The 122462-nt window shown below is 43.3% G+C and overlaps 2 protein-coding genes and 1 long non-coding RNA gene across 3 annotated transcripts; 2 read left to right on the top strand and 1 right to left on the bottom strand.

The window, feature by feature from the left end:
* Window positions 1-9353: 9353 nt before the first annotated feature.
* On the bottom strand, window positions 9354-32462 carry LOC144719710 (calcineurin B homologous protein 1-like). Its single transcript, XM_078595848.1, has 7 exons — window positions 32253-32462; window positions 26619-26691; window positions 15625-15705; window positions 11484-11602; window positions 11221-11282; window positions 10627-10749; window positions 9354-9765 (listed from the first exon to the last, which is right to left on the bottom strand). Exons 1-7 carry the CDS (start codon window positions 32317-32319, stop codon window positions 9712-9714), a joined length of 579 nt encoding a protein of 192 aa, XP_078451974.1. The 5' UTR covers window positions 32320-32462; the 3' UTR covers window positions 9354-9711.
* Window positions 32463-40139: 7677 nt separating this feature from the next.
* LOC144719709 (uncharacterized) lies at window positions 40140-64984 on the top strand. The gene is made up of 3 exons (XR_013585661.1): window positions 40140-40458; window positions 55724-55816; window positions 57489-64984. It is a non-coding gene; the product is annotated as an uncharacterized LOC144719709 (long non-coding RNA).
* A 1750-nt stretch (window positions 64985-66734) lies between these two features.
* On the top strand, window positions 66735-90686 carry LOC144719708 (ras-related protein Rab-1A). The gene is made up of 6 exons (XM_078595846.1): window positions 66735-67093; window positions 67860-67932; window positions 78385-78480; window positions 80077-80172; window positions 80664-80795; window positions 89254-90686. The coding sequence occupies exons 1-6, from the start codon at window positions 67071-67073 to the stop codon at window positions 89449-89451; spliced, it is 618 nt and encodes a 205-aa protein (XP_078451972.1). The 5' UTR covers window positions 66735-67070; the 3' UTR covers window positions 89452-90686.
* The last annotated feature ends 31776 nt before the right edge of the window (window positions 90687-122462 follow it).

Raw genomic sequence — 122462 nt, 5'->3', positions numbered from 1 at the left:
CGATGAGAGGTTTTATTAAGAGAGAATGAAATGTCAATTACCACGTTGTTATTAAAGATTGGGCGATGCACGTGCGACGTAAACCGATCAATGCCCATAATGCTGACAAAAATGTGCTTCGTGTACAAAGTGTCTTTGTGCAGTGCGTTGTCGCCACAGGTAGGCGCACTGCAGTAATGAATCGCATGGGCTGACGGGGACGCATCTTTCAAGGTGTGCGATTGAATGCATAGCGAACGGTGCCGAGGCTGCCGGGATTTGAGAGTTGCTTGCCGTATGGTGACGGAACTCTGAAAGGCCACATTCATCGTCGTACAGAACCGCTCGATTGCAACAAGTTGCCAGGGCCTGCAGCTCCCCCCACCAAACATAATCCATAGGAGAGACTAATAGCTCATAGAGCAGAGCAGATTAGCAGGGAACACGAGAACCTACATGGTTGGTTGATTTTAGGCTAACAATGCTTCGTCTTTGAGTTGTGTTGCAAGAATAAAAATGGTTGTGGAAATAAATGATACAAGCATTTCACGCAAGGCAAGCAAATCGCTAAGGAATGTTGTTTCGTAAAGCGGTGAATAATTAAAGGAATTGGGGGGGGCATACACAAAGATGGATCATTTACACCGGAGATAAAACATTTGCAAATAATGGAGGTTTGTCAGCTTGAATCTTGGCCGGGGCATTGCAGACTTTGCAGTTGTAATGAAGTTGACGATTGGTGGGATTAAAATATATTTTTAACAAAGCTTCTACACCCCAATGCAATTTAGATGTGCATGACTGTGACCACGATGCAAGATACTCGAGTTGACGATGGAGATGGGCTCTCGCATCTTTGCCCCAGGTTTCAGTCAGAAATTAGAGCGTGAAGGCATTTGAGGAAGGAATAGTAGGCCGCTGTCGGTAGCCTAAAAGAGGCCTAGAAATAGGGTTTCGTTCCACCAAGTGGGGCACTACCTACTTTTTTATATTTAACATCAGAAATATATAGAGATTCCTTAGGAAAAAGTTATCCGCACACAACCTTGCAGTTTTTGAGAAAAATGATGCTAAAATTGCCCATTTTGAAAAAAAGGGAAACCATAGGGAATTTTGCACTTTCAAACCTGTTTAGCATATAAACCCAAAAATGCAGAATTACCACTTGAAGTACAAAATAAACCAGTTTGAAATGTGTGATATACCTGAAGATGCTATCTATGCACAGTAAACATGATAAGATTATCAAGAAAACTTCTACTGTAGCATTAACATCCCAATTACTTATCATTATGTTGTTCCAATTCAAAGGTAATATTTGAGGTAAAATCTGAATAACAAATAGAATTAAGCCAAAATATAATATATAAAAAAACCACTTTTCAAAATAACACATTTAATGGTAAATTGTCAATTCGCATACACGAGCAGTAACTGCACTACATGTACATATTCACAGGAATGATTATTGTAAACAAGATTTAATTGTGATTGATTTATATTAAATATATATGTCCTATATTAATTTTATTATCATATACAGATCACTAAATATCAAGATCACTGTCGTCACTATCAGATTCACATGAAACAATATCCTCAGTTAATCTCACATTGTCACAATGAACACATTTACATAGGTGAGTGCAGGCCAGGCCAGCCTTGTGGCATGAGCACCTTCCACCTGGACAAGTACCAGACTTACACCCACAGTGGAGTGACCCCAACATCTGTTGAGGAGCTGGATCTTTAGTCATCCATGATATGATGAGATCACCATCCTTGACAATCCATCCAAAGCCGTCTGGACTGGGAGCATTTATAAAAGGATCCAATGCTCTCCTGTGGATTGCAGCTTGGTAGTTAGCACGCTTGAAGTGCTCTGTAAGTGCATCTTTTGTTGGAGGTAATGCCTGTTCGGAAGAGGCCTGGACACAGAACCTATTGTATCTGGCCAAATTAACATCTGATACCTTTTCTCCATACAGCTCACACACAAAACGTTCTATGGTCACAAATGTGGTGCTGTCCATTTCAAATTGCCTCCCAAGAGCAACAAATGCACTGATGTACTCTGCATTTCCAGACAGTATATTTAGTGGTTTCTCTTTTCCTTTCCCATAAAAGGAACTAGTTGAGTCACAGCCAGTGAATGTGTGTAGTCCTATCAGTGCCTCTGTTAGTGAAGGACCCAAAGCAGAACCAATAGCCTGGAGATCTAACATTCTTTGCCTGTCTTTTGTTCCTGTCAGAAAGTACATCTTTGCTGAGGGAAGCTTAGCCATTATTGAAAGTGAAATGATAGCAACATCAGTGTCAGGACTCTGGATGATTATCTTATTATAAAGTTCACTCCAGGCATGTTTTGCATGAAGTAGGAGCCTCGTGTCAGCTTCTTCATGGTCACAAGTCAAAGATTTTACCTCTTTGACAGACATAATGCCATCTTTAAGAGTGAGTTGATGACATACATTTCTGTGTGCCAGCTGCTTGTAAAGGCACAGTTCTCCATGTCTCAAAGAGAAAGTCTGTCAAGGCTTCTTTATTTTCACCACTGGCTAGAAACTTGGTCCACTGACTTGGAGTCTTCTGCTTGATGCTGTATATTTGCAGTAATTGTTGTCCAGCAACAGCACGTCTTGATCGTTCAGCATTTTTTATGCTCACTGCCGGGTAGCGATCAATGTCAAAATCGACCCTTGGACAACTGAACTTTCTACCCATCTTAATCATAAGTTGAAGAAGATCATCAGCAAGCTCACCGAATGTGTCTGGTATATTCTTGAGACTCCTGATCAATGCCATGCCATCTATCAGTAGGGCACCATTATCACCAAGTCTTGTTCACATGACAGTCCTTGTTCTTTGATTCTAAACAAGCTAGAAGAACAGCCTTATTTGTTTTGGCTAATGAACCATCAGTGCTTGCTAGCGGGGATGAGATATTGCCAAGTGAATGTCAGAATCTCTTTTAAGTTTACAGACCGGGATTGACTTATCACTAACAGTCGTGCAAAGAGTCTCCTGTCATTTTTTAGAATGACTTGATTTCCATCTTTTGTCTTGGATGATTTCTTCATTTGATCCCCAAACGTAGTGAGCTTCAAGGACTTTATTGGAGAGAAGAAGTCTGTTTTTGATGACTGGACTCGATTTTGGATGACATTTTTCAGAGCTGTTTCACCTTTATCACAAGCACTTTGTATGTCATCTCTGACAGTCTTTGTAGCAACAACACCAGAGCTAATACATACAAGATCTTCACGAGGCAGGAAGGAATTGATCAAAGACTCAACCGCTGAAACCAAAGATATAACAGCAGCATTGTCTTTTGCAATTCTTGTTGCATCCAACTCTTTATGACCCCTCTCTTCATGTTGCATTCCAGCCATCATTTCACACTGCCTTGTGATTGCAGAACGTTCAGGATGAGACAGTATCCATCGCTGGACGGCACCTCTGTTCAATGTTATCCCAGTTATGCCGCCTTTGGTCTTTGAATCACGGTTGCAGGTTTGTTCTATTGCTTGGTCACAAGCTAGGGATGAGAACCTGCTAGCATCCTTATGCTGTACTGTCCAGTTTCCTTTTGCAGTAACTTCTTCATAGCAGTGTGGATGAGTCTTTGGAAGATTGATCATCTCGACCCAATATGCTGATAGGTACCTTGCATAATTTTGGTGGTCATATGCAATATACCATGCCAGCACTGTTGCTAAGTGAAGGCTCCAGTCAGTCTCTGGTTGCTCTTATGAAACTCAGTAACAGTTGAACCATTTCAATGTATGAGCTCCAAAGTCCAAAGGTGGGATTAACAGAGTTCATCTCATGTACATATCTATCATAGCAGGACAGCATATCTGATAATATGTCAGACACTGAGTTAGATGAAAATCCTGCCTCAGACTTGTACTCTCGTACTAGATCTTCCATGGCTGATATGTAACAAGTGTGCTGTTGCTCAGGGACTGAAGAAATGACCTCAACCGCAAGATATGCATTGCCTCAAATAGGAGTTTGTGTGCACGAATGCTACGGTTGTAGTGATGTCCACTAATGACTCCATTTATTGAACCAACAGCTACCACATTTAATTCAATCAGCATATCCTGTAGTCCGGCTTCTTTGAAACGTTTGCCTATCACTGCCACAAAGGACATGGCTGTGTGGAACTCACCTAGTCTTGGGATGATACGCTGCATCGAGTTTGATCGCCGCTATCAGATGAAGCTGCGCTGCTTACGTCCTCCATGTTTACATGTGCGTAGTGATATTGGCCCGATTTTGGCTCTGACCTACTTACATTTTCGATGCTGATTGGTTGAAAATCTAGCTCAGTTTTATGTCTCAATACACAGTCAATATAGTGCGCCAATAAATTACACTTTTCTCATTAACTGCAGGATAATGCGTGGAGAACTTTTTGCTTGGATACCTTTAATTAACGTTGAACATATTGAGCAAAAGAAAAAGTAGTGCCCCGTTTGTCGGAACGAAACTGAACGATACAGCTCACGTACAGCGGCCTATAGGTTTCATCCAGGGGTCTAAGGCCATCAATAGATTGATGGCGAACAGGTTTTTATGGAGTACTGTATACGAACCCCTTTAAAATATTAAAGGTTATCAATGCTCAGGCAGGTGGGACCGTGGGAGACAGGAGCATATCATTCTGGACTCCTTCTGGTCTTTAGATACTTCTGCATGCCTGATGTTAGAAACTTTGCAGCAGCATAGGGTTACAAGTGGCTTTAAAGCTCAGAATCTGGCAAGAGTTGCAGATTTAACTAGGCGGAAGAGGTTGCTCCGAATGAGAAATGCGTGACAGTTGGGTGCAGGTTAGAGAGCCATTGAGTGGCACCCAGGGGATGTGACCAGAGACTTAAAAAGTTAAAATGAGGAAGGATTAAGACAATTTAAACAATTGAATGATTATCATGGATCTTACACCATGTGACATCGTCGTATCGCTGGGGCATGAGCAGATCTTGGAGGTCAACCGAAAGCTCCAGCAGAAGCGATGGCAAGGTATAGTGGCATAAGCAGGCACAGCTGTTATTGTACAATCATATGCTGTAAAAATAGAACAAGCTAAAAGCACAGGACAATGAGAAAAAAAGCAATGCCCATCAATTGTCATCGACTCTTTATTAACAATATAAAGATATTTAAGCATTTCACCAGCCCCATTATTGAAGCATAACAATAAACATTTTGAAGGCAAATGCAGAAAGCACCATCATGTGGTGTTCAAAAGTCAGCATTAGCACGTGAAGAGTACCTCATGGACAACTCCACAACGCCCAAAACTACCCTGGACAGACATTACTCAATCTTGTCACTTACATGCAGAAATTAAAGTGAATATTGCAATACGGCACTTCACAGGAAACCAAGACGCCAACAATGTGCTGCAGTTTAAAGAGGCAGGCAACAACTGTGTTACTGATGCATAACTTGAGTCAACACAACCATCATTTGTGGCACAGAGACGTTGCAATGTACAACGAAGGAACCTGTCACGCTACAGCCAGCATAGTCTGCCACTTGTGCTCAGTTGACAGCCAGGCCGGGCACGAGAGATTACGTTTTGGGCTCATGTCCAATGTGAAGGCATGCAAGGAGAGGCGGCAATCAACTAAATAAAACATCCCTGGCCTTTGTCCACCACTGGATATATGCTTACCCAAGCCGTTTCTGTCACTGGTGGTGTGTGACCATACGTGATGCTGATCGGTGTGGATTGAAGGCGAGGCCCGCGAGGCCCGAAGACTGGTTTGCCAAACTACTGCGCACCGCTTATTTGTGACAGATGTCTGCCGCCACAAAGCACGAGTCTCCGAGGGAATCTCTCCGGGTCGAATACAGAATCCCATTGAAATGGTTCTGGTTCCATTTAAGCACAAATTGACATTTCAAGAGCAAATTCTGTCAATAATATTGTCGTGAGTGCCAAACAGGACAAAAATATGCCATTGTAACATGTATCAATTGACAATAGTCGGTTCAATATAATAAGTCTGTTCTCCTAGAACGCGGTAGCTGCGTTCCTGAAAAAACACGTTTTTGAAAAATCGCGTTCTAATAAGAGTAAAGCAGTCTGCGACAGCATGCGAGATGCGTATGGAGGCCTAACAAAGACTGAGGCACGTGGGTAGCATCTTGAAGCATTCAGTCTCTTGCAATGCTACGCCGTGGTAGCTGTACAACCACTTATTCCTTCCTACCTTGCGTAACAGTTCTGTTCACCCAAAATCGCGTTATATCCAATTCGCAACCGCGTTATAAAAGTGTTCCCTCGTACATTCAACTCGTTATATCCAATTCGCGTTGTGAAAAACACGGCGTTATACGTAACAGACTGTACATTACATGATCATAAAAAACCCGATACCCAATTTAGAATTCTATTTTTGTTCATTAATAATTGGCTGGGTGGTGCCGTGGTTAGTGTTTGACTTGACTAGAAGCTGAGATCAGAACCATGCGATTGTGCCTGGTCCCCACCATAGTAATGAGACATTTCCATAACTGGCTTAGGGCCACCAATGGAGGCGCCCCAATGCGATTGCTCAAATAAGCAGGGAAGATTTGACTTGAGTTTATAACTTTGCATTGACATGTAATACAACACAATCACTGGTGTAGCAATAATATTTTTGCAAAACAATGCTTCCTTGAATCAGCAAGCCAAGCTAATGGCTTCAAATAGTGATTAGCAAGTGTCCAAGAGAAGAAATCAGCCTAAGACATGGTGACAACATTTATAAAGGGGGGCAAACTAAATATTGTTTGCATTTCACACATTTTTTAATGTGCTTATTGTAGATTGATATGCATTGTTAAAGGCTATACAGGTTATAAAATTCGTAGGCATAAAGTCAATCTGGATTACAGCTTTGTGTATTTAGTCTGTCAGTGCACCCAACTATTCATCTAATAAACGCTCAAACTATTGCATATACCAAACATGTGCTGGAAATATGTTACCACCATTTGAACGCATATACATACTTGAACTTCTTTTGAACCGTACATAGCCAACCGTGCTATACGGAGGAAGGACAACAAATACATGCAGTATTACACGTGTCCTTCGAAGAGTGCTATGCTAAGGTATTTAAAGTACCATATGGTTTATTTAATATATGGTTCTACTTATGACCAAAACATCGGTTATTGCTATGCAGTACTTTGAGTGAAGGCAGTGTTAATGATGACAGTGGTCAAGGGTTTTCAGTCCATTGTACAATATACATCACTGCCCATGTAGCCAATGCAGTTTTGTTTGATATTTTGCAGGTGCAATGCACAATCCATGTATGCCAATCTGCGGCATTTGTACCCATTACAGAATGGTCAAGCGCACCAAATGGTAACGCTATTATGTACTTAGCAAAATCTAATTTCCACTTAAAACCATGGTTACTATATACATAATTGCCAATCGAGTGGTGAAGTGTTCATCCAACACTTTTCTTAATCCGATTCTGCATAAACGTTTTAAATTGCACTTTTGAACCAAGTGAAATTACGTGTGCATGTTTGTGAATATATACTTCACCACGATGGTCAGCGCACGTTGAAGAGTGGTGACAAGATTGAAAGTAACTCCCCCCAATTTACACCTCGCTCCTTTTACGGAGTTTTACAAATACGTCATCACTTTACGAATACCACTACCCGATTTGTCACCTCAACCCACACTTGCATCGCCAACAACATCGTCCGTCCTTTTTCGCATATCTACCGCCTCTTGGCATTCACCTCCACCACCTACCCTGTAAATAGCTTTAACGTCGTTTCGATATTTGTGGTTGCACATTTCAGGAAAGCATCCCAGATGTAAACCAGGGTATCACTATAGTGTACAGTATTCCCTCACTCTGTATGTCTGTTGTCTCTCTCTACTCATGTGTCTGTCTATGTGTCTCCATGTCTGTGTTTTGTCTCTCGCTCAAATTTAGCAATCTTTGGAGGAACGTAATCAACCAGGTAAGGTACTGACTGTTGTGTTCGCCGATTCTCTGTGTTGTATTGCATTATATTTCTAAGTTCACTAGGTTTGTTTTCTACCTGATGACGATTGCTTGTGTTGCAATATAAAAGTCGTATTCTATTATTTAATAAAATTTCTTTCTACATGACTTCACCAAAAGAATCAGAGTAATTCCCTCATTATTCACAAACTTGCTGTTCACCATTTGTTCTCTGTGAATCACATCTGGAAGTGTACACCGTTGCATCGAGCAAGAAAGTGATGAGATGAGAGGTTTTCGTTGGCCAATATCATTGTCCACGAAATTTTCTATTCACAAGCATCTCCGGTACATATCCATCGTGAATAACGAGGGAACGCTGTAATCTACAGCGGACTTTACTGGACGGTCCTCTACCGTCCACCAACCAGCCCCACAGGTGGCCTACAACCTCAACCCACTTCCTGTTATTTATAAGTCGCCCATCCAAGGGTAAACAGAGCTGAATGCTGCTTAAGTGACGAAATCTGATGAGAGTGGGTGCATTCTCCATTATTTGGTCATTGGCCTAGTACACCCTTTTACAGCTTCGTCATTGGGGATGAGTTGCCTGCAAACACAAGGGTGATAGACAGTTCCTGGAGAAAACACCACAGGGGTTAAACAACAAAGAAAGTAGGCAATTGTCACACCTTTGCGAGTGTTTCACCAAGCAAAATCGCTTTGCGGACTTCAGTTGCCATTGTGCTCTTGCTTACCCCTCAATGTTGCGTGTGTTTAGGGTACCAAGTGTTTGTTTACAACTAGGTACACCCCCCTCCCATCTGTAATGAGACAATTTGTAGATTTAGCAAACTTGATGCTGCAAAGAGTGCATAGACTTAGTGTGCATACATAATTATAAATGATTAATCATGCCAGTGTACAATCAGTAGTAACATATTAGTTACGCTTCTAAAATAAGATTTAAGATAAAATAACTTAATCCTCAACATCCCTGAACGCCATATAAAATAAAATAAAAACTTGATTAAGACACTAATATATGAGTGCTATGGCATTAAAGGCAATCATAATCCAACAGTGTTTTTTTGGAACAGCACAAAAAAGAAGTATAAACCACATTTCCACAGCCAGTCCGTAGCCATGCTCACAGACTACAGAGCCTCAGTCCCTCCACTCCCCCCCTCCCACCACACCCCAGTGACCTATCCGCTCGACTCCACGAATGCAGAGGGACCCTGCGAGTGTGCATCTTTAGCTGGGCAGGCATTTAGCAATGTAGGGGAGTTTGCTGGCCATTACATAGGGTGGCAAAAAAAACGTACAGTATTTTTTATTTAGAAACGGGTAAATTACAATAGCCTTGGATAAGTGACCATATACTTTCATGTATTTTTCGACCAAAACAGCTTAATTTGATTGAGACTAGTGAAACAATAAAATGTTGGTTTATATAGCGTCCAGATGCAACCGCAACTCAGGTCACATGATCACCTAGGGAGGCATGGAGGGACTGATGGAATTCACCTGGGTCCTGCTCAGCCAGATTCCAGCACGAAACAAGCTTGCCATGGAAGTGAGGCAAACACACCTTACAAACAATTTACAGCAGATTGTCCTTACAAAAAGATGCGTGCCAGAGAACAATTAAATTTGCAAATAGATTGAGCCAGGGATAAGATGAAAAATCGCACACTTCCAACGCAGCATAACTTGGAAGTGCAGTTACATCCACCCCAATTCTCCAGTGTCAATGAAGGAAGCGAATACTCATCTTCTGTTCCACATCCACTTTCTCGAGGACCTGCAAATAAGTAAATCACAGCACAAACATTTTTCAGTCAATCCACCAAGCGATCTATTTCTTTCAACATCGTCCATTTTCCCTCTCGACACGTATGGCATGAATATAAAAGTTGCATAGGCAATTAACAGAATTAAAATTTGTTTAGACTGGAGCCAATATATCCTGCTGTGGTGCAACACTATGGTGTAATGAACAGCTGCCACAGGGCTGGATGAACGCTGTTACCACACCATTATGCAAGGGAGAAAAACGAAAAACTTAACTATTTATTTTATTTTACTAGACAAGGGCCACCGAGCTTTGTAGCTCTTTTTCAGAATAAACCTGGCCACATGATAGCCAAATGAAGTGTCACATCATGTGGAAATTTATAGCAGCCAAAGACTCTAAACGTATGTTTCTAAATGTGGAGGGGGGAAATCGGAAGACCCGGAGAAAAATCCACATGACCACAGGGAACACATGCAAACTTCAAATATACAGCTGGTGTCAAGGGTCGGGATCGAACCCACAAAAAACCCATGTTCAACTCCAGGGAGAGAGGTTTGAGAATTTCCAGGTATTAAGCATAATAGAACATGAAAGTAAGTGTCTGTGTCGTGCAAGACATGTCAATATTATAATTGTCATACAGATACCATTGTCCCATACTGACAGACACATGGTCACTTGCAGGTCACTGCTGTGTAAACCTTGCACCTTACAGGGCCTCCAGGCTAGGCCACAGCATAACATTGGAATGGTTGACTTGATACAAGTCCATTTGAACCGAGTAGAAATTAGTGTCCCATACATCCTCACCAGCGATTTCATGGAAACTGTACATGACCACACTACTCTGATCACCTCCAGCCTCACCTTTTCGAACTCGGTGAAGGAAATGGCATTGTCACCATCCTGATCTGCCTCTTGAATGGTCCTGTCAGCAATGCTGCCCAGCTGTTCATCAGAGATGTTCACCCCAACCATCATTCGCAGCACCTAGACACATTCAAACGCACGTCTGTGTTGGTTTCTGTGTATACACACACACTTTCCATTCTGCACACGTCACATCAATTCATGCATGCGGTTTTGCACATTTACAAGAGCATGTGTATCGTTTACCGTGCTCTTATCAACAAGCTTTAATGACATTTAATACTCAAATGGCTTTTTCAGATAATTTCTAATGTTATTATATTGCTAAAAAAATATATAAGAGTATGTTTGAGCGTGGCCCTTTCTACATGTACATGTAGACATGTACGACCCTACTTTCGCCCAATATAAAGGAGTAACAGCAAAAAGTATTCTGCAGTGTATTGTAGAACAAGCTGCAATGCATTATGGTTTATCCTTATGACGTCTCTTTAAAAAAGGTACACATTGTATACTGTGCCGAGAAAGGAAAAGGTTGAGAAGAATTACAACGCAAAACACATTTGGAACAATGCTCAATGCATCCCTTACATGGAGCAGCTCCTGGCGGGATATCTTATCATCATTGTCCAGGTCATAGAGTTTAAAAGCAACTGTTGAGACAGACACAAATACGGTTAACACCCACCAGACAAATCAATTATTAAAGCTGACAAAAATATGCATAAAGAAACTTATTTGGCATTTTGAAAACGTTGAGTGTTCACAAGTAATAAAATCTGAAAATCCATATGTTTGGCGACAGAGTATACGGTTGTATCGAGGGAGGGCAGGGCAAGAGATTTAGGACTCACATTTCAGCTTATTGGAGCGGCTGTTGAGTGCTTCGTTTGCCTCGACATTCTTTTGTCCATCCATGGGACGGAAGTGTGCCAGCGTGGCCATGAACCTCCTGAAATTTACCTGGTCCTCCCTTAAAACATAAGTAGTGACGAGGTTATGGACATAAAGTCAGTTTTAATTGCTATAATTATTATTGCAAAACAGACAGACAACGGGATGTAGACCGTTTTAAAGCTGCATACCCCGTCACCCTCAAACAATTGGCATAATGGTAAAAGGATTGGTAATAAGAGGCAGAAAAGCATGCATTTTTTTATTTTGTAGGTCTATTTTAAAATGTAGTAAGAATCTATACCAATTTGCAAGTCATCTTCCTTCCATCATTAGGAAGCCACCGATTGAAAATTAATTTCTTTAGAACTGCTTTTTGTTTCGTTTGTGGTCCTTCCTATATACCTCCGTTTAGCGAGGTTGGCTATGTACAGTGCGAAACAAGTTCAACATACATAACATTTTCAATGGTCAAGCCAAAGTTGAATGGTATTGAGAAGCAGCAGGACAAAGGTGTGGAGTGAGAAAAACTTTGCAGGGAGATAAAGAATCCAAGGAAGTGTGAGCAAGCCTGAAAAAAAATTAGAGATGGAGAAACAGATGGCAGGAAACATGTGCCCTTTACAGTGTTTAATGGTTTTTTGGCTACAATGTAAAATGTCCTCCCCTGAAGACCGTTAGATCAAGGTTCGCTGTACAAAACAAAGGTAAATTTTTTTTACATGGGAAACTCGAGATTGAAAATAATGAAGACATATAACATGTCCAGAAACGAGCAACTTATCGAGAAAACTACAAATTCAAGGAACACTACGCAAAGACTGGTAACAATTACCCAATCCAGGATCACTGAAAAATAAAGCATCCTACATTCCTGGATACATTAGGATTGGCTCATGAAACGTAATAATTCCATTCCAGTTGGAGGTGTTATTTTTTCAGAATTCACATCGCAAAACTAACCTTTGGAATGTTACCAGTGTATCTTGTTGCCTCAAAGACCGTAAGACAGACTGGTATGCAGTCACTGGCGGAGCCAGTAGGGGGGTGGGGTGGCATGTGCCCCCCCCCCCCCCCCCAATGATCTGATCGAAATCCCTAATTTCGATGGGATCATTGGGGTTTATTAGTAATTAATCGGCATTTCGCGACCCCCACTGCCACTGTGTAGCATATTTATTATGTGCTAGGGACTCTATGAGATGATAGGACAATAGTCCGAGTCCATAATTGGCAATAAGTAACGGCAAAGCAGTTTTAAGTGACTCACAGAATTGTGCGCAGTTGCGGAAACAGTACACGACTTCCCTGAAGGCATTCACCTTCAGCGAGCGTGATGCCGATCACACAACATGGTTCGAATTTGACCCTCGATCGATGGCTGCGCCATCGCCACACACGCGTCGAATAAAAAGCAAGGGACAAGGCCTTACTTAACAACTCCTCTATCATTTTTCATTGCTGGAAGGGTTGCCCCCCCCCCCTAACCTGAAAATCCTGGCTCCGCCATTGTGCATAGCCATAAATACAATTCAAGTTTGAGCACCAGAGCTGATAGGTCAATCACAACGTTTTCAATGAAGCACATTTTCCAGATCCTAAGATGTGTAATGACCAATATTTTCAAGAGGAAATTCCATGAGGATTTGTGAACTGAATGAACACAGTTTTGGAAAGACTACATTTGACCATTGATTATAATTATCCGGCACCTCGCGATTATACGGCGGCCTTGGGCCGGTCCGGCCAAACCGGCAAAACTGCTCCAAATGCTGAACCAGTCCAGTGCTCGGCACCATGTGCGCAACAAATAAAAAGTAGCTCTGATCGATTTCAGTGTCAAATATTACACAGAGTACATTATACACTACATACAACTTAAACAATGAAAATACTGCACGAATATACATTTTTCACGACAAATAACTCCACTAATAAAGACGTAAAACTCATATACGTTCAAATTATAGTGTGTACAATTCGAATGTACAGGAGTTCATTGTGATAAACTAAGATTCATATTTTCTGTACGTAATGCCATGATTCATTTGTGGCCTTGGAACATTTATGATAAAATAAAAATGTTGAAACCTCTTTATCTTGATTTTGACATGTCACATTACACAGCCATGCCGATCGGTAATATTAGTGGGACAGCCCAAAATAGTGAAACAGATGCTTCTGATAAATTACCGTGCAAACCACAACAGCTGCTATCCGACACTTAATTAGCTTTTGTAGTCTCATGACTACGGATGGGCCTTACGCATGTATTTTTTGTGCTCATGGTTTGACATAAGCATTCGTTTCGAGAATAAAGAGGTGCTATGATATTGGAGTGCCTCGTGGCTGTGCTGCCCCCTTATGAGCTCCTGCGTAATAGCATTAACCACCCAGTGGAGACGATGCTTTTGTTTCAGCAGCCATACGCATACCAAGGTAAAGAGGACACCCACATCACACTGGCCGTGCCAATGATCACCCACAAGCGTGAAACTGGTACACCGCTGTATTTTTCATGGCTTCTGCCTATTTAAGGTCACAATAAAAGCAATTAAACATAAATTGATTAGTAAAGTTGCCTGGTTACATACACAAATCGCTTTGGAATCCATCAATAAGGTTGCAATTATGCCTTAAGCACATGATGCAAATTCTACATACATCCTTGACCTATATATTCAGTTTTGCATGATTGCGCAATTTGTAAATGTACATGCTGGAAATAATTCAAAATGGGGAGGCGGGTGGGAGCTTCCAAAGAGTATTGTCTATATTCAATCTACTGTGGTCTGTGACTCAATTAGCCTATACCGCCATGCAGATGTGGGTTACTCAATCTTAAATGAGAGCAGCAAACGGGTAAAACCACTGTTACCACTCGCTCACGAGTATATCGACAATAAAAATACCACGGTCCCCTCCATTTGGGCCTCATGGAGAGTGCTGATCTCAGATCCACAAAGACTAGTAGGCATAAAAGGGTGCCTATATAGGCACGTTTCCCCAGTGCAGTATTTATATCTCATCAGGTGGTAATTTTAGACTGAGTCAACAAAGGAGAGGTAAAATAGGTAAATGTTTCCACAGATGTTATGGAGCAGGAATGCAACAGAACCTAGGGTTGTGCTATTATAAAATGTGAACATTGTTGAATAAACAGGTCAAGAGGTCACCGACAATACCGCCAAAGCCAACACCTCGTGATCGCTCCTTTCCTTTTGCAGAAGCAAAAAGCCATGGAAAATGTGATAAGCATCAACTATTATACTTTCTAGCCAAAGCAGTGTTGGTATTTAATGCGACTTTATAGTTGTGTGACACCGTTATGGTGGTAAACGAATATTCCTTGACGTGACTCTTCGGTAGAGTGAGCGACTCATAGACCTCAAAAGTTGTCTGAACTTTGAGTTTCAATCAACATTTTGTTTTCAGTTTACTCCGTTACACGAAGCTCTTATGTGCTTAGCGTTATGGCTTACTTTTGCAACTAGCACTCAAGGGTGGGGTGGGGGGGGGAGTGGGTATTGTTCATATTTTGAATTATTGACTGTACATCAGCATGCGGTATAACAAAAAAATCTAATATTTAGCGATCATTATTTAGTTTTCCACGATTCGCAACCCTGGTCATAAAATCCTGCAAGGTGAGCACCAAAATCAGTTCTCGTGACGTCGAAGCAGTCAGAAGACGAACGTCAGTTCAAATGATTATTTTATAACTGTTTATGAGATTCGGTGTGGTATGCTGCACCAGTGTACCGCCATTGTATATTTGAACGTTTCCAATTGAAATCTTTTAAATTATTGTCAGGCCTAAAAACTATAGGAATCTGATAAAAGCATGTCTTGTTTTATAGCATTTATAATTGTTCCTTAGGCAAAAGCAACAATAGTTTAACTGTATTAGAAATCAATAAAGGAATTAATATATATTCCTTCCTGGTTATGTACAAATTAGATATTTTATGTTGTGTATAATACGACTCTCGATCAAGGTTGTAAAATAAAAAAATATTTCCCCAACATGAAGTGACAAGATTTACGAAAAAACTTTTGGATGGCATACTTCAAATCCAGTCACATGTTGTACATACGTACCCGCATATAAAGAAGGCATTGACGATCCTGTCACCAAGAGGGTTTATGGCTAGCTCTGGAATCCGCAAAAAGTCTTCTCGGCTGCACAAACATAAAAAAAACACACGCACGCACAATTTCAAACCAATGGCACAGAGGTACAAAATACAACCTTCACTCAACAAAGCTACTACCTGCCTTAGCAAGTGTAGTGTTGCGGTTGTCTGCAAATACCGATAATTTCTATCTGAAATTACCTTGTAACCTTAAAAAAGAGCAAATCGGCAAAGCAGCTTTTTTACACAACATTGAGACTCTTATATGCAACTAGCGGGAAGTACCTGGCGTTGCCCGGGCGAAAAAGACAGACACACACATCGACTTACACGCACACATACACATGGACTCTCACACACACCGACTGACACTCACACACGCAGCCACACACACATGGACTGACACGCACACGGACTTACGCACACACACACACACATGTACGTATACACACACAACTGCCATTTGCCACTAAGTGGTGTTGACGTCACCACGACGCTTGAGCCAGGCTATGTGCACCTTGAGGCCACGAAGTGTGGAACGCTCTCTGGCAGGAGGTCACGGGGCAGACCCAGGTGCCACGGGTCGACTGACTGAGAGGACTGGCTGATGCACCACCTGTGCCCCCTACTGTGCCAACTTGCTGTGCTTAGCCACCCGGCGCTCCGCTCGTTGTTGCGAGCGTCGCTCCTCCGCCCTCTGTTGTTGTTGGAGGGCGACTGCCTCCAACTGCCCAGTAGCGTCCTTCACGAGCCTCCTCCACAGAGGCCGATCTTGACACCGCTGGTACCAGTCATCGGCAAGTCCACTCAACTCCACATCCTCCTGTACCACATCACTCCATCTCTTGTCTCGCCCGTGCCGCGCTCGTTTAGCCCCCTCGATCCGGCCGAACAAAAGCTGTTTGGGCATGCGGTGGCTGGACATGCGGGCTACATGGCCCAGCCAACGCAGCCTTGCCTGCCGTAGGAGCTCACCGATGAGACTTTGTCCAGATATTTCAAGGATTTGTGAGCTCCTCACACAATCCAGTCTGGTTAAACCGAGGATGGATGGTAGGCAGGCCAGCCTAAATGTTTCTATCCAGCGAAGATGTTCCATTAGGGGGGTCCACATTTCACAAGCATAGAGAAGGGAGGGAATGACCGTGGCCAAGAAGACCTGGAGCTTCGCGTGGAACAAGAGACCAGGTAAGCTTCCACACAGCGTTACGCAACCGCGCTCCACTGATTTGGAGCGAGACCTCTGCTGTTAAACCGGAGCCGGTCATGAGCACACTGCTCAGGTATGCAAAACTCTCCACTCTTTCCACAACTGGCCTATCACCAATTGTGAGTTGTGGGGGTGGATTGTCCGATGGCACAACATACCCAGGCAGGTGCTTGGTATTGGTGGGGCTGATGGTAAGGCCCCACCTCTTAGTGGCAAGCTCCAGGTTCAACAGCAGCACCTCAAACTCCTCCTCTCAGTGAGCAGCAATCAGCAGATCATCGGCATACATAACATGGTTGAGCAATAGGGAGCCATCCCTTGACCGCACCCGGGCATCGATCAGCCTCCCATTGGATCTGTACCAGATGGAAAATCCTCCGGTACAGCCATTGAAGGCCTCACGAACTACGTGGTCAAAATATATGTTAAATTATGTGGGAGGCAGAGGACATCCCTGTCACACCCCAAGGTGTGCAGGGAATGGCTCCGACTCCCGGCCACGTAGTTTTACCCGGGGCCGCTCACCATGATGAAAGTCGATAATGATCGTGAGCAAAGGGTCAGGGACTCCGAAAGCACGAATAACAACCCAGACCCCAGGCCTACTGATGGTATCATAGGCCTTGACCAGGTCAATAAAGCACACACAGACCTACACACATGCAAAGAAATGGACTTACACCGACTGACATGGAGCCACACATACACAGCGACTAACACACACATCGCTGCAGACATGCACATCGACCCACACGTGCACATGGACTTAGATACACGCATTATTATTGTGAAAATAAGTAACTTAATTTTAAAATATTAGTTGTCTATACACGCACACCACATACACACATTGCCTAACACACACATACACATCGACGGTATGCACTGCTATTACTACAGCAGTTTATACCGACTGTGGTGGTACCTGGAATCACTACAGCAGGGCATACCGACTGTTGTGGTACCTGCTATCACATAGCAGTATATAATCAACTGTAGCACAAACCACGAACCTGACAGTGGCGTGGTAAGGCCTAGTCCCATGCAGAGCCCCCGGTCTTGCCTAGATTGCCCAGCCGGTAGGCTGGGGGCTGGGCCACTACCCCCCCACCATCCCCCTGGCCGCGCTACAATAGTATCCAAGCGCTATACAAATAACACTTAATAGCAGTAACTGCACGCATTGGGGTGGGGGGGGATAAGAGGATATCACACTGAAGAATTTGCCTCAGCGTTGTGTGTATTTGTATAGCATTTTTAAGGCGAAAGTAAATTTCCCCCTCACCCACACCGAACGCATGTGACTTGGCATGGTCCGTCCCACCCACCGAAAGTGCGCGAGTTGGTATGGCCGTAATAAATGATTAAAGAAAAATATCTAATTTTACCAATTTAAAGGTGATTTGGAGCTTTCGTGACTGCAGGAATTGCTCTTTGGTTCTTTCGGTAAAGTCACGTAGAAAGTTAATTACATTAAATAATTTGCATACGACGTTTCGATTGCAACACAAGCAATCATCATCAGGTACAAAAATGAAAGAGAAAACAAACCTAGTGAACTTAGAAATATAATGCAATACAACAGATAGTTGGCTAACACAACAGTCAACACCCTACCTGATTGATTACGTTCTTCCAAAGATTGCTAAATTTGAGAGACAAAACACAGACACGGAGACACATAGACAGACACATAAGCAGAGAGAGAGAGATAACACAAAAACACACAGAGAGACACATACATAAGCACACAGAGAAACAACACCTCTGTGTCAAGGCCTTAAATAGAGAGGGGGGGGTAGAGAAATTAGCATGTCAATTAGAGATTTGTAGCTTTCGTGACTGCAGGAAATACAACACGAGGACAGAGAAAACACACTTAATCAAAACAAACTTAGCAAAGTTTGTAAATGTAATGCAATGAAACACAGAGTCGGTCAACACAATTAACGCATAGCCTGGTTGATTACGTGCTTCCAAAGATTGCTAAATTAGAAGTTAAGTGTAAAATTTTGAGAGAGAGACAAGACACAGACAAGCAGAGAGAGACAGAGAGAGAAACAAACTGCAGAAACTACTAGAGCAGTCCATGTATAGGAGGGAACTTAATGGGTAGAGCAGGTTGGCAGCAAATGGGTCACTTGGGCCTGTTGTTGTGCAGTTCCTTTGGTGACGTAGATGCGTTGACCATTTTGGAGGTGAATTGCCAAATTGACTACTGTGGGGGAACGGTCATGGATGGGGAAGCCAGGAATTCAGCAAATTGCCTCATTGTTGCTGATGTATGTTTCTTGGAAAAAAAGTTTGAGCTCATGCACACTTTGCCCCTCTGTTTTGTAAGGCAAAGACAGCCATGTCAGAACCTTTGTTGATGTATTAGCAAACATATTTGATGGCTTTTTTTAGAATAGCAGATTCACATTAAAGTGGGTCTGTAAGATATTGCACAGAAGAGGGCAGTAGGGAACGATCCACCAGTTGTGAACCTTTATTAGCGAGTTAGTGGCAGGTCTGAGCGTTGTTTGAATTCCACCATGCCCAGTATTTCTGTGACGATATAGAGGATAGCCATAATGGGCCGACTGAGTGTCTTTCAAGTAGTTCCATGGATACCTCTAGGTATACACCTGTGGTCTTGCATACATGGAACATTTGGATAGAACTGGCCACATGGGCCATGGACCATTTGGTTGCAGACCACATAGAAGAAGGGCAGGGTCTTGATGGGGGTGAGGCAGCTCAGCGCTGATAAATGCGTCAATGTGACTTGCATGAATTGTTTCCCTCATCCATAGCGAAATGTGAGCATGAGGAAGACAACGTTTTTGCCACCCAATGGTGTGCGAGTTACTGCTCGTCTATGCAAAGATGCCACCTTCATCGGTCGTAATAAGCATAAGGTCATAAACTTTGAGTTTTAAGACCCTCGCTAAGATATCATGTCTGTCTGGTGGCTTTTGGTTTGGATAAAGGTAAACCTGGATCTCCTTTCATTTGGGATTGCAAGTGAAGGTGATGAAGAGATGGGGCGTGGAATATTGGCTGATGCATACTATGGCATCCCGAGTCTTCTCATGCCTGTATCTTCGTGGAGCTGTGAAGGATAAATGCAAAATAACTAATCAGCTCACATTGTGACCGTTTGCATCTCCTTCGGCATTGATGGCATCCCAGAGATGAGCATATTGCTCACATGCAGGCAGTTTTGATTAAGTTGAATGTTGGCATAATCATTGATAACATGCTGGTGAAAGAGGTTGGCGCCCCATAATGTGGTTTCCTCCTCTGTCCATGATCACGAAGGAATAGAAGTTTTTTTTATAGGAGACAGTTTTGTGAGGATGTCTTTGTCCTGCAGCTTTGTAATTGGAGGAATCTTGACGTGGTACCCATCTTAGCCTTGCGACAGGAAAATGTGTTATTGTCGGGCATCGTATGCTCTGTTAGTGCCAGGAAATCGTGCGATGGTGTTTTCTTGGTATGGAAGAACAATGTCTCTCTCACAATATTCCACACCCACCGTAAGAAAGCAAGGTCAAGAACATTTGGGGCATTGAACCTCCCTGCATGCGCCCCGCTTTGGTGGAAAGTAAAGGTGCGGTACGACAAAATTTAAATGGGTGATGATTTCCACGAATGTAACAAAACGATAGACGAAATGCAATGGGCTGTAGCTAAGAAAGTCCAACGTATTTAACAGTATAACATATGAATCGGCATCACAGCATTATAGCGTGACGTGAGCAATCGAAACAATAGAAATGCATTGAAGAAATAAGCTGAAATAATTGTACATTAAAGAGCAGCAGAAAGCACAGGTAAGTTGAGAATCACGCTACAGTCTAGATTATAGACTGCCAGTACGCCGACTCAATGACATAAGCATTGCTACAGTCGACATAAAAAGCTGCCAATATGGTCAGCAGCTGAAAAAGCAGGATACAGTTGACATGAAAGGCTGGCAGTACACTGAGTGAGGTAAAGAAGCAGGCAACAGATTATAGACTGGCATACACTCATAATGGCCAAAAGCAAAATTAGCAGTGAAGATAGTGCCAGTGCACTGACGTTAATTAATCAGCAGGCAGCTGGCCACAGCACAGACTGGCAGTACACTGCAGTGTTATAAAAACACACCTAAAAAAGAGAATATTTAGCAACCGTAATAATGAAATTAGTTTTCTGCACACAAACATAATTATTGTAATATTTGCCAACGCATTTGTTTTATAATAGTAAACAATGAACCTTAGTTCTTAGCGAAAGATTCGATAAAATTGTACTTGACATTGCCGTGGTGAGGCCTAGTCCCGTGCAGAGCCCATGGCCTCGCCTCGATTGCCCAGCCAGAGAAGGTGACACATTGCTAGGCTGGGCCGCTCTCCCCACCCACGCTGCAATAATGCTATGTAAGCGCTATAATATGAATATCTACGGACTTTATATCAGTAACTGCACGCATTGGGGTGGGGGGGGAGAAGAGGACATAAGACTGTAAAGAATGAACCTCAGCGTTGTGTGTATATTTTTGAAGCATTGTTAACGTGAATGATTTTTTTTTAGCGATCGTGTGTGCGTTGCTAGGGACAACTCCTGTCAGTGTTTCACGCATGCGTAATTGCGTGCTTTGTCACGTGCCGGGTGCCAAAACTATAGAAATAAATAAAGGTAAATCACATTTTATTGCTATTTTAACAAATTTCAAGGCAATGGAAGGGAAAAGGGAATAGTGCTTACCCACCACGGTGCTTGCGGCGTGGTAGCTGGCAATTTTTTTTTACGTAAACCCCACCGTTTGAGAGCCAAATCCCTCGCAAGCGCGCGTGTGCAGACAGATGTACAGACAGAAAATAACTTTTATAGGTTAGATTACCATTATACACGGTTCGGTGAATCTATGAATTGTGCCATTATCTATGAATCAGCACTTCCGTTGACTACATAAAGGTAAGTACGCAAATGGTGTTGGACTACAAACAATTGGGGCAAGCTTCACATTGCTCATCTATAAATCACAGTGGTGCTGAGAAAAGAGATTAAAATGGTCGTAAAAATCTACAATTCTGCATCTTGCGAGGAAGAGAAATGCTACTTATGGTCCCAGGACAAGATGCAGCCCGAGTGGAAAGCTCTACCTTGTCTGCAGTGCTGTGGACATTACAGTACTGGTCATTGAAATTGGGCGCCGAACAAAATAGAACAGTTTTTTTTTCCCTCTTATATTTTAAATCATACATTCACTTCTGGGAAACACAAAAATTAGTTGATCGGTGGGCAGCATAAATAGTTAAAGTTGTAGACTCATTAATGCAAATACAAGCACAGGGAAAGACGACAACATGATATATTATCAGTCTTGTGAGCAATCATAACCAACCAATACATTTTTTGGTATATTTGTGTGCTCTTTAGGTCACACGGTGATGCCATTAAAAAAAATAAACTTTACATATGGAAAAAGGATTTTCTTGGTCGGAATGGAAAACATCCTTCAATAATTTGACAGAAGCATGATTTTCAAAAAGCATGAACTTATGGTCGACTTTCCACAGTTCACGCTTATATTTTACAGAAAACAAGAGTCAATATGAACACAACCGGTTATCCGCTATATTGCACAGAATGTCGTTAGTTAATTTTACGCGGACACATGTAAACATTACAGTTGAGTTTCAGATTTTAGGGTGCGAATGCCACACACTTTCTTAGAAAAAAACCCCACTCGGTTATAAATAGGTGGCATTTCACTATGCAAGTCAATTACAAACCAGGAAAGCCTTGGTCTATATTCTTTGGTTCTTTCGGTAAAGTCACGTAGATAGAAAAACATAAAAATAAAGTGAATAAAAATACCACGACGTTTCAATCGCAACACAAGCGGTCATCATCAGGAAAAGGGGTTAGCCTCTAAAGGCACACTGTTAATAAAGGTTTGTAGATGGGTGTAGCCCAAGTGTATCAGCAGCACCAGCAATGACAATGCAGCAGCAATGCCAATGCAGCAGCAATCTATAACCGAGTATTTTACACAAGGAAGGACATCTAACTGCGGGATTAAAATACATTTCCCACCTCTACTCCAAGAAGCTCATAATCAGCGTGCATTCACACCGAGTAATTAAATAATCACTTAACCAAACTGCAATAACCATAAATAGCGAGGTAACGTGTGCATAATGACATCTAACCCACACGCTCACATGTGCCATGTCATTGCAACAGATTTCTGGTATCCGTATAAAAATACCAGATAAATATAGAAACCTGTGCCTGCCAAATATACAGAGGATTTGTATTGCTGTACATTGTCAATATAGCGTGGTATGACAGACAAGGCTTAGCTGCAACAGCTGTGGTACATAAAGACTACAGTGGGGTGTATACCTACTCCCACATTATGCAACTGGATGCATACAATCGCTTGCATAGATGAAGCCTAATCTGTCCACACCTTCGACTTATACATTCTCTTTTTTCCAAGTACTGTATATTATGTTCATGAAACAAAACAAAGCATGAGTTATGCAATACACTCGTGGCCTTCCTGCCCACAACCACAAACTCTGAATCTCATTGGCCCAAGAAGAGGGCGTCGATTTTACATCCCAAATTCTGTGCCAGTTGAATACTAATTTGCACCACATGAAAGTTATACTGCAGGTCATCATTTTTAGGTGTGAAAGTTTAAAACAAATCAAGTTGATGTTACTTGTGGGTTCTCGTGTCGTAAGGGAGTGTCAGAAAGGCACTAAAAGAGAAATACGAGACAATTTGGATTTATATTTTATCTAAATGCACCTACGCCTGAAGACACTTTCAATAATAAATGCGCCTATTTTATTGAAATAATGAGACCGTGCTAGATAGAGGGGAAAAAATGGTCGTTTGAGCCTGGACATGAACAGAGGTAGGAAATCCACAGCACAGACGACTGGCATAAGCGAGTTCCAGGTTGTAAGGGACACACAGGTAAGTGAGCGACCTCCCATGCAGCAAATGTTGATTGTGGGCATCAATACAAAACCTTGGTTGCTGAAGCAGTGTGTGTGGAGGGGAGCACAGAGGATGAGATACGAGAGGCAGGAGTAATTCCAAGCAGCATACTGAAGACTGCGAGTGAAAATCTTGAAACAGATCCAGAGGGATGATGGGTCAAGTCAACCCCCTAACCAGGATTAATTCCCAACCCGACAACTGCTACGAGTCACTCACCGGAGCCTCATTGAGGAATATTTGTTATACTCAATTATGCCTCTAATGTTCAGTGTGTAATGTTCTGTAGCCCCAAGGCTACAGGGTGCAGCACAGGCCAGAAGGGCAACATCTATTATTCCCTGGCTTCACCAACTCGCACTGACCAGCGTGAAGTTTGGTCGAATAACCCCATGACTCGCACGGCCATGAGGCTCTAGCAGTGGATTGTCAAATAGGGCTGTAACAATGTACCAGTGTTTACGAGGGATACTATATAACAAAAAAATGCTATAATTTATCATTTACTGTAGTATTTTAGTGTGTTTATTGTTTGTTATGGCAACTTGTCAATAACAGATATTAACAATGTTAGTAAAACGAGTGGAAAAAACACATTGTACCCTAAATGTTTGTTGGCAAATGGTAAAGAACAGATCCTATTCACTTGATCCGGAACCTCTCAAGGTCATAACCGTCTATAATTACAACTCAACGCATACCATTTTTTTCCAAATGCGACATCACCATGCAATTGTGCACACAACGACCAGAGAAAAGGCATTTTATATTCAAAGTGACTTTTTAAACGAACATAATCATTAAAGAATGGCATTACCAGTAAACCTTTTACTACCATCAAAAAAGCATTTGCAGTCATAAAACAACACTTATTGTACGAGACTACACAGACTTCAAATGGTAAGCTACAGTTTCACCAAATGTCCCTGGCTAACCATTGACTTCATTTACAAAAATGTAGTAAATTAGTAGCTCTCGAGAAGTCTACATTATCCAGCAAATCCTACAGGAACCTTGTTACACATGAGTTCCACCTCATTACAATCAAATAATCCAACATCCCAAGTTCAGACTGGATGTGTGCATTGCCACTCCTGTTTGAATCTCTGGTGGAAGCTAGCTAAGAATTCACACCATGAGCAAGCAGATCCACAGTCACCGCATTTACCCAACATCATTGCAAAATGTTTCAATCGTCCTATATTTTGATTTTCAGACTCTACATTTTTGCAGATTCTCATTTTTCACTCTCCATTTTTATTGACTTCCATTTTAATTGCAACGCATTTGCGATGAAGGAAAAATATAAAATGGCATTTAAACCGTGCTTTGTAATAACCAAATTAGTTTTCATCACTTCCTTTCAAGGCAACATTGTAAGCCATATTGTACTGGCGCAACAGTCCTGTGTTTTGCAATGGTGCTAAAGCCCACAGTTTTGAACAAGGAACTTCAACTACACCTTGTTATTTAACCATCATTAACTGCAAAAATAAAATTCACCAACTTCGCTGTTAACACTGCCTTACAATAGAATATATCACATTAATACATTAAGAAGTTACCCTTCTAAAGTGGGAATTGGTGCAAGGAGAATGACCAGTTGGAGATTTCACAGAAACGTGTTGTGATGTCACTGGGTCAGCACAGCACCAAGGTGCAGTGTCACCCAATACAGCCTAAGATGACCCACAATTACATTAAACTTTGGATAAAATAAATATTTTTAAAAAGCATTACTGCCCAATAACCATCCACTTGGACATCACCCAGTTTCCTACACAGGAAAGGTGCTTCCTCCTGGGGGTTGGACACTCGTTCACAGATGGTAGAGACAGCGGGGGGGGGGGGGGGGAGTGTAGAGCACGCAGAGTAGCAAAATGTAAGGGATGAGACCAATGTATTATGTTGGGGATGCAACTCTCCTTGTGCTCAGCAATGTTGAGGCCTGAGCAACGCCATGCCCCGGTCGTGGGCACAAAGTTGTGCCAACCCACCAGAGAAGGTCGAGCTTGCTTAGCCAAGGTTGTCGGTAAGGTTTGTGGAAACGACCCCAGAAAGTTGATGTCACAGTCAGAAGGAAAGCTACAGACCATGGCATCGAGAACTTCGCTCAGCTAAAATAGCCGCTATAAGCAGCTACAGTTGTGAATTAATAAATCACGACCTCGCCTGGATTCCTCGTTACTTGGTCATGTTTGGGAAAGATGTGGGAAGGTGGAGAGTGAGCGGTTGGTGGGATGAAATGGGATCAAATGAGGGTCTGAGAAAACAGGATCTCAATGCCTAAAGTCGGTATGGAACCAATGATTAACATTGGATTATTGTGGCTCAGGACACTTGCATCAATACATTCCTCTTAGAAATCGATTATTTACAACTTGTGAAAATTAAGCAAATTACATGGCTCATCTCTATGCTAATAGAACAAAACAAAACTAGACAGTGCAAGATAAACAAAAATATATAAAAAAAAATAACACGAAATAATGTCAATGTACTTCAACAACAAATGGGGGGCAGGGTGAATCATTACATCTCACAAGGGGACCTGGGGGTGATGCTGTTACACTTGGGCCATTCCACAGCTGTTCCTGGAATGGCAGAATCCAATTTCGATGGTTATGGAATCAGGAGGCATTAATAAAAACGAGAAAAACCAGTTTTGTAGGAACAGCTGGCTCATTAGGGTCACACATCAGAGCCGCTAACCTGAGTAGAGGCACGCCGAGTAGTTGGGGGGGGGGGGGTCTCACCTGAGGGTACCATTCTCCCCCTTGTCCAGGCTGGTGAAGCGGCTGTAGAGGCGTGTTATTTGGCTCGTCGTAACTGCACAAACGGATGGAAATACGCACAATTAAATGGACCTCACCAAATTATTATTTGTAGGTAATATTTGCCCGTATAAACCACTTTTAGATCCCACACACAGATCCATTAGTCTCTTATTGTGTACATTTGTTATTCGTGAATAGCATTGGGAACAGAATAACAAACAAACAGGAAATGTAGAGGACAACCAACCCCACATGAGCAATGACTACATACATGCAATCAGATTCTGGAAAAGACTAATAACCATCAAAAACCATTACATCTTTGAAGACTATAAAGGAGGCATCTGATTTGGTGGACATTGATGCAGAAATCCGAGCACTCAAAAACCAAGGCTTGCATTAATAACATTTATAAATAAGAAATCCAAATTTAAAAATATGCACAGCTACACTGACATTGCCAAAAGTACCAAATTCATATCAAGAGTGGTCAGAAAAAGTGACATTATTTTGTCAAGTGATTTCAAGTGGCATGAGAATATGTTTAACAGAAACTGGATTCAAGAACCAAAAGGCATAAATACTGTGCTGTAAAATCTGGGAGAAATATTAACAATCCCAGGTTTGCTAATGAGTCAATATCATATCGGATGGCAAAGAACTGTAGGAAATGGAGGACACCTTAGGGAAGGCTGCAAAGTGGGATTGAGGATAAAAAGTAGAAAAAAGAAGACATTTCTAAGTTAACTTGGTAACTTAAAACAGCTCTAAGAAGGCATAACTACAAAGCACACGGTATGTAACTCAGAACACTTATTGAAGGTGGACCGAAATAAAATTATTAAATGGAGGCAGATGACGTCAGGTCAGGCCTCCCAGCATTGAACCACTTCTTGGACCACATCAATTCCAGACACCCATCCATCAGATTCACCATGGAAGTGGAGAAAGATGGCAAACTACCATTCTTGGATATTCTGTTTGAGAGGAGACCTGACGGATCCTTGGGACATTCTGTCTACAGGAAAGCCACCCACACAGATTCCTACTTGAAACCTGATTCCCACCACCGCCCATCTCAAAAGAATTCTCTCATCAAAACGCTATACCACAGAGCTCATGGCATTTCTGACCAACACCACCTGGCCAGTGAATTAAGACATGTACATCGGGCCCTCGGGATGAACGGATACTCAAGCTGTTTCTCCCACCATACAGAAACAGCCACTTGAAACTCCGATCAAAACTATCACGTTGCCATACATAGCAGGCGTGACCAAAAAGATCTCCAAAATTCTAAACAAACACAAGATCCAAGTCCAATTCAGTACAGTACATAAAATCCGTGATCTAATTCCATCTGTGAAGGATGTCATCCCTGACTTGCAATAACCTGGAGTCTATAAACTGAGTTGCAGCTGTGGTGATTGTTACATTGGGGAAACGAAACGTCATGTCTCTGATCGTGTCCGTGAGCACAAGTCAGATTAGAAACACGGCAAAATTGAGTCTTCCGCCGTTGCTGATCATTGCTACAACACGGTGGGCTCTCATGATATTGTTTTTTCCGAGACCAAGGTGCTCTGCAAACCCTCTGGCTACCATCAAAGGTTCGTACACGAAGCCATTAAGATATACAAACACAGACATAATTTCAACCGTGATGATGGGTACAAACTTAGTAATCATTGGAAAGATGTTATTAACCATGCAAAAAAGATTTAACTACACATTTTTGGACCATCTTATCTGACAGGCACTATTTTACTTTACCGAGTGTTAACATCCCCAGCGTTTAACAGTACTCTCCTTTTTCGTATTTGATTGTCAGCCAACACTGGTAAAAGCAACATGGGCATTTTCGTTCTCTTCTATCATGTGCACCAACAGGTGCTTGTGCACAAACAGGTCCACGTACACCTCGTGTTCTCTTTTTAATCATGTGAAAGATGTTATTAACCATGCAAAAAAGATTTAACTACACATTTTTGGACCATCTTATCTGACAGGCACTATTTTACTTTACCGAGTGTTAACATCCCCAGCGTTTAACAGTACTCTCCTTTTTCGTATTTGATTGTCAGCCAACACTGGTAAAAACAACATGGGCATTTTCGTTCTCTTCCATCATGTGCACCAACAGGTGCTTGTGCACAAACATGTCCACGTACACCCCGTGCTCTCTTTTAGCCCTGCCCCCCCTCCCAATACGTTCCATTCATTGGCTACCACATTCTGATAAGCTCCCCCCCTCTCCTCCCCCTTATCTTGTATTTAAGAACTTGCATCTTGGAATCCCTGCCTCACTTGATACAGCAAATCTGGCTGTGACGGTCCCACCTGATGACAAAGACTTGTGTTGCCTCCGAAACGTCGTGATTTTTATTATTATTTTTTTATTAACTTGGATTGTGTACAATGCAACATTATTTTTGCATAATCAAATCATGGCCAAATCTTTCCTGTTCAAAGATTAGCATGATCCATAACCTTCCCGTGACTTTGAAAGTGCTTATACTATCCACCAGCTATAGCACAACATGTGCACAGCCGTCACGTTAAAGCAGTTGGCGTGACCAAACACCATCAGGCAGGATTGTGCAAACGTTGATTGTTACGTTATGTTGAAATGGCGACACTACTTTTTAAAGAAGACACTTTGAATCGCTTTCATTGGAGTATTTTTTTGTTGTTTACACCTTTAACACTTCGGGATGTAAAAGTGGTTTATCGGCAAGTCTGTTAGCATTCATATAAATGTAAAAAAAGTGGTAATAAATGTACCCGAGTTTTCTCCTGGAGACGACTAACATGCAGTGGCAAGTATTATCAAAATAGGTCCTTAACTCTTCTTTGACAAACTCACAATTACAAAAATAATGAAGTATAAACAAACCCCATGGCCGACAAGGGATGCGAAGGCCTTCATCCAGCAGTCATTTGAAAAAGGGTAATTAAATTTGTTTTATTGATCCGTGAAAATGTTAATTTCGAAAGGGTGCAAGTTGACCAAGCAGCTTTCAGTAGAATAATTGGGTTTGTCGTTTGTGAACCCCCATCTGTGGACATTTCAGTGTTTTCCCTCGTATGCCTGGGATACCACATATGCCACTTCCATTTAAGCAGTGATGATTGACAAAAGCCTGTGAATATTCGTTAATTTCTCCTCCCCCCCCCCCATGCAAAAATTTTCCTTTAAAAAAGTTGTCAAAATATTTAAATGCAGGACCTCTAAAAAGCCTTGAGACTTGGGAAGACTTTCTTGAATACCATTCTTTCTGGTAATGCTTATTGCACCCCTTTAATAAAATGAAACATGTTATGCACCCAACCTCATCCAACCCCCTTTCTACACAGCCAGGTCATGGGAAAGAGTAAGTTTTATCGGATGTAAGCTTCCAAGCAAATGGTTTAGTGGTTTCATACGTTTTTGTGAAAACATTTAAGTGGCCATGAATGAACAGACGTAAAACGTCACATTAGTGGCCTAATGGCTCCCTTAAAAAGGTTAATCATTGCTGGAATTTATCTGCAAGGCTCAAGCATTTCTACCTTAAATAATTATTATTGGGTGCCACCAGACGTTAACCCAGATACTGAATATCTACCACTAGAATTTAAAGCCGTTAGTCCGTCCATTTCTTAATTAAGGTCTTCCCCCACATCATTCGAAAGGTTGTTTTTACCATACTTGGCGACGCTGGTCAGGGACAGATTTAACGAGGCCAATCCACACAAACACAAAACGGCATACTGCTGCACAAACTAAATTTTACAGTGTTTTATTCCGATGCAACTTGCTCTGCCATAAACATACCATCATAGTATGAAATTAAACATACCTGATGGACGTTGATTAGCATTCATTTGAAACCACAAAATGCATGATGGAAACCACTCCGTGTGGCCCACTAGATGCCATCACAAAGTTGTTGAGTTTAATGAAATCACAATTCAACATTGTGAATCTTTTCAGTTTTCACTCTCATTGAACACCATATCGACATTACATATGGAAAATATATGTTGTACAGTATTCGTACACTCAAAACTCATCTTTGGGAAGAGGTTAGCTCCACAAGACATCCTATACAGTCCATTAAATGGAAATGGAATGCAGTACAGTACTGTATTATACACTTCTGTTCATTTACTCAAAGCAATCACATTATTAGGATTACAGTATATTATCTGTATGCTATTACTTGTGTCTCAACTGTAATATTATATTACATTTAATTAAATCAATGTACCCATGATACAAATTAAATGTGCAAACTAATTCAATATTCACAAAAGACAAATGCTGTATTTATGACCCAAACATTGTTTTAAAGTACGGTAACTCTATCATAATACTGTATGTGACTTTACAACCTAAAGATGAACCTAAGGATCATTAACTAACGGCACGGAAACAAATGAAGTTGACAAGTCAGCCAAGCACCAAAATGAATTATCTAGCCTTATATACTTTACAGGATAAAAACATATTACAAGCATAGATTAACAAACCTAAGAATGGAAATTCTATGGTGTATATTTGTAGCACAGATATTTAATGGTGTTTGATGGGCAGACTGGAGCGCCATTTAACAGCGGTACATGATGGGGTTTTAAGGGTGGTTAAAAAATCTGCCAAAGGGCCTCTTTCTGGCGAGAAGTTGCAGAAAGCACTCCGACCTATTGAAAAAAATCCTGCAGCCTATTTAGACACTTCGGTGTACATGTTAAACATGATTTAAAAAAAAAACTCTCACTTTATAGCACAGATTTAACACTGAGCTTTTGACAAGTGTTATATTGGTACATTTCTCAGATAAGACTCGCCTTGTTCATATCATCCGCGATGGTAATAGGCGCAATTAACCGGACAAATGTGTTAAAGCCCCCTGTGGACTCTGCTCTTCGGCCCTAGATAAACCCAGTAACCCAAGGCACAACAGCCCACCCCTCTACTCAACACCAGAGAGGGCTGGCACCATCATGGGCCGTGCCACATCAACCTTGCTTACCCACAGAGTCCTTCCCATGCCATGGATCCTGCCCTCTACACCGCAACAACCACAGCCCAGCCCACCCTCCAACCTTGACTGGGCCACAACCACCACAACTATCAGCGTCATCTACACCATCCCCCGTGTAGCCTTCACAGACTTCTTGGGGCAAGTGCTGTTAGCGAGCACCTATGAAGGCAACAGCACGCCCGACCGTACCCGCATTAAACTTCCTCGTGGCGATGTTTACACACCACACGAGCTAATTATTTGGAGGCGTTGCGGTTCGCACGCCGCGCTACGAACCTAGCGACCAGAGTTCGATTCCGAATTGTAAAGGTTGCGAATGTAAATCACGAATGTTGTGGGCTCAAGTCTCCAACACACAACCGGTTTAGTTGAAGTGTCGGGCTATGGCGGGGAATCGAACTCGGGTCGCCGCGTTGTCGGCGCGCGAACCGCCGGCACCAACACCACAAACATCTTCACCATCAACAACATCTACCACCAACAACAACAACCACCCACCACTACAACCAAGCCCCCCCACACGCTAGAACGGCACCACCACCAAACGCAGGGGCCCTGTCGCGGCGACCCCCGAAGGGACACTCACATCCGGTCTCCCGCTTGATCTCCTCGATCTCTTCGTCCTGCAGCAGTGACGACGCCTTCGATCCCATCGCGGCGCGCGGACGGCTGAACGAGAGGTCGGCGAGGAGACAGCCGGGAGGTGATGGGAGCGGTGGAAGTGCGCGGGTAGCAGCCGGACCGCTCTCTCCTTACGTGTTTCTCTCGCGTCTCTCGCCGCCCTCTGCCGCGGCAAGTTCCGCGCGGGGCAGTTAAATAGAGCGGCGTGCGGGCCGCAACGCGCATGCGCGGGAACTGCACCCCGTGACGTCTTCACCCCTCCCCCTCGCCCCGCGTGGTGACGTCACAGCGCCTACCGCGTGTTTCGCGTTGCAATCGCCGTCGGAACGTCGAATGTCGTTGTGGGTTAACTCTGCGACACGCAGCCGGTTCGTGTTGAGCTAGTAACTAATTGGCACGTTTTGTTTACGTGACAAACCTTACTAATTGGCTGTGTCAGGTGGTGGCGGGTTTAACGATCTCACAACTATAATTTTATAATGGGCATATTTAACTTGAAAACGGTCATTCATGATGTCACGAGAGTTCAGTACAGTATCATCAGAATCTTTATTTAGAATGGAGGTATCCGATTATCTATTATCTTTTTCACAGATGTCCAGTACGGACAGGTCAGCAAGTTACAACAGCAAGCAAACAACGATAAGAATGCAAAAATAACAACAAAAACAGTCCCACCAAGATAACAGCACACAAAACTCTCAATATGGCACGTTAACACTTAACTATCGATACTACATGGGTAAGGTTTCAAGTTACAAATCACATTTGCAAATCTGATTGCTATATCCAGCACTAATGTTCTGCTTCAGGATATAATTTGAAACATTAAAGACTTTCTCACCTATTCAAAATATAGTTATAGGTAAAGTATATTTAAGCGGCAATTTGATTGGACGCCTTAGGTTTCTTGGGTTTGCAAATTGGGGATAATGAGCTTATCTGTAATAAGCATCACAGTATTCAAAAAGTGGTAGAATTTTCACACAAAAAACCTGTATTATAGATGATAGCTTTAATGATAGCTTTAACAATTCGTAGCCATAATATAATGGGAATATAATCTTTGTTTCTGTTTAAAACCCCTATTTTTTCTTTGAGATATGATCAATATTGGAATGTAAGTTTTGAATCAATCAGTAAACCCAAGTATTACATTTTTTTTCTCATATCCGTAATAGGTGAAGGGAATTAAAATAGATTTTTGTAACAAAAAACAGCATATTTTTTGTGCATTTAGGAGAAATTTTAGTGATTACAATTTATATTTAAGTCGAAATCATGTTGGAGATTCTGTTCGACTTCGTTTGGAGATATACCCAATACTAGTGTAGTGTCGTGTGTCTCTTCTTCGTTCTCTTGCTCGAGGCTTGTGTGTGCATGCGAGTGGCGTGCATCGCACACACACTCAGTCAGAGACGAGGTGGTCGCAGGAGGCACCGTCCTCCCCTTGTATTGCTGTTGAGTTCACGCCACCACTCGGGCCCCCTCTCTCTCACGACCACGCTGCCGCACGACCCGTCCCAGACACGACCCTGTCCGCGTTGCAACGACAGCGTCGACCGGGACAGCCAACTACTGTTCGGCCGCGCAATTATCGGGTGAAGGCGGCAGCGACGAAGGCGGCGACGACGACAGCGCTCTCCGCTGCTTATATTCCCCTCAGCGCGGCTTGGCTCCGCCATAGCCACGCCTCCTTTCTCGAATCCACCAGAGGGTTCCAGGGGCTTCCCCACAAGGTCGTAGTTCCTCTGCCCTGCCGGCACACCCGCGTATATGCTCAACGGCGTGTGCGCTAAGTGCCCACCTGCATTTGCAGCTGCTGTACAACAGTCAGCGCTATTTCACTACACTAGTATAACAGTGCAATTCGCAAAACTATTTAATTCTGAGCGATTTTAATCGAGTTCAAGATTGTACAAATATAAGGACAGAATTTGACCCAGCACGGAACCTTCTAGAACATCCTGTTATTTTAATATGAACGACGTTATTTACCTTTTCAGAACGGTCTGAAAGGTAACTCAAAAAACATTTTATTGTACTGGCTGAAATTTTTATTTGTCAAAATCTTGCGAGTAGAATATCATGGTCAACAGTGTCAAAAGCTTTTGACAAGTCAAGGAATAGTGCACAGCAGCAGTGACCTTTATTCAGGTTACTGAAGAGAATATTTAATATTCCATTATTGCTAGGGTAGTACAGTAATCCTCTCGAAAAGCAGAATATTTACTGTGCAGGAGATTGTGACTTTTTAGTTAGCAGTTTATTTGTGATTTAAGTATTTTTGAATATTTTAGTAATTGTTGAAAGAATAGAGATTGATATATAATTATTAGGGTCTTCTTTGGAGATATTTTTTTAATAAATTGTAAGAATAATAGCACTCCAGTGGAAATACACATTTGGTAAGTGAGAGATTGAAGATGTGTGTGAGGGGTTTAATATATTAGATCTGCCACAGTCACAAGTGCGAATGCAGGCAACTCATGTTCTCCCGTGGATGACGGTCGTAAATGACATGAGCTATTACCGTACATACAGTTTCACTAACCAGAGGCGTAGCTAGGATATTTTGCGCCCGGGGACGAACTATAAAATTGGCGCCCCCCGCCCCCCCCCCCCCCGTTTAATCACATTTTCCTATTACATCGAATAAGGAATAACAATTTAAATTTTAATGGAACATTGTATTTAAAGAAGCAGATTTATAGAAATTATATTACATGGCTCACTCATCCACTGTCATAGACTGGTTGACATAGTCTACAAAATATTAATTTTTCTTGATTTCACTGTCGCAAACTGGTCAATCACGTAATCAAAATCTGTTTTTTTCCAATGTTTCTCTTTCAACGCTAAGAAGAGCAAGATCGCTGAGACGATCTTGTCCCATTAAAGCATGCAAATACGACAAAATAAGTTTCAATTTGCTGAACGACCGCTCACAGCTTGCAATTGAAACTGCTATTGTTAATAAAATTTGCAGTGAAATTCGAAAATTAGGAAATGTCGTCTCCATAATACACAATAAAACCAAGAAGATCCAAGGGAGTTTCTTGTTGAACTAAATTCCGGTTACTGAGCAGCATTTTGCAATCTCCAATTTCTGTGAAAAGTTCGTGGCCATTTATGTCGGTGTCATAGAAATTTCCAAAATCTGTGCAATTTCGACGAATTGCATCGACATCTGTGTCGGATAGAAGAGTTTTGACGTCCAGTAGAAATCCAAATTTTGTGTTCAGGTCTTTTAGTCGTAAAAACCGTGTTGACATCTCCTGTTGAAGTCGATCAAATTCGCTCTTCATAACGCGCACAATTTCTTATTCTGCTGAAAGTCCTGCATCTCTTGCCAGTTCTCATGGAATCTTCCGACGTCGCCTAATTCTTCTGTCCACATCGATCCCCCAGGCTGTGCATCTTGTTTTGGCGTTTTCTACAGCAACTTGGCTCAAATCATCACGAAGCTTGACAAATTCATGCTCCAAAGATTCAAGATCAGTTGCTGCTTCCTTGAAATTCATAGTAGGATCCTGTAAGCGCTTTTGAACACGATAAATTTTTCCAAGAATGACATTCCAAAAATGTAATAAAACTATGAAGTTAAAATTTAATACGCATGCCTGTAACTGTTCTGCATCACTTCTGGTTTCAGGCGTCATAGTTACGTCCTCCGATAATTTGTCTAGCAGCCCTACTAGTTCATCCAGTCCTTCATAGATAGCTTTAACAGCTTCTGATCGTGCACTCCAGCGTGTTTCAGACTCCCGATTTACTGTGATGGGCACAGCTTTTTTAACTCTTCCAAACGAATTGTTGAACGAGAGAAAAACAAATATATACTTTCAACTGTTGCTGCATCTTTTGCATGTATCTCGATATAACCTAATAAGTATAACCCGTAAAAACAAAGTTTTTCACTATAAATCCTTTATATGCGTGGCAGCGAACTTAATATAAAGGATTAAAAAATATATTCGCCTGTGGAGGACGCGGGGATCGATCCCGCGACCTTTGGCATGGGAAGCGAGGGCGCTACCAACTGCACTACTCCGCCACGGCCTGTGGAGGGGTTACGCTCTGGGCTCTTATACTGTGACGTTCAGCCAAAGCCAGGAATGAGTTCTATTTGAATATATGTAAAATATTTTTTTTTTGCCTAAAAAGTGTAAAATTTTGGGAATTTTTTTTCACGAACATTAATTGTCTAGGACAACGAGAATGTCAGCTCGATTGGATCACGGGAAGTGGGTTAAAAAACGACCGAAAGATTTGCACGGTCGTAAGCAAGCAAGCAAGCACGCAAGCAAGCAAGCACGCAAGCAAGCGAACTTAATATAAAGAATTTAAAAATGATTTTGATAGTTACTTTTTTAGTTTGAAAATCCACATCCACAAATCTTATGACCTGAGAAAGCTGTTCCCGATGTCCTAGATCAGGAGTTGAGTCAAGCAAGATACCGTAGTACTTGTTTTTCCTGAGATCACTCAACAATTGGTTCTTTACAGTCGACGCAAGTATGTGGATAAATTCATTCTGGATTTCCGGTGACAAATAAGAAACTGATCCCGGATTTTCTCCTGCGTGCTGTACGTGTTTTGCTAACAATGGGTCATACTGACCAACGAGTTTGATCAGCGCGAGAAAGTTTCCAACATTTTTATCCTCATCCGCATTCAAATTTTCCTCATGGCCACGTAGTGCCAAATTTTGTGAAACCAGAAACTTAATACAGGTGAGTATTCTTTGAAATATATCTCGCCAACGTTGTTTTTTCCAAATGAATCTGAGCTTGAACCACTGCGTCAATTCCAGTACCATCAATTATCTTTCGTTCGGCTTTCTTCCATGTAGTAAAAGCTGTGCGGTGGCCAGGATTGTTTTCATGAGAATTTAGTTTTTCTGACTTTCTCCACTTGTTGAAACCGTTTGTTAACTCAAACGAAGCTCATGAGTTTGAACTCGATTATGTATATAATAGACAACAGAAACAATAAGCAGCTTTATTGATTGGTGAATATAATAGCCACAAACGATTCACTTCCTCTCCATTCGCTAGTCGGCGTCTATACCATGCTGATGTAATTGAACGTTCCCTGGATACTGATGATAGATTGTCTCTGTGCTGAAAAGGCAAGGATCCGAGAGTAATCATTTCATTGCGAAGAGGCTGTGATATTTTCGATAGCTTTGTCGTTTTATCAAATTCTAAGTAGCCAACATCGTGAAACCTTAGTACAGCAGGAACAGCATCATAATGAGTATTTTCAGCTTCTCTATCAGAAGATTCTTCTATCTCATCTTCCCCGTTACTGTCAACAAGTTCATCATCATGTCGTAGTTTCCGCCACCAAAAAACACATGCCACTAAGGCTGAAAGACTGCACCTGTTTGTTGTTTTGGACGTTCTTCCATGTAAGTTCTTAATAGGACGCGTACCAAAATGTAATTACATGACATGTAGACTGTGTGTGTGGCGGGATATATACCTTTTAGGATGAGGTGTAGATTTGTGCAGCAGTTTCAGGCTGCCGCGCCCGCCGCAATAAATTATAATGTAACGTTGTAAGCCTCATTTTGGCGCCCCTTTACCTTGGCGCCCGGGGACATATGTACCCCCCTGCCCCCCCCTAGCTACGCCTCTGTCACTAACATATGGTTGGTGTGTGAAGAGGAAGGAGTGATGTGAATAGTGGTGTATTTGTATAAATTGTACTTTGATGTGTTTTGTCAGATACGTCCTGCTGATCCAAAATGAGAATTAAATCCATTGACAATGTCTTGTTTTGTGAAGTTCTTTGTCATTCAGTCAGTTTTCTTTGGGAGAACATTTTTTCCTTTGTTTGCAAGTGAATTGAATGCTTGCCAGAAGTCTTGTTTTTTGTGAATTTATATAGTTTTATGGTAGTGTGAAAATGTAGCGTTTCTTATTAGGCTAGTAAACCTATTTCTCAGTGTTCTATGGATAATCCCATTGGAAAGGTTGTTTTGTGTGTTTGCGTTATTCCAAGTTATTTCTTTAGTTTTCATTAATTCAGAGATGTTTGGATCAAACCATGATGAACAATCAACATTTGTCATCGCGATATTGACAATCCCGGTATATATAAAAAAACATACAGTACAGAATTAAAGCGAAAGCTGGATTCTGTTGAACTGCTGATTAGAAGATTGACGTCACCGCCAGAGTACAGGGACGCGTTCACGAAACGCGTGAGTCACAAAGGTGAGGCGTATGCATCACGTCACTCTGCGCCGTCCGGTGCAGCCACCGTGAACCAGGCGAGATAACCGAGAGCTTGGGAGTCTCCTTTGTAAATGTGACCTGGGTGACCAAAATTACATAAGCAATACGTACAATAATGCGACATATAAATGAGAGCAAAAACAACCAAATGTAAATTAGAGCATTCACAAATTTAGACTTCTGTCCAGAAATCACTTTGTGTATTGCTACTCAATTGTGTGAATATGCAACAACACAAATCACTGCTTGGAGATACACCCTAGTCTGACACGCTTTACGGATTTCAGGAATGAGAAAACACGATCCTATTAATCGTTATAATGGATATGACCACATACCATCATCAACACCACTAGAACCATTACCACCATCGAAACCATCATTACCATCTTCATTGCTAAATTACAGTCACCGTCACCACCAACAACACCATAACCATCACTACAGCACAGCCCTCTGCTGGGCACACACAGAATTTAACTTCTTGTTGAGGCTCAATGCTCTGTAATGTTGACAATGCGTGTGATGAAAGGTGGAGCTGGGTGTTCAGGCTGCTCAAGATATCCGTCTAAGGTGGACTTGGAACATCAGCTTCATCTCATTTGGGTTCAGAGGTCACGGAAGGATTCAGTCTGCATTTAGTCAACTTTGTAGCTGTCTGGTGGAACACCTGGTCATCTCACTTGGCTCGCAACCCATTGTTATTTCCCCTTTAAATCCTGGCATGTGTAAAGTCTAAAAGGCAAGTACAGGAGTGGTAGTGAAGTGATATAGTGCAGTAGTGTAGTGGCCAGGGGCGAGCATGAAGTATGGAATTGGGTTGTGTGGGACCACGACTTCAAAATCAAGGGGTCACCAGTCAGGGAAAAGGGTCATGGCAGGAGTGGTGGGAGAGTGATTGTCTGCGTACGCGTCGCTGTGACTAGCTATGCATATCATTGTATCTTGCTCATCTTAAGTTTGTCTCTGTATCACCGTGTGTGTCTCGGTGTCTCGACTTGTCTCTTTCTGTATCGCAGTCTGTACGTGTCTTTACGCATCTGTGTGGATCTCACCGACGCTGCTTCAGTATCTCGTTATATCCTGGCGTCTGTGTGTGTCAATGTCTCTCGACTCTTGTCTCGTCATGCTGTGTTGCTCTCTATGTGTTACGATTTTCTGTCTCAGTGCGGGTTTCTCTGTCTTTGTGTTTCCCTTCCGCGCCTGTCTCTCTCTCTAGCCGTGCCACCAAGGCTAAGGCGCATTCCTGTTGCAGACTCCGCAGTGCCGATGAGTCCCAACGAGTCAGAAACCGGCCCACGGTTGTCCCATCACCGCGTCGCTGCCGCCAATTGATCACATTGGCGACGCCCGCGACGAACGCCCCCGGAGCGAGCTCCGCCTGGGCCGCGTCCCAGACAGCCCAACGTGGAGCTGCTGCTGCCGAGGCCGCTCTCCGAACGCGGCAGAGACCGCGTCAAACTTCCTCAGTGCTCGGAAAAACTCGCACGCGATCCCCCCCCGCCCGCAGTGTCGCGGCTGCAGCAAGAGAGAGAGGGGGGGGGGTCGTTCCGCCGGGGCGCTGTGAATCGTCGCGGTCCCTAACTCCCCTCTCCTCCCGCTGCCATCGCGCCCTGCTGCAGTCGCGGCCCCAGGAGGTGCCAGCGCGGCCGAGCGCCGCCTCGCAGCTCCCGCCTCGCAGCCCCGGGGGGGGGGGGGGGGTCCCTCCTCCAAGCCCCCGGGGGGGCTCCCTCCATCCTGTGGGGGGGCTCCCCCCTCCAGCCTCTGGGGGGCTCCCCCCTCCAGCCTCTGGGCTCCCGGGGAACAACCGGGCAGCCCCCCCCCCAGGCCTCGGGGCTCACAGGGTCCCAACGACGGGGTCCCCGGCTGCATCTCCGACGGCGCTCCGTGGTGTATCCCCGCTGTGGTGGAGGCCGAGCGATGGTAGGAGGGTGGCGTGTGGGTTGAGATGTCTCGTGATGGGGTTGTGATGTCTGGTGATGGGGTTGTGATGTCTTGTGATGGGGTTGAGATGTCTCGTGATGGGGTTGTGATGGGGTTGTGATGTCTGGTGATGGGGTTGTGATGTTGCGTGATGGGGTTGTGATGTTTTGTGATGTGGTTGTGATGTCTGGTGATGGGGTTGTGATGTCTTGTGATGGGGTTGTGATGTCTTGTGATGGGGTTGAGATGTCTGGTGATGGGGTTGAGATGTCTGGTGATGGGGTTGTGATGTCTTGTGATGGGGTTGTGATGTCTTGTGATGGGGTTGTGATGTCTTGTGATGGGGTTGAGATGTCGCGTGATGGGGTTGTGATGTCGGGTCTGCGGCGTGAGATGTGGGGGTGCGATTATGATGGTGCGGTGTGCGATGTACTAAGTGATGGGTTTTGAGACGTGGTGTGTGACTTCGTGTGCTGTGCGTGATTAGAGAATCTGTATTGCTTGGGCTGTAATGTTGTGATGTGTAGTGGTTTAAGGCTTCGCGTGTGATGTGAGGTAATTGCATAGCCGAGTTTTCAAGTCCATACGGCGTACAGCCGTTTCAATAAGGGCAATAAAAATGGTCTTTGTGTTTCTACCCTTGTGATGAGACTTTGTAGAATTAATGTTGAGATTTACAAGGGCACGGGTTGACCAATAAGGTCTGAATTTGGTCTGTTATAAAGTAGGCACTGATAAGGGGTTGTTGGCAGGAATGTGATTGTACATGATGTGGTGTTGATTGGAAGCATTGGTGTGTGGCAAGACGGCGTCACGTGTGATGTGGTATGCGGTGTGTGATGCAAATAATTAGAATCTAAATGTTAATACATTTATCATTTCATTAACAACCCTCCCCTCGTCAACCACAAGATATATGTAACCGAGATAATTTATTGAGAAGGTACTTTGTGGAGATTAAAACGGAAACGGCAATATTAAAAGTGGTTGCGTATGTTGGAATTCAAGTTTAGAGTTCGTCATGGTGCCAGGCTCGTTAAATTACTGCGCAATAGACCGAATGGAGAATTAATCTTAACGCTGTAAAATTCACATACATTTTAACACTGTATATGATCGTTCATGACCAGCAAGCCGACCTATTAATGTTATTATTTTATTCTGAAGCTGATGGAATCGCACAGTCCTGGCTGTACATTGTGATGCAGACAGCAAGCGTCTACCTTGTGTCTGCTAACCCCGTGTAGTAGAGTCCTGCCCGCATCATTCACAAAGCGCCTGCTTTGTCGACATGCGTCTGCACAAAATGAGCCACTATAGAGACCAGTTGGCCACATTCCTTTCACTACAGTATTATTAGAATTGTTGATGGGTTTCTTTAGTTGGGAATTTTGATTCTTCGCCAACTTACAGTGAACGTAGGTAGTTCTATGCTTGACTTAATTTGACTTAAGCAGCATGTGGCCACCCATATAGCCTTCGTGTTCTTTACAAAAAAAACACTACTTATTTACGCAGTTGCGTTTTAGCACAGTGAGCACACTACATGGTTGCATATAAGCTTAATACATACATTTACCCTTTTTAACTTTTATATGGAGATTTTTTCTTGAAGAGTTGTCTTTGGTCTCCTCCCCCAGCATCATTTAATTAAATAACGACTAAATTAAGAAACCTCACAGAGCAGTGCATCCCGTAAATAAGATAATGCCCGTGGAAGAGATTTTTAACAGTTATGCAAGGAGGTCGTCGGTTCAATCGCCGACCCTGCGAGATGTTAACTGCCTCGCCCGGTATACAACAATTTGTGGGTTCAGTCCCCGACTCTGTGAGATGTTAAGTACCTTTCTTGGTATGGAGGAGGTCGTGGGTTCGATCGCCGACCCTGCGAAATGTTGTAATGACAAATTAAGTCGTTTTTTTTTAGTACAGACCTCAACTCACTCAACTGGAGTATTGAGGTTTAATCATGAGCTGCTGCATGGTTTCGAACCTAGGACCTTAACCGTATCAGTTCAACGTTCTATTCTCAGAGCCACTCGGTTACCTCTTTAATATGGTCAATTTGAAAGAGCCATGAACATATTTAAGTGTGCGTTATTTTGCCATGAATACAAATTGCTGTGGTTCACCTTTAATGTGCACTCCTTAGTTTGTTGATAAACATGTATACAGTAAATACGTACTTTTAGAAGATATAGCTAGTAAAAAATAAATGCACGGATGTGTGGTATTATTTGTCTTGTAGTTGAAAACAATGTCTCGTTCAAAGGTTGCCTAATTTAATAAAACAATTCCAGAGGCTGAGATAAGTGTTCTTGTACTTACGTTTTCATTTGGAAAAAAGGCCATTTTATTTTATTTCCTTACACCAACAATGAAGCTGGATCACTCCTGGAACAGTGGCATCAACATTTATAGTCAGTATTTTTTTCCCCCCACATAGTATACTGTATAGTCAATGCAAAAGTCCACCATATGCAATGTTTTCCTCTGATCAATTCATGGCCCATCAACAAATATAATATTCAAATGTTATCAAGGACACTTATATTGATTGTTACACTATACTTCAGTACAGGTGGTCAGAAGTCTATTTTTACTGTGGAGGCATAACCAATTAAGTCACAATGCAAAACATATTAAAGGAACAATATCTACGTACACAATTTCATTGCATATTTTGAGAAGGTGAGGTAAGATTGATAGATGTCTCTTTTCTAAGAGATGTATAACACTACCTGGACATGTTTGTCCTTTTGTGCTACAAACACACCAAATCCTGTTACTTCCATCAGTTTTGGTGGATTAAGAATGTTTAACATTGCCCAAACAATACTGCATATTGTGTTCATTGCAATTAATACAAGACAGAAACCCAGCCAATCAATACTTGCTATGGGTTGGCAGCATTGAAGGCAAATTCAATACTGTAACTCAGACCATTAGATCCCTACCTCATCCTTTCCCACGACCAACCTTCACAAGTGTGTCATCTTCTTCATTCAATTGTACAAGAGGAAATATGCAGCTTCTTAGCTAAAGTGAAGAACAATGCTTACACGTGTGACCATTTACAATTCAGTGGCAAACAGCTGAGCCTAATTAAATTGTGCTGGAATGGCCGCACTAGTTTGTCATGCTTTGGCAAATCGCATGAAACTGTGCGAACAATGCAGTTGGCAAGCATTTCGACGGAGAAAACAACCCGAAGAGCCATGGTTTATGCTGAAATACCATTTGATAATTACAAGTGAAGTGCCATATTATGCATTTGACATAAACAATACCTCAGTTGTAAAATACAGTTGCATACTTGTCAAACGTATGGATTAACTGGAAAGCTTGCGAGATGGAATCCGTTATACGTACTGCATATACATTTTCAAAGCTAATCATAGCACATTGTAAAATGTTTTTTTTTATTCGTGTTGCATTTTCGTGCCACATCTCTTTCCCTCTCAATATATCTCCGAGTCATGTCTGTTTCTTTTACTCCGGGTCATGTCTGTTTCTTTTACTCCAACCATCTCCCTACTTTAATTCCATACATCCCACCAGCAGTGACCTGACACTCACTAGAGAGGCAGAAAACGTATGGTCGGTAGAATGGAAAAATTCTACATGCTGTTATTGCGTCTTTATGAGACCTAAAATGTATATGATAAATACGGGGAAATGCAAAAAATGCAGAGTAACATGAGTTTCATTGTATTATCTTAATTCAGGCACCTCCATGACCTACACTTGGCTGAATAATGCAAAAATAAATCCCACCTGAAAGCAGTGAAAAATGGAATTGGTCAAACGATGGCCTTTATTCCTTTCAGGACCTTCACACCCTCTACTACTTCACCGAGCCCATGACATTCATAAACCATATCATAATATTAATGTAGACTGGAGGAATCCGATGAACTATGAAGCTCTTTTTAACAGATGTCCATTAAGTTTCACATATACAGCGATACCTTGACTTTCGTCGCTTCGCTCTTTTGGCCGTTTTCAATTATAACCCCATTTCAAATTTCGTCCACGTGTTTTCCTCTTTCGTCCGATTTCATCCCAAACCTTCCATGACGTCCGCGTCACGCACCATCTTTTTCGTTCATCAGTCTTTGAATAGAAGTCGTTCAGTGAGCATCTCTTATATTTGTGTTTATTCATGTATTATTAATACTGTACTTATTTCTGTGATTATATTGTACACAATAGTTATTTTGTGATAACAGTATAATACTACAGTGTTTATAGTTATTAAATCCTTTATATTAAGTTCGCTTGCTTGCTTGCGTGCTTGCTTGCATGCTTGCGTGCTTGCTTGCTTGCTTACGACCGTGCAAATCTTTCGGTCGTTTTTTAACTCACTTCCCGTGATCCAATCGAGCTGACATTTTCCACACAGACTTGTTGTGCGAGACAATTAATGTTCGTGAAAAAAAATTCCCAAAATTTAACACTTTTTAGGCAAAAAAAATTTTATTTTACATATATTCAAATATAACTCATTCATGGCTTTGGCTGAACGTCACAGTGTAAGAGCCCAGAGCGTAACCCCTCCACAGGCCGTGGCGGAGTAGCGCAGTTGGTAGCGCCCTCGCTTCCCATGCCAAAGGTCGCGGGATCGATCCCCGCGTCCTCCACAGGCGAATATATTTTTAAATCCTTTATATTAAGTTCGCTGCCACGCATATAAAGGATTTATAGTGAAAAACTTTGTTTTTACGGGTTATACTTATTTTCGTGATTATAAAACACGTGTACAGTATTCATACTGTGATTATTTGTGTGATTACTGTAAAATACTTTTTTTTGTGCTTTCATATATTCATAATGGGTCCTAAGTGTGGTGATAATAAAGCTCAAAGAACCCATAAGGTTCTCAATTTGCAAGAAAAGCTTGACATAATCAAATTTAATGAGCAAGACGTCCCATGCTGATGTAAGTCGCAAGCTAGGCGTACCTCGCACAACAGTACAATTCTTATGTTTATTTTTCTTTTTTTTCTGTTTATTTATGTTTCGCACACATGTGTTATATAGTTACTGTAGTTGCATGTGCGTTTCTATATTTACTGTAGTTATTTGCATGTGTTTTTCGCCGGCCAAATTAAATTTGCAAGCTAAATAACGGCGCTGCTTTTACATTCGTCCATTTTTGACATTCGTCCATGCTCTGGTCTCTAACCAGACAGAAGTGCAAGGTGTTCCTGTATCCCGTAGGACATCTGTCCAGTAGGAAATCTGTGAAACAACACACAATTCTTCCACCTAAATGTACCCTCGCACATTAGAGAAACATGCCTTCTGGACATATCTGTCTTATCAAATTGTATTCCCACATTCATAATTTTTATAATGGCTGCTCCATCTCACTCAAACGAGAAACGTGCCTTTTTTGGCATCTCGCCACAGTCAAATCTCACTAGTTTCCTACGTATACTACTTTACACTTATGTGTGTAACTAAGCTTATGACACTTCACAATTGAAAATAACATAAACACCCATCTCTTGAACTGATAAATAATATTTTCTCAAAATAGAACAGCCACCTATCATATCATGCTATTCCTCGTTTCAGCACAACACCATCCATTCAACCTACATGACTCGGGCAATGAGCTCACACGCATGCCTCTTATCACCACATAGGGCATCTTTCATCCCACGCAACACTCATCAGCCACCCCGTACAATTCCACACTTCGCCATCGCAGAGCCACCTCCCCTCTATCCTCTCCAACCTTGCGCAAGTAGACACACCTGTAGACACAACTGAACATTCGCAACGTCACGAACCCCACCCTCTTACACAAAACAGTCTCGTGTTGAAATATACTTTATTCTTTGATTGTCCTTACCTTTATTTAAAGTTATTTTTAAAGTGTTAAACACAGAACATTAGGTGAAAGACAGCTGTTCTATAATGTTCAGTTCCAATAAACAGTTTTAAAAGATGAGTTGTGCAAATCCTGATGTTTTATTTCACTTCAATCTCTTGTTTCAGGCCGATTAGCACCTTTGTGTAAAGTGACTTTACCACAACGATAGAATAGAGCAAAAAATAGCTCAACTAGATTGTCAAAAAAACTAGTTCAGTCAAGGGGACGTGACTCAGTCGTCAAACAGCACAGACATATATCTGAATGCTGAGACCCCTGCTGTAACGGCTATTGTTAATCTGGAGGTTTAACGCCCAAATGCAGCAACAAGGATTGTATATGCAGTAATGCAGGACTTGCCACGTGTTCTCCGGTTCGGCCTCATAGGAGAAACGTGATGGTGAGATACTGTATATTTACTTCCAATGTGCTTATACAGTAATACCAAAATTCGCTATAATAAAACTAATAACATGAATAAACATTTTAAGATTGCCTTTAAACGACCCAAATATAATTTATTTCGAGTATTATCAGTTTAGTTGAAACTACAGTAATTTAGCTAGTTTACAGTGGTTTTCATTTCAAGATAATACTCTCTAGAACAATGTGACTTCATTCATCAGACCTTGGTCAATCCACTGTTCAATGAAGTGCTGCCCATGCTATGTTGGTTATCGGCTTCCCCCCCCCATACTTCACCATGCTGGTCAGTGTGGGCTGATAAAGGTGAAGTCGAGGACGATAGTAGACCATCGCTAGGAATCAAATTCGGTTTCCTGTGTTCAAAGTACAATGGTCTCACAAATGTGCCACTGCTCAACCTGTACTTCATTGTGTAATAAAATTAACTATTCTGTGTACCTAATGAACCACCCCTACTGGACATTTGTGAGAAAGAGCTTCCTCCAGTCTAAATAAATATTCTGATTCTGAAGTGTATGAATCTCAGTAAAACTTGCACAGTAAGGAACATCCCAGGTAAAGCTCTGAAATAATGCAACGTGTTTGCATTTGTTTCTGCCATGTGTATTTAATGAATACATGTGAAGTATTGCAAATGACGGCAGGAAACTCCTTTGACGGGAACACACTTCTTTTATTAAATCTTGACTTGAACGATACAACGCGTGGCCTCTCTTCTTCACAGTACGGTCACCATACAACGATACAACTCGTGACCTGTTCTCTCCGCTCCACACTTCTCTCGACTCCCGTAGATTCTGTGCTGCTGGCTCTCTGTGCCTCGTGTAGACTCCGCGCCTCGGCTACACTCTTCTCTCGTCTCGTGTAGACTCTGCGCCTCTGCTACACTCTTTACTCGTCTCGTGTAGACCTTACGCCTCCGCTACACTCTTCACTCGTCTCGTGTAGACCTTACGCCTCCGCTACACTCTTCACTCGTCTCGTGTAGACTTTACACATCTGGCTACACACTCTTCAGTACCCGTCTCGTGTAGACCTTACAACTCCGGCTACACACTCTTCAGTACCTATCTCGTGTAGACCTTATACTCTCTGTGGCTACACCGTATGCATTACTCGGCTCGTGTAGACCTTACACTCTCTCTGGCTACACCGTATGCATTACTCGGCTCGTGTAGACCTTACACTCTCTCTGGCTACACCCTGTACATTACTCGGCTCGTGTAGACCTTTCTCTCTCTCTGGCTACACCTTGTACATTACTCTCCATTACTCTACATTACTCTCCATTACTCTCCTCTCCGGGCTCTATCTCTGCACCTTCGTCTTCATTCCTAGATGGTTCCACTTCCTCCCTCTACTCCTCTGTGCATCACCTTATATACCCCTTCCTCCCGGGAGACGGAGCGGATGCGGACCTCAACGTCGGCACCGCTCCTCAGTTACCCAATCACCATGCGCTATCTCTACGATCCGTTTCCGCCCAGCGCGTGTTTCCACTCCTCGACCAATCACACCGCGCTGCCACCCGATCACTCCCTCTCAGCGCGTCACCGGCACACAGCCAATCAGCAGCACTACCCCCACCCGCGCTGACGCCTGCTCCTCCCCGTCAGCGCGCGTCACCACACACACACCCGTACAAACGCGCTGGCACACGACGTATACCCCCAGCGCGTATCACCACTACATCACCCCCTCCCACATAGCTCGCAGCCGGCCCGGCTGCTAACAACAACCAACCGCAACGATAAGACGACAACCCAAACCAAAAAAACCCCGTAACCCCCCAGTGTGCCCCGTAACATAACAAGAACAACAACAACAACGACAAGAACTATGTACAAATTGACAACGAACACAAGAAAAGTCAACAACAACACAAAACACGCGAATTCCAGAAAACGAACGCGCCCAGCGTCCCTGCGACTACACGCAGTGACGAGGCGCTCCAACTGCCCCGACTCCTCACGAGGCGGGTCACGCAAAGTAGCGCGACCTGGCGCGAGTCCGTCTGGCTGGTCCGTCGTATGGGGCGGGACACTGACGACCGTCCGGCGGTTCCGGCAGCTCCAGACGGCGCGGAACGGGCCTGAAAGGGCCGGCCCCGCCGCGGAGATCCGGCCGCCGGTGGTCGGCAGCTGTCAGTTCCGAGACACCGGGGATTGTAGAGATGACTTGGGCTCTCGGTCGTCGTCCAGCCGAGCCCCCATGGCGCGCTGACGCGGAGCGCGGCACCCGGACGCCACGTGGCCCCGGAGGCCGCAGTTATAGCACGTGACGAGGGTCGGAGTAGATCTCGGTTGCTCCGACTTTCGGCCCGATCGCAGAGGCGACCGAGCCCCCGGCCTCCAGTCCCCTGGTCGTCCCGCGGCGAACGCCTCCTCTCGTGGGCTGACGACTTGGGGTTCGGTGACCACCGAACCCGGAGCTGCGACGACGGCAGCGTTGCAAACAACTCCTTGTTTCCGTTGTAGGGCCTCGTGCGCTTGAATACTCGTGGCGACTCTCAAAGAAGATGTATCAATCTCGTCAGCTGTGTTGATAGGGACCCCCAGGTCCTGCGCCAACTTAAGCAGCTGCTCCAAAACCATCGCGTCTTGGCCCTCCTCGTCCATCCGAGGGAACGCAGCATCGGCAAGAGCCAGCAACGCCGTGCGATAGGCCAGCGCGGTCTCCGTGTCCGCTTTCCGTCTTGCGTAGAAATGATGGCGGCACGCCGAGGGAGGTCCGTAGACCCTGGCCAACAGACCCAGCGCATCCTTCAGCGTGGAGCGGTCCGACTTCCGTGCGGACCTGAAGGCCGCGAGCGCGTCGTCGTCCAGCATGGCAGGCAACGCCCGCAGCGCCGTAGCATCGGACCACGCGGACATCTCTTGATGCGCCAAAAACCTTCGCTGAAATTGGCCCCAGTCTCCGCCTTCCGCCTTGAAGGCTGACAACGTGGGCAGACGCTGCTGAAAAATGAAGTCATCCACCTCGTGGTTCCTCTCCGTCGGTGTGTAAGATGGCGGCTTCAGCGGCAGACGTAAAATGGCGGACCCCATCACGCGCCGATGACGTCGATGCGCGCGCTTGGGACCCCACCACCACGTGGCGCTCGCCGTTCCCGCCAAAAGTAGGCCCAGGCGCAATGGCGGGAATCCCCCATTCGTTTTGGCGGGAATCTGCGGGGCGACCTTGTAAAATGTCCCCCACTTTCCCCGCTCCTCCCGACGAGCTGATCTCCGCCAAGATGGACGCGGCGGCGAGCAGCAGCTCCGCCAGTCGGGAGTGCGCCTCACGAAGCACGGCCTCGGTCCCCGGTCGCTCGCCCGGCGCCGTCGACGGATCCTGTAGCGTGGGCAAGTCGTCCTCCTCACCCCCCGCCACCCGCGGCCCCGAGTCGTCCAGGTTTTCCTCGCGGTCAATCCCGTGGGTCCTACGGGTCTTCCTTGTCTCCATACTTGGAAGCCCGTTTCACTTCTGACACCAGATGAAGTATTGGAAATGACGGCAGGAAACTCCTTTGACGGGAACACACTTCTTTTATTAAATCTTGACTTGAACGATACAACGCGTGGCCTCTCTTCTTCACAGTACGGTCACCATACAACGATACAACTCGTGACCTCTTCTCTCCGCTCCACACTTCTCTCGACTCCCGTAGATTCTGTGCTGCTGGCTCTCTGTGCCTCGTGTAGACTCCGCGCCTCGGCTACACTCTTCTCTCGTCTCGTGTAGACTCTGCGCCTCTGCTACACTCTTTACTCGTCTCGTGTAGACCTTACGCCTCCGCTACACTCTTCACTCGTCTCGTGTAGACCTTACGCCTCCGCTACACTCTTCACTCGTCTCGTGTAGACTTTACACATCTGGCTACACACTCTTCAGTACCCGTCTCGTGTAGACCTTACAACTCCGGCTACACACTCTTCAGTACCTATCTCGTGTAGACCTTATACTCTCTCTGGCTACACCGTATGCATTACTCGGCTCGTGTAGACCTTACACTCTCTCTGGCTACACCGTATGCATTACTCGGCTCGTGTAGACCTTACACTCTCTCTGGCTACACCCTGTACATTACTCGGCTCGTGTAGACCTTTCTCTCTCTCTGGCTACACCTTGTACATTACTCTCCATTACTCTACATTACTCTCCATTACTCTCCTCTCCGGGCTCTATCTCTGCACCTTCGTCTTCATTCCTAGATGGTTCCACTTCCTCCCTCTACTCCTCTGTGCATCACCTTATATACCCCTTCCTCCCGGGAGACGGAGCGGATGCGGACCTCAACGTCGGCACCGCTCCTCAGTTACCCAATCACCATGCGCTATCTCTACGATCCGTTTCCGCCCAGCGCGTGTTTCCACTCCTCGACCAATCACACCGCGCTACCACCCGATCACTCCCTCTCAGCGCGTCACCGGCACACAGCCAATCAGCAGCACTACCCCCACCCGCGCTGACGCCTGCTCCTCCCCGTCAGCGCGTATCACCACTACACATGTTGAAAAAAGCTTGCAATTGCAAGCTGGTGTATTTCATATATTTTGCAGATGTCTGCAACCTTGTGACAGGCAGGTATGTCCTACATTTTTCATTGATATATCCATAAACAAAAACAATCCACTCCAAAAATGGGGAATCTGAATCTTGTCCACAATATCGCAGCGAAGATTAACTTGTACCCTTTTGATGATGTAACCTACAAATCTTTAAGGTCCATAAATAGGATACATTTTGGATAGCCTAGCCTTCATAAATAATAGATTGCACTGGTGCGATGTGGTTGCGGATGACAGGCTTTCTACAGAGTAGAGATATATGCATTAGATTAATTATGCAGTGACATCTCTCTTGTTCGTGGTGAAGTGGGGGAGACAGCTTGTGAATAAGCAACATTGTAGAAAAAGATAGTTTCTCAATTTTGTTATCCACAAAAAAACTATGTACATGTGACCTATTTTATACAATGATGCCAAAAGTATTAGTTTATTCTACAACTCCTCTCATCTATAAAAACAGAAATCCCCAAATTGCAGGAAGATCTTCCTTCCAGGATGAAAACTCTGCTTGTCCACAATTTAGATTATCTCCTGTGATGTCCCCTTTAATCCCAGACAGGGTGTCCACATTCCACATACTTATCCAGTATTATGTATGCTATATTTGTTGATGGCCATGAATTGATAAGAGGAAGACATTCTTTATTGAAAATGGTGGACATCTGCATTGACTATGCATTGTAACACTTTTTTGTCACATGCATAATATGGTACTTCACTCGTAATTATCAAAGTTATATTTTAGTATAAACCATGGCTCTTGGTGTTGCTTCCTCCGTCGATATGCTTGCCAACTGCATTGTTCGCACAATTTCATGAAATTTGCCAAAGCATGACAAACTAATGTGGCCAATCCAGCACAATTTAATTTGGCTCAGCTGCTTCCCACTAAATTGCCAATGGTCACACGTTTGAGCATGGTTCTTCACTTTAGCCAGCAAGCCCCATATTGCCTCTTGTACAGTTAAATTGAGAAGATGTTACACTTGGGATGAGGTAGGGATCTTCTGGTCTGAGTTACAGTATTGAATTTCCCTTCCATGCTGCCAACCCATAACAAGTATTGGTTTACTTGGCTGGGTTTCTATCTTGTATTTATTGTAATGAACACAATATTCAATATTGTTTTTGGGCAATAATAAACATTCTTAATCCACCAAAATTGACAGAAGTAAATAACAGGATATTGATGTGTTAGTAGCACAAAAGGACAAACATGTCCAGGTAGTCTACATCTCTTATAAAAGAGACATCTCTCAATCTTCCCTCACCTCAAAAGATGAAATGAATTAGTATACGTAGATATTGTTCCTTTGATATGTTTTGCATTGTGACTTAATTGGTTATGCCTCCACAATAAAAACAGACTTATGACAATCTGTACTGGTGAATTGCAGTGTAACAATATAAGTGTCCTTTATAACATTTGCATGTTATATTTGTTCTTGACCATGAATTGATCAGAGGGTGACATTGTATATGGACCTCTGCATTGACTATACAGTATACTATGGTGGATACAAATAATACTGAATGTAAACATTGATGCCACTTTACCAGGAGTGATACAGTTTAATTGTTGGTTTAAGTAAATAAAACAAGATGGCCTTTTTTCCAAATGAAAATGTAAGTACAAGAACACTTATCTCAGCCTCTCAAATTTGTTCGTTCCTCAATCCGCTTGTAGTAGGGCAGTCCATTCCTCCCTTTCTCTGGCGACAGACTCTAGCTCTTCCTGGGGAATTCCCAAGCGTTCCCAGGCCAGCCGAGCGACATAGTCCCATCATCGTGTCCTGGGCCGGCCCCGAGGTCTTCGCCCAGTCTGACGTGCCCGGGAGAGTTCCAGGAGGAGTCTATCAGAGAGTATTCTTATAAGGTGCCAGAACCACCTCAACTGGCTCCTCTCGATCCGGACGAGCAACGGCTCGACTCTGAGGCTCTCCCAGATTACCGAGCTCCTCACCCAATCACGGAGAGTGAGCCTGGAAACCCTGCGGAAAAACCTCATTTCGGCCCCTTATACCCATGATCTCATCCTTTTGGTCATTACCCAAACCTCATGACCATAGGTGAGGGTGGGAATGTAGATCGACCTGTAAACCGATAACTTTGCTCGAGAATTCAGCTACCACTTCACTACCACGGAACAGTACAGTGCCCGCATAAGCACAGACAATAGTTAGAGTTTTCTTTTCTGAGACCTGAAGTCTCATTGAGGCGACCCTCTCATCCACTGGGACAAACTCCAACTGAACAGCACCCAGCCAGTGGCTTGTGAGTATCCCCACACCTGCCCGGGACCTCTCACCAGGGGTTACTCTGGAAAAGGAGACCACCCTCGATCGAGAAGTTTGGTTCCAGTGCCAGTGCTGTGTGTGGAGGTGAGACTGACTGACTATATCTAGTCGGTACCTTTCCACCTCCTCCACTAGCTTTGGCTCCTTCCCCCCCAGTGACGTGACATTCCCGCCCCTCACCCTTCGTCTTGTGGATTGTAGGCTCCCAGGACGGTGCCACGTAGCCATTTCAGGCTGGGCCCAACCGGGCTACGTGGGTCACCCAGCCACTAGGCGCTTGCCGGAGAACACCACCCCCAGGCTTGGCTTCAGGGGTGTGTCCCGGTATCTCTTGTCAAGGCAAGGTTCTCTGATTTTTGTATTGTTTAACCATTCATGACGGGCTTTTTTTCAGACCGTTATTTGTCTGGAACCTCCCCTCCAGACCTGTTCATCAAGGGAGACCCTACCAGGAGTACAAAACTCCAGGCGAGATAGCTCTGAGGATCATTGAAACACAAACCCCACCACGATCAGGTTATGATCCTTCGGTGGGGGCCTCTCGAATTGTTTTGTTTAATTAGGCAACGTTTGTATTAGACATTGTGCTTCCAACTCTCAGAAAAATAATTCCACACATCAGTGCATTTTTTTAAACTAGCTAATCTATATATCTAAAAGTAATAAATTATGTGTGGGATTTTGGCGGGGTTTGTGTGGTCGCGCGGTTGGCTCTCCAACGGTGGGGTTTACGTGAAAATAAAATAGCCAGGTACCACGCCGTAGTCCCCGTGGTGAGCAAGCGCTATTCCTTTTTCACATCCGTCAACTTTAAATTCGTTTAATTAGCGATTTAGTGTGATTTCTGTGCGCTTCCCATTTATTTATTTATTTATGACGCGTGCACGACCATACCAACTCACGCGCCTTTAGTGGGGGGGACAGCCCATGCCAAGTCGCACGCCTTCGGTGGGAGTGAGGGGGGCATTTTCTTTCACGTAAAAAATGCTATAAAATACACTAAACGCTCAGGTTAATTATTCACTGTGTGATGTCCCCTCCACCCCGATGCGTGCAGTTTATTACTACTATACAGTAACTAGATGCTACCACTATAGGCTGTAGATATTACTGCAGAGCGGCCGGGGAGATCGTGGCTGGGGGGGGGGGCGTCAGGGGTAGCAGCCCAACCCCAGCCTGCCAAGGTGCCACCTCGGCCGGCTGGACAATCTAGGCGAGACCGGAGGCTCTGTACGGGACTAGGCCTCACCACGCCACTTTGTCAGGCGAGTACTTTGTGCTATAGAGTCGATAAATACTGCTATAGAGTCAGCATGTACTACTGTAGTGATAGCAGGTACCACCACAGTCGGTATGCACTGCTGTAATCATAGGTACCACCACAGTCAGTATTCACTGCTGTAATCATAGCAGGTATCACCGCATGGGACTAGGCCTCACCATGCCACTCTTTTAGGTGAGTACTTTGTGCTATAGAGTCAGCATGTACTACTGTAGTGATAGCAGGTACCACCACAGTCGGTATGCACTGCTGTAATCATAGCAGGCACCACAAGTCGGTATGCACTGCTGTAATTATAGCAGGTACCACCACAGTATGCACTGCTGTAATCATAGCAGGTACCACCACAGTATGCACTGCTGTAATCATAGCAGGTACCACCACAGTCAGTACACACTGCTGTTAGATTTTTAAGAGTAGTTTTGAATTATTTTTAAGACCCAGGCAACGCCGGATACTTCCTGCTAGTGTCTTATAAAAGTACTTATGCTTGTATGTTCTTAGATTTGATTTTACTGAATACATGTAACTATGCATTGGCCTCAATGCACACTTACGATATAAAAAAACACATTCCGAGAGAACGTCGGTTGCGAATGTGGAGCGATGAAATCAGCTCGTGTCCAGGCGCTCGGTGGGTTATTGCATTGCAGGAACGTGAGAGACGGCAACGGTTTGGGGAGGCCTTGATCCTTGAACCAGCAGTGGTCATCCAACAGGATTGATCATGGCTGACGATGATGATGATGATATGTGCGTGAAGATGTAAAGTGTGGTAAAAGGCAGTAAGGTAACGAACAATGTCTTGAATCTCTTGTGAATGCAGGAAGGGTATGGCTGGGGGTTGGAGGCTCCTTCCCTTCTCAACTCCACCCTGACTTCATGTGTCCTCAACGAGCATCGTGGTGGGGCATGCTAGGTAACAAAACAACTACACATGTTGCTCGGTATCTCCACATAAATACAAATGGTATTTCAGTCTGTAAGCCGAATAGCCTTTCAAGCTTAATGGTACCTAGCAGCATTTGTGTTCAAGCACACAAACTCTGCACTAGTTTTACCCTTCCAGGGCTCATCAACAGCAGGCGTGAAAAACTAAAATTTTCCTGATTTCCCAGATGTTATTGCCCTTTCTCTACACCATAGGCCATCACTGAAAAAATGAAACCACGTTGATTTAGAATTAAGATTCTGCTGGTGGTGTGCAGAGTTTTAAACTCCTTGCTCCTGTAAATGGTGATTCTGTACTTTAAGTAGATTTGAGCAGCTAAAATAAGATGATCTACGTAAGAAACCAGATGCACAGTCTGCGGGTTCTGCTTCAAGAGGGCTTCTTCCATAGCATTTTGTAAAACCTAGTCTTGTAAAAAACACAAACCAAACCCTCGGAAAATCAAATAGCAGTTATTTTGTGATTAAATAAACTGGTTCTGTGTCCTGAGTTGTAACACGAATTTTCTGCTCCATTAAAAGGGTATTGGCTGAAAACATGACTTTCAGGCACACCACCATATCACCCTACAGTGAGTGAAATAATTGGTTTATGACTGCCTTAAGTGTATTATACCATGAGCAACATTTGGATTGGGGGATGTCCAAGTGGACATCATGACTCTCTTGACTCGTATACATATTAACGGTACTACTGCACCCTACAAATACATAGTAAGTTCCACAGTCTTACCACTTAATGCTCGGCCAGACTGGACTGCATAAACATACATTCGGCAGCACACTTTTTCCTGCAGCTTGCAGCTGGAATTTGAGCGGTGAAATGGCAGTTTTTATTTACCAACAGCAAATGTCATTGGCCACATTACCATCAATCAATATAGTTATTTGCAATATGCTAAAATCGTATTTACATTATTTTGGATGGCCTTTACATGATGTTAGGAGTTTGGATACAATTTGTATGAAATATCTTTCCAGTCTTCCTCAATGACCCATTCATATTGTGCTTCTACCTATCTACTGTACAAAGGGACAATGACCTCTATCATATGGATATTGGTCTTGTTTAAACAAAAAAAAGTATTTTTTTTACATTGGTGAACATGGCATGTATGTACCCAAATGCCAGTGAATTGCTCTGTCTGAGTAAGACATTTGACTAAATGCATCTTTAGCAGGACAATTAAAACTAGTACTTGCATCTTCCTTTGGTCCAAATTTCTGATGTATCGGTCAAAATAAAAGTTCAGTTTCATAAACAAATTTGCATTTAAATGGATATTGGTTCATTTAAATCATTTTCACAACCCTACTGCATATGATGTAATTTGCAAGTGATTCCTGTTCTCTTGGGTAAGGCTGGTATATAGGTTATTTGTCTTTGTCATTGTTCAACATTATTAATTTTGTTCGCATATTTTAAAGTGTCGAACTTATGAAAAAATATATACAGAACACCACAAAGAGTTAATTTTAAACATATTTACAGCATGCTCTACTTACCTAATTTATTTTCAGTAATTATTTCAGCATGAGTACACATGAAAATTGTGTGTAAATGTGAAAAAACAGGTTTGGTTTATTTTCCAAGTTACTCTACTCTTGTATTTGCCGGTTCTGGTCTAATGTCTTTACAGAGATGCTGCATCCAACAAGCTAAACATCACATGAAACACCTGCTCCAGTCCTGAAGACCCGAACAACTTAAGCAGTTCATCTGGAGGCATGTGGAGTGCTGTGTGAACAATTCCCTGTAAATGCCCCCAACAATCAAGTATTGGATTGGCTGCAGTATCCCTGCTGTGTTTTGTTCAAATGTATAGTTAAACACCAATGATGGCTACATGTTAGATTGGCATTTGGATTTGTGTTTTGCATTTTCAATGTTTACTTGTTCAATTTGAATTATTAAGTGAAGCAGTACCCAATTTAAGTCCAGTCCATGTGCTCAGATTTATGAATTCGAAGAAAACCTATAGCTCTTCCATTACGAAATACAATGAAAAATTAATTTAAGTGATTTCAAACATAAAACAAGATAGTGCTCTTCAGTTGGTAAAATAAACTACACATTTGATCTTGACTTAAAGCTTTCATGACTGCAGGAATTCATATTCTTTGGGTATTTTGGTAAAGTCGCGTAGATGACGAACGCTTGTGTTGCGATCGAAACGTCGTACTTTTTTGATGTTTTTTGTTATTTTATTTGAACCTATCTACGTGACTTTACCGAAAGACCCAAAGAATATACACATTTGATATTAATAGCAAGTGATACTCATTGTGTTTAACAGTACTCATTCTAAATCTAGACAGATTTAGGTGGCCAATAGCAAAATTAATCTCTCAATGATGCAACATAGGAATTGGAGTTAGCAATGTGTCCTTGACATTGAATACTTTAATGCATTGACTGAGATGTATGCTTTTATCAATAGTTTAAATGTCCCAATTGTGCCACTTTAAAATGTAGCAGCACCGACTCTGCTCTCCCTTGTAGGCAGTCTAGTGTTGTAAATGGGGTTGCTATGATGCTTGTGGTCAACTCTTTTATAGATTTTCTGCCATGCTCCTCTGCCAAGAGGGCCAAGTTGTCACATCACCTTTCAACATCTCTCGGTTTGTGTTCATGGAGCCATTGCCAACGCATCCCATATATTTAAGATTGTTATAGGAATGTATCAATGCAGCAATTAATGTACATTGATGAATTCCACAAAACATGTAAGCGAGCATGTTAGGTGTAAACATTTTTTTGCCCAAGTGTCAACTTTCCACTTCACTTTTATAACATTTTGTCATTTAAAAATTAGGTCTGCCTTTTACTGTACTGTCTTGGGATGGTTCCTCCACGTTCTAATCAATCATCATGATTTCATCTGGTTCCTGGAAAATTGAGGCCATCACCTTACCAGAAAAAGTTCGCACTCTAAATCCACGTGATGGTAGTGATCCACGGTGCACAAATGAGGGATTCTTGGTTTTTCTATCGTCACAAAAACTAATGACATTTTCTAGATTGTGTTGGTATTGGGTCAGCAGCACCTGCTTGTGTCTGACTCGATCACATGGAGTTGATGGGAAGCATTATAGATCGTGCAAGGTCAAAAGTCTCAGAAATCAAACTTATAATTTTTCGAAGTTGGAAAATGCCCAGACTACTCCTCAGCTTCACAAGACTCTTCTATGATTACATTCTGCCAACTAATTTACCATTAATATGATTGGGCATATCCTATTAATGCATTTCCATGTCATTAGATATTGCAGGGATAATGCCTTTTGAAGATCGTTTATGACTGCACCGTTTAAAATGTAGCCATTTTTGTTAAAACAAAGTGATTTCACTTATCTTTGTTTTAAATAACTAGCAATCCACACGTCCTTTGGATCTGCCCACAGGTCCTTTGGATGTGTCCGTCTCTCCAAGCCAGCCAGTAAAACGTTTTATCTTATATAGAGTCTTGCCTCTCTCCACATTTCTCTTGCCTTCTGTACTTTATTCCCCAATTTATCCAGATGTTTCACATTGTCTCTGCTTCTGTCTGCATCTGTATTCCTGTTTCCGCACTTCCATATCTTCTATATTCCTCTCCTCCCTCCACTGTATCTCACCCACTTCCCTCCTCCCTGTCTCCCTGTTCTCTATCACCCTTTTTCTCTGTATTCCCACCTTTCCCTTTCCTGTCTCAATCTTTCTTGCCTCTCCCTAATCCCCCCACTGCTTGTCGCTTTCTCTCGCTCTTTCTGTTTTGCTCTTTCTGTTTTGCTCTCTTCCCTTTACATACCATGGCCATTCACTCTCCCGCCCCTCTCCTCTCTATTCCTCTCCATCTCTTCCTCTCTGCTATATCTCCCTCGGCTCCCTCCTCGATCGCTTTTGTGTGGGATACATGGCTGGGGTGCGTGACGTCACCACGCACGAACCCGGCTCAACGCTGTGGTAATGCGGATGTCATCACACAGATTTGCGTTGTGACGTCACTCCTGCAGATGTGTACGCCAGGGAATACGAATTCACACAGGGAGCATGCCATAATATTTCATTTTTAATATAGTGTGAGTACGATTGGGAATATCTAAATTGGAGATTTAAAACTTAAGTGTGACCTCACTATGCAGGGAATTCTGGAATTATGAAAATGGTGTTGGAGAAAGCTTCTAATGTGCCCCCTTTGCAGGAGTGGAAATATTTATATGATAGTTCACCACACAACGAACATACTTAACTTGTTGCTATTATTAAATTGTTTTCAAGGGAGAGGACACACAGCTTGCCTACCAGGCAGGTCTGCTTAACTGTTTAATTATAAAACTAAAACATGGCACTTATAACGATATTTAGTAACTAACATGTTATTTTGGAAATCACCAACTTGACTGAAACGTACGTGTGGGTTATGTACACCTTTCAATGTGGGCCATAAATAGCTGTAGAACTATTGATGTTCTTAATTTGGTAAAATCATCTCCATGGTTTTAATGAGAATTAACTGAGCAAGAGACTAGGAAAATTGTCAGTCATTACATAAATGCAACCTAGTTCAGCTTCGAGATCAAAGTTTGTATATCTGTTGATATATAAGCACAAAATCACCTTACTGGGAGCTGAAATTTGGTTTTTAGACCGCTGATATCTGAGGTTACCAAAGTAGTATCTGCAAGAAGTTATTGGAATGAGTCGTTCTTTGCCTCGTGAATTGACTGAGAGAAAATGTATGTTGGTGGTGATATATTAATCATAACTTAAATTTGGGTACTGGAAATTCGTTCTTCCAATCCTAATTGCCAAAGTCTCAAGATAGTGCCCAAATATTAATCGGTGTTGTGCTAAATGCTGCACATTGAACGCAATGAACACATGTGTAACCAAGGTTTATTTCCATGTTTCAAATGCCACCTAAAGAACAATGCGATTTCACTGTTACCAAAGCAGGACAATTGATTCTGCAAGTTAAGGTAATGTACACCCATACATGAATCAGCATTAGATATCTGCCCATTGTTAATTATTACCCTAAATCAAGGTACCGTATATTGAAAATAATCCAGCTTATCAATACGTACAGAAAGAACAAAGGTTTACTAATGCCATGGATAATTCCCAAAACGGGTAATAGGAATACAGTAAAAAGTTATTACAGTAATGTTGAGCAGACATTTTCTAGGGTACTTAGTTAAACATTTTACCTCCAAAGCAATGATGTAAAGGTATGCTGTGTTCTGCTGTATTATGCATGGATTTACAATTCTGATGGAAGTTTATACCAGGCAGCCTTCTGCAGCTGTCTACAATTTGTCTTTATTGTTTATAGAATTAGAAAATTTACCAATGCAGAAAACTACTCTTGGCAGCTATCAAAGTGGCAATGCTGCAGATTTATTTTCAGTACAATGAAATATGCAGACAATTTCACTGGGGTTTGCTTACAGTATTGCATGCAACGTAATACACAATTGTATTATACACTGCATAGCGTGTTCACAAAAGGACTTGCTCCTGACACTTGTGGGGGTTTACCATTGAGTACTGTTTTACATTTTCATGAGTTGCTCTGGCAGCAGTGAAACCTTCTTATAGCGATGTTCAATTAAAATCACATTTCACATTTTATTTTGGGCGTTAATGGATGACGTCAGTGTAAACGTTCCATAATCTTAACACGTGCATCAAGACCCAGTATGTTTTTTTGTCATTTTCAATTTCCTACACTGATTTAAGTTTTCATATTATTTTGTATTATATGATATGGCTGTCACAATCGATTTTTTTTTCTGGATAAATAAGAGTATTTGTCCATTCCATGTATTTACCCATACTGGTTAATGGACAGTGATTCATTGTCCGATGTAATAGTGCAGTGGCTGAGTAAAATTCACTCTAAATGTCATATCAACCATGATGACAGGTCGACTACCTAACCTGAATAATTTGATAGATTTGACGCAGAGCTCAAGTGATATGGGTACACGGTTGACACCCGGCTTGAATTGTCGGGGGAAGGGTTTGACATCTGGCAACACTGACAGGGTGACATTAAAGACTGGGCTCGATGTGCGGTCGTATGACGGGTTCAGAACCCGGCCAGGGTGCAGGTTTGACTTGTTACTTAACGAGCGATAGGATAAAGGGGGTCAAGACCACGGCTACTCGTCATGCATAATGTAAAATAACAGCAAAGTGTAATAAAAACGACACTGTGATTATGGAGAATGTCAGTCTACATCAGTTTACAAAGTAACTAATGAATGCGTCAACGATTATTTTTTGTCACGTAATAAACAAAATCGCCAGTGACAGCCCACTTATTAATAGATTTTAAGCATTTAAATATTAATTAAGCAGAACGCTAAATGGTTTTTTTTTATGTTCTGGTGACGTTATAAAAATGTTTCACTGTGTATATGGCATTTAGTAACTAGCAGTGTAATCAAAGCAGTTGTAGTGCTAACTCACAGTAGCTCTTGTAGTAAGTAAACTTTCATTTAGCCGCTGTTTACGTGAGGCTAGAGGGATGGTGCAATAGCCGTTATCGGCGTCTGAACTTGCAGAGTTCAAAAACAAACAACAAAATCACCAACGTCTTCCATTGTAATGAATTTTGTTGAGCAAGATGAAGAAAACATTATGTACTGCATGTTATACCTTTAACCTTATAGGGAAACATTTTTGGCTAAGGCCGCATAGTAAATAGGTAGTGTGCTGCCGTAGCCAGTATGTACATACATCGTTACTAATAATAAGGCACCACTGTGCCAGTACGCCTATGGAATATGCTATGCATGCATTATTAAATCTGCACATAATTCGTAATCGCATATATTGGAACTTGAGACATAATCGAGTAACCTTGTATCCTGTAGTGTGAACACAATGGGTTTCTGCATGCTGCTGTGTTGTTTTACAATTTTATGCATGCATAAAACCAGTAATAATGATAGGCTTGCAGGATTGTGTGGGTGTGGAGGCTGCTGTGGGGGAAGGTACTGTTATGGCTATTTCACTCCTGGATCTCATGTTTTGCATATGGGCATGCTTGACTTACCTTATATCCATGCATCTTAAGAGCCAATGCAAACTGATTCTGTGAAAAGCTTGTCACACTCTGCAGCATAAGCAAGAATGCTCGTCTTATGTACAACTGAGCTACTTCACAAGAAACATTTGCCAAATTTGTCTACACCATTAATTTATGTGCGGCTTGAACAACCGTTTTAAGGTTTCACCGCAAACGTCCAATCAATTGGAAGGAGCCACGCATAAAATATGACAGCAATTAAATACCAGCGTGTGTTGCAGTAAAGTATTTTATCTTTACAAAATTTCCTGTTCTTCAAGAGCCAAATCGTCAACTGTTTTGCAATGCACATAATTTCAGATGAATGAAAAGGTGGCAACAATGTAATTTTAAAGGTCAGTGGGTAGCACTGAAGCATGCCATTATAAAACAGCATTGAAAATAAGTACATTCTACAACGTCAGTCAAAACATTTTAAGCTTACCTTTAAAAGTTATTCCATTCGCTATGGGTTTCTTAGTTGCGTTTTATTAAAATGTTAACATAAAATGTGCTTAAAATGTTGTTCTACATAGTGGGGCAACTGCGATAGTTCATCCTTTGTCCACTTTTGAGCTTTCCTCTGAAAATGTGGAGTTACCCCCATGCCTTGCGGGTAGAGTAATAACCATGAGTGCTATTCCTGTCCTGTTAAGTGTCCTGCGCAAAGGATGCGGCAGCCACCCGGCCATCTCCCCCTTATTGAAATAGAACAATATATGCAAGCATTAAGTATTAGCAATAACACGTCAATGACTAAAAGCAATATGTTTTCTTAGATGTGTCCAGTGCTTATACAACGAAGTGTATATGTGGTTTTCATTCTGGCGGTAGATAGAACCATGATTTTAACTTGCTGTGTTTGTGGTGCCTAGGGCTGGAAAAGTAATGGCCTGCGACCTGCTTTCCCGACCACTCGCTTGGCATGCATTGCCACTGAGCAAGTTGTATGGTACCATACATGATGCCAGCTTACAGTGAACCAGTCGGCAACCAATGTTTTAAGCTTCATTTCGGAGACATTAAAGTTCCCGGCAGCATTTTATTTGGACAAAGGTCCTATTTTAACGGTCATGTTATGCTGTTACAAATTTTCTTCAACAGTAAAATTACACACTCGATAAGAATGTGATATGAAGTCGAGTGTTGACTGCTTCATTATTGTTAAGTAATTATAAATAACTATGCAAAATAAACATTGTGTTAACATCACTAATAGGTTGTTGTAATTTGACTAGTTTGGGAACCTGTCAGGTTGCAGGGTTCCAGGCTACCGAAACACATGAAGGAGACAGTTCTCCTATAACGTGGTAGTAGTTGCGTTCCTAAAGAACACCGCGTTATGGAAAACCGCGTTATAATAAATAACAGCGTCAAGCACAGTCCGCGATGCGTATGCCGAAGAAAGACGGAGGCGCGTGGGTCACATCTCGAAGCATCTCGAAGCATCCAGAAGCATCCAGCAGCATCCCGTCTCGTGTGCGATGCTACGACCGCTTATTCCGACTCTGCGGGGCGTCAGTTCCGTTCACTCGATCGCGTTATGTCCAATTAGCATTCGCGTTATAAAAAAAAAAGTGTCCTCGTATATTCATTGTTGCGTTGTAACCAATTCGCGTTATGAAAACAACACGCGTCATAGGAGAACACCGTATTCATGAGGATGAGGTATCATTGTGTGTTGCCTTTTCTGCCCTCTCGGTACACAAACTAATGTTTGGGCATGTAGACGTGTTGCTTTGCCCAACAATTACTCGCTGATGCATATATTTACGTAATTGCTGAAGGGAAGGAAATGTATTTGAATTTCAGCAGCAGGTTTATGGTTTTAAAACTGATTCATTTTGGTGCTGCATGATGGATTGTATATTTATCGTATGATTTGCTTTTATACTAATCAGCTAATATACTATTACATATAGACAAAATGTAGGCATCAACAAACATACAAGACATTTGCATGGACTGTGCTCTGGAACGTTGAGTCGGACGGTGGTTGATTGAAATATAAGGATGGACCTTGTTAAGGGTTGTAAGTGCTTGAACAAAAAAAAGCAATAAAAGTGATGCATAGAGCTACGTGTTGTCCTCAGTTTTTTTCAAATGTATTCTGCACAACATTGTTTTCATGGACCCTAAACTTTTATATCATGATTGAACAGAATGGTGACAATTTTACAATGTGAAAAACATCCTGGACGGCTGGATTAGCAATGCACGGTATACTGGGGGTGAAATCTCACAATACAATGCAGGATCGTACTATTGAGAGAATCTATACACGTGGCATGGACACTGGGCCAGACATGCAATGTCTAATGAGCTCAAATGTTGGAGATATGGTAAATTAATGGGATCTTCACTGCTATGTTTTTAATTTACATAACCCTCATCCCATAATACTGACACGGTGACGTTGAATGGTGTCGTGATTGATGAGTTACTGTGGGAGCGGTCAACGCGCAGCGTTACGAACCTGGCGACCCGAGTTCGATTACCACGAGGGAGACAAAGGCGGCCGAGCGTGGTGCTGGCCTTTATAGGTGCTCGCTAACAGCACTTGCTCCTACACTCTATAAGGCTACACGGGGGAATGTGGTATCTTGTGTGGTCAAGTGATTATTGTCACGTCACCCAACCAGTAAGACAGCCTGCCTTCTAGTGTAATGTCTCTATATTTCTACTAATAAAGGACATTCCATTATTGTCCAGTACTGTACTGATACTGGATTATTTTACTTTTGGAGACCGTCAAGTAATGCAAGCAGTACGCATTTACGTGATAATTAAAGCTCTCATAAATCAAGACCTTGATAAAAAAAAAAGATTATATAGGAATCATCCATATACAACGCGATTACACGAATAAACTCACAAAATACAAATCAGAAGCGGCGTCATGTAAGGAGAAATTATTTCTTCAAATGAAATTCACAACAACGAAAGCCATTTGAAAATGGTTACGGTGACATGAAGCAGTGGAAACCAACCAGACGCCTCCCGAGCCGTGCCGGGCTGATACGGCGCCGACATGGCTCGGTTGTGCAATGGAAAAGAGGTATGATTAGACTGGCCTGCCAAGTGGCTTTTGATTCGAAGAGCTGGATATGCAGAATTATTTAGTTTTTTTTCTACAAATTAAATCGGATGAGAGTCTGTGCAATGATTGGTGCCCGGGCTGAGAACTCACGACCCTTGAGAGCCTAAGTTCAATCGGTGTGGCTCTCTCGCCACTCGGCCACCTTTTAAAATACGCCATGTCAATAACAGTGACTCGAATCTTTCCGGAGTAATCATAGAGGAAACTGGCAATTGTAACATGCACCTATCTACGTGACTTTACCGAAAGACCAAAAGAATATGCTCCACCGCTTTGCAAAATGTATAAAACGCGTACAGTCGGTTCGTATCTAGCAAGCACGCCCCTACGAGAGGCCACGCCCACGCAGCCGAGACCACGCCCACGCACCCGGGCCACGCCCATTTGAGACCACGCCCACGCACCAGAGGCCACGCCCACGCGCCCGGGCCACGTTCACCTGGCCGTGGCCACGCCCATTGCCACTCGTCCAACGCTCGCGGCGACGCCCACACACGACACCTCGTCCGTGGCCAGCCACCGACGTCTCCACGTCACAGAACCCAGGCTCCACTTCCGCGCCCCTGCTGCCTCGCGTCACGTGATCCGCGCACCCCCACCACCCCCCCACCGCGGCCCCGCCCCGCACGCCGCAGTCATGTGATGCCACGTCTCCCGATGACGTCGGCGCGGGCGATCCCATTTAATTTGCCACAGCGCATAGGCGCCGCGGCGGGCCGGAACGCGTCGCGATTGGTCGGTGGGGGGTCGCACGCGCCGCCGGCGAGCCGACGCCCGATTGGCGGGCCGCTCGGGCGCGAGCCAATGGGAGGCCGCGCCGCGCGTCCGGGGCGCGCGTGCGCACTGGGGAATGTAAAGGCGCTGCCGGAGCGGAAGGCTCGGCCATTTCCTGCCCTGCCCGGCGCCATCTTGTGTGGAGCCAGCGACGTGCGGAGGCGCAGAGACAGCGAGAGAGCCGCGTCCTCGTCGTCTCTACTGGCACCCCACAGGCTCCTCATTCCCGCAGCGCGCTCCGTCACGCCGCGCAACGACACTCTGCTGCACAGTCTTTTCTCCCAGCGATGTCAACCATGAACCCCGAATAGTAAGCGGCGGCGACGACGGCGGCGACGCGAGTCCGGAGTCTGGTCGGCTGAGGGTGGTGGGGGGGTGACCGGGTCGTCGTGGGCGATGCTTGACCCGGGGCCCGGAGCGTGAGAGGCAGACGAGACGCGGGCGGGCGGACGGAGAGAAACGGGAGAGATAAGAGGGGAAAGCCCGTGGTTGGGGAGTGTCGGGGCCCGGGCGGGGCCTGCTGCCGGGTGCTGCGCTCGTAGCCGGCGGGGTGACGCGGCCGCCTTTGTTTTCACTGGCAGCGAGGCGAGGCCGCTTCGCTCGGCTGTTGTCGAAGCGGTGAAAGTGTTGCCGAATGGGGACGCGCAGTCGCGTTTCCCCGAGACCAACATGACATTCGAGCTGACATGGTCCAACCTCGACTTGCTCGCTGCCCTTGTGTGCCGGGCCCGATGGGCGTCAGCGCTGTCGGGCCCAGGGCGTCCTCTTTAAAGGGTTTTGCGTTAGAGAGGTAATTTTCTTGGCGGAGCTGTGGGGGTCGCCGCAGCATCGGTGTCACCTGCCGTGTGGCCGTTCTTCCTCGCCCAGTAAACAGATCGCGTTACACTCGGTTCACCTGACGGCGACCGACGGTGTGTGGGTGACGGGGCATGTTTTACCGGCGAGTTGGCGTGGCCGCGCCGCGAGGCGGTACATCTCCTCCGTGGGGTTTCTTGTCTCCAAATACCTGTCCACACGTCGCGGGTATAATGAGTGAGTGCCCTCGTGTTTAACCACTGAACGCGCTCTCTCGGCAGTGACTACCTGTTCAAACTCCTCCTCATCGGCGACTCCGGCGTTGGCAAGTCGTGTCTGCTCCTGCGGTTCGCGGTGAGGCCCCCCTCGTCCCGTGCCGCTGGCGCTCCCTCTCCTCGTTATATCGGCCCAATTAAGACAAGGGAACGCATTCTACCCCCCCCCAATCCCACAGGGGCACGTTTTTATGGGTGCTGACCTACAACTGTTATCGTTTCAATGAAAGCTTGCGCCACCTGCCAATGCGTTTAAGACGCACACGTCACCAACTTCTCAGAGCTCGCGTAATGTGAACGCGCTATACAGTACTTGTTTTACGAGATTATATATATTTTTTGTTAAATCAAGTTTGTAATGTTTTTCAACGTGGCTTACCGTTCCGCTTCATATAATCCTTAACCAAATGTTGGTCACCATATACATTTTATTGATCTCGTTCGAAATTTCACCATTAATACCGGTGTAAATAGGATATTAAAGGAGTGCGTACAGGTTACTAATGCCAAAAATAACCTCTGCATCGATGGCAGTCTAAGTACTTGTGTATAGTGGAGTTTATGCTCTTGGTTTTGTTAGCTTTCAATATGCAGATGTATGTATTTCTAAGGGGCATCGGTGTTGCGCTGTGTTACTGTGAAGTGAAACGTTTATTAACCTCTTAAGCTAGGACACTCGTGTACATCTTGCGCTGGTGGCTGCTTAGGTGAGGAATGTTTAGTAAGTCATGCAGTGTGCCAGTCAGCTGACGAGAGGAAGTGACAACGAGTGGTCAACATCCACAGCAGAACAGTATTCACTTTGCCTATCCGTGTAGTGTCTTTAGAGGCAAGCCAAGTTATATAATATTCAAAACCATTAGACTTTATAGACAAACCATTGCTATAAATAATGTGTTTTCAAGATAGTACATGTGTTTCTTTGAATCCTACCGTTTGAGTTAAGCACCGGATCTCATGTGGCACGGCAAACCACTGTCCTTCAAGCATACAACACTTGTAGTGGCAACATAACCTCATGTTTTGTGTTGGGTATACTTCCGTATAAGTCTTGTGGCCTTCAAAATGTGTTAACCAAACGATTGTCAAGTATTTTATGAACCGTCATACATCCGTGGAGTCATATGTTTGGGTTATGGTGTATTGCTTTGCAGAGTGACATTTTGGAAACTCATGAGATGTGGGTGTCATGCTAATTTGAATGTAATTATTCTACCATTAGTAAAGTCGAATGTGTATAGTACAAACATTTGTCTTTCAGGAGAGTAGATTTCCACATTTATTACCTCAGAAATCCAGATAAGGATGCTTGAAGGTAGAAAGTGCAGTGATTTTTGAAATTGTTCCTTTCGCAACCTATTTAAAAAACCAGTTGGTCAAGTTTCTTACGTAATGTTCCACATTTCTTTAGCATAACCATTTCCTGACCCCTTTATGTTGAATCTGGTTGGTGGTGGTGAATCCAAAAAGATGCACGTTTACAATTTAAGGCATTGCAGTCCGTAAACATTTCAATGCCATCTTGCTTTAAAATCCAAATATGGTTTTATATGCACATGGCATTATTTTGATACATAACATTTGCAAGAAAAAAATGTGAGTTATACAGTGGTGGCTATTATAATTTGTACTTTGTTAAAATGTTCTCGTAGATACTTCATCAGGAAATGGTAGTTCAAGATGGATTGCTGTTTTTGTGCTGTAGTTAAGATAAGAGTAGCATATACGAAATAATTATTTGGGCCACAACATCAATGCTGCAGAAGATGCCAGCGTATTTGTGCCTGATTTATAGCAGGGCACGCACTGCAGAAATTAACAGGCAACTGCATGTTTTACCACGATGTTTTGGGAACTAGAGCTCTTGTAGGTGCGTTAACCTCCAGGCCCATTCATCAAATGTAATGTTACGTAATTTACCATACGTTTACATATCCAGATAAATAGCTCTGAACAATAACTTTATAAGAGAATGTTCGCGTTGATGAAATCACATGTACCTGACTACTCATCAGGTTGCTTCGTAACCCCTTGTCACAGTGCAAATCCCTATATTTTTTATTACTTACACAGGAAGGCAGGCGTGTGTGCATATTGTCCACGGAACTAGTCACCCAAGTCTATATTTCATGAGTGATAGTCTAATTGTGCTCTTTGGTTACTTAGCATGAATTGCCAAGTAATTGTACAATACTCCTCTCCCCGTTAGCTGATATAATGTTTAATCTACCCATGTCTGTGGAGAAGTTTGAAGGAGTTTGGGCTTGGGCACAATAGATTTGTATTTAGCTTTTTTTACCCAGGAAAGACTCACTGAGCCTCGTGACCCTGTTTCCGGAGGGTCTTGAAAATGTGATGATTGCGTCGTGCAGTCTTTCTATTTAAATTAATTTCCGGGTAATTTTTTTTATATTTTCTCATTTGGGCAATGACTCCGGTACACAATGGCTGCTCATGCGATTGGTGTCACAGGAGCCGAAACATCCATTTTGAAGCATATTGCGGTTCTCTACTTTATCCGCTGGGTTTGAACTGTAAACCTAGGCCCTGTGAAGGCCCAAACTAACTTGTATACCCCCCCCCCAGTCCAGTTGTAAATGAATGCAGACATCTCTAGAAGGAATACATTAATATTTATATTAAGTATTATATAAAAAGAGAATCTGTATCGTTTTGTGGAGGATCATTATTTGCAAGTAAAATATCTGTATGGCCAGAGTGAAGACATTGTTCGGGAAAGCCTAAATGTTAAACTGAAGACAAGTGGACAGTCTCGTGTGATTGTCGTCCCTTGGGCTGTTGTCTGCTTTCTGTAGGTAGTTCTAAATTAAATATGAGTTGAAATTGGGAATGTATGTTGAGGTTAATTGAGATATAATTAGAGAACCTCAAACTCATAACAATTTTAGTTTTTTTTGGTGGTGTAAGCGTTTATTGTAGCGTTCAAGGTGTTTTGAATTGGGCAACACAATTGCAATTGTAGCATATTGGAAGAAATTAATCTGAATCATTCCTTATGTGTCCTTTGAACGTCTTGCATTGAAGCCACATTAAAATGATCGCCAGGAGTTTAAAATCTGCTGTATCGCTTCTTTAGAATGCCTTGGTTATTGATGACAAATTTAAATTATTTAAAGGGTACCTTAATGTGTCACAGCTTTGGTTATTGATAAACATTAATAATTTTCGTACCAAGTGCTTTAGCCACAGACTTGGTCTAAATGTAAGCATCATAACTGATTCAGACTGCCTGTCAATAACTTGGGACTCTCGAGTGTTCACTTGAAAATGAATGTGACACGTATGCCACGCATTCTATTGTACACATGTTCTCTTACACTTGTCTGTCTGGTTTTCTGATTCATTGGTATATCAGTTTTTTTTATTTAGAAAAGACTGCCTAAGTGGTAATTTGCAAGGCACTTTCTGTAGGACAAGGACATGTAATAATGTCGACCTGTCAGTACAGTTCATGAAACCTCACTCAAGCCTCCCTGTTTTTGCTGTTTATAGGGTCGTGCCCCTCTATTCAAGGTGATAGAGTGATACAAGCATGGGTGTGCAGGACCTTGTCATTAATCCAATCATTATAAATAAGGTTGTTATGTCGGGGTTTGAGTCCCCACAAGATATACATGCATTCTGGCACTACGGGAGATTACATCACAGGAAGTGATTGTGCTTTGCTTCCACTGACATAATTCGTCACTCAAAATGTTATCAATGTTTTTACTTGGTTGAATAAAGTGTGTGGCTGAAACAATGCAAATTTAACTTATTGGTCGTTACAATGCACAACTACGTTCAAAAGGAATTGTCACCAAATGGGAAAATGTGTAGATAATGCACAATTTTAAATAACATGCCAGGAAACCATTGGAATCTTACCTTGTTGCATTTGGAATGATGTTATGAATGTTTGCATGGGTAATTGGTTGCTGTGCACAAGTATGTTCTGTCAACTTGTGTAGGAATTTTGAGATGTATTTTCCATCTCGATAGCATGTGTTGCTCGGAGATTACTCGACAGCATTTTCAGTGACATTTTCTATTTTGTGTAGAGGGACATCCTTTTTGTCAATACACTGCTGTGAGGGTTATTTGACCATACTTCACCAAGCTGGTCATTGCAGGTTGGTGAAGATGAGTAGCATAGATGTTAGTGTTCTGACAAAGCCAAATGTCATTCTGCAAGGCCTGTTTTTAACCACGATGCACGCTCATCCAAGCAGTATTCATGTTTAACCCTGCATAGCTTACCAAGATCACGGAATATTATGGGTGATTTTGTCTTATTACAAGGCGAAAAACATGAATACTGTATTAGTAAAACACAGTATGTATTGGGGATTTTGTAAACATACATAGTTGTACATAAAAACAAGCTTGCTATAGCAGGCCATCTTGAAATGTTTTGCCCACATAAATGAGCTCATTTTGACTTTACAAGTCGGGACTGCATTGTCATTTTGTGGCATCTCCCACACCTTCCGATTAGCACGGTTGGCTCGTGCAGTGCTAAATAAGTTCTGCATATATACATCAGACTTGCATGCCACTCCTTAGGCATAATCTTCAGAGTGCCTGTCAATAGTAATGACTGCAATCAATGTGCATTATTCCACTCTCAGCCAACCACCACCCTCATTTCTCTACCGCCTCTATATACACGGTAATCAATATGCACTGTGCTTCATGTATACAACATACGGTACAATAAATACATACTCGTATAAAATTACAAACGTGAACATTTACTTACATATGCATACGTGACACGTGTACATAAATCCTAAGAGATGTAATGGCGGATCGATTCCTACATGTGCAAGCATTGATGCGTTTCGATTGATTTATGTTGAATCTTGCCGCCAGTAATGAATTCTCCATTTAAAATAATCGATTCTCGACTTGAATTCCACTATTCTTCGAAACGTGGTGGTGGGGGAGATGAATAGTTACACATCTAATGCATATACTAGCGCACACATGCACATCTACAATACAGTACATAAACACAAACATTCATAAATATACATAAACACATGCGTTAACTTTCATATTAGCGTATATACTATACACGATGGTGGTGTGGCAACGACCCCACGCAATGGCCACCTGTCCTTTTCAGTTCTGATGTTTACACATCGTATATAGGCTCTAATTTCTTCAACGAATTCCCAATCCCTTTCGTGCCCTTTCTGGAATATGGAGCATACGTCCCACTAGCAGCTGAAGCCAGATCTCGCATTTGACCGTATTCAAAGTTTTGCATTTTAACCTTAATGACCTGTTTGTGAGAGTGGGCCGATACCTTTTGTCAGTGGGAGGAGCCCTCTCACCGGAGCCCCACAGGTGATCTGGTACAGTCCATATCCACGAATCGGCTGCGCTGGAACGGTCCTCCGTCCTCATTCTTTTGGGATGATGTTGCTCTCGGTTTCACCCGGCTCGCTTCTGCAGTGGAGAAGACGTACGTCTGGAGATTGTTGTAGGCGTGACTTTTTTCCATGCAATTCACTTTTCACAAATGCATTTCACCATATTCACCATTTACAAGATTGTTTTGTTTTTGTAATTTTTATTGCAACAGTATCAACGCAATTGTGATTATTCTTTTAAATGTATCAAAATTAAGTTCTATTAGTTTTGCTGTCATGCATAGCATGTTCGTGGAGTTGACCTATATACATTTTATTCGATAGCTAATAGAGCTACAATTCAATACTTCTCTCCACTGTGGTGTAGCCTATGAGTCCCGGTTAACGTGAGGTAAATGTATGGCATGGGCTCCCTTCTCTTTATCCCTAGGGCTCTCAAGCTGGGGGATTTTGATGTTTAAGCATGTCTCCGGTTGTGCATCACTTTTCATGGTCTAAGCACTTTTCTTGTGGTTAATTATTTCCCTGCCATTTCTCATGTCATGGCCCAAACAGGCCACTCCCCTATGAAACCGACCATTCGAGAATTACAAGGTCCCTTTGAGGAAAGGCATGGCCACACCTTTTTTCTATCTCCATATTGGGCATGATTTGGCTGACTGCTGCAACTATATTGCTGCCCTATATTTAAGAGAATGAAGAGTCTCAAGGGCTGTAAGGCTAGCGTGCTGGTGCAGGCTGAAGCGCCCATCCACAGTGATTGGTGGTGCGTGCCAGCTGACCCTAATTTCTGACGTTGGAGCTCCTGAGGCTCACTGATAATTACTTACTCTTACCCATATGTATTGACCTGCTGACTAAAAATACTGACCTGGATAACCAGTTAACACCCTCAGGATCCTCAAATAAGATGTGGTCTGTATACTTATTAGACTCAATGATGTAGGCCACAGTTCAAGTCGGCATGTATTCGAAGGCTCATTAGGCCTCTGCCCTAATGCCCCAAATTGGGGAAAGGGGGATACATTTCAGGCTGAAGGCGGTTATAGAAAAAAATGCAGGTGGAGTCGTAACGCTTCCCCCTCAACCCATCGCACTACCATCCACTGTCAGAATGTAAGCCATGTAAATTGTGATCACCCAGTACGTCATAATATTAATAATTGACATGTAAAAGGCGAATTTTTTCCATAGATTTCAATACACCGTGTGCGTGTATGTATGTATGTATGGTGAACTTCCTTCGCACCATACGTAGCAAACCATGCAAATAGGTGTGGATAGCAGGACGTAAACAGAACCAGGGTAAATGGCCTGAACTAATAAGTGAAAGCCAATTTAAAAGGTGAGTTTTCAAGAAGGACATGAATAACTCGACTGACTCCGTTTGTATTATTACCAAAGGTACAGTGTTCCGTGGTCTGTGAGCTCCACTGGCAAAAGCCCAATCAGCTCAGGAACAGAGCCTTGATGTCGAGGTACTGAGAAGGTGATCCGAATATCTCAGGAGCATATTTTGAATATAAACATTGTGGAGCTAATTCATTCAGAGCCTTGTAGGTCAGCAGCAGTATATTATAATTTACTACTACAAGAGAATGTGTGCTCGTGAAACGGTGTATTCGTAAGCACTCTAGCAGTTGCATTCTGAACGAGGTGGAGTCGAACCCAGGACCTCACTCGGAATCCCGAACAGTAATGCGTTGTAGTAATCAAGTTGGGCGAACACAAGCATGAACCAATCTCTCAAAGTAATGAGGTGTCAGGAATCGATGCAGCCAGGCAATATTTCTAAGGTGAAAGATTGGAGTTCTAACCACCCTGGATATGTGCCTAAAAGGACAAGGACTGGTCAATTTTAGCGTAGTTATTTATTGAAAGACTAACTATACAATGTTTTTTTTTATCTGGTGCATCAGCAACAGCAGACTAACATTCGTCATGTTTAGTTTTAATGTGGTAATGTTTGAAAAGATGCAGTCCGTGTTTTAGACGTTTTGGACTGGAAACGTGGTGTTTCTCCGATCAAAGTCCATTCCACACTGCGAGCAGCATTCAGGCAGAGGTTGCCAAGGTGTGTACCCCACATGGCGCTTTTGGCTGATCCACGTATACGGTAGTGTGGTACTGCATGACACTGGCTTGTGCCACCCCCAAACTACCCTCTCTCTGTTGATCTGTTACACCTTTTTTTTTCATTTTATTGTTTAGCCAGGACTGCTTATCGGCTGACGTCTATTCTTGTAAACTATAGTGTTTGTCCACTTACTCATCTTAGTGATGTCACGTCTTTCATTAAGCCTTCCACCAAAATAGCTTATGAGCTGAAGCATGAGGGAAAATCAAAACATTTCCCCCGCACCACAGGGTAATGGTCCTGTGCTAGCAAAGTTGGCAAAGATGTTTATTCCTTGTCTGTGTAGTTTCCAACCAGCGTCATAAACATTACCCAGCGGTATGTGAGTTTCCTGCCACCAAGTAATGTGTTTTTTGCCTCTGAAACCAGGATTTCAATGAAGTAATCACTTCTTCATCACTTCCAAAACTATTTCATGGGAAGGGGACTTCAATATTTTGCATCATAGCAAGTGGATTGGTGGTGCAGCATGTGTTGCACCAATTCACACCCATGAATTAGCTTACAAGTGTGTACACCTTACATTTCTATATGTTTAGGTAACCTTTAGACGTAGTTCATATGCTCGTCCGGATTAATAAGATTGTCGCACAAAGCATTCGTTGATGGTCCTGTGTAAGTTCACTGGATTACATACATTGCAGCATGTTACTTATTTTCTTGTATACCAATTGACAAATTACATTTTCATAACGGACATATGAAAGTGTACATAACTGTATAATAAGGCTTCATAGGTTTCGGAGGAAACAAGGTTCAGTTAAATGCTTTAGGCACGCAGATATTTACTTAAAACAATATATTCTTAGGGTTTCATGGAAACTCCCAGTATTTAAAGCTTAACTTGGAAACATGTACATCATTAGACCTCCTTTGCCAGTACCAAAATATAATAGGGGTTTTCCCCTTTTTTCTGGCAACAAAACTGAAACCTTTTTCCAAGGAATCATGTGTGCATTAACCACAATACTTGTGGTCAAAATGCAAACAAAAAACACTGATAATATATGCATTGTCCTTGAAACTGATTGGTCTACACCAGAGACGGCTTTCTTTTGAAAACATGTGTTTTGTAGTATTCAGTGGAAGCTCTGAAGATGGAATGACCAATACTTATGCTGCTTTATAATACTGTATATAGTTAAGTGGAGATTTCCAAAATTCAGCCAAATTAAGGTAGTTTTCCAAAAACTCTCAAAGTAGTGAGAGCAATGATTGGTGTGCAGGTTTGCCATATTTTGACTTGCATGGGAAGGAACGCTTTAGTAGCAATGCATGGTTTAGATGTGTTTTTGTAGCGTAAGTAAAGTAAAAATTCCCTCTTTAGTTAGTGATTAGAATTTGTTTCACTATCATGAATCACTGATGCAAAACATGAATGCTTTTGATATCTTTCATTTGGAATGTATTTTCATTGTAGGTTAAGGTTTTAGTATTCATTGAGGTCCAGACATGTAAATCTATTATATAAAAGGGAAATTTGTGAATGTGTCTGTTCGAAATGTTTAGCATACTTCTCAACATGCAACAAATTTGAAATTTGGCATGTGGGTAGCTTCCAGACTGTACACAATGCAAAAAGTATAAAAAATAGACTTTTGTATTTTGGCGGGGGCGCAATAATGGAAATCGATTGCACAGCAAGTGAGCGGTGACATCACATCTGTGATGGACTAAACTATTTCCGTGCGAAGATCGGGTACACCTGCTAGTAAGCAATACATTATCATGCTCACATTACGTGTATAATTATGTATGCAAGATTGTTGGGTTTTTTACCCTTGTGTTGTATCTCATTTCTTTGTGTAGACCCTGCCGCCACTACATGTGCTACATTGACTACAATGTCAATACATTATTCTGAAATCATATTTCTACTCCGAATCACGACGATACATCTCATCGTGAGGGAGTCAAATTGCTACATTACTCCGTTAATCCCTTATTTGGCCTGCACAAATGACAGTTCGAATACAAAAGAAAGTTATCTCGAACATAACTAGTTGTAACATAAACAGCATTCTTGACAAATGGTAGACAAACAATCAAGTCAAACCACTGTACAATTTGATAATTCTAAGTACTATAGTTGTAGCAATGACGCATGCTGCCCAAACATGGTTAGCTGTGCTTAAAACTAATTCGATGAGGGCACAGGCCTACACTCCTTTGGCAGAATTTTAATTCCCAACAACACGATGTGAAGACACATTGGTCTTATTGAGTCCACACCCAAGTGATCCATCTGTCAAATATATTGTTTTTGAAGACATAATCTTGTTCATTAGTACATTGTTATCACAGGTAGAGGGAGTTATTCTAAATTTGTTTTTTTAATGAGGGTGTTGTAAAAAGTAAAGCGTTTTTTCCCAATTTAAATTTCTTCGTCAATTGGCTATGTACCTGGTATCACGTGATCAAAGATGGCAGGACCTTTGCACATTTCAATAGCAGCAAGCTGTTATTTATTGTCCTCTTGAGGATGTAAGGGTGAGAGAAATCTATTGAAGAATGATGCTTCAATATGATTGCAACACTGAATCATGGTTGTGTTAACGATGTATGCAAGGCTCTTTGGACCTCCCTGAAGGAAACTATGTGGAATGTGGTTCGACAGTATTGCCGGCATGACTTGGGGACCAACCATAACAGTTGTGTGATGCTCTGGGAAGGAAGCTGGAGGGCTGCTGGAACAAGTACATTTTGGGAGAGGATTACTCCATGGATACATTTTCTGGCGTATTCAGTAACACATGTTCTTTGGAAATAACTATTGTCTCTTATTAAAACACCCTCGTATGCATTTAGTTAACGCATGAGTCAAACATTCATTAATTTGGTGAAATCTTGCCACAGAGCCAATCTCTACAACCTTTGCTTTTTCTATTGCCTCAGTAAGTGCTGTGGTTGATTTCATAATTTTACAGCCTTTCTCCAGGCCTCAACTCCCAGGTATAATGTACATACACCGAGTGACTCGGAAGTGCTCCCTGACCACTGTTTTCCCCCACAGGATGACACCTACACAGAAAGTTACATCAGCACAATCGGTGTGGACTTCAAGATCAGAACAATAGAGCTGGATGGAAAGACCATAAAGCTCCAGATAGTGAGTATTACTGTCTCCCCATGTATGCAATGCTCTTTTTGTCATCCATTGTTCTCGCATGTCATCAAGCGGCTGTCATGGTTATACAGTGGGTTCTGCGACAACGTGTGTTTTCATAACGCCAATTGGATACAACGCGCTGAATGTATTGGGGAACACGTTTTTTTAATACGGATGAGAATTGGACAACGTGATTGAGTGAATAGAACTGCGTCGCGCGAGTAGGAATAAGCGGTTGTGCGACTGCCTCTGTCGCATCACACAAGGCGGAATTACTACTAGATGCTACCCATGCACCTCAGTCTTTGTTCAGCCTGCATACGCATCTCACATTATCGCGGACTGTGCTTTAGCCTACTCGTCTCAAGCAGCCATCTTATCTTGTGGTAAGTGTTAAAAACAATGAGTTTATTTACATTTCATAAATATTCTTTACGGTTATACATTTTTTATTTTAAAAGATTGTATTATTAAAATCTAAATCTTGACTTAAAGCTTTCGTGACTGCAGGAATACATTATATGAGTATTTTGGTAAAGCCACGTAGATAGAAAAATTATAAAAATATCACGACGTTTCGATCGCAACACAAGCAATCGTCTCTCACCTGAAGACAATCGTCCATCACCTGAAGACGATTGCTTGTTGCGATCGAAACATCGTGATATTTTTTATCTACGTTGCTTCACCAAAAAGACCCATAGAATATTAAAATCTGTTAAGCGAGTCACTTAACACCCTTCATCGTTTTCTCTCTTCATCCTCCACGGCTACGTTTTCTATTGCTTAGCGACTAACACTAACATGCATTTTTCACTCATTTTAACGTTTTGTTTGATCCATAAATTATGTTATCAAACTTAAACATGGTCATTATAAAAGAACACTTAAAATCAACAATAGGACAAATTATAATGAAAAATGTCAGTCATGTTGGGGTTTATGAAACCGAGCCCTTAACATCTTAATTCCCATTGACTCAACGGTTATTTTCACTTGATTTTTCCATAACGCGTGTTCTTCAGGAACAACTACCACCTTATAGGAGAACTGACTTTACAGTTTATATTGAGAAAAATTGTCCTCATTTTAAGTAGTGCTATCAGGATTATTTATAACTACACATGAATACATATAATGTAAAAAGTACATCATGTTCCATCTCAAAGGATTTTCCAGGTCAAATATTTCAATTAACTTAGTGCTCTGAAATACTTCATAATAAAGATTTTTTGGTTAGATCGCGTAAATATAAACATGTCGTTATTTTAACTCTTTCCCAAAAAATATTTATTATGGATAATATTGGTTGCGAAAGCCTACAAGTTTAACATTTTTCTTTATTTGCAAAGTTTCCTTGGGTACATTTTAAGCTTGGTAGCAGTATATAATGGATGAATGCACTTAATGTCAGGCTCCAATTACCTATCCACTTCATAACAGATATCATAAGCTGCAGTTTTGCTTTTGGAATCGAACCATCCAAATGACTTTGTGACAATAGTCTATCCAGCTCCCATATGTTTGTTAAATTGATATTACAACGTGCTAAACATCACCCGGTAGTGCCTTGACAAGTTGTGTATATGTGTGCAGTGGGACACGGCAGGACAAGAACGTTTCCGCACGATCACCTCCAGCTATTATCGGGGCGCCCACGGCATCATTGTGGTGTACGACGTCACGGATCAGGTACACATGTAACCACGTTCGATTTTCAAATGTAATTGCATCTCTCATTCTGTGCACTGTGAATGCCTTTAACCCCAGAACTCTGGTGCCGTCTGTTCACTTTCATACCCTACTCTAACCTTGTTCTGATTAGCCATGACATTGTTTGCATTGCACTGCATGGCTAACAGCAGTGGCAAGTGATATCTGAACCAGTGCTCTTCCACCTGCCTTCAAGCTGCACTGACCAGTATGGTGAAGTATGTTCAAATAACCCCTACAGCAAACATGTTGTGAGGATGGCTTCATCCACTAGTGGATTGATGTAAGAGCTGTACTTTATACTATTTTAGACCTTGATTACCATGTAGTTTTGTATTTTAGTTAGCAATCAATATATAGTATAATACAGTTCCTGATGTCTATGCTGTTTGGGTTCTGTAGTGCATAATTTACCGATACAAATGCAACGCAATGTTTTACTGACAGTTGCATTCCGTTGCTTGGTGTAGGAGTCCTTCAACAATGTGAAGCAGTGGCTGCAGGAGATTGATCGCTACGCCAGCGAGAACGTCAACAAGTTGCTTGTTGGCAACAAATGCGACCTCACCACCAAGAAAGTGGTGGACTATACGACTGCCAAGGTGTGGTAATGCTTTGTTTCTCACAGCCCCTCATCTTCACTCTTCCAATTTCACCAGTTATTGAGATATATATAATCAGTTTTCCATTGTTTGGTTTTCACCCGGTCACGTACAAACTATTAGCAGTAGACTCATAGCCGAATCCTTAAAGTGTTCTATATGTTGTTAGCACGATAGAAGTTGGTGTAGAACATCACAGCATCCACCGCAGTTTAAATTAAAGAGTACATTTTGCGATATAAGACGCAAATAAATACTAAAACCGAGTTTTATAATGCCTATATTCCAAGGCACATTGATCAATGGAAAGATTTTCAGCTATAAATAACCTCAAATGTGTTCTAATAGAACCCATATAGAAAAAAATGTATGTTAATGTTATTAAGATGTTCACTTCACTTTTAAAATAGTGTGAACAGAATTTGCGTGCCTTTTGACACATTTTAGCCATGGTTCCGCAGCCGATGCCCCTTGGCCCAGTGTGCTACCATTATATGGCTCAACCTTTGTAACAAATGTTTGCCACCAATGACTACATCTGTACTGAGGTTGCATCTTATCAGCCTGTTTAACACTAACTGCAATAGGTCTCTTTAACTGAAAATAAGCATTACAATTGTGGTTCCAGGACATTTAAATGTTGTGCTCCTTTAAAATAGTGGCCGGTTGGCCAAAGTTGTTGCAGTCTTTGGTGACTTTTATATAAAACACCAGGGAAACTTTTGGGCTGGTCCTGCAATAGATTGTGTATATTAAGTCACCAGAACACGTCCCATTTTTATTTTGGTCAGTTGGTTTTGTGGATCTCTGCCCATTCCATAATTCTTAGCAATTTTTTTCTGGAATGTTGTGGTATGTAGCTTTACTCTTTGGTTCTTTTGGTCAAGTCACGTAGGTAGAAAAATTTAATAAAGAAATATCACGACTTTTCGATAGCAACACAAGCGGTCCTCACGCGGAAAAAAATAATCCAGCAGTGGAACTGCTGAACCAGTGAGAGAGAGCTGTTACAACAAGAGATATATGTGGCAAAGGGCAAGCAGGCGGGGTCTGAGCTGGAAAGGAATTCCATCCCCGGATGCAAGCACGTCAGTTGTGTAAATGGGGAAGATTAGGGAGAGATTAGCATGAAATTAGCTTCACTGCATAAGAGTATCGTCCCCGCATATGCGCACAACAGCAGTGTTAATGGGAGATTAGCACTGTTGATGGGAGAGAATAGGCAGAAAGATTAGGTGGATTAACAAGTTCAGTTCAGTTTCATTTATTAGGTATAACCCTGTCAGCCATGCAGCTCTCGACATGGGTGCAACCGCAACAAAACAAAAACATGAACAAGAAACATCTTAAAGTGACTACACGCAACAGAAAAATCCTGGAAAAAACGGCAACCTCTTCCATAAAAAACACCGTATTTCAATACTGTGTGCAAAAATCTGAGTGGGATGCAAGTCAAACAATAACCATGAGACAATGTAGATTACAGTTATCAGGCTAAATCTGTACTACAACAAAACGTTTTCAAAATCACCAAAATAAAGCTATAAAAACAATGTAACAGTGATCGTAGGAACTGTGATCCTAATTTAACAAACGATATACATAACGTGTACGACCAAGTTAGTGTCGTCTATGTGTAACACAAGCTGCGGTGCTGCCAATTGTGCTGTGAGAGGCAAGCGCGTCCATGCAAGAGAACCACCGCAACGGTGGTCGCGCCAGTGAGACGCACAGCCAGAACCATCGATACATCGAGGCTAAGGGAGCTGAGGTGGCATGTTAGTGAGACACCCTAGCCCGTTAATGCAGAGGCACCTAACAGGGCAATGCAATTCAGAGAGTCGGAGATAAAAGCCAAACGGCAGGGAAGAATGGAAGCACCACAGCAAGTTAGAACTTTGCTTGGTTAATAACATCCTTCCAATGATTGCTCCGCTTATACCCACTGTCTCGGTTGAAATTGTCCGTTTATATATCTGGATGGCTTCATGGACAAATCTTTGATGGTAGCCCGAAGGTTTGCAGAGTACCTTGGTCTTGGAAAAAACAATATCGTGCGAGCCCACTGCGTTATAATAATGATCAGCCACGCCAGAGGTATTGGTTCTGCCGTGTTTCAAATCTGCCTTGTGTTCGCGAACACGGTCCCGAGACATGTCGTTTTGTTTCCCCAATGTAACTGCTGTATGTAGCTTTGCATCGGCGAATAAGGAAACAATTTAAACTTTGACTATGAGTAACATTAAATATACTATGTGAATAGACATGTGCCTTAGCCCTCTTTGAGAGCTTGCCTATACCTGGGTCACCTTTACATGTAGATGCATAAAAAAAGTGTTCGTGTTCTACATAGCAATCTTTGAGGAACTACTGACAAGCTAGAAGGCAGCCAGGTGGTGAGCCAGCAAAAGCAAATTGCCCAGGCTCTGCAGTCCTCTGTATATTAGGATGTTTTCAGCTTATTAGTTAACTTGTTCATAAAACCTGATATGATTTTTAACTCTTGACTTAAAGCTTTCGTGACTGCAGGAATTCGTATTCTTTGGGTCTTTCGATAAAGTCACGTCGATAGGTTCAAAGAAAATAACAAAAAACTAAGACGTTTCGATCGCAACACAAGCGTTCGTCATCAGGAAGAAAAAGAGGGGGATAGCTGCTAAAACAGTCTGCTTCAGCAGTTTTCCCCCTCTTTTTTCTTCCTGATGACGAACGCTTGTGTTGTGATCGAAACGTCGTAGTGTTGTGATCGAAATGTCATAGTTTTGTTATTTTTTGTTATTTTCTTTGAACCTATCTACGTGACTTTACCGAAAGACCCAAATAATGATTTTTAACACTTTGTATCAAAGATCACACTTCCAAAATGTGTGTGTGTATATATATATACTCCAAAATGTGTAGAAAATTATTATTTTGGAGGAGTTGGAGACGATTTGATTCTCTTTGTTATATTTAAAGACGTACCCATCGGAAACCGCTCAATATAAAGATTTATTTTTTTATTAGAAAGAACAAAAATGTATCCACTTAATACTCTAAGGGGAAGCTCCTATATTTTACCCGTTTTCTAATTCTTCAGATTTGAACATCATAAAATGCATTTTTTTTTTGTTCAAACCGCTTGAAACCTTAATATCTGAAAAATAATAAAAGATACAACAGTGGTTCTCATTTTAATTTTATTTTATGTTTAACACTCTATGAAACGAAAATAACGCAATGTTATATTTTGAACGGTTTCTGAATGACATGCAAAAACATGTTTATGGGCACTTAAAATTGAGATTTGGGGCCCATAAACAAAGTGCCCCGTCCTTTGCCATGTGATGTGATGACATTTAGTTTGAAGATAAAGCAAATTCTTTCTAGGTTTCCCAACGATATGTGTTCAAAATAGCTGTCTTCCTATCTCCAAAAGTTAACAAGCCCCCCCAGGCATTTGTGAGGAATTAAACAATTCTTGTAACTCAACAGGTTTAATGCAGTCATCAACCATTGAAATCTTAAGGTGAAATCTACTGTCATGAATTGGTGTATGATAAAAAGTGGCCTTTCTCTGTTAATTATCCTCGGTATTCTGGTATCTGTTTCATTGGTTTAAACCTTCATGAAAATGTTTCTTACATCGTGAACTATTACTATCTTCTGTAGGTTTGTGCATAGCCAATATAACTAGCTTTACTGACTGAAAGCAATACTGTATAAGCCTTCTTTCAAACTAGGGCCGGAGAATTCTGTAATTTATAGCACACTAAACTGGGTCTAAGAGTCTGTTTTTACAACAAAATACAAACTTTGTGCCACTAAAATGAAACTCGTAAGTTAATTTATCCAGGATAAAAATCCTCGATCCCTTATCTTAATTGAACTTTCAAATCACAAGAGGTATGAAAGGTTATGTTCAGCAGGCCAGCTTGGGAGAGCAGGTTTGGCTTGCCATGCATAGCTCCAGGCCTTTAAGAGCACATTCCTTGCATTTTTTCTTCTTTGGCTGTAAAGAAACTGCCAATAAGACTGTTTCCAAGAGTGCCCCTAAAAACTACTTTGAATTGAAAAGATGGTGAGTGTCACTCCTGTCAACTGGGCCCTGTCAGTGTTACCTCTTTAGTTAATAATTTACTGTGATCCTGCTCGGCAAATATTTCAAAATATTAAAAAAATAAGCATGAGTGATTACAAAACAAAAACAACAAACATTGAACTACAGGGATTTAACTGGAAATGAGGAAAGTTCCAAATTTTCACTTTCAATTTGAGTATTGCAATATGAAACCCACACATTTTCCCAATACAGTGAAACCCCTTTTTATATGCAGCAGCTGTTGGTATGTTCCACATCTTGAATGCGGCTCTATGCCCAGCATATCAGAAGTCTCCAACATTAAAATCTATCGCTTATGTGGGGGAGGGGGCAACACGACTCGCAATTCACGTGACTTTCCGCACTGGAAACCCGTTGATTATTGCAAAGCTTAACCACTAAACTATCTCTTACACACCCTGAATGAATGGAACAAGTGCAACAAACCACTATTTACAAACAATGTCCTTATTTAAGTGGGCAAATAGGGAGTGTGGAACATGCCAATGGCTGCCTGGGAAACCAAGCTTCAGGTAAATGCAGACTTAGTTTATCCTCTTCTATTATACACGTGCCAAGTGTTTCTGCTTACCTGCGGATAAACATGCGTGTGTAGTAGTATCCACAAATAACACCCCCACGTCCTATATCGGTGCAAATAAGTTAGAATGTCTGAATTCCAAAATGGTGGATTTTTGTAATCCTTGTTTTAACATGTACAAAACCCCCCACAAATGAACGTGCACACATTTAAACAACCATACGTTATTTCATTTCAAAAGTACGCACACACAAAACATATATTTCACAAGTGGTGTTGGTAATACAAATGTCTGTTAAGAGGCATGAAGCTAACGTGCTGTGTATGCCAAGATCCAAAGTCGGCCATATGCTGACTGTCAGGACAGGTACTTTTACCCAGCACCTTCTCTGTCTAACGTTATGCACGGGGGGGGGGGTGTCCAGCACCTAGCTCATTGACTTTGTCTGCCCTGTTATGTTTGCAGTGCACCAAACACAAACACCTAAAATAATATTCACAAAGACATGTACCCACACACATGCCCATGTGCAGAACCACACGTGAAGCGAATGCACACGTACGAACATTCGCGTTGTAGAGGGTGGGGTCGCCACTCCTTTGTGGTTTCTTGATGGCCTCTCCCTTTTCCTCCCACTATCCGTACTGCTCCACAACCCCCCCTCCACCTCTTTGCCCTCTTCATCCTTTCTGTGTTGCACAATGTGGAATCGATTGATCAATCTTTAGATTTATCAGTCTGTACTTGTTCTTTCAAATGGATATGAATTAAGTGGCAACTCTAAATCGATGTCCAAGCTGTGCATCCAGCTGCTGGCATCAGAGGACTAAGAACGTTTGCAGTGCACACGAGTTCACAATGTGTTCCACTTTGTTGTGGTATGCTGCAGCCACATTTGGGTGGTTCTTTTATTTGCTTGCGAAAAGGTGATTGCACCTGCAGTGGCCAGTTTGAATGCTATTTAGAGCATCTTTGTTAATGTACGTCCTCTGCCCACCCTGTCTGCTGTAACTCCCCACATCACGTTGTACAAAACACTGACCACCTTCCCACCTCCATCTTCCTCCAGGAATCTGTTGTCCCCCATCTTGTGATACAATCAAATTGTATTAACTTAAACATTTTCCTCTTTTTTGGCAAGTAGTCTGCTTTGGTTGGAAAGCGTGAAGTGGATTTATTTTCTAATTGTGGCAGCATTGAGTGAAGCTTACATGAGCACTTTAACTGGAAACACCTCATCCTAATGGGCGAGTGGTTGGCTGCATAAACGCATTAAGGGAAACTTATCTTGGTTGGTCATAGAGCGGTACAAGTTAGGGTAAGAATAACGCTCAAGTTCTTTATTGCAACAGGCCACAGATTTTCATAAATTGCTTACCCCGAGGCAGTGTGTTTTACTTTGCTTGAGCCAAATTTGCTGTGCGCACACCTGTTCTGTTGCGCAACATCAAGAGAAGTAAAGTTATTGGACTGCTACTTGCTGCCGTTGTATTGATATGTTTGTGCTTCGTCTTGTGCATTTATTTTGAATCAATTCTGAATTGTTGATTGGGAAGCACTCATCTCCATTTGTGATCTTGAGCCAGTGTTTGAAATTAAATGTTTGTGGCATGGACCAGTCCACCAACTACCACTTTTTGACTTTTCCACAAAGTGGTACCTTTAAAAAAATAAATCCTGGAGGGAATTATGAGCTTGATTTAACCTTGTTTAACTAGGTAAAATAGATATGCTCTGCCATTATAGTACTAGCCGAGTGAAAGTACAGATATTTATTTAATAATTTGCGCACTGTGTCTGTGCCAGCCATTGCAGACAGAATCTCAGAACAAGGTGCGAGATAACCCATTGACACCTTGGTTTCTTTCAAGAATGGTGCGGCTAGGAAAACGGTGTGGTTGATAACCACATGAATGTCAAAATGCCATACATACCTCACCGTTAAAAGAGGGTAGAAAGCAATGATCACATTGATAATTGGTTCTTTACCCTTCTATCTGGCAACAAAACTGACACCTTTTTACAAGGAGTCATGTTTGCATAGACCGCAATACCTGCAGTCATAATACAAACAAAAGAACATAACTCTGATACACATTATTTAAAGTCATTGTTTAATGGATTAGTCTAGTTCATCATAGAGTAAAACAATTGAGGGAATTCAAGATGTCCTCCATTGGTCCACCTTCAAGCAGTGTTGTGAATTAATGAGCATTCTTCAAAGCCAGTATTAGCATTTGTCACAGGAGTTTTATCGCACATCTTGAATTACAAGGGTTTATGTCCAGTCAAGAATGTTATAAGGTCCAGTAGGTGGCAACACCGATATAAAAAATCTTGATGTTTTCTCTGTGACTTATGTAAGCTCTTTATTAATTAATTTTTTGCTCATTATCTAATTAGCATGTACATGTGCAAATAAAGGGTTTTACTGGTAGGAACGAAGTGGACCAGCCTACAACAGATTATATCGTCCGTCCGTCCGTGTAGCAACATCGCTCCCTACTGCAAACACTTGGCATGACCCTACAAAAACCTTTAGACTCAGTGACGCTTTCCTGGCTAAACAAGTGTAACATTCCCTTATAATTCCCTGAGATAGCTTTTAATTAAAACTTTTAAATTAAAATTTAACTCACAGCGCCCTAAAGCCTACAGCTAGGCCTAAAGCCTCGACCTACGCCTCAAACTCTCCCTTCGTATCGTACCCCCGCGTGTGTGCAAGGGAGTTAATGTTTAACAATGTTACATTCCCTGATGCTTTTAAATAGAAACATTTAAATTTAAAGCTTTTACATAAATAATAAAAACATTTAAATTTAAAATTAACTCACGGCGGCCTAAAGCCTACAGCTAGGCCTAAAGCCTAGAACTAGGCCTCAAACTCTCCCTTCGTATCGTACCCCCGCGTGTGTGAAAGGGAGTTAATGTTTAACAATGTTACATTCCCTGATGTTTTTAAATAGAAACATTTACATTTAAACCTTTTACATAAGTAATTAAAACATTTAAATAAAAAAAATTACTCAGCGGCCTAACGCCTACAGTTAGGCTTAAAGCCTAGAACTAGGCCTCACACTCTCCCTTCATATCATCCGATTCGGTGTAGCAACATCGCCCCCTACTGCAAACACTTGGCAGGACCCTGCAAAAACCTTTAGACTCAGTGGGACTTTCCTGGCTAAACAAGTGTAATAATAAATTATGTTTATATTCTTTGGTTATTCGTTCCTACCAGCCCACCCCGCAGGGTCCTGTTAAATGTGTACACAGTTGCTTAAAAAATACTTGGCTGGCATTATCAGTTAAATGTGAAAATGGTACTGTGCTGTATTTTTATGATCAAGTCATTGATCTGTCAACTGTGGACACTTATTAATTGAAACTGGGACATTTAGAATGTCTCAGTCTGTCCCCAAAATGTTTCTGCTCACTTTTACTTGAAAATATGTTCTCCAAAGTACAGGGTGTACCCATGCATTGCATATATTGGTGTCTTTTAAAATTTCCGAGGAGAATTATTTTATTTGGTGGTGTCTACATGTGTTTCAAGTTGTTTCCTGAAGTCTTTCAGTGTTTGTGTTCAGTTGCTACAGGTTTAAGTGTTCGTTAATTAAATGTTTATACGTCCACTTCCCCATTTTATATTGAGTAAACATTTACTTGTAGCTCAACTTCATGAGGGCTTGTGATTTCCTACTTGCCAACACGAGCATGCGTGTGGCAGTAGAAGCTGGCGAGGGTGGGTGCAGCGTGTTTATAACCGTCTTTGCGTGGAGTATTTTGTGTAACTTGTTGCTGTTGTGCGTGCCTCCTTCCCCGCCGGTGGCTGCAGGAGTTTGCGGATTCACTGGAGATTCCTTTCCTGGAGACGAGTGCCAAGAATGCCACCAACGTGGAGCAGGCGTTCATGACCATGGCAGCAGAGATCAAGAAGCGCATGGGGCCCGGGGCCACACAGGCCGGCGCTGGAAAGTCCAACGTCAAAATCGAGAGCACTCCCGTCAAGACAGGAGGTGGGGGCTGCTGCTAGAGGTGGTGTGAGACTCCCCCCCTCAAACCCCTCCTTCTCTCTCCACTCCCGGCCCTGACCCAACAAGATGACCACATGGCCCGGCACGTGCCTCCCCATGGAGAGTGGCAAGTGGTGGACGGGCTCTTGGGGAGGGCGTTGGACGGGTCGCTCCGCGGACACTCACGTCTCCACCTCGTCCCGGATGGTTTGTAGTGTCGATTATGGCTTGATTTGGATTAACTTCATTTTCTGGCTTTCTCTTCTCTTAAAAGTCAGCTTTTATGAGGTTGCACTTGCTCTCTGTCCTCCCACCCGAGCCTCTAAACTGCGATCGTGGCCACACACTAGTTTCAAATCGGCTGCCCTTTGGTGCCAGATGTTACTGTCATGCAGATTTGTCTCCTCGCACTGCCTGAAAATGAAGTTAACCTGAAGGCTGTTGATTGAATTTTTTTGTCTTGTGTATTTAATGAATAAATTAGACCAAAACATGTTAGATCTGGTTGTGATTTTTCAGTACGGTCGCTGATTTTATTCAAGGTAACAATGTCCCTAGGAATGTTTTGCTTTGCGGGAAAGAATAAAAAAGTTAATAAATCTAAAGGCTCTAATTTGTTAGCGGTTCTAAACCAGTAATTGAATACTAGTGTATTGTACACAATGTATTCTGTATTTGATTAGTTTAGAGCGCTGTAAAGGACATTTCCCCTTGTATAACATAGATTACCCCCAGAAGAAGTTAAACCATGGCTTGTCTGCTGTTGGAGACACTCACCTGTCTTGTCTGTAACCCTGCTGGCTTGCCTCGTTTTGTCTGGGCTCGCCAATGACTGGAAGTGGTGTTTTCGTTTGTTTATCAAGTGTAAATAAAACTGCCTGCTGCGGCCAAGCCACGCTTATGAGTGCCCCCACAACGCAGTGTGCCCCCTCCTCCCCAACCTTCCCGAGCCCAAACACGTGTCTCATGGGAGAATCGAGTCTACACCGCTGCAGTCACACATCTAGACAGGCTACGCAACCCAACTGCTGTGCAGCTGTTTGGAGGTGGTGGGTGGTGGTGGTGGTGATTAACTGGGAATGAACGTGTGTGACGGACAAACTATGCCAGCCGTGCACCCATTCTCACTGCACCATTCTGGCCTTTAAATGCATATTGCGCAAGGTTTCATGCTGTTGTTGCTCTTTCTCGCTCATTCTTGTGCAAATCATTTCAGAAACAAATAAAGTGTATACTGTTCAGTTGCTCCTGTTAACTTTGCTCTGTGTGTGTTGCTGATTTGTACACAGTGGCGGTGTGGGAGTATTGCATTCCTGGTTTTAAAATGTTTTGAAATTTAGATATGCAGTGCTAACTGTGGATGTTATCAGTACGAGGCCCAAATTAATACTTGGTCAAATTTGTTCTGGTTGGAGTGGAGTAAATGGCTGGTTGGTTGCTTCTTCGGGTCAACTTTGGGCTTTCGGTTCTCCCCCATTGCAGACAACTCATTGTCTGCACACTGAGCAATGTCAATTTCCTATTTCTCCCAAGCTCCTTTTATGACCTGTCGGTTTTTAATTAAAGATGTTAATGTGTTGGGAAACACGACTGCGATGGAGGCCTGGTTTTTATGTTGGCTATGAGGGTTTGATTGCATTGCCTTGGATGAAACAGTCGTCGGTGTTGTGCCTTTTTTTTAGATTAAATTTTGCGCTCATGTTGTATGGAGAATCCGTGTGTGTCGAGGCTCTGCTTGAAATGCAGCGGGCGTAGTAGACGCGGGGCACGCGGCTGATGCCGCATTGTGGGCGCGGCATCGGACCTCCCCTCTCTCCCCACTCTTCCCCACTCTCCCATCGTGAGGGATCGCAGCAAATGTTTACACAGGCGAGCAGCAGAAGCAATATAAAACCTGCCACTGCTGCAGGGAGTTCACTGTAACTGATGACATGCATACTTAATCCTTTTTAGCTCATCAAGCAGACAACTCCTGGGGGAAGGAAGCAATTATAAGACGTCCGTAAAAATGTGTACTATCTGGTGGAAGAGTTATGCATGCAGTTTTTTGCTTGGCTGTTATGCTGGTTACAGTAGCCCTTTATACTGTTGCAGGGACGACGTTGTTTACTCTTTATATAGAATATTGGTTTAAACTTCCTGTCATGCATTTTTGTGAATAGATGTTAACGTCTTAAGTGATTGCTTTGTTTATTTTCAGTTATGGGCCATCAGTACTGGCTACCCACCCAAATCAGTTTTGAGTCTTGTTTGAACTACCGCTATTATATGATTCAACAGTACACATTCTAGTATATATTTATCAGTGCATCATGTAACCAAGACCCTAGTCCATATATACACTCCTTGGCAAAACTTAAAACCACTATAGAAGGTTGTATGTTTACATGCCACTGGTTAATAGACAATAAAGCATAATAATACAAGTTGGCCTTGATTAATGTTTCAATTGTGTTTATGGTAATATAAATCATCACGTGCCCTAATACCATGACCAACATACACACCTTTGGTAAAAAAAATTCAATAAGTTAACGGTTATTCATTTGAAACATGTAAATGCATGTAACCAAAACATTGAAGACGAACATAATTGTCGAAGAGATGTGGGTTCTAATGTAAGTTTGAATTTCCAAAACAAGGTGATAAGGCACACTTCCTAATTGGTGGTGACATTTGGCGGTGTTTTGGAACCACTCGCACAGTTTGCCTCGAGGCAATTGTCCAATTGCGCGGGGTGAGCTGCAATACTTAAAATCTGAATTTAGTCGATACAAGGTATGAATTAGTGCCATGTGTTCTTTGGATTGGTGGTCGCCACAATATGCAGCCATCGCGTACAAGCTGTGATTGCCTTGTGCAATAATGCTGAATATCAGTTTGTGGCAGCAGTGGGGGGAGGGGGGGTGCGCTGGAAAGAAACACCGCTGTCATGCAAGTGATGCAACTGTTATTGAGACACATTGGCAATGGCCTCCACATTCAAGTGGTCTCATTGCACGGGCTGGTGAGAGACTTCATCTGCTTCCCCATTACCTGTTGGCCGGTGTGGCGTTGAGGGAACTTTCACATCGGCAACATTTGCACCGTGGCCCTTAATGGTGTTTTCTCTCGCATCACCATGTTATTCATTCACTCCACCTCTGCTCTTCTGCTCCCCAATCACGATCACGGCCCATCGAAGCACTCTTCTGATAATTACTCCCCCCCCCCCCCCCGTTCACCCTTTCGTTCACTATTTGCTCATTCCACATTTACTCACCAGGCCATTCGTCCACGATCACCAGCTTGTCCTCGGGCCAACCGTTCTTCTCGACACATTTACTTCACCTTGCCACCCATTTCGTCACGTTCACGTTGGTAAGCATCCACTGTACCCTCATCTACATTTAGTTTCGGTCTGAACCCCCATTCAGGATTACATTTACAATCAACTTGTGGAGCTTAAGGGAACACGTGTCTGGCGAGAAAGGACCCCCCCCCCACCCCGCTTTGAACGATGAACCGTGAACTTTGGCAAAAACGACTCCCAACTGAGAAGTTGAGGCTGTTATTGGAATCCATGGCGCACTTTCCCTTCTCGGTCAAATAGATTCGCGACATGCATGCTGGTTTGGCCTCTACTGCAGCATGCCGCTCCGCTCCCTTCTTGATCTGTCTTTTACCATTGTATTATTTCGTTGCGGTAATGTGAACCTCAACTCGTGCTGTTAAGTATAAAGCGATTGCGTTACTCAAACTTCGATGGAGTATGCTGGGTGGTGCAGATTGCATGGCAGTGAAATCGTACACTAATGTCGAAGGTATTCACTTTTCTGGGTGGTTATTTTTGTTTGTATATGGGTCTTGAATTCTGGCACGTATTTAAACCGGAGAGCATATGTGACACAATACAGTACTGGTACAGACTGGTATGTGAATGCATCAACACATTTACCATACAGGAAAAACACTGCACATCCATAATACACAATTACTACGGTAAAGTTTTATTATCGAATGCTACCACAAGTGTGCTGATTGGTAGTCAAATGTTTAAGAAATAAAACTTCACAGTACTGTAGCGCAGTCATGGATGACCTTTTTTCATTTTAAACTCTGCACATGTACAATTGTGTATAGAACTGGGAGTGCAGTCTACAGGAGTCCACTCGTTTATACCCAATGTTTCCGCGATGAGGCCCGAGTATGTGTCGATGGTTTCAAGATGCCAACTGCGTTCTCATGATGTTGCGTGGGGCTGACATGCAGTTGCCATGTACACCGATCGCACATGCAGAGGCGCTGTTCGCTCGTCACGACGACTCGTGACAAACCCAGTGGGATTCGGGAGCCGTGGCAGATCAGACGGATGATCGTGTGTAAGGAGGCGCGAGTGTTTTTTTACCTACGCTGTTGGCTAACACTGTACCCATAAAACCTTAGGACTTAGGACGTCTGGGTTTCATGTTGAGATAATTCATAGCACAATTCGTTATACAAATCTATAGTGTCACGTGTTTAAGAGGAATGTCTTTGAAAATGCACAATCACACGGGATAGTATTGCACACGCAAGCGTCGGTGATGTACCCTGCCGGCACACCGCGTGCCACAACTGCGGCACACCACGCATGTGTGGGGGCAGGCAATTTGACTTGCAGACAATTATCATCTGCGTTAGACACACCAATGGCTATACTGTACTGTAATCACGCTCATGTACTACACACCGAGATCACTTAATAATCCAGGATGGATCAGCTGCATTTTCACTTTTCACATATATGGAGAACAGTTTATAATTCACATTTTCCAAAACTATGTAGCTTATCGCGTCGGCTTTCGCGACCAATATTCATAAAGGTTTTTGGGTTAGATCGCGTAAGTATAAATGTCGTAATCCTCCACTACCCGACAGGCAATTAGTAAGGGATTTATCACGTAATTAAAACGCCAATTATTAATTCAGCCTACCGGTGTGTTGGAGAGTAAATCCACAACATTTACAATTTGAGTAGCACGACGTTTCGCTAGTAATTCCATCCAGCATCATCGGGCGATTTGCCAGAATCAATTTGCCAGATGGATGTAATTAACAGCGAAACGTCGTGCTATTCAAATTGTAAATGTTGTGGATTTACTCTAACACATCGGTGGGCTGAAATAACTAATTGGCGCTTTGTTTAAGTGACAAATCCCTGACTAATTGACTGTCGGGTGGTGGAGGGTTACGACACATACGCGATCTAACCAAAAACCTTTGTTATGAATGTATGTAGCGTTACAATGTAAATACATGATGCGTTTGAAAAATGTCGGGATTCATGTCCGTATAGTAATCGGCAGTTTAATTTGTTATGCGAAAACAAAGATGCAGGTTGCGATACCTTTATTTGGGCGTCTGTGCGATCGCGTTTGGAACCACGGTATCGCCGCAGCGTCCTCGTTACCACTGTTCTCAACTTAGCGCAAATTTGCCACCCTGCAGATTGTGCGTTGAGATTGTCGCTCATGGGATCTCTGGCTGGTTAGCTTTAATTATCAAGTTGCATTGTCACATCTCTCCCCCATGTCCGCACAGGCCATCGCGTTTCCCAGGACTGGTGTGCGTCTTGGGTAACGGTGCGTCTGTATTTGTTGTTAAAAATGCAGTGAGGTGGGTTGACACAATGACTGGTGTTTGTACATGTCGTGATATGATCGACCGTCGTGAATTCACGTGCCGTGGCAACCCACGTGGTGTGCAGAGCCGTTTCCGGTACTCGACGCATTTCATAAAGCACTTAAGCTGCATACTTTGTTGCACGTTCCATGATTATTAATCGGGAATGTGTTGCCTACGTTGTACCTCTAGAACCACTGCAGCAGTTGAACAGACCGTGCGCTTGTGGCTCCACCATTTATGTCCCTAGAACAGGGGTCCTCAAACTTTTTAAACAGGGGGCCAGTTCACTGTCCCTCAGACCGTTGGAGGGCCGGACTATAGTTAAAAAAAACTATGAACAAATTCCTATGCACACTGCATATATCTTATTTTGAAGTGAAGAAACAAAACGGGAACAAATACAATATTTAAAATGAAAAACAAGTAAAGTTAAATCAACAAACTTGCCAGTATTTCAATGGGAACTATGGGCCTGCTTTTGGCTAATGAGATGGTCAATGTCCGTTTCCATATTTGTCACTGCTAGTCGTAACAAGTGATGCAAGTGTGCATCCGTTAGTCTAGATCTGGTTGGAAATTTCAAATGTTTCATTCTGGAAAAAGTCTGTTCACAGACATAAGTGCTGCCAAAAATGGTTGCTATTTTGAGTGCATGGTTCCTGAGATGAGGATATGTCTCAGAGGGGAGAGATGCATAGAAATTATGAAGGCTGCTTGACTTGAATTCGTCTTTCAGATAGTCACAATTCTGCAGTTCAGCCAGTTCCATTTGGTAAATTGTATCCACATTTTCAATGTCAATAGAAAATGGGTTACGGAAAAGCTGTATGTCCTGTTCATGGAGATGAAGCTCTTTAAATCTAAATTGGAATTCCTTTTGCAATTTTTCCAGTGAATCCACACATGTTTTGTTTGGGAATGCAACCAATGGTTTTTCTGCTAACAGATTTTGAGTTGTGGGGAGATGGCAGAAGTTTTCCTCCTTCACTTGTTTGATAAGGAGGCCTAATTTTACTTCAAATGCTTTGACATGTGATTGCATATCACAGATGAGCTTCCCCTTTCCTTGAAGTTGCACATTGAAACTGTTGAGTAGCTCTGTTACATCTGTCAGAAAGGCAAGGTGCCATTTCCATTCTGCATCATTGAGCTCTGGTACTTCTTTGTTTTTTGAAAGCAGAAAAGCTGTAATCTGTGGAAGTAAGTCATAGAAACGTTTCAAAACTCTCCCTCGACTCAGCCAACGGACTTCTGTGTGGTACAGAACATATTCATAGTCAACATTTAGCTCAGACAGAAATTCCTGAAATTGTCTGGTTTAGTGCATGAGCTCTAATGAAGTTAACACAAGATACCACAATTTTCATAACAGAGTCCCACTTCAGTGATTTACTACACAGCGCTTGTTGGTGGATGAGGCAGTGTATGGCTATTGGATGAGAATGGTTATGTTTGTCCATCTCTAGGTTAATGCAAGCAATTACTCCTTTCTTAGACCCCACCATGCTAGGAGCACCATCAGTTGTCACACTGGCTAGTTTAGCCCAGTTCAGCTCCAAACCATTCCCAGTTTGGCAAACCTTTTCATAGATATCCTCTCCTGTAGTTGTTCCTTTGATGCTTTGCAATGCAGCAAGCTCTTCTGTGACTTCGAAATAGTCATTCGTCCCACGAATAAAAATTAGAAGTTGTGCAGAATCACGAACATCATTGCTTTCGTCGAGTGCCAAGGAAAAATAGGAAAGTTTTTTTATGGAGTTTTGCAAATACTGATGCAAATTGTCTCCCATTTCTTCAATCCTCCGTGTAATTGTAGGTCCTGAAAGACTCACTGTACTAAATAAATCGGCCTTCTCTGGACACATCTCTTTGGCAACAGAAAGAAGGCATTCTTTAACAAATTCTCCCTCCACGAATGGTCTGTCAGTGCACGCTATTAGCTTGGCAACTTGAAAACTTGCTCGCAGTGATGAAATATTTAGCTGCTTCTGCTTCACAAAAGTATTTTGCTGAGTTGTTAATGTATTTTTCAGTTTTAATATTTTATCTTTTCTCACTTCTCCGACCAAACAATCATATTTATCTTTATGTTGAGTTTCATAGTGTCGACGTAAATTGTATTCTTTGAACACAGACACTATATTCTGGCATATCAGACACACAGCTCTTTCCTTGTACTGCATGAAAAAGTAATTATAAGTCCACTGTTCTTTGAATATCCTACACTCCGAGTCAATTTTTCTCTTTCTTGACATCATTGTTTCCTAGGGAGTCAAAATTGCTATTAGTAAAATACCAATATATATACAACGCTACAAAAACAATATACCAGCAATAACTTTGCCCACACAGAGACATACAGACTGCACTGCCCATCAATGAAGTCTGATTGGGGGAACTCCGCTTTTACCCCAGGCTCACACTGGTGCGGGTGCCATTAAAAAGTTAATTACACCTGCAGTTTTGTTCGCATATCGCCGTGCGATCTGCGAACTCGCAATCGGCGGCGGCCGCCCCCTCTTCCACCAATGACCGTCCTTCTCATGTAGAAAAAAAGTAACAGGCAGCGGCGGCAAAAACACCCGGCGGGCCGGATAAATGTCCTCGGCGGGCCGCTGGTGGCCCGCGGGCCGTAGTTTGAGGACCCCTGCACTAGAACATTGCTGTGCCAACCCGTGTAGCCTCACTCACCACATGCTTTGATGCTTTCTCCCAGTTACAAAATAGTGGAACCTAACTATGGCCACGCATAGCCCTTGGGTGCTACGTGCTGGGTCAGTGTAGACTGGGAGTGGGACAGGGTAAGCCACCATGCCCTGAAGTAGATCCAGCAGAGATATTTGTAGTTTTCGTTGAGTGCCAGCGTCCGGTCACTGAATGGACATCATTAGACTTGTCACGATTTCCTCCCCTCCCCCCACAACCCTTTGCAACTTGATGTATGGTCAAGGTTCGGAGTCGTGATTTGACTCGGGGTGGCTTTATTTTTTTACGTTGTGCATTTAGAAGCTCTGATGATTGTAGGGTTTCTGAGCCATTTGCTATTTTGGAAATGATCAATTCCTGCATGCATCAGTTGGTGTGATCGTAGTATAATGAGCTTGAAAGTATTGTCATTGATTAATCAATATACATCATCACCTACTTGGTGCTCTTGTGTGCTACCAAGGAATCATTTTTCTAATATAATCATAATGCAACGCTAATTTTGGTATTAACACTTAATTTGTTTGAAATTTTAAAATAACATGGTTTTTATGAAGACACGTGGCATTCAGCATAATTAAACAATTCATGTACACTGAATTGTCTAAATAAGTTTCCGACGTGGGAATAAATTATCCATCTAGAGATGAGTGCTGGGTTTAATGTTTGTTCATTAGAAAAGTAGAGAGTGTAGTAGGATTAGTCAGTGAAACATGGATGATGTTGAAGGATGAGATGAAAGAGTAAATGCGTTTTGGGATGTGGCATGACAGAAGCATGGAATGAGTCAGATGAAGAACGAAGATGTGCCGAGAGAGAATGGCCACAAGCAATATTTACTGAGAAGTCTGACGAGAAGGAAGGTGGCATATGCTGGACATATCCTAAGTGGCTCACAGCTGGAGATGTGACGAGGATGATTGTGAAGGGAAGTGAGGAAGGGAGCGGTGCAGTTGGAACAGTGAGAGTTTGACGAGACTGCATGAGAGACGAAAGATTGAGAACGATGGAAAGCATCTGTCATGGACATCGACCCCCAGATGTGAGGTTGACAATAGAGAAAAATATGAAACGCAGAATATTCAGATGGGGTTGTGCAGAAATGCAACAAGGGTGGTTTGAGTCACGTATTTATGAAATAATCATGAAACATTTAACAAACCACCTCAGTGTTACTGACGTTTTCATTGTACAGTTTTCAGTTTCATTTCAGTTTCATTTATTAGGTATAACCCTGTGAGCCATGCGGCTCTTGACTCGGGTGCAACTGCAACAAAACAAAAACATGAACAAGAAACATCTTGAAGTGACTACACGCAACAGAAAAATCCAGGAAAACACAGCAAAAGTCTTCCAGAAAAAAACACCATATTTCAACGCTGTGTGCAAAAATCCGAGTGGGATGCAAGTCAAACAATAACAACCATAAGACAATTTAGATTAAAGTTATCAGGCTAACTGTGCTACAACAAAAACAAACATGGCTAAACCAAAACATTTCCAAATCACCAAAATAAAGCGATATAGGAACTGTGATTGAAATTTAACAATAAACGATATACATAACATGTACGACCAAGCTTCGCAGCCATAGCTGGCTGCATGAGTCACTCCATAACAGGAGTATCAGCAGTATCAAAACATTTCAATGCACCCTTAAAGACCAGCACACTATAATCAAAACTCAAGATCATACTTTGCAGCGGTCATCCGGAACGATACATTTGATTTCAGGCCATTCTGAATAGCAGTGGCAGCTAGGGGTGTACAACTCCTCTAGAGCAGTTTTGAGTGAAGATCTCATAGGTAGTGATCCAAGTTGCAGTTTATTGGCGATAGCATTCCAGACCCTGGGGGCATCAATAGAAAAGGCCCTTCCTCCAGTATCTGTACGGCAATAAGGAATGTGAAGCTGGTAAATGAGCGAAGACCTTAGGTCACATTTGTTCTTCGAAACAGTGAGGAGATCCAGCAGGTAGTCTGCTGATTTTTTGTAAGTACATCATGGATAAATAAAATCTGATGCACAAGCCGTCGATCATTGAGAGATGTTAAGTTTGACCCAATGTAGATGCCACAGTAATCAAGTAGAGGTAGTATGGTAGCTTTTATCAATTCCAAGCGGAACATAGGGGGAAAGCAGTGCTTGTGTCGATACAGAAAAACAATTTTTTATTTTATTTTTACCAATATAATCAATTTGATCTTAAAAATTCAGTTTTGAATCAAAGATGACCCCAATATATTTATAGATCTTGACTTGCTCTATTTGATCATTATTTAAGGAATGTAATTGGGGAAAAATAACTTTCTGCTTTAGTCCTGGTGAAAAGCATAGCACCTTGGTTTTGGAGGTATTCAGGACTAGTTTAAGAGCAACTAGCTGATGTTAATTTTGTAGCTTTCGTGACTGCAGGAATTATTCTTAGGTTCTTTCGGTAAAGTCACGTATAAAGATAAAATAATAAATTAAATAATAGCATACTACGTCGTTTCGATTGCAACACAAGCAATCATCATCAGGTATAAAAGAAATAGCAACAAAAATCTAACCAGAAAACTATAGACAGACATATAAGCAGACAGACATCATAAAGATACACAGAGAGAACACGTATCGGCACAAAGAGAGAGGTCGTCTCTGTGACGGGGCCTTAAATTCTAACTTAGCAATCTTTGAAATACGTAATCAACCGGGCTTTGTGTTAATTGTGTGTTGACCGACTCTCTGTGTTGCATTACATTACATTTCGATATTTTACTAGGTTATTTAATTTTAGTGTGTCTTTCTCCTAATTTTCAAGCTTGCGTACCGTACCACGTCGTTGTCCACTCATTGACATGCTAATTTTTTCTCTGCTCCCTCCCTCTCTCCGCCCCCGCCCCCTCTCTATATTTAAGGCCCCGTCACAGAGACGACCTCTCTCTTTGTGCCGATACTTGTTTTCTCTCTGTGTATCTTTATGATGTCTGTCTGCTTATATGTCTGTCTATAGTTTTCTGGTTAGATTTTTGTTGCTATTTCTTTTATACCTGATGATGATTGCTTGTGTTGCAATCAAAACGTCGTAGTATGCTATTATTTAATTTATTATTTTATCTTTATACGTGACTTTACCGAAAGAACCAAAGAATAGCTGATGTTGTAGTTTGTTGAAATCACCCTGGAGCTTAGCAATCACGTCATCCGGAGAGCGGCCAGCAGTAATCAGTATCGTGTCATCTGCAAAAAGATTTACCCTGGAATGATCCAGGTCAGTGCCCAAATAATTGACATAAAGAGAGAACAAGAGGGGTCTGAGGATGGAACCCTGTGGAAGACCTTTTGTTATCTACAACCATCTATGAATACAGTTTGGGTGCCAGAAGAGACGTAATTTTTTCACCATTATACTGCGTGTTTGGAGAAACAGAGGCAACTTAGTTTACTAAGCAGGGTGTTGTGGTCGACTTTAGCAAATGCTTTCGACAAGTCAAGCAAAAGACTGGCTCAGTACTGCAATTATCAAGGCTACTGTAAATGTGATTTAGAGAGTCTAGTGCAGCAGATGTGCTTTTTCTTTTTTCAGAACCCAGATTTGTTTCAATGTAATAGATTGTTGTCGGACAGGAAACTGCTAATTTGGTAGTTCAATAATTTTTCAAAATTTTTCATCAACGGGGACAAAATTAAGATAGGTGGGTAGTTATTTAGATCATCTTTGTGAAGTGGGCGAACATAGGAATGTTTCCATTCTGGAGGTACTGATGCTTTTTTGATGGACAGGTTGAAAATATGGGCTATAGCTTTGTATATTAGCTGACTAACCGTTAGCAGAGCAACGACGGGAATACTATCCGCTCCGGTAGAGGAGGACCCTTTGAGGTAGGACAGTTGTTTCAGAACATTACTTTCGTGGATAGGCTGGAAACTAAATTCGTTTAATGTTTGGACAGGGGTGTAGGAAATTGTATGAGCAGGGGTGACTCCCAATACATTATCAAAAGGTTACCAGCTTCATAAAAATGAAGGTTAAAATTGTCGACTATTTTTTGGGGCTCTGAAAAGTAGTCCCCATTTCGGTTAAGCGCAACGGGCAGATTATCTGTGTTAGATGCCTTTTCGATACATTTGATTGTTTTCCAGAAGATCCTGGCATTGCCATTTGATTCCAGGAAAGTGGAGGAAAAGTAAGCATTTTTTGCATGTCGTATTTTTTTGACGCATCTAGTCCTTAAAATCCTGTATTCTAGCCAGTCATTGACCAAATTACTTTTCTGAGCACATGCCCAAGCCTTGTCCCTAGTTTTCATGAGCTTAGTAATCAAAGGATCAAACCATTGTCGGCAGTTGCCTTTAAATTTAAATCTAACCAACGGAGCATGTTTGTTAAGAATTTGGAGAAACGTGTACCTGAAGGTCTCCCCCCAAGTCATAGTCAGGTTGGGGATATCACAGACCTTGTCAATATCCGAGTGAAGCACATCATTAGTAAATGCCTGTATGCTGAAGTGTCTCATTGAGTGCTTATCAACCAATTTAGGGGGGCTTTGGGTCTGGCTCATGATCTCACCCCAAATATGAAGGAGTGATCACTAAGGTTATTACCCAGAACACCTGTAAGTGTGAAATTGTGAGGGGCATTAGTCAATAGGACGTCAAGCAGAGATGGCTGTCCCGGATTTTTTTAGGTTGGGTCTTGTGGGGACATTTATTAATTGGCCATGGTGTAGAAGTGTTTAGCCAATTCCAATTCAGATCACCCACTAAAACTATTTCAGCTTTAGGGAGGCCCCCAAGAAGCTTTCTCAGTGCAGACGCAGCTTCAACATCCTTACTAGCAGCACACTACCAATATCTGTTGATTATTTGGGAGAGTTATACTGAGAGCAACATTTTTTTTAACAAGTAGTGATATGGTGAACATGCAATAGTACTACGAACATAGATGGCAATTCCACCTCCTTTAGACCCTCGGTCAAGCCGAAACAGGTTATAGTTGTCAATCGTAATCTGCAAGTCATTTACGGCAGGATTGAGAAATGTTAATGTCAGGCAAAACGTGTTCGGGTCCAGATGTGCCACTTCTAGTTTTAGTTGAATTAATTTAATCACAAGTCCTCTGATGTTGACACGTAGAACACCAACATCTTTTCTGCCAGAAACATCTACAGAATTATATGACTTCTTTAAATTTGGGCCAGGATGAAGCTCAATACCTCCCAGAAATAATAAAAGTAGAATTAATAGTTGGCACAGGTATTTTCTGTGAAAGGATTAAGAGCGGCGAACCTTGGATGAATAGCAGCAGCTCGCAGATGGCGATTTTAATAGCAGAATGAAGTTTGGAAGGAGTGCTGGTGAAGTAATGGGACAGAGATAGGGTTTTAAAGGATACAATGATGGAGTGTAGAAGTGTCTATAAGCTGTTTCATTAGCAGGTGTAGTAGCAAATAGAGCAACAAGTATGGACGAGAAATAACGAGGTTTGCCAGTGGTAGAGTTGAGTGTGGCACTCGATATGGCCGGGAGGGACAGCAGTAGGATACACAGCAGGAGAACTGCCATCTTTAAAATATCAAAGGTACACACCGTTTAACACACAAGCGAAATAAATACTTGTAGGCCGAGCGCGAGAAACGTCTTGCCGCACTCATCACACATGCACGGCTTCTCGCCCGTTTGCTTAAGTTTTTGGAGATGAGGACCACCCTCAATGTGTCATCGGAACAAGAGGAGATCACTATTGATCCATAGCATTGGAGGTGAAGCGGAAGAGGGTGGCGCGCTCATTGACGGCCTTTAGCTTCTCGCTGCACTCGGGCGGCAGCTTAAGGGTTTCCAGGTCGTTGAGCGAGCGCTGGAGGGCGGCTCCGTGCTTGCCGATCAGGTCGTGGGATGTGCTCATATCCTCGAGCTTGGAGGACAGCGAGCGGAGCGTGGTCTGCAGTTCCGTCTTATCGGCCTGTGCACCTGATTTCTCATCGTCCGAGTTATATGCTTGCAGCACGTTTGTAGAGCCAGCCCTCCTTCACCACTGTCACCTCCGTCACAGTGCTTTAATAAAACAAGCCAGGAACACTGATATGTATTTAGGCATTTCTAAACTACTTTGCAGTTTGCCTCAAAACTTTTTATGATACAACTGGCAAGGATTTGTGTCACATTGGTCATATTTTTCCGGTTAGATTAGTTTTTTTCGCATAGGGAGATAACTACCATATGCATTAATAACGTATGCATGATATGATACTGCTAAAGACTTCGGGAACCCACTTGCTTTATTATCCCTTTGCTTCTGGCCACCTCGCACATCAACAGGTTTGGGTACATCTTCTTGGTTCTTTCGGTAAAGTCACGTAAAAGGGAAGTAATAAAATAAAATAATAAAACATAATAAAATAATTCTCACGACGTTTCGGCCACAACGCAAGCAGCCGTCCTCAGGTGAAGAATGAAACACCACCAAGCTTGGAGCGTATATTTAAGCTGGGTTGGAGGGGGGGAGGTGGTAAGAAGAGCGCCTTGACAAAATAATTTCCATATCAAGAGGAATTTAGCATATGGAAAATGCGTAGGAGGTGGGCGGGGGGGTTTCAAATTAATATTTTGCATTATGCAGGATTAGCAGCATCAAAGGGAGGGGGAAGGGGGGTAGCATTAACAAAGGAAAGGAATGTTAACAGTATGTAGCTGCAGTTACTAAACAACGACGTAAAAAACGAAAGTATAAACTACATAAACAACTCAAGTATAAACTACATAGCATCATCAGTATACTTACTATACTCTACAATAAGCTGAGTTACTAACAGTAAGTAATACATTACAATTCTACGTCGTAAAAATTATATATTATGCTTCCATCTAAACTTTATTCTCTTACATCACACGAGTCTACACCGTACTATATACTGCCATAGACAAACCCAACATTAAATTATATACTGTATTGCTATAAACCATATTACATTTTAATATAACACTATGTATTATTATACCCACCCTAATGTGTATCACACTGCTATATGTTTACTATACAATTACGATACTATATATTACTTTGTACATTGTATTAAGCATATAAATGTTATACTATTTGTTATTATACACTGTACCATTGACCGTCGTGTCAATGGGTGAGTCATGGGGGGAAACTTTCAGCAGAGCAAAGAATCCATTCCCTGCGGAGAATACAATGCCAGTGAGTGGAACGCGGTCTGAAAGTCACCGTAAACGTGAACACAATCAGTTAAGATCCGAAATGGTTTATTACGTCCTTCCAATGATTGCTAAGCCAGAATCCATCTTCTCGGTTGAAATTGTATCTGTGTTTGTATCGGTGGATCGCCTCATGAACGAATCTCTCATGATAGCCAGATGGCTTGCAGAGAACCTCTGTCTTGGAGAAGTCAATGTCATGTGAGCCCACTGAGTTGTAACAGTGATCTGCCACGGCTGAGGTGTTTGTCCTACCGTGTTTCACATTTATATGCTTAATACAATGTACAAAGTAATATATAGTATCGTAATTGTATAGTAAACATATAGCAGTGTGATACACATTAGGGTGGGTAGAATAATACATAGTGTCATATTAAAATGTATAAGGTGGTTTGTAGCAATACAGTATATAATTTAATGTTGGGTTTGTCTATGGCAGTATATAGTACGGTGTAGACTCGTGTGATGTAAGAGAATAAAGTTTAGATGGAAGCATATTATATAATTTTACGACGTAGAATTGTAATGTATTACTTACTGTTAGTAACTCAGCTTATTGTAGAGTATAGTAAGTATACTGATGATGCTATGTAGTTTATACTTGAGTTGTTTATGTAGTTTATACTTTCGTTTTTTACGTCGTTGTTTAGTAACTGCAGCTACATACTATTAACATTCCTTTCCTTTGTTAATGCTACCCCCCTTCCCCCTCCCTTTGATGCTGCTAATCCTGCATAATGCACGGGCATAATATTAATTTGAAACCCCCCCCGCCCACCTCCTACGCATTTTCCATATGCTAAATTTCTCTTGATATGGAAATTATTTTGTCAAGGCGCTCTTCTTCCCACCTCCCCCCCTCCAACCCAGCTTAAATATACGCTCCAAGCTTGGTGGTGTTTCATTCTTCACCTGAGGGCGGCTGCTTGCGTTGTGGCCGAAACGTCGTGAAAATTATTTTATTATGTTTTATTTTTATTATTATATTACTTCCCTTCTACGTGACTTTACCGAAAGAGCCAAGAAGATGAATCCCTGCAGTCACGAAAGCTTTAAATCGAGGTTTGGGTACCCCCGTACACAATGGAAGATATCTGGCTTTCTGGAGGACGTTCTAGGACTGTAGTTTGTGAAGGTGAAACAGTCATTCCTCTTTGCAGACCATTCGCTCTACGTTGTGACAGTCTTGTGTGTTCTAGCCATGGGCCGAGTGAGAGTAAATCACAGGAACGCGAGCACTTCACCTTGTGGAGGGCATCTTACTAAGAAGACATCTGCCGACTCGCAGTCGTCCACCAGGGACTGGAAGAAGCATTTCGGCTATGCGTTGTGTTTTTGTTCGAGCTAGAGCGTACGTTGTTTGGCACAACGAAGCTCCCGACACGTGGAGCGAAACGTCGGACATCGTGCCGAACAAGACGCGACGAACACTATGGAGCACAAACGCGAAAACATTACGCATAAACATTCCAGTGGCTTTGCGTCTTACATGTGTAATACCGTTGAGGACTCTTGGACACCCGGGGTTGAGGCACACGTATTTATTCCGCAACAGTTGTCACAACCGCGGACATACAATACTGGAGGGGGTATCGGCCCCCTCACCCGGCTAGCTGGGAATACACTGCTAGCTATCTCTGACCTACCTCCTAGTCCTCCACTAACGGGCTAGGGGAGGCTGTCTGGCCCGACACTGGTAAGTCGGGCTACGGTACCCGGAGTCCCAGAGCACTAGCTCTGGTTCTCGGGACCACGCCGCTGGCTCGGTCCTGTGCGGCCCTGACAAGGGCGGCGTCCCAGGGGAGTCCAGGGCTCTAGCTAGACGATCTTCGGTCTTCACTGGTTTAGCTTTAACATTCTGCCCCGAGCCCTCTGACACATCCCCCTTTATACTCAACCCCCGCTGAGGGGTGGGGCCCCGGGCTGCCTGGTGCGGACGTCGTTGAGAGCACCCCCCCCCCGTGCACTCACGTAGCCCCGCCCACTGTGTTTGTTTCCCATAAGCTGCCATGCATAACGGCTCTCTCTCTAACACCCCTACACATGCAAAGCCATATTCCGTTTGCTATACCGCCATATACCTCGTGTGTACATATTGCACCAATGCTGTAATACATTGTACATATTTACACGTGTATACAACTCACGCAATGCCATTACTGTCAAAACATGCTCGTGTAATTGTGTATGTGAACGTGTACAGTAATGTATTGTCGTGAAAGACAATAGTTCCACAAGCTGTAGAACTACATGAAACTGATATTTGTATCGGCCAAAATATTAACTGCAGTGTGCTAGTGTTGTGTAAAATAATGGATAATACTTAAAAGCAAATACAAAAAATCCTCGGTAATGACCGCACACAGAAACGATAAAATCAAGTGGCCCGGATGGAGACTGCAGCTGGGTCGGTAATAACATCATGACTCGTATTCCAAGCCGCTGTGGCCAATATGACAAAACAAGGCTACATGTCGCACACGTGATATGCTGCGATTTTGCAAAAGTTTTTTTTTTACATTAAAGCATTGACAGCAGCACCTCTGATACAGCAAAACCAAGCCAAGATGTACATCAGGGCTCGGTTTCCGTGGCCTGTATCGCAACCAAAGCATTAAAATGTATAAAAAACAGTCGAGGACAAAACATGAACCTTATAAAGATTTGACGCCAAAATATTGTCCGGTAAAACCTGCCACACAGCCCCTTGTTGTCAATCCACTGCTGGATGAGGGCCTCCCCACGCCGTGTTGATCAGTGGGGGCTATTTGAACCAATGGTGCACCACCCAGTTCATCCATGGATTGTGTTGCACCGCATTCTAATGACACCGTGTAGCCCCGCAGTCACCTTTAACCTGTCGGGCATGGTGGTGGTCAACCCATTCAAGCGTTGTCTGACGGCCTGGACAAACGAGACGGACAAAGCAAACGAGACGATACAAAATGGAACGAACGATATGAGACCGAACCAATCAATACCAGCGAGAGGGGCAGTGCAGCACGGCATTGTACAAGTGAGTCGTAGCTCACAACTGAGACGGACACGAGAGTACTAACGAGACGCAATACAAATGCGAGAGAGAAGACGAACGATGCGAGCCACGCAGTTCCACAAAATGAAAATACATTGAGAAGAGGCCACGCGTAGAGACGGACGGTGCCGCATGATGCGCCTGTTGTGAGACTGACGGCGCTAAACGAGACGCCAAAGCAACAAAGAGAACACTCGATCCTTGACATCAAATCGCGACCCAGTAATTCATCGGGTTGTATCTACGGATGGATGTTGAACTTATTTCGTACCGTACGCAGCCAACCGCGCTAATCGTAGGTGCTTTGGGAGGGTTGTGGCGGTATCGGCTGGCAATCGCATGCCCCACGTGTTATATTCACATTCTTGAAAGGTGAACCTGACCACACAATACATGCCTTTTACTTTGGCGAGTGAATCAATTGCGCAAATATGCCGGCAAGTGCCCTGCAGGTGTCTGTCGGTATTTGGACTCGCGATGCCACCGAGCAGTCAGCCTTAGTCGTACAGACAATGGGGAAAATCAACAAATGTATTTCAATGTAGCACTTGATTTATATTATCTTAACAAAATGAAGTGTTTGGTGGTGGTTGTTGTTGTTAAACACCTGCTCAGCAATGGTTATATATATTCCCCCTGGGCACACGTGGTGGGGGTGACGTGGAATGCAGGGCCGTGCAATTACGTCAGATAAACAAAAGCGCGCTTCAAATAACAACGTAAACACGTTTTAAATTGAGCGCAGATCAGTGGCCAAGAATGTGAACGCGTATTACAATAACGTCAGGTCACTGCAAGCTTTTACGAAGTATACAAAACTACGCCGCTGGGATGATAATCCTCGCCAAATAGGGCGTATTAAAATCCCAGCGATGCTGATCATGGGTCACTGCTTCAGTTAACAAATCTTGTAAAAAAAGAAAATTAACACAAAATCTTTAATTCAGAGCTGCTAAGTTTAGGAATGTTTCTGTTCAGATGTAATTATGATGGTGGTGGTGAAAATGCTACAGCAACAAAAGTTGTGTTGGGCATATATACACCCTACGCACGGGACAGAAAATGTCACGTAAACCCATTGAAGGGTGACGACGATAAATGGCTAATTTGTATTGCAATCATCTTAATTGGCACAAGCAGGTGCTTGCTGACTCCCCACATTAATTACGCTTCAGGTTATTATTAATGTGCCGAAATGCTTCTACCAGAATGTCAATGGCCACAGTTGGATCTGATAGCTCTCTGGCGTGTTTTCAGGTTGTACTGCGTGTTTGATATTCAATTGACATTCAGCTCCTGAATAAGCTTCCAGCATAGTGAGTATAACGCCAAGTCATTGTGCCGAACGACACCACGGTACCGCATAACCCGACAACACATCGGAGTTGTACAGCACAACCGCGAAAGCCTATGTGGTAACTTAATATATGTTTTGTTGTTGTCAAAAAGACTTTGTTGTTTCTAACCGAAGGCCCCCACACTTGCAAAATAAACTCGTTCACCCAGATAAGCCACATTGGCCCAGACGAGATAACAATAACAAGGCATGAAAATGGCAGTGAAAATAAACAGAGCTGCCAGTACGGTTGCCACCTCTGAAGTATAACATCTGGAATGTATCACGGAAAGTAGAACATTTCGCATTGAGTGGTTTGTTATTATTATTAAAACGTGACTTACAAAAATCGGGACTGCTTATGTCCCGGAAACACTTCACAGATTTCCCAGGACAGCCATACAAAAGAAACAATGCTCCTGGGAATACCAGGATAGGTGGCAACACAAGCTGGTATATGATGTTACCTCGGGATGTTGCTCAGTGAAACTGATGAGCGACCCTCCCCCACCCACCCCCCAGCAATGAGAAATAATAGGAGAGGCACAAGCAGCCCAGGCGACGTCCATCAGAATCGACAGCGCGACGCATTCCACAAGCCGGTGGCAGAGGCTATGTGCATTATTGGCGGACGCATAGATAAAAAAAATACTGTACGTGGATTAGACGTAATCCATGGAGAGAAGTTAAATTGTCTGGTAGACCTAAGGCTCAGGATTTTTTCAGCTTTGCAGTTATTTAAATGGCTCAAGTGCACATTCGCGAGATCATAGAGTCAGCCACAGGGACAGACTTTTACATTTTACCAAAAAAATGGCAACTGCCAAAAAGATAATTAAATCGTTCGTGTTGGCAGTTCTCATTGCGTATCTACAGTATAAAGGGACACTCCCTTTGTAAACAAGGTCCCTTTAATGGTCTTAAAAACACTGTAAATGTGCCACGAATGTGAGTTAACAAATAAAGGCAATTGATTGCGCTGTGTCAATCAACTGCTGGATGAAGCCCTCCCTGCGCTATATCAGTCAATGGAGGTTTCTTTGACTATACTTCGCAGTCATCTTGGCTACATGACATCAAAGTGGTTTACATGTTTATATGTAACATATACAGGGTGTCCGAAAATGAATACTGTACCAAAAAAAAGGTTGACTCTTTTATTAGTTATTCGAGATACTGACATAAATTGATATGAATATTTGCATTCGACGTATAAGTTTACACGTAGGCTTTCGCGACCGATAATATTGTAAATCACTTTTACGAATCAGCCCCCAAATGTAGTCTCCTGTCATGTTCTCGTTATACTGTCCTTGGTAGCGGCGTTCAAAGTCCAGTATATCCTGGTGGAAGCGCTCGCCTTGTTCCTCCGAGTACGCTGTCATGTTCTCCTTGAATTTATCAAGATGAGCATCAAGGATATGGACTTTGAGGGATATCCTACATCCCATTGTGCCGTAGTTCTTCACCAGTCTCAACCAGCTCCACGTAGTTTTCAACCTTGTGATTGCCCAGGAAGCCACGAACCACTGCGACAAAACTGTTCCAAGCCGCTTTTTCTTTACTAGTGAGCTTCTTGGGGAATTCATTGCACTCCAGGATCTTCTTTATATGTGGTCCGACGAAGACACCGGCTTTTACCTTTGCCTCAGACTTGAAGGCTGCCGACTCCTTATCTACAGCTCTGACAAATTGTTCCATAAGGCCCAATTTGATGTGTAGTGGTGGCATCAGCACCCCCCGGGGGTCTACCAGTGGCTCCCATTTGACGGTGTACCTCCCCACAGAGAACTCGGTCCTCTGTAGCCAGTCTCGCCTGTGGTAATGCGCCTTGGTGTCCCTGCTCTCCCAAAGGCTAATATAGCAGGGAAACTTGGTAAAACCGCCTTGGAGACCCATCAGGAATGCCACCATTTTGAAGTCTCCGATAACCTCCCAGCCGTACTCATACTTCAAGGCATCCAGCAAGGTATTGATGCTGTTGTAATCTTCTGAGGTGCACCGAGTGAGCCAGGTGAAGAGATGGGTACTTGTTACCATTTGGAGCAGTACGGCTTTGAGCCTCCTGGATGAGCTGTCAATGAAGAGGCGCCACTCATTCTGGTTAGGGGCGATTGCGATTGCTTCGAACAGACTGGTCACACTGTGGCAGAAGCAGACCCCATCTTGACGGGTGAAGAAGCTGCAAAAAGGTTGGTGACACTTCCTCTGATCTGCAACTTGAACACTTTTATCCAACAAGTTCCACTACTTGAGCATAGGCATCAAAAGCTCGGCATTGGACTTGGTGAGACGAAGATCTCTGATCAAGTCGTTGAGGTCTTTTGGTTGGGTCAGTATAGGTTTCTCTCCGCAGCTCCACCTCTGAAATTGTCATCTGGATCTACAACATCTTCCTCGCTCTCTGACTTGCTGCTCTCTCTCCAGAGGAGTGGGTATGGGGAGTTCATGGCAATGTGGCACCGGTGTGATGGATGAAGGAAGGTCCGGATACGTGATAGCAGGTGCATTCTTGCCAGTCCGACGTTTGGAAAGGTCCACCATGCAGAAGTAGCAGTTACTTGAGTGGTCAGTGGGTTCCCGCCAAATTCTTGGGATAGCGAACTTCATAGCTCTCTTTTCCCCTCTGCACCATCCTACAAAAATACATTTATTTCAACCATGACTAATGCGTAAGAGATTCTCGCAAAATTTTTCATCTGTGATTTTTTTTCAATAACATTGAAAATTGTAAAACATTTTCAAATATATATATTTTTTATTAATTTTATAACATAAATTCCGAGCAACAATTGTTCATCTTACCTTCCAGAGTTTTTTTGCATTGTGCGCAGGTGAAGTGAGGTGCCTAGGGTTTGTCTTGATGCCCGACAGGCATGCCGAAATATGCCTTGTAGGCTTCACAATCTTAGCAGATGCTTCCACGGAGTACTTTTTCACTCTTGTCTTGATAAATTGGCCGCAGACATAGCAAAATGCATCTGCCAGATGCTTGCAGCCTCTTGATGCCATCTCAGAAAAATGCAGAAATGTATCCACTTAGGCAGCTGGAACTAAACTGAACTGGTGGGCTTAAGGCCCCTGTATTTATACTACTATTTATATTATTGTAAAGTTCTAGAATGTTCTAGAAGTTACTCCAAGTTTACACAGCACTGAATCTATCTGGAGTGTTCTGGAAAATATGTAAATTTCTAAATATCACTGTCCTGGTCACAAAATCAAAGTTTGTGGGGAATAATAGCCATTTTCTGTACTTTTGAGGCATAAACACGTAGGAAATACTACTTACAACCCAGGAACAAAAAAATGAAAAAAATTGTTACACAGTGAACGATGGACCACATGCAGAAGCTTATTCATAATTCGAGAATATCTAATCAATACCATAACAATCAAACGTATACGTCTATCACGTGTGTTCATATTAAATGAATGTCAGTATTCATGTTCGGACACCCTGTATTTGTTATTATAAACATGTATACCACTTCTAGATTTGAAGCTTTCGTGACTGCAAGGAATCATATTCTTAGTTTTTTTCGGTAAAGTCACGTAGGTAAAACATCAAAATTAATGAAAATAAAATAAAATAAAACAAAAATCACGACGTTTCGGAGGCAACACAAGTCTCCGTCATCAGGTGGGACCGTCACAACCAGATTAGCTGCATCAAGTGAGGCAATGATTCAAGATGTAATCCCTTGCTGTGACGGTCCCACCTGATGACGGAGACTTGTGTTGCCTCCGAAACGTCGTGATTTTTGTTTTATTTTATTTTATTTTCATTAATTTTGATGTTTTACCTACGTGACTTTACCGAAAAAACCTAAGAATATGTATACCACTATTCTTTGGTTCTTTCGGTAAAGTCACGTAGATAGAAAAATAATAAAATGATTTTAAAAAATACGACGTTTCGATCGCAACACAAGCAATCGTCCTCATGTGAACAAATACAGCAGGCGGACTGCTGAAGAAGAAATATAGCGAGAGAGCTACTGCAGCCAAAGGCAGAGCCACTGCAGCCACAGGTTATATAAGCTTGGAGTGGGCGGGGCTAGAGATGGAATTTGCAAGTAAATGCAAGATCGCAAAGACAGGAATACTTCGGCTATGTCTGTGTAGTGAGCCCAAAGACGAGGGAGAGCCGGTACTTGAGGTAACACTTTTATTTAACAAATACACTCAATACAAGGTCCCTAACACAAAGGCATAACGGCCCCTTACACCCGCTACCTGGGGAGGTATGGCCTCCGAGCTATCGTGCCTCCTAACACTGGGACCACTCTAACTCTCAGCCCTCCGGCTAGGGGCCCTAGGAGAGGCTATCCTGACCCATCCCAGCCAAGGTCCTCGGGTCCTGGCCACTGGCCCACTCAGTCCCGGCCCTTACAAGGACGTCGGGTCTGGGGGTGCCCAGGGTCCGATCACTGTCCCACTCAGTCCCGGCCCTTAGAAGGACAGCGGGTCTGGGGTCCCAAGGTCCTACTCTAAGCCTGGTCTTCAGTCTTCAGCTTCGGGACGACTGCCGAACCCATTCAAGGGTCCGGCTTTTATACATCCTCCAGGGTCTCTCCACCCCTGGCCACGCCTCCCTTCCAGAGTGTTCTAGGGGATCCTGCAATATTCCCCCAGCCCCCCTCTTGGGGTCTGGGGAACCCTAGCGGCCCACATACCACCCCTTGCTGACGTATGTCTGCTACTGCAGTCTGTTCATGGCGATATATTTGTATTAACCACAATACTTGTGGTCAGAATGCAAACAAAAATAAGGTGATCGGTATTACCTTGGTGTCGCGGCATATCTTCAGAGAAGTGAGCAACTCGATCTTATTTTTCTATCGACATGACTTTACCGAAAGAACCAAAGAATATGAATTCCTGCAGTCACGAAAGCTTTAAGTAAAAATGTATACCACTGTTTATTTATTTTTGGCGACTCCATCCCACCGCGCACATAAATGCCGCGACCCACCTGGTCATTGTTGTCATGTCGTCCAAGCGCAGCAGCGAGGACGAATGCGCAGAAGAGCTGAACAAGCGAATGCACTCCATGCTCGGGTATGGGCAGGATCATAAGTCTTATCCAAAGCTCCTCAATCTGCCGACACGACTTAAGTCCTTTATTTTTCATAACAGAATACATAATACAGTTAAACTGCTCTCTTATCTTAATTATTATTTGTGACCGACCAATGTGTGCAGCCAGGATCAATCAATGACAATCCTATTACCTGCAGATATTTAATAGATGAGATGCGTTGCACCGTTAATTCCTCCTGTATGGTAAGTCTTCTCTTGTCCGTATGCATCTGTGCAGATAGGTTTTATTTGCGGTTTGCGGCATAGTCCCCACATACCGCTCGTATCAATGTGGATAAGAGGAGCAGCGACCTACTACTCTGTCGAGTAACAATGGTATAAACGTTTGTTAGAATATGACCAGCGCATTGAAAACGTGTACTATTTAATGGACTGTTTACAAAGTGTGTTCAGAAATCCACACTGAGAAACACGATGATTGACAGAGGGGTATAATTTATTTTTTCGATAATGTATTTAAAAAGAGGTACTGCAGGTAAGTAGTTTTCAGTTTTAAGGGCATAGTTTAACAAGACAACACTTGCCACCATCCTTCAAACCCATTGCTGTTTTTGTTTACATTATGGAACCCCGGGGTCCCGCCTGAAGGTTCATATGCCCAAGAGGGTTGTGAAATGTATTCAAAGAAACCTCTCCATTGACTGAGAGATAGCATGGGAAGAGCTTCGTCCAGCAGTTGATAGACACAGTGCTATTGTGGTGCCACGACCATGGAGCAACTCCGCAAGTGCCACGATTGTCCACTACCCCCCACCCTGAGCACACGCACACACGCAGCACTTGCACCCACGAAGTGTCCTGGTGGGGGATTGCCTGGCACATCGGGTTTTAATCCGAAGAACCCCGAGAGGGAAAGTCCCACGGTTTCCCGGTGCCAGGAGACAGGTTACATTGCGATGCTCCTAAAATTGGTTTAACAATGTACGGGCGCAGAAAGAAAAGGTTCCCTGGGCCAACCGCAATGAGTTACTCACAACATTTGGGGGAGGACGGAGGGCAGAATATTAAGCAAGCAAAGCGCAAGAGCCCTTCCAGACAATGGGCAACGAGGGACAATGGGTGGCCGCCGCCGCCGCGCAGCACTCGAGGGAGGACACAGTAACAAGGGGGGCGGTAACCACAGGTAAGCGCAAGATTGGCCGCGCGGTACAATGGCACCCCGGGCCTTTGAAGTTAAGGGAATAAAAAGAGCAGCCTGGAACGATTTTGGTCTCTTGTATTCAGCCTGCCTTCCTGCCTCCTCGAGCCGCTCGCAGCATCCGTGTGATGCCAGCGAGTGCTGCTACGAGGCAGTGATAGGTAAAGTTTTCTCTCGTCCTTCTCCCTCCGACTCTCACAGCGTCCGTGCGATGCCGTGAGTACAGCTTCGAGGTACGTGGTAGGACGTTTGAGTGACTGGGTTCATAGGCAGAGTTAGGCTAAGCTCTTCTCGCTTAATATTCCCCCCAGGTAGTGTGTATGTGCACCGTTAATAAACCTTAGTACAGAGTATCGGTGCAGTGTGATTTCAGTGTGTGTGGGTAGAACATCGGCGTGGTGTCTGCGATTTTTGTGTGGTGCGACTGCGCGGGGAGACGGTGTGCGCGAGGGCGTAGAGTTGCAGAGTGCGCGCGCGTGCAGAGAGGAGATCGCTGCAGGCGTGGCTGCGGTCGTGCCGCGGTACGCCGCATTAGGGCGAGTGACGGTGCGCGCAGGAGAGCAATTACAGAGCTGCAGCGTCGGTGTGGTGTTGGTAATTTGAGTGTGTGTGTGAGGCGCGCGTGTATTAAAACGTAAGCAGCCGCCAACGCTCGCGCGTCCGTGTAGCCGTGCCGGGTGAATATTATGGCAGGGGAGGAGTGAGTTAAACCCGCTCGTCGACGCTCGTGCGTGTTCACGAAACAACAAGAGCATTAACGGCGAGGCGCGCGCACAAATTCTCGCGGCCTTTTAGCACTCGACTTTGTGTGCAAGCGGATTAGGGTTTAAACACCCAGAGACGCGCGCGCATATTCATACCGTTGCTTTAGCGCGAGCCTTTGTGTGAAACAAGCGCCTGCAGGGGCGCGCGCGTGCACGCAGCCGCCTTCGTATTAGTGGTGGTGTGTGTGGGCGTGTGCAGAGTAACCCCGTGCGGCGGTGAGCCAGCGATTTAGCTATGTCCCTCAGAGGGGGCGCTAACGCGACGGGGCCAATCACCCGGCCGGCGGAGGCCCGGCGGGGGCCGAACGGCGCGGTGGAGGAGGGAGTGGAGGGGGCAAACGTTGTGCTCCACCTCTCCGGCGAGGGCGGTGGGGCAGACGTCGGCCCCCACACTATCCACCGTGCCGCACATTGTGTGCATCTTTACCTGTGTGGAAGCAGCTCAAGCGAACAGAAGAGTGAACATGGGATGAGTTGTGAGTAAAGCGACCTGTGTGGGTTTATGTTCAAACCATCATCATACCAAGCATTTGTCATGCCATCCACACGGACAAAGATCCCCCGTAATAGCCTTGAATAGCCTGAGGCAAGTGCTGTGAGCGTAGTAGCAGCACCTATGAAGGCTCCTCTCGTAGACGACTCTAGAGCGAACGAGGCAAGAGAAACATCGCCGCTTGCAACCATCGCAACTTTTGCAATTATGGTCCAGCCCAGCACAGTATATGAAAACAAAAAAATGTCCAAAAAAGCACGTCTCTTCCTCATTGCTCAACTCCTAACATCATCCCGGCATGGTCATGGTATGTTGAAACACAGTGGCTGCAATAAGGGATAGGCGACGCATAAAGTGGTTGCCGAGGGTGGATAAAATACGGAGGGGCGGGGGCAAATTACATTTGAGAGGACCTCTCCCCCAGCGTCGGGGTTGTAGGGGTCACGGGGAGTGGGTGAAACCCCCAAACACCCAGTGCCGGCTCGGCACGCCACGTACACTGCCACGTACATCGAACCACAACAGCAGCAGTGGCAGCAGCGGCAGCTCCATGTTAAGGCAGCGCGCAGCATCGGCGATGGAATCCGGCGAGGTGCCGGTAAAGGCGCAGCCCTGCAAGTGCTCGCTCACGCCACTGCTGGCAGAAGGGCCCTCCCCTAGAAGCAGCTTTTGAGAGCCCCTCCAGAGGCTATTTTGGCCTACTTTTCCACACTGGCCAAATGATTTGGAAGGGGTGGGAGTAAGCATGCCTCCTTACCCCACCACTCACCACCTGCCGATCGACTGTGGTGTAGTGTGATGCCGCCGCCACGAAGCCGTTCGGCAGGCGCCCCATCCCCGACCTCGCCACCACCAAGCAACGGAGCCAACCCCTCGTCCCCCTCACCTCACCTCACATGAACACACCCGCACGCATCCCCCCCCCCCCCCATAGAGCTGGAAGGGAAGGTCACCTGATCGACCGGTTTTTATCCGAGAAACCCTTATCGGGATTAACTCTCACGGTTTCCGGCGATCAGGGAATTGGACGGCCTCCCCCGACGCTACGTTGCACCGCGGCGCTGCAACCTGCCTTAAGATGGTATGGCCGCGGCGAGGGGCATTCGGCCACCGCGGTTGAAGCGCATCCCCCACACACACCACCCACGTGTCGACGGGGCAAGCAGGGGAGGGACGGGACAGCATGAGTAGCGGGACCGCAGGGGCTCTTGCGCATAGTCACGGATGGTTGGGATAATTACGCTTGAGCGCGCAGGCACCATTGTTAGGGAGGGAAAGGGATTAATTAGAATTTACGCCGCGCAACGCCGCACATTGATTAGCATATCACAGGCGCCCGGAACCGCGGTGCGCGTGCCAGAGGGGCGCGAGCCCATTGTTCAGAGCCACATCCCTTTGAGGTAGGGAGGATAAATAGTGGGCGCAAAGGGGAAATCGGGCTCTCTCTTGACTCCAGCGCCAGAGGACCAGCAGCAGCTCCAGCCAGCGACCCGGACGTCCGTGCGACGCACCGAGGTACGCTGTTAGCACAAGGATCAGCGGACCGCCGTGGACACTTGACGGGGAGTAAGGAGGTAAAAGTAGGATCATAGCTGATAAATAGAGAATAGATTCAGGGGTGGTAGAATAGGCCAGCCTCGTCGACTCAAACTGATTTAACATCAATTACCAGGTAGCAGATAATAAATCATTAATAGCGAAGCGTGGCCTCGCGTGATCTTGTCGAGCAGTGTGAGCGTGTGGGTGCGCGTGTGTACACAGTGGTTCTGTAGCGCTGCGGCTCGCCTCGAGGGAGCGCTGCGCAGAACGGTGCGAGAGTGGGTGTCGCGTGTGTTCACTCCGTGTGTGATACAGGTGCGCGATCATAACGCGAGTATTCAGTGGTGAGTGAGTGCCGCGGAGAGCTGTGTGCGTGAGTGCGCATACGTTCGTTACGTTTCGGATACGGATGCGCATTGGTAACGTGGTTATTCGACGTGGAGGCGAGTGCCGCACAGGGCTATAGACGGGCACACGCTCGCAGTGTGCGAGAGCTGTACGTAGCGGTGTAAAGAGGGGGAGTGTGGCGTTTGATTGATGATGCTGTGCGCACGTATGCTCGCAGCGTGGGAGCGCGGCGCGAGGCTGCAACAGTAGGGGCGTCGCGTTAGAATGCCGGCGAAACCCTAGCGGGTATTAGGAAGGTGGGGTAACATAAGCGGAATAGGGGATGATGGCGGGGGGGAACCCGGGGGCCAACGGCCCCCACAGTAGCTGTGATATAAGCTATAAGTACATGAACAAAAGCGCATATGTGCTAGTAACAGCGCTGCATGTGCGAGTATAACGTTCCTTTCGTAATAGCAAATTCCTAATGCTGTATGTCTATTAATATGTTGCGATCATGAAACGTGAACCACACAAAACTGTTGTCAACTATGCTGGTACCGAACAACAGGTGCCTTTGTCCTCATTTTCAAATGCAAACCATTCTTAAGCCCATACCAATCCTTCCGGTAAACATAACTTATAACTCCTCCTCAATGGGTTACATTCCAAGGTGTGTTAATTATACAAGGATGTTTCAAAAAGGGGCCCAAGTAATTGCACAGAGAACATGTATGAATATGACAATTATTTTCAACTGCCACCCTCGACTAAGCCGCAACCTTCCTGTCCCAGCACTGCCAGCAGTACAGAAGCGTTGCACTCAAACCGACACTGCACCACAGCTTCCAGGGCCTCGTCCCTCTCAGACTGAAACAGAATCAGAATATTTATTCATACTGGAGGAATCCCATGAGCTATGAAGCTCTTTTTTTTCATAGTATCATTCCGAGGTCTGAGCATGTACAGAACCAACGAAGCCAGCTGAGTCTGTCCCGTTTGCCGGGTGTTGCAGAGTATTGCGTCCAAGCTCTCCCAACAACTGCATCGTTGCATATGTAGTGGTGTAGTCTCCTGTATGTGGTATATATTAGGTCTTGAAAAATAATGAAATAAATAATAACATTAAATGGTAAAAAAAAAACACTATGCTAATTTATGTCATTAAGCAAAGTATATAGTTATGCTAATTAGACTCTGCTTCGTAGTCTCGGGGTATTTCCCATGGTGATAATGAAATGAAGGTGTAATTATGTGAAGTTATGTAAGTGTATGTAATTATGCTAATTAGGCTCGGCTTCATTATCTAGGGGTGTATTACCAATCGTGATAATAGAATTATTCTCGCTTAACTTTGACTGATTATGTCTTAGTGCATTTTATGTCAGGTCTCAAAATTCAGATCTCACCACAGGATACAGTTCTTATAATTATTACGCATGAACTTAGGAAGGAACACTCAGACTCTTTTTGTTCTAAGCAACTTTAATATCTAAAAACAAAACACTCTAATATGCGAACACTTGTGCTAGGAATTGTCAATACAATACTCCTGGAGATGTTCTACTCATTGATCCGTACAATTAACCTTCAATGGTTACGTTTGTTAAACTGGGTAACAGAACAATCGGCTAATTCCTCAGAGTAAAGCGGCCATACACGGTGATAGAAAAAAGTCCTTTAAAATGTATGTGACAATATTCATACGAACAGTAGTAAAGAAACATGTGCCCAAAGCAAAAGTAGTTTTCAATGAATTAATTGGTAAGATGATGCTATTAACGAAATGCCCTGGAACAATAGTGTGCAATAGATGCTTATCAATAGGATAATGGACTTCAATTGATTCGCGGGCGAGTTTCCGTGATCAAAGGAAATACATCTCAATACAATAGTATTCCTGTGAGTGTGTAGATTCGTAACATCGATGCTTATGTAATGAACGACTTCCGCGACACATCGTGCAGAGGGTACTCTCTTCTTTATTCACATTCGGGCACACCACAGGCTAACCTTATCCTCTTCCTTCTCCGAGTATACACATAGATATAAGCATCCCTACAGGCTACACGTGGTCGATCCCACAGCGTGGTTCTGTCTGCCCACTCCCAGCCACGCTGCTGGTTGATGGCGTGCCGGCGAGGGTGATGGGACTTTGCAGGAGATCTGCCACGTGGCCGAACGATGGAGAGAGATGACGGCGAGCAGTGACGCAATCCGGACCCAAGGCTCCCCACACAGACCACGAGTCCTCCTCCGCCTCCGCTTATATTGCCACAGGCGGGGCTAGGCTCCGCCTCCGGCCACGCCCTCTCGTGGAACCTTCTAGTCGGTTCCCGGAGTATCTCGGCCAGCCCTGCCCTTTACCTTTGGCCCAGATACCTATCCCTTCGGGATTGGATGATGTTGATAGTGGTGCCTGTACCCGTGCTTCCCTTTTCCAACCAATAGATGTCACTATGTCATTACACTTATATTACACTTATAAAGGTTTAGCGTCAATGAATTCATTGGTAAAGCAATTAATGAACCAATTGACTAAAATACTTCTAACCGACCGAAATTCATGCAGCTCATTGGACCGAACAATATTTACGATCAGCTAATAGTTAACGCACCAGCTTAGGATGGCCACCCTTTTTGAAACACAACATTTTTTTTGGAGCAATTGTATTCGTCCCAATATGCGTGCTATGTTTGTGTGTGTTGCCGTCGTGCTCAACTTTTTGAGTTAAGCGGGTGCTGAGGTGGGGCGTTCCTTGTCACGAGAATACCTCAGTTCCCTGCTGGGTGATGTGTGTGAGGGGCGTGTCATACACATGGCGCTCTCTCTCTCTCTCTTGGCGGTAGATCCAGGCTTCTCCACTGCTGGATGACTGTTGAGTTGGCACGATGCTCGCCTTCAGCGGTGCCCGATAGCCCTCATAGCTCGCCCGCTGGTCGCTAGCGCTGACACTCTTTCTCGGTTGCACTGCATTGATGTGTGTGTATGTCGAACACCCGGCGCCTTCACCAGCGCCGACACTCTTTCTCAGTTGCGCCGGTCACGCTCTCTCCCTTGCACCAGGCACGGTTGATGCTTGTAGACTCGACCTTTGCAGGAGTGTGCTCGGCTTCCAAGTCAGCACGCTCGTGGGTAGTCGTTAGCCGCTGTTGCTGCTGGTCCTGTGCGATGCTCATTTTTCTATTCTTAGGTTTTTTCACTCGATGCAGCTAATTCGGCTGTGACGGTCCCACCTGATGACGGAGACTTGTGTTGCCTCCGAAACGTCGTGATTTTTGTTTTATTTGATTTTATTTTCATTAATTTTGATGTTTTACCTACGTGACTTTACCGAAAAAACCTAAGAATATGAATCCTTGCAGTCACGAAAGCTTCAAATCTAGAATTGATGCTCATTTTGTCGATGCTTGGTGCTTTCCGCCCTTTCTCCAGGTTGATTGCTTGTCGTTGCTCGTCACTCTTTCCCTCTTTTTCTCTCACTCAATGTAGAATACAACTTTGAGCAATACTTCTTCTGTCAGCGCCAAACTCACACACAGCGACACATTGCTCCTCTGCAAGCCTCGTCATCCATGGTCGATTGCGCGGCCCACCCCCGGAGCAAGACTGATGTGCGTGGTTTCTGCTCATCATTATACTCGAAACTGCCACCTCGGCTCGCCTCCTCACAAGGGACCGGAATTCCTTTGATTTGCTCTCAGCCTATGGGAACAGCTGTTCAGTTGATCCTCTTT

The sequence above is a fragment of the Lampetra planeri genome, chromosome 7, assembly GCF_965212315.1.
Source record: "Lampetra planeri chromosome 7, kcLamPlan1.2.h2, whole genome shotgun sequence".
In the NCBI taxonomy this organism is placed as follows: domain Eukaryota; kingdom Metazoa; phylum Chordata; class Hyperoartia; order Petromyzontiformes; family Petromyzontidae; genus Lampetra; species Lampetra planeri.
The sequence above is the reverse complement of the archived record's forward strand: the minus strand, read 5'-3'. Positions and strand labels throughout refer to the sequence as shown.

What these genes read in the sequence shown, in the direction of transcription:
- LOC144719708 (XM_078595846.1), top strand. Translation starts at nt 67,071, where the DNA reads ATGTCAACCATGAACCCCGAATA. An exon ending in TCAACCATGAACCCCGAATA is followed by an intron (nt 67,094 to 67,859) that starts GTAAGCGGCGGC and finishes CTCTCTCGGCAG; the next exon opens with TGACTACCTGTTCAAACTCC. An exon ending in GTCTGCTCCTGCGGTTCGCG is followed by an intron (nt 67,933 to 78,384) that starts GTGAGGCCCCCC and finishes TTTCCCCCACAG; the next exon opens with GATGACACCTACACAGAAAG.
- LOC144719710 (XM_078595848.1), bottom strand. Translation starts at nt 32,319, where the DNA reads ATGGGATCGAAGGCGTCGTCACTGCTGCAGGACGAAGAGATCGAGGAG. An exon ending in GGGGAGAATGGTACCCTCAG is followed by an intron (nt 15,706 to 26,618) that starts GTGAGACCCCCC and finishes ATGTTTGTGCAG; the next exon opens with CCGAGAAGACTTTTTGCGGA. An exon ending in CCTTCACCGAGTTCGAAAAG is followed by an intron (nt 9,766 to 10,626) that starts GTGAGGCTGGAG and finishes ACTTATTTGCAG; the next exon opens with GTCCTCGAGAAAGTGGATGT.